General features: G+C 45.0%; 2 protein-coding genes, 5 long non-coding RNA genes and 3 pseudogenes across 13 annotated transcripts; 7 read left to right on the top strand and 3 right to left on the bottom strand.

Annotated features, from left to right (window-relative positions):
- Positions 1 to 1673, top strand: part of LOC150040040 (golgin subfamily A member 2 pseudogene) — a 2736-nt pseudogene extending 1063 nt beyond the window's left edge.
- A 22777-nt stretch (positions 1674 to 24450) lies between these two features.
- LOC150040039 (uncharacterized) lies at positions 24451 to 32675 on the top strand. The gene is made up of 6 exons (XR_016534112.1): positions 24451 to 24508; positions 25047 to 25169; positions 25254 to 25356; positions 26599 to 26712; positions 31035 to 31366; positions 31967 to 32675. It is a non-coding gene; the product is annotated as an uncharacterized LOC150040039 (long non-coding RNA).
- LOC150040038 (uncharacterized) lies at positions 29178 to 35357 on the bottom strand. Its single transcript, XR_016534111.1, has 3 exons — positions 35223 to 35357; positions 33731 to 33815; positions 29178 to 30177 (listed from the first exon to the last, which is right to left on the bottom strand). It is a non-coding gene; the product is annotated as an uncharacterized LOC150040038 (long non-coding RNA).
- A 5-nt stretch (positions 35358 to 35362) lies between these two features.
- Positions 35363 to 50513, bottom strand: LOC150040037 (uncharacterized). The gene is made up of 5 exons (XR_016534109.1): positions 50241 to 50513; positions 47745 to 47806; positions 43932 to 44036; positions 35936 to 35976; positions 35363 to 35392 (listed from the first exon to the last, which is right to left on the bottom strand). It is a non-coding gene; the product is annotated as an uncharacterized LOC150040037 (long non-coding RNA).
- A 12970-nt stretch (positions 50514 to 63483) lies between these two features.
- LOC150040036 (uncharacterized protein C7orf57 homolog) lies at positions 63484 to 68744 on the top strand. The gene is made up of 4 exons (XM_090327431.1): positions 63484 to 63560; positions 63675 to 63782; positions 64803 to 64956; positions 68493 to 68744. The coding sequence occupies exons 1-4, from the start codon at positions 63484 to 63486 to the stop codon at positions 68649 to 68651; spliced, it is 498 nt and encodes a 165-aa protein (XP_090183557.1). The 3' UTR covers positions 68652 to 68744.
- A 601-nt stretch (positions 68745 to 69345) lies between these two features.
- Positions 69346 to 73752, top strand: LOC150040035 (uncharacterized). Its single transcript, XR_016534108.1, has 3 exons — positions 69346 to 69560; positions 71192 to 71206; positions 72719 to 73752. It is a non-coding gene; the product is annotated as an uncharacterized LOC150040035 (long non-coding RNA).
- Positions 73753 to 80398: 6646 nt separating this feature from the next.
- Positions 80399 to 98420, top strand: LOC150040034 (uridine phosphorylase 1-like; annotated as a pseudogene).
- A 3318-nt stretch (positions 98421 to 101738) lies between these two features.
- Positions 101739 to 111111, bottom strand: LOC150040033 (uncharacterized). Of its 7 annotated transcripts, XM_090327436.1 has the most exons (16): positions 111005 to 111111; positions 110277 to 110370; positions 109898 to 110091; positions 109273 to 109332; positions 108344 to 108537; positions 107901 to 108080; positions 106396 to 107813; positions 105523 to 105738; positions 105146 to 105249; positions 104676 to 104739; positions 104058 to 104126; positions 103518 to 103607; positions 102996 to 103028; positions 102624 to 102745; positions 102397 to 102501; positions 101739 to 102113 (listed from the first exon to the last, which is right to left on the bottom strand). In XM_090327436.1, the coding sequence occupies exons 1-16, from the start codon at positions 111025 to 111027 to the stop codon at positions 101855 to 101857; spliced, it is 3225 nt and encodes a 1074-aa protein (XP_090183562.1). In that variant the 5' UTR covers positions 111028 to 111111; the 3' UTR covers positions 101739 to 101854. The 7 variants fall into 7 exon arrangements, with proteins under 7 accessions (XP_090183562.1, XP_090183560.1, XP_090183561.1 ...); XM_090327434.1 differs by lacking the exon at positions 111005 to 111111 and having other exon boundaries at positions 110277 to 110438; XM_090327435.1 differs by lacking the exon at positions 111005 to 111111 and having other exon boundaries at positions 104679 to 104739; positions 110277 to 110438.
- Positions 111112 to 113274: 2163 nt separating this feature from the next.
- LOC150040032 (uncharacterized) lies at positions 113275 to 117819 on the top strand. The gene is made up of 3 exons (XR_016534107.1): positions 113275 to 113352; positions 113742 to 113808; positions 117615 to 117819. It is a non-coding gene; the product is annotated as an uncharacterized LOC150040032 (long non-coding RNA).
- A 7063-nt stretch (positions 117820 to 124882) lies between these two features.
- On the top strand, positions 124883 to 127760 carry LOC150040031 (golgin subfamily A member 2 pseudogene; annotated as a pseudogene).
- Positions 127761 to 142433: the final 14673 nt, after the last annotated feature.

Raw genomic sequence — 142433 nt, 5'->3', positions numbered from 1 at the left:
GGCTGGTGGAGCTGAGAAAGCAGCTGTCAGAGCTGCAGCCCCCGCAGCCCCCCGCAGGCCCATGTGAGGCTGAGCAGCAGCTGCAGGCCCAGGCCCTGCAGTGGCAGCAGGAGCTCAAGAACGTGCAGGAGCAGCTTCACATGCAGGTGGAGGAGAACCAGAGCCTCGGTCTCCAGCTGCTGGAGCAGCAGCAGCGGCTGTGGATCCTGCAGAAGAGGGCAGAGGAGTGGGATCAGAACGCCGAGGACCGGCGCAAGATCCTGGAGACGATGGAAAAGGAGCACGAGACCATGAGATGCACCCTGGTGCTCAACCGACAGCTCAAGGAGCAGCTGGGCCAGCTGCAGGATGCCTTGCAGAGGCTGAGCGCTGAGAAGGAGGAGCTGGCCAGCCAGCTCCTCTCAGAGCAGCAGGAGAAGACAACCCTGCAGGAGAAGCTGGCCGAGCTGGAGAACTTAGAGGGCAAAAAGACGACTGAGTTCAAGAGTCAAGCCACTGAGCATCTGCAGGAGCTGCACGACCAGTACGTGGCGCAGCTGCAGGAACTCAGAGCCACGAGTGAAGAGCCCGTGTCCTGCAGCCTGCAGCTGAGCTCAGAGAAGGAGGCCCTGCAGCAGCACCTGCTGAGGCAGACCCACCTGCTGAAGCGGCTGCAGCAGGAGCAGGTGCAGCGCAAGTTGCTGGCCCAGATGGAGAGGGAGAAGTTCCAGGGCACTCTGCAGTGCCTGGAAGCCACCAGACATGAGAATGCGCAGCTGCGGGCCCAGCTGAGCTCCCTGGCTTTTCCCAGGGAAGGAGGAGGCCTGGGCACAGAAGAGAAGGATGAGGAGGCAACTGCCTCTGAAGGGTCTGTCCCGGAGGATGTGGACAACCCCCAAAGCATGTGTGATTTTTACGAGGAAGCACTGTCCATTGCGGAGTGCAAGAAGGCGAGGCTCAGCCGGCAGCTGCAGGAGCAGCAGGCCCGCTGCGGATGCCTGAGTCAGCTGGCAGCCCAGTGGCAGAGAAAGCTGGAGGGCCAGGCCCCCTTCGCCAAGCGCTGGATACATGGCCTGTTTGAGAAGAGGAAGCAGGAAGCGCAGGCGCCCAAGAAGCTGAAGATCTGCTTCCACGAAGACCTGGCCGCCCAGGTGGATGGCCAGAGTGCAGTGGATGACCTCCAGCACCGCTGCAGCCAGCTGGCACAGCACGTGAGCGCCCTGGAAGAGACCATCGTTTCCTACAAAGAGCAGATGGACGTCCTGGAGAAGCTGTGTCAGGAGAAGGACGAGTGTGTCAGCCAACTGTCCCAGGAGAAGAGGAGGAAGAGGAAGGAGCTGCAGGAGCTGCTGCTGTGCCTTGCAGGGGAGGGCACAGAGTGCCAGGACGTGATGCTGGCAGCCACCCAGGCCCCTGCTGCCCAGGCCCCCTCACACCTCGCAGGGCCCCTGAAGATGGAAGTCAGGAAGGACCAGCAAGAGTTGGAAGGCGTGTGTCTTGAAGAAAACTTGGAGCCTGGCCCTGGAGAGGCTCGCGCGCTTGGGCCCCTTGAGAGCCCCACTTCAGAGCCTCCTGTTCTGCTGCTGCCTGCTGTCAAACCCCACCAAGATCCTGCAAGCTTGAGCCAAGAGTCCTGCCTCCCTTTCTTCTATAAGGCTGAAGCAAAGGATGTGTTCGACATCATCACCATCTGAAGATTGGGGCTACTATAAAAGTTACTTTGGGCATGAGTTTAATTATAACACTGGTGGGAGTATTATGTAGGGATTAATCTAGGCCGACAGATCAGCCACCAATGAGAGGTGGCCAAACTTTGTGAATGTCCATTGGTTGCTAGTGAAGAGCCTCACGTGATATTTGTAACAAAATTCTTTCCAAGAAGATGGGAAGTTATGGTGTACTTTTTGCTTAGCATATTGTCTTAGAGATGTCATCTTTTGAACTACTTTACCTTAGCATACTGGCATTTTGTGAGATAATCCTATGCTGATTTATGAAGTAGTTTTCATAATTCTTTAATTCGTTGAAGAGAAGATTGTATTTCCCTTCAAATGAATTATTTCATTTGTTATTTAACTTTATAGTTGTTACATTCATGCATTTTTAATATTGTGCACCAGCCACACAAATTCTTTTTCTATAATAAGATGATTCAAAAATAGTACACGGAGGTAATAAGTTGTCCAAACTGTGAGAAATAAGAAAATTTTATTAAGCCTGACAGTTTGCAAAAAAGTAACAGTAATACCCAAATATGTGGAGATTTCTTATAGTGGAAAAATATATAACAAAGTGCTGAACTGTAATGCAGAATCATAACGCACAATTGTAGAGTGTCTATAATGAGAATGTCAAGCATCTCAATATTCCACTTATGAATTGTTCAAGTGATAAATGTGCCATATTGTTCATTGAATCAAATAAAATATTAAAATTAATTTTTGTGTGTGTGTGTATGTGTGTGTGTTTATTGGTCTGCCAGCTTAACCTTAGGGGCTAGGCAGATGTCCCTGGGCTTGTGTGTCTCTTGTGTCTTTTTAGTGGATAGAGGTAAGACTCTCACAGACTTTCCTGTCCGGCTTCATTTTCACCAATTACAAAAAAGATTTTGACTTTTCACCCTCCTCCATTCTCGTCCTTTCCCTGCCATTACTACTCACACCCTACAAAGTATGTTCCACTTTCCTAACATCCATTCTTGTTAAAGTGCACATTAATTATTCTGAGATGATTACTATAGTTTATACTTGTATTTACTGTACTTTATGTGAGGAATCCCTTTATCTACTCTTGCTTTTTCCAGTGTTCCACCCTCTATTACTCATAGCTTTCAGTCAGTTTGGTTTTATTAACTCTACTAACAGATGCAATTGTAACTTGGTAGTTGTATCTTCTTTTCTCCTCACTTTTAACATAGTTTTGCAATTATTACAACATGGTGATTTATACATATATGCTCATGTACCACACACATGGATATGTTAAGTTTTTTTTCCTGTCTTGTACTGGGCCTTGTACTCAGTCTGCATGCTATACCTGAGCTTTTATGTGTGTGTGGGGGGGGCGGGTCATGGAGCTTGAACTCTGCCTGGGTGCTGTCCCTGAACTCTTCAGCTCAGGGTTACTGCCCTACCAAAGCCCATTTCCCCTTTTCTAGTGGTCATTTGGTGCTATGAGTCTTAAGTCCTTTTGTTCCCTGCTGGCTTTGAATCTTAATCCTTAGATCTCCGTCTCCTGAGTAGCTAGGATTACAAGTGTGAGCTACTATACCCGTGTTGTAACTGAGCTTTTTGCTTAGAGATAGCACTGTATCAATCACCTGTATTATAGCTACACTTCCAGCCTTAAAGTTAATTATAAACAAGAGGCTTTTTACCTGGTATGCTGGTCGCTCACTCCTGTAATCCAAGCAACTCAAGAGGCTGATATCTGAGTGTTACAGCTCAAATCCAGCCCAGCATGAAAATCCATGGGACTCTTACTTCATATTAAGCACCAAAAAACTGAAAGTGGCACTGCAGCTGAAGTGGTAGAGGTCAAGTGGTTGAGCTGAAGAGCTGAAGAGCCCAGAGTTCTTGCCCCATGACAAAAGAAAAGAAAGGCTTCTTTCCTGCTTGAGCTGTCTTCGAATCATGATCCTCAGATCTCAGTCATCTGAGCAGTAATCAGGTATGAACCACTAGTGCTTGGCTAAGGAAAAGATTTTTAAAAAATTAAACTGGTGAAAAAATAGAGAGGAAATTTATCTATTTAAACTCACTTTAGGTTGTTTTCACTTATTTTCTCTGGAGCAATTTTATTTTCAACCAGGAGCCATGTTTTATTTATATCTATTCAGAAGGCCAGTGATGTGTTCTGATAGCTTATTCTTAAAGTAAGCATAGTGAAGGTAGTCTCAAATTTCAGTGTTCATTTGAATGGAGCTGAACTTTGCTTCGAACCATCTAATGTAAACCAGGCCTCCAAATGCTGCACTTTTCCTTTTAATTTTTTTTCATTTGTTACGTTTCTGTTTCCCTTTCTGGGATTGTCTATTGCAGTGGCTGCCTCACTTCACCAGGCCTAAACTCCAAAGTGTTAGAGGTGATTAGTTCTGCCTTCTGTCTCTAAATCACACAGAAAACAACATAAAGTCTGCCCAAAGTGTGCCTTCCAAAGTTGCTCATCTTCTTAGTTAGTTTTTAAAAATCTTTACCTTACCAGATAAGTTGAATGCCCCAGATAAATTTCTGCCTGGATTTCTAATATATACGACTTGTGGGACTTTTTTGGAGAAGCTTTTGTAAAACCAATATTTGGAGCTCTGTGTGTAGTACTCCAAATCTCCTGTGAGGTGATGCCGTGAGTGGTTCTTCAGGCTTTCTGGTTGTTGAAAGTCATTAGCTATTGATTGGCATGACTTCTAGTTTCAGGTGGTATTGACTTTAAAAACTTATACACAACCTCAAGGGACCAGGAGTTTTCCTTTGTAAAGTAGCCCAAAGTTTTCAGACAGTGATAAAGCATCCAAAGGGATTAGCAGGTTTGAAAAGCAACATTTATTAGCTAACAGGACTATTTGTTTTTCCACCCAGATTGCCTCTCTGAGAAAATTTATAGTCATGTCTCTCTGACTGAAATATCTCCTATAAAACAGCTTGATCGAATATGCAGTCAATCCATTGCTTTTGCCTTCTTAACTAAATTGGATTGACTGGGTTGTTGGTCTCATTGATTGTGTAGAAATTTTACGTTGGCTGGGAAGAGAAAAATAAAAAGCAATTAGGTTAGAGATCATCTGGGTTTGTGATCACAGGAAGACATGGATTGTGTTCTTTGTAGACTAAGTTTGTCTTTATTAATGTGCCTAACTGGGGAAGTTATTCCCTCCTTCCCTCCTTCCTCCCCCCCCCACCCCGAGAAAAGTAATTACATTACGGACAACAAACTACTATATTTCTCTGAAAGGTTTTGTAGTCTTCTAGATCTGGAATCTCAGTCACAATAAATCATCAGTTTCACACTTTCCTTTCAGACTAAAAAGAACAGAGTCATTATTGACTAGGGAAAATGAAAAAGCAATTCCCAATTACTTTGGTCTTTAGCATAGGAATAGCACAAATCCATTCTTAGAATTTTAAATCATTGAATTGCACTTTGCTGGAGTGTGAAGATATCGTTCTAGCCATTATTGTTGGTGTAGGTAGAGTTTTAATCTTCCTGGTTTAGGAAAATTTCTGGGGAATTAAGCAAATCAAATGATAGATCTCTTTGACATTTCTGTCTCAAGATAAGAAATGGAGGCAAAATTATTACTGAGTAAACCAAGGAAAGATTTTAAAACCAGTTAAGTGTCCTTTGAATCAGTCATATTTCCCTTTGGCCCTTGAGACTCAATCCAGGGCCTGGTACATGCCTGTGAGCAAGCCCTCCTCCACTGTGCTGCACCTTCAGCCTGGGAGAGATTTAATGAAGAGCTCCATTCCACTTTTACCATTTGACCATGGATGCCACTCATGCCCCATTCTCTTCTTGTCCCATATCTGGGAAAGTCAGTAAGATAAGCCATGCATTCTTCCCCTTGGTACCAGCAGGAAGCTTTCATCCTGGTTCAGTGAAGAGTCAAAGCAATTCACATTTCCCTTCACTCAAGCCATCTGACTAGTGTGTGTATGCCTTCCTTGCTTTTCCCGAAAGCTGCATTCCCTGACCAGCCAGTGTTTCCATCTCCTTCATATGTTTGTGTTTCATTGCCAGTCTTAACCTCTGGTTCAGTGTGTGTGTGTGTGTGTGTGTGTGTGTGTGTGTGTGTGTGTGTGTGTTTGTGTCTTAGTGCTGGGACCTTAAAGTTAGGGCCTTGCACTCTCTCTTGTCATTTCTCATTCGAGGCTGGCACTCTCCCATTTGAGCCATACCTCTAATTCTTGCACTGTTGATTAAGTGAAGGTAAGAGATTGATGGGCTCTTCTGTCCTGGGACTTGAATTCAGGGGTTTGCCTGATTGCTTAGCTTTTTCATTACAGTGGTGTCACTCCACCACTCGAAACATGTTTCTAGCTCTGAATCTGTTTTGGGCAGGGAATTGGTCCCATTGTTGGAGGGCAGGCACAAAATGATTATGATGTAAGAGGGTGCGGGCTACCACCTCCTGGACCACTCCTATTCCTTCCAGGGTCTTCTCGTGCTTTTGATTTCATAGCTGCTTTTGATGCCTGCTGGTGAGCATGTGCAACTTTACACTACATTTGCTAATGGCTACAAAGCTTCTCATATATATTTCACTAATTAAAGCTGGAAGTTTTGAGAACATTGAGGGATAGGAGTACAAAGTTGTCACCTTCCTTCCATTGGCCTTGGCTATAAATATTTCGATCTCCCCAGGAGTCTTGGATTGTGCTGTGTTTGAATCCCAGCACAAGAAGTGAGTGATGCTCGGTGACTCTTACCATAGGACTGTTGGTTATGTGTCTCATGGGGTCATTGGTCCTTATTCAACCAGGAGAAAACCATATCCTCGGTACTGTAGGGACTCCTCAGGTGATCACCCTTGTAGAGAAGATGTCCTGGCATGCAGTACTAAGCTCTACTTTCCAAAAGCTGATGACTGACTAAGGTTCTGTTTACTTCCACTGCTGCTGCCTGTCCCTCTGTGAGAAAGAACAATCATGGCTTTAGGGGAATACTGCTCTTATACCAGCTCTCTTGAAAGCAGCCCCAAGAGCTCTACTCCATAACCTATAAAAGTACCTGGAGAGGGCCAGGAGTTTGGCCTAGTGGTTAAAGTGCTTGCCTAGCATGCATGAAGACCCGGGTTGGATTCCTCGGCACCACATGCAAAGAAAAAAGCCAGAAATGGTGCTGAGGCTCAAGTGGTAGAGCTCTAGCCTTGAGAAAGTCCAAGGACAGTGCTCAGGCCCTGAGTTCAAGCCCAGGACTGGAAAAGAAAAAAGTACCTGGAGAGACCATTGCCCTGTCGGATATCTGTAAAATGGACTAGGTGAGAGACTAGGTTCAATTGAATGTACAACTAAACAATATGAGTTCATTCAAGCAACTCAAGCTTAGAGTCTCTGGGTTAGTTATTTTGAAACTGATGAATATAGGAAAGGATCATTTTATATGATCCTTTGTCATATAGCTTCAGAAGTTTCTGTTCATGGTCAGCTTTGGCCCTGAGGTGAGGCAAATCATCAGATATTAGTAGCGTGTAGTAAAGAGTTTGCAAAACTCTAGCTCAATGGAAAGAACCTGGGTGTGTTAGTATACTTCTATCATTCCACCTATGACTTAGAAGACTAAAGTAGATCACAGATTAGGAATGTGCTTGGATAGGAAGCAAGATTAGATGTAAAAACTAATGAGTACAAGCAAAGAACTGAGTTATCACCTAGTAGAGCACTTGCCTAGCAAGCTCCAGATCAAGTTCAACTCCAGTATACTGCCAGACAAAAAAAATCCCTAATAAACAGGAAAGCAATAAATAAGCCAGTTAATGGGAAAAGACCTGAACAAATGAAGTAGAAATTAATGTATGAAAAATATATTACATTTGTACCCATAAGAGAAAAGCAAGTTATACTACATTGAGATTCCATCTCATTCCAGTCAGAAAGGTGCTCATCAAGAAACAGACAAAAATACCGAGGACACTGGGGGTCGGGGGGATGGGATTAGGGTTAGAAGAACCTCTTACACCATGAGTGGGGATGTAAATTAGTGTAGCCACTATGGAAATGGAAATGGAGGTTCCTCAAACATAGAAGCAACATATGACTCAACTATACCACTGTTGGGCATATACCTAAAGGAATGTAAGTCTGCATACAATAGAGATACCTGCACTATTCACAAGCTATGGAATCAGCCTAGGTAACAGTAAGCCAATGAATGGATAAAGGAGCTCTAATATATTCAAATACAATTTTGTTCAGCTATAAAACAAGTCTTTTTTTGCAGGAAAATGGTTGAAGCTGGAGATGATTATGTTTAAGCAAAATAAGCCACACTCAGAAAGACATATATCACATTTTCTGTTGTATGTGGAATCAAAATTAAGAACACAAAACAAAACAAAAACCCAAATGGATTATTAGGAAACAGGAAGGGGGAAGAGGAAGACAGGGCAAGGGAACAATATAAAATATATTTAATATATACATCTATAGTATATGCACATGTATGCATATCTTAATATGTAACGAGAAGCCTATTTTTTTTCCTATGTATGTGGTACCGAGGAATTGAACCCGGGTCTTCATGCATGCTAGGCAAGCATTCTACCACTAGGCCAAACTCCCGGTCCTAAGAAGCTTACACTAAGAAATTTTTTCTCAGAAGGGTTGTAAGTGCAAGGTTTTGTGTTCAAACCCTAGTACTGCCCACATATATTATTTTTTTTTCTCGAGTGCTAAAAGAGCTGATGTCAGAGTGTCAGGTTTGAGGAAGGATATGTAAAGGTAAAAGTAGAAGCCAGAACGTGAGAGAGATTTGCAGGTATTAAAACTGCTGGCATTGAAGATAGAGTAAGGGGCCCTAAGCCAAAGAATGCAAGCAGCTTCTAGAAGCTGGGAACTTCAAGGAAACAGGTTTTCTATAAAATCTCCAGAAAGAATGTACTCTTTAGACATCTTGATTTTCAGTCCAGTCAGACTGATTTTGGACTTTAGACTTCAGAACTGCATGCTAACAGATTTGTGGAGGTTTAGAGCTACCAACTATGTGGTAATTTGTTACAGTAGCAATAGGGAATGGATCAGGAAAGGAAAAGCCACTGGATTGGGCTCCTACTGGCTTCCTGCTACAGCTTCATAGAGCATCCCACTCACACAACCAGTGTAATTCAGTGAAAGGAGAAATGTCCCATTTCCATTGTCCTCCAATCAACAGTTGGAACAAAAATGAAGAGTCTCTCTTTCTATATTTGATTACTCACATCTTTTATCCTTACTGCACATTTTTCTCCCCTGCTTGAAGTCTGACAAAGGTAACAAAAAGAGACCCCATTCTCCCTTGGACCAGTCAGCTCTGTGGGCTCAAAACTCATACTCATTCCACTCTGAAGCACAATAAAAACTCCAACCACTCACCTTTTCCTTTGCTGAAGCTAGTTTGGATGAGCAGCTGCTTTGTTTGCCCAGAAGGTCTCATCATGTCTAATCAGCTTTTCATGTTCAACCATAAGTTGAGGAGGCATCTATTTCAACATCCTCACACATTCCCCTTTCCAACATCCTCACTCATCCCTCTGCACCAGAGAACACTAGAGCAGCTCAGCTTGCCAAGCTAGCTGCTAAAATCATGTGGCACTTCGTTAGGAGTATTTTGCAAAATAATTTTTCAAGGGCGGAGATTTATATTAAGCAAACCCAGGATTGGATAGTCAAGGAGGATCAGAATGTCCCAGGGATGACATCAAGGAGCCTGCTTCAGGAAAACTGGCCTAGATTCATTGGGCCACAAGGGCCATCTTGAATGATACCCATAAAGTTCAACATAAACTTTAAATGTCAAGTAGCATGTATACAGGGCTCAAAATATTTTTTAAGTTTATCATCCTAAAAGGAGAAGAAAAATTTCCTGCCACTTTTTCTGTATCATCAGAATTAATTAAAATAGTAGAAAGGTTACAAGTGTTTCAGGAAATCTGTGTGGGTATTTGTGGGACTGTGATAGTGATGTGTGTGGGTGTGGATGTGTGTGTGTGTGTGTGTGTGTGTGGATGTGTGTGTAAGAGAGAGGGTGAGCAGAAGGCTGTGGAAATAGGAGAGAGAAAGTTATGCTTAAATAACAATAAAAATTGTGTACTTTAATTGTAGGACATAAAGGGTCTGAATATACCTGCCACGATGCCTTTACCAATGATAAGCAGACATTTTCATAATACATTTTATGTTCTTTAAGTCTTAGAGGTGGTGTTTGCCTTTTTTGGAAGCTCAGTTGAAAGCACAATTTGTGTTAGAAATACAGATGTTAGAAAACCTGGTTCAGGGCTCTTCTGCAGGCTGCTGGCCCTGCAAAGCCTGCAGCCTTGTAGGGAGCTTGTCTGCAAGGGGTACATGGAACCCCTCACACTTGAGCTAAGACAATCCAGACAAAGAGAAGACATGTGTTCTCCCCTCCCCCTAACAAAACTCACCCTTGCCTTAACATACTCTGCCACAGTTTCCATGTCAGTCCTGGCTGGAATGGAGATAAAGCAGAGAGGGAGGTGGATATAAAATCCTTTCAAATTGCTCATCACTTTTTTAGGACTTTCCCCCACTTTGTGATCTATATCTTTGTGATCTTATATTTGCTTTTTTGAGTGTCTTAATTTTGAAGAAATGTCTCATTCTCTATGCTCCTTGGTAATTTTTACCTGTCCTGCTCATATACCAGTTACTTATGCATTCCTGTGTTCATCATTAATTGTTTTAGATTTAAGCATTATATAATCATTTAAAATACTTTGTGTGTGTGTGTGTGTGTGTGTGTGTGTGTGTGTGTGTGTGTGTGTGTATGTGTGTATGTGATGGTACAGTGACTCATGCTTGGCATTTTCTGCTCATAGCTGGCACTCTACCACTTGAGCCATACCTCTAGCCCCAGCTTTTTGCCAACTAATTAGAGGTAAAAAGCATTTCTGATTTGTCTGTGTAGGGTTGGCTTTGAACCACAATCCTCAGATCTCAGCCTCTTAAATAGCTAGGATTATAGACATGAGCCACCTGTACTCATATACTTTAAAAATGATTTTGACAAAGCTTCTATTGACTTCCAGTGAGTTTGACTCCTACAGAGTCAGAGATACTCACATGCACACTTTATTCAATATACAATATGCTATTGAATGCCAGGTACTGTGTTGTGTTTGGAGAATGCCCAGATCACTAAGCAATGTTCACAATGTCCAAGATGTCATAAAGTAATAGAACAGAGGTGCAAATAGATGACCTTACACAATAGCATAAATTCTAGGATAGACTGAGCTATGGAGAGATTACAAGTAAAATCAAACTCTGAAGCAAGTTAGTGTTATCAATATCATTAAAGCCATAGGAATTGCCTGGAAGATAAAAAGTTTTTTTATTTTATTTTATTTTTTATTGTTGGGGTAATGTGTAGAGGAGTTACAATTACAATCGCCAGATAGTAGGTGTATTACTTCTCACACATTGATACCCCTTCTCATGTTTTTGTCCCCATTTCCTTCCACCCACCCCTTCCCAATCATATTGTTTTCCCCCCTTCCCTTTCTTATTTCAAATAAACAAACACATACAATATATCAGGTTACAAAGTCAGATACAGTAACAATATGAGATTAACCAAAGGGCAACAAAAGAGAAGAGAAATAACATAGTACATCAAGAACAAAAACCAAGTAAGATAAAGCTCTTGTTTCAATATCTTGGAGATCTTTCATTTAGTCTCATCCTATATGACCTTATGTACCTAGGTTTTGAGCTATTGTAATCATCTGCTAGGAGAGGCCTAGCAGTGTACTAATTATTACAAATGAGGGAAACCATGTTGCTTCACTGAACATGATTTTTTTTCCAAGTCTTTCCATTTCCTTAAGAATGTGGCGATATCATTCTTTCTGATGGCAGCCTAGAATTCCATTGTGTATAAATACCGAATCTTCTTGATCCAGTCAGCTACTGAGGGGCATTGGGTCATAGGGGAGCTCTGTGTTTAGTCTTTTGAGGAACCGCCATACTGCTTTCCATAATGGTTGAACGAGTTTACACTCGCACCAACAGTGTAGTAGTGATCCCTCCTGGCCACATCCCAGCTAGCATCTGTTGTTATTAGATTTCTTAATCATGGCCTTTCTAATTGGAGTGAGTTGTAATCTCAAAGTTGTTTTGATTGTATTTCTTTTATGGCCAAAGATGTGGAGTATTTCTTCATGTGTCTATAGGTCATTCTTATTTCCTTTTCAGAGAAGTCTCTCTTTAAGTCTTTGGCCCATCTTTTAGCGGGATGGTTGTTTCTTTGAATATTTGTTTTGGAGAGATTGAATTTTTTTAGCTGTAGATGTATTTCAGATATGAAGCCTTTGTCTGTTGTATGGGTAGTGAAGATCTGCTCCCACTCTGTGAGCTTTCTACTTAACTTGCTAGCTATGTTCTTTGCCATAGAGAAGTTCTTTATTATCATACAGAAGCTCTGTACAAGATAAAAGATGTTGCAATCTACTCTTGAGTTTTTTCATTTTATCCTAGTTTTTAACTGCTATATATAGATTCAACCAGACTCAACTTCTGGGTAGGATAAAATTTCATATGCAAAAATCTTTTTCAAATGCCTTGTTCTGTTGGAACTTTGCATGCCTCATTTATTTCTCCTTAGTAATTTCAGTTAATTGCTTATGGAATGTCTTGAAAAATCAAAACAACAGGGCTGAAGATCAAGCACATTGTAGCCCTTCTCCCCCCTTTATTATTATTATTATTGTTGTTATTAATTTGCCAATTCCAGTGGAGAGTGTATACAATTTCCCAGAAATTCTGTTCTAATAAGGAAGGACATTTATTTATTTATTTATTTGTTCACAATTTTTTTATTGTGATTAATAGAAGGGTTACGTTATATTCACCAGATAAAAGGTGCAAAACTTCACAAACATTGATACTCTTTCTCATGACATGGCCCCCATTTCCCTCCCATCCTCCCCCCCACTTATCTTGACTTCTCCCTTCCCTATCCAATTTCAAATAACCAATTAAGCACATATAAAATATATCAGATAACAAGGTGAAATATTGTAATGATAGGAGATAACCAAGGGATGGCAAAAGAGATGAGAGATAACATAGTGCATTAAGGACAACAGTCATTCATTATATGGCTTTTGTTTCCTTATTCTGGAGTTCCTTACATTTAGTGTCATACTAATGTCTCTAGATTTTGTTCTATTGTAAATCTCTGCTAGGAGAGCCCAAGATTTCAACTGATAATGACAAATGAGGGAAATGATTGAGCCTATGTTCTTTTGAGACTGGCTTACTTCACTTAATATGATTTTTTTCTAAGTCTTTCCATTTCCTTACAAATGGGGAGATTCCTTCTTTCTGACAGCAGCATAGAACTCCATTGTGTATAAATACCACATCTTGTTGATCTATTCATTAACTGAGGGACATCTGGGTTGGTTCCATATCTTTGCTATGGTAAATAGTGCTGCAATGAACATCATTGTGCTAGTAGATTTAGTATGCTCTTGTTTCTGGACTATTGGACAAATGCTGAGTAGTGGAATTGTTGGGTCATAGGGGAGTTCTATGTTTAGTTTTTTGAGGAACTGCCATACTGCTTTCCATAGTGGTTGAATGAGTTTGTACTCCCACCAACAGTGTAGTAGTGATCCCTCTTGGCCACATCCCTTCCAGTATCTGTTGTTATTGGTTTTCTTGATCTTGGCCATTCTAACTGGAGTGAGGTGGAATCTTAGAGTTGTTTTGATTTGCATTTCTTTTATTACCAGAGATGTCGAGCATTTCTTCATGTGTCTATCGGCCATTCTTATTTCTTCTTCAGAGAAGACTCTCTTTAAGTCTTTGGCCCATCTTTTAATAGGATGGTTGTTTCTTTGGAGATTAGTTTTGGAGTGATTCAATTTTTTGAGCTGTTGATATATTTTAGATATGAGGCCTTGGTCTGTTATAAGTTTAGTGAAGACCTTCTCCCATTCTGTAGGCTTCCTAATTCATTTACTAGCTATCTCCTTTGCCTTACAGAAGCTCTGCAGTTTAATGTCTTCCCACTTATCCAGCCTTTCTCTGATTTGTTGTGTTTCTTGGTCCTTATTGAGAAAGTTTCGACCTGTGCCAAGGAGGTCTAGTGTATCTCCTATTCCTTCTTGTAAAGTTTTCAGGTGTGTCGGCTTTTACCTTGAGGTCTTTGATCCATTTGGAGTTAACTCTAGTGCAGGATGACAAAGAAGGATCCAACTTTAGTTTTCTGCAGCTGCTTAACCAGTTCTGCCAGCACCACTTGTTGAAGAGGCTGTCTTTCTTCCATTCTATTTTTTTGGCTCCCTTATCAAAGATTAGGTGGCCATAAGTCTGTGGTTTATTATCTGGGTCCAAGGAAGGACATTTTTATAGAGTTTTCCTAGCTTGGCTTAGTCTAGTAGAGGTAACATTTAGATGGACTGTTTTGGGAATTTCCTTGACATGTGACTCTGGTAATTAAGTCCGACATGCTAGCCCTCCAAAGATCAGCTTCATTGTGGGGATGTTAACATAAGACCTCACCAATTGGAAAATCCATTTATTGATAGCATTGGCTTCTATATAGACTAATACCATTTGCATTGGAAATGAGATGAATGTAGCTCAATCAGAACAAAGCGTACACAGGTGTATCTTTGTTTTGTGACCAGTGATGAATTTTTCAGATATCTAGTCATTTGCTGCCAATATTGCTTTTATGGGAGAGGCAATACTTGTTTTCCCTTCCTTGCCTTTGTTTTGTTTATTAAACTGGATATTCCTATAACTAAGAATATTTATGCAGAGGAACTGCTGGCTTGTTGGTTGACAGAACATGCATTCTTTTTCTATTAAAAATACTGCAGCTGGGAATCCTGAGCAAGACACCACCGAGGCCCCCACCCCACAGTCACAGACTCTGACAAAGCAGTGGAAACACAGCAGGGATCTGAAGGGACAACCAGCAGCCAAGCTCCCCCTCTGAGAACCAAAAAGGCGCGGCTCCGCCCTTGGAGTCCAGGTCCCCAGCTGGGCCCCGCCCCTGGGAACAGAGGGGCCTCCTGCTGGTCCTGCTGAGAGCTCTGAAACTCTCAATCCCCAGACCCTTGGCTTGGGGCCGCCCCTGGAAGCAGCACAGGAAAACGTCCACCAACCCGGGAAGCTCGCAGATCCATCCCATGGTCCACTGTGAGGCCACTGGTTGGGCTAAGAGCTAGTCGCGCAGCAACACATAAGTTTTATTCTAATACTTTCCAAACTTTGTACTCAAATACTCTACCTACTTACCCCCTGACCTCTCTCATTCTATTTTTCTATCTCTGGACCTCTGCTCCTCTTTCAACCCTTATACTGCATGGATCTACACTTGATGGCTGTTGAGCAACATTGTATATCTAGGTGTTTAATTATTCTCTAGGCCCAGAGGGACTTAAAGACAATAGAGATTGGATTGAGAGGCTTATTGTTTTGGATATAAATTGCTTATCAGTGAATAATTAGACTAGTCAGTAACTGCACAAAAAGAAAGAGTGATAACACCAATCAAAACTTGTGAACATCTAGAGTTTGCCAGCTACAGAGGTCTAGGTTGGTTATATCTGAAAAACTGTAATCGTGTTTAGTATTAATCTTGCTCCCATTTTCAAATGGGCAGAACAAGAAACTCAAGAAAAATGTCAAATCAAGAAACAACATCTCCCACCTCCCCCACCCAATGTAAACAGCCAATGGAACAGTCACTGGCAAACCTAGAGGAGACTCTTCCAAGTGCTGTACAAATGCAATTGATAAACATCATTAATGAAAAATGTGAAAATATAAAGAAAGAGATAAGGGAGGAAGCCATAGCTGAACAAGAGGAAACCATACACAAGGTAATAAGTAAAAAAGAAGAAGCCATAAAGGAAGCCATAATAAAGGCTGTTCAAAGAAAGATGGATGAATTCATAGAATCCACAAATAAAAAGGTGACCAAACTCCGGCAAATGTTCAAAGAAAATAAAGCTACTGAGCTAACCACTCAAATGGAAATCAAGGAGCTAAAGAAATCCATACATGATCTAAAAGAAGAGATGCAAGGCATCAAAAATGAGCAATTAGTAGCAAGGGAGATGAAAATTAAAGTAGATAGCTTTGATAGCAGGTTAGACAATGCAGAGGAGAGAATTTCTGGGGCTGAAGATAATTTAGTTATTATAGAGAAAGAACAGAAAATGAGTCAATCCAAATCTAGGAAAAATGAGAGAGCGCTTCAGGAGGTCCAAGATACAATTAGGAAGCCTAATTTAAGGCTAATTGGTATTGAGGAGGGTCTGGAGAAAGAGGTCAATGGTATTGGACATATACTTCAGGGAATCATCTCAGAGAATTTCCCAAATATCCAGAAGGGCAGACCCATCCAGACACAAGAAGCTTTTAGAACCCCAAACAGACCTGACCAGAAAAGAACATCTCACCGCCACATCGTAATCCGAACTGGATCAGTAGAAACCAAAAAAAGGATCCTAAAGGAAGCCAGGGAAAAGGGTTCAGTAACCTATAAAGGAAAACCAATCAGAATAACCCCAGATTACTCAGCAGAGACCATGCAAGCAAGAAGTGACTGGAAGCATATATGTCATGCCCTTAAGTCAAATAACTACCAACCAAGAATACTGTACCCAGGTAAGCTCTCATTCATAACTGAGGGAACAATAAAAACATTCCATTCCAGGGAAAAGCTGCAACAATATGTCGCAACAAAACCAACACTACAGAGAATTCTGAAAGATGTTCTATACATAGAAATCCTCGTGTCTTTAGGGCCTCTTTTAGGCCTGAAATGAACAACTCCTGTGAGGATAATGCCTGTCCCATGGCCAGTCACTTACTTGGCGCTGTCTTCCCTCCTCTGTTTACCGGAACTGATGTCTTGGGTGGGCATCTCTGAGCTGGTCACACTATCACATGGTACCAAGGGTTTCCTGGAAGACAGCATTCCTCAGGCTGGCAGGCACTCGTGCCCCACGTTGGGCAGCAGTTGTCTCGTCAAGCGGGACATCAACTAGGGACAAAGAACCTACAGGGGGGAATGAGACAGGAGAAGGCAGCAAGACAAGAGTTCTGATCAAGCTGCAGATTTTATTTTTCACACAGGGGTTTATATGCTCCTTCAGGGAAGACAGGAGGGGGTAAGGTAGAGGAGTAAATCCAGAACTGCTTAGATAAGGGCCAGGTGGCAGGATGTCTGCACCAGATAAAGAAAAGAATCTGTGTAAGCACGGAAATTGCTGCTATGTTTGTTTAGCCACAAGTTTCTATCAGACTGTGTTTCCTGGGGTGTGGGACCCATGTAGGCACATTCTTGAGGCGACGGTTCAGGGAGAGGAGAGTGAGCTCCGGACAGCCAAAGCCAGCTCCTTGTGTGGACACTTTCCTGGAAGGACTCAAGCTCTCCTTCAGGACTCTATAGTCAAGTGGGGGCCATTTCCCTTTCCCAGGCCTCTCCTAGCCAGCTGTCCAATGAATTGGTCTGAAGACAAAGGTTCTCCCTCTTCCCCCAAGCCGGCTCTTTGCTGCATTTCTTCCTGTGCTCCTGCATTGTCTTCCTGCAGGTCCTGAAATGCTCCATGCATAGGGAATATCATGAGGACGTCACAGGCACTGAGTGTGCATGTGATGTGTACAGTTCCTGGTGGTCCCTGAGCACAGGATGGAGCTCGGGATGACAAGAATGACCCGTTCTTTTCACTGAGTGCTGTCTGGAAATGTGTCTCCATGCCATGTGACCCTCCCATTGACTTCCTCCCACATACCTCAATGTGTATGGACTCTGTCCTTCACCACTAGGGTTTCTACTGGGGTTTGGAGTGTTCAGGACCCTCAGGGGTAACGTAAACTATCTTTGTGAATTTGGTAAAACGTTGTGTTTGTAGTCTTAGTGAGGCCTCAATGTACAAAACGTGTGTTGATGAAAGAGAGGGCATCTCCCGGCAGTGCCATCAGTCCATGGCACCCATGTGTGTAGGTCAGGGTCGGTCCAGGCATGTTCATGGCCTCTCCCAGTGTTCCAGCCTCAGGCAGTCTGGTGTTGACCCTAGCATGCTATGTCCCAGGATGCAAGAGATGCACATTACTGCAGCACAGGCAAAGCCTAGCCAGTGGGCCTGTATCTGGATTCTGGGGTGGAGCTCACCTGCTCAACAGCAGAGTCAATGCATTTTGGGTTGTTGTGAACGTTCTGAAGGGCCCAAGAAATCCTGGTACAAAGGGGACTTCAGTGAAGGGCAGGGCAGCTGCCAAATGGTCTACTAACTTCTCCAATTTGCTTCCCCAACGGTATCCTGCCTTGCCAGGTTCATCGAGATTTGGGGCAAACACGCTGCATACTGCTTCTGAAGCCTGAGAGCTGGTGTCAGTCATTTTCACTGAACTCATGTACAGATGAGATCTGTGCACATTGTGTCTTGACAGAGAACAAAGTGTACTGCATGTGTCCTTGGGTCAGCCTTTCATCCCTGTGGCGGGAGCCTGTGGAAGGAAGATTAAATTCAAGGCTAGTTTGCTCTGTGCACCATCTTCTGTCTCAATTATGTGCAATTGCACAATGAACTAAAATGGGAAAAGGACAACTGAGCTCCACATGGGTGTCAGAAATTCCCAAGTGTACACACTGACAAAGTCACCCAGACAAAAGGTCACCTATGCATACATACCTATGAAGTTTAGTGTACATGACCTCGTATACACATGTACACAACATGGATACACACTTACCCGTATGAAGATACAGTGGCATGCATCCTTGCTCACCCATCCATGTCCTCACATAAATCAACAGGCAGAAGGTAAAGAATTCAACTTTGCTACAAGTTGTGGGATGATAGGTAGGAAGCAGACATGAGCAGGGCCTTTTTTGAGTGTCCTGTCTCCTCAGCTCTCCCCCAGGCTGGATGAGGGAAATGGTGGCCTCTGTGTTAACATGGGCATGTGGACCTCCTCAGGGTTCATGTGGAGGTCTGGTGGAGTGCAAGACAAAGGGGATCCCAGGCTCAGCCCTGTAATCCTAGCTACTCAGGGGGCTGGGACCTGAGATCAGTGTGCAAGTCCATCCAGGTTGGAAACTTCTAGAGATGCTTTTCATCAATGAATCAGTCAGCTCTGGCTCAAGTGGTAGAGCTCTAGCTCTAGCTTTGAAAGAGAAACCTGAGGGAAACCACTCAGGTCTTGAGTTCTATCATTGGTACATGTGGAGCCATAAATATGAGTGAAAAGGCATAAGGAGAATGCCTACGACAGTGTAAAAATAGAAATGAGAAATCTGATATGTGAAATAAAAATATGAATTATAAGAAAGTTATGCCATATCTACCAATTAATTTATTATGAAGTCCTTATATTCAGATACAGCAGAGACTCATCCTTCAGTCCTTAACAGAGATATCATCCTGATTTGCAATTAACTGAGGAAAGACCACGAGAAGCCCTGATGCCCAGGGGCACCAATGAGTGGATGAGGCACGGTGTGCAGGAGGCATCTCCACACATGCAAAATCCTTCATTAGCTCTTCCAGGCCAGCAGTGGATGTCCCCATGTCGCCTGTTGATGGCACACCTTGTCCTCCAGTGTCCTCAGATGACCTTCAGCACCATTCTTCACACTCATGAAAAGTAGACACACACACTGAGCTGTGGAGTTGAGGCCATGCTACCTACCCTGACACTGCCTTCCCAGAGTGTGCACTGAAGGTGGGCTGGATGGAGAGACAGAAAGCCAGGGTGTCCACCAATCCTGTGGAGGGGCCTGGGGTTTGTGGGCCTTGCTGATGCTCATGCTCATGGGATGCAGAGTCAGGGCTTGTCTGTCATACCCTTGGCAGGCGGATGGGCCCATCTCCTCTGCCCTGACTTCCCAGGAGTCTCATTTTCTCAGGCCCTGCTTCCTTGTGTGTCGGGGAATGAGGCAGCATGGCTGTGACCACTGGTTCCTTGCTGTGTGTTTCTTGTTCATGAGGGTAAAATGCTTGCATTTCCGGAGGTGAAGTTCTAGTTGAATTTGGTGAAGCAGGGATGACACTGATGTCCCGCCCATTGACCTGCCTTGAACCATGGAGAGCAGTGTGATTCAGCTGGTTTCTAGCCCTGAGGAGTCCATTATACAGAGCAAGAAGGCACACCAGGCTCTCCTGTTCCTAATCTCCCTTTCCACCTGTAAGGTAAAAGCAAGGCAACCACGTGAGCAGATTGTAGTCAGGCAAGTATGAACATTCTAAGAAAGGAAATAGAGCTTGTTGAAACAGAGCATATCTTGAGAGTTTCCAAATACTGCAAGGTTGAAGCATGTGAGGAGTTAAGCTTCTTCCCCACTTTCTCTTGTCTGCCTTCCAGTCTTGCTGCCTTGTTTGACATCGTGCTGTGCTTAATGTGCACTCAGTGTACAAGGCAGTAGGAATAGGGGTGGCAGCAGTGGCACAGGTGGCAGTGGGTGCTGGCCCAGAAGCAACAGTGACAAATGGCAGTAGTTGAAGTCCTGCAGAGAGACAGGGTGAATGCAGAAATGCCAGGGAGCAAAGGGAGTGGAGACAGAGGGCTGTGGTGAGTAGAAGAAGGGCAGCTGTGGGCTGTGCTCACTGGAAGAGTCCCAGACAGCTGCCAGGCCTTAAGGCCCAGGTCTCAGACACCTGAGGCCCATAGCACTGGATGCTGCCTATGGCCGAGAAAGCCAGCATTGTCCCCTTACTGATATGGGGCGGACCGTCCATCCTAGAGGCCTGTAAGAGAATTGCCACCCTCAGAGAAGTCATGTCTTGCTGCTCCCTGCTGTCTGCTGTCTCCTCTTACTGCTGTGGCTACCCAGAATGACAAGAGCTGCCACATGCCAAGGCTTCTCAGGGTGAAAGCCCTGACCAAGAAGCCTCGAATTACCCCACAGTCCAAGTGTGCTACCAGGTCTCAGGGTCAGAGCTGTTGCTCTCTAGGTCTGCAGCACAGACCCTAGGGCTTGAAGTATTACAGAATCTTAGAGAATGAACAAGGCTCCTCGGAGAAAATGGTGTCCAACCAAAAATTCTTCCCAAAGAAATGGAGAAGTGGAAAGGATCGGTGGAGAATATGTAGAGACTCAAGACTTGCTTCTTCTCAGTAGAAAACTGACGCCCCAGGAAGAGGTAGGTGACAAGGTAGATTCACTTTAGTGTATGGATACATTTCCACATAGTCCGGGCATTCCAGTGTCAGTGGCTTCCCCAAAATGGATGTCATTAATGTACCTGAGAGACACCGAGGCTAGAGATGCACCTTTGCATTTTATCCATTCTCTGGAAAGTTTGCTTACAGGAAAGTACAGCCCCTCCTTGAGATTCCATTTAGAAAATGAAAAGTAGGAGGTGATGAAATCAGAGACAGTGTGGCATTCACTGTAAGATCCATGCTTTTGGAAAAGAATACAGAATTTATTGCAATTGGTTTCTGAAAAGAAGTAGGTCCCATATGAAGAATCAAGATTGAGCTTTGATTCAGTTTTCGGTTTTTCTGAAGCAATCTGAAAATGAGTAGAGGAAGTAATGCCTTCAGATTTCTCATGGTAAATAGATATTCACTTAGAATTCCCACCTTAGAAGGAATGGACATGGCCACATTTAGGACACATGTTACCATTAAGGCCAGGTTACAAGAAGTTACAAAAAGATACTTTCAGACATGCAGGGCATTCAAAAATTTTTTCTCCTGTTGCCTTCCTTGAAAGCTAAAAGGCACCTTGGGATTGGTGTCAAGCCAGTAAATCTCTATAGATTGAGGTCTGAAAGTTTGTAATGTGGCATCAGCTTCAAATAGAAAGTTCATGAGACTCCAATTTTGCTATAAGGAGCAGAAAGTCTACTGTAGGCAAGGCTCAAATAGAAAGGAAGAACCATGAAGAGACTTAATTACCAGAGGCCCCTGAGTATTAGCTCTGGTAACAGGAAGAAAATGAGAAAAATCAGGGAAAAAGAAAGAAAAGGAGGGAAGAAAGGAAGGAAGGAAGGAAGGACGGAAGGAAGGGAGGAAGGAAGGAAGGAAGCAAGGAAGGAAGCAAGGAAGGAAAATATGGAGGGAAGAGGAAGAGGGAGAGAGGGGTGTGTGGAGGGAGAGAAAGAGGGAAAGGGAAAGGGAAAGAAAAAAAAGGGGAAAGGAAAATAGAAAAATCCACTCAATTAAAGAAAATTCTTTGACAAATGGTGCTGGGAAAAGTGACGAAATCTACTTAAACAAGAGCCTTGTCTCACCATGTACACGAAAGAACTCAAAAACCCTCAAAGAATGAAATGTACCATCTGAATTTCTGAATCACTACAAGCAAATATTGAGGAATTTCAAGAAGAATTATTTTCTGAATAGAATTCCCAGTGGCCACGAAGTGACAACAAGGAACAACTAAAGGTGCTGCATCAAAATAGTGTTTCCAAATAATAAGAAAAACAAGAAAACCACGTGATAAATGGGAGAGAAGCTTTGCCAGTGACTTCAACAAATAAAGGATCAATATCAACAACATACCAAGAGCTCAAAGATTTAAACAACAAGAAACAAGAAGGACAAGTGAATTGAAGCCTTCTTTCTCAGAAGAACAAACACAAGAGCCTAAGAGATACTTGAAGACACAGTAGGTTTTGTAGAAGGGAAGGCGCCTGTGGCACATGCCTGCAATCCTAGCCACTCAGGAGGCTCAGATCTCAGGACAGATCTGAGGTTTGAGCCAGCATGGGATGGAAAGTCTATGAGACTCTTATGTCCAAATATCCACCAAAGAGATGCAAGTGGAAAAGCAGTGGAGCTCCAGCCTTGAACAAATATGTCAATCCAGTCAAATTTAGGGTTACAGGAAATCTGCAATAAATACTGCCAGGAAGGGAAGTGAGGGAGGAACTGTCAAGCTCTTGGTGGCAATAGAAACTATTGCAACCACTATGGAATCAATAGGAAGATTCCCCCAAAACTAAATGTATACTCACCTATAATCCTACCACTACAGGGTATATAAAAGAAATTGTGTAAGTACACAGGACAGTCATACACTCAAGTTCATTGAAGTACTGTACAAAACAGCAAATTGGTAGAGTCAACCTAAGAGCCCAACAACTGATGAGTGGAGGAAGAAAACATAGGACATACCTGCCAAGGACCATCAGTAACAGGGTACATATATACCATGAAGTGTTACACTCATACTACACGTCTACAATATGTAGTAGTGAAAAAGAGGAATCATGTCACTTGCAGCTAGGTGAATAGAATTGGTGATAGTTCTTTGAAAAGATTTTCACTGCTTTTCCTCAGAGCACCAAGGGGCTCATTTTGTGCTCTCAGAAGCTCTGACGGCTCTGCTGCGAAGATGGTCAATGATCCTGAAACCAGAAAGACTTTTTGTAAGAAGTGTGGTAAGCATCTGCCTCACAGGGTGACCAGTGCAAGAAGGTCAAAGATTCCCAGTATGCCCAAGGGAAAAGGCGCTGTGATAGGAAGCACAGCAGCAACAGAGGACAGACCAAGCCAATATCCCTAAGGAAGTCCAAAACCACCCAGGGGATCCTGCTGAGGTGTGAATGTGCTGGGGCAAATTGCAGATCCCAGAGGATGCTGCCATCAGGAGATGCAAGCATTTTGAACTGGGTTGAGACAGGAGCTAAAGGACCAAATTATCCAATTCTAAGGTTGCTCTTTTCTTTCTTTCTTTCTTTCTTTCTTTCTTTCTTTCTTTCTTTCTTTCTTTCTTTCTTTCTTTCTTCCTTTCTTTCTTTCTTCCTTTCTTGTCTTTCTTTCTTTCTCCTTCCTTCCTTCCTTCCTTCCTTCCTTCCTTCCTTCCTTCCTTCCTTCCTTCCTTCCTCCCTTCGTTCCGTTCTTTCTGTCTCTCTTTTTTTAGTTATTTTTCAAAGGAAAACATGTTCAAGCTATCGAATTTTCTGATGGACAACTAATAAGTAAGAGAAAATACCCACCCCTAAAAAGAAAATTAAAGTTTTCCACTGAGTATACTTAATGTCAGTGATATCTAGACAATCCCTCTAACACTTTTACTGATCAAGACTTGGCTACTTATAAGAAGGTTGTTTTGTCTGGAGAGATGTATCTTTTGAAATAAGGACTTACATATATTTCATGAAAAATATATAATGATTGGGCCCGAGTCCAGCCTAGTGGTAAAGTGTTTGTCTAGCATGCACAAAGTCCTGGCTTTGATTCCTCACTGCCACACTGAGAGCAAATGCCAGAAGTGGTCCTGTGACTTGAGAAAGCCCAAGGAGAGTGCTCAGCTCCTGAGTTCAACCCCCCAAAGTGGCAAAAAATTTAAATGAGCATTTGTAATATCACTCTGATTGTCTTCATGATGTGTAACACACATATGCCTAGATGGATTCCAGCATTGTTTTAGTGACTGGACCTTCAGAAACCTTGCATGGACCATCATGATCTTAGGTAACAGAGCCTGACTACATTTCCCAGGTCAGAAGCATGACCCCTAGCTGGGACCATGATCTAGTAGGAAAAGTGCTTGCCTAGCATGCACAGAGGCCTAGATTCAAGTCCTAGTTCCCACTTACATAGAAAAAAAGTTGGAAGGGCTGCTCTGGATGAAGCGGCAGAGTGCTAGTGTGGAGAATGTCCAAGGACAGTACTCAAGCCCTGTGTTCAAGCCCAGGATTGGCAAAAAAACAAAAATCAATGCTGACCCCACTGAGATGGTGTCTGGAGCCTCTGGAAGGCAATCAGTAAAGAGCCAAAACCTTTGTACAATGTGAAGCTTAGCCAGGCAGCAGTGCTCAGTCCTGTAATCCTAGCCACATAGGAGACTAAGCTGTGAGAAACTGAAGGTCAAAACCACCAAGGGCAGCAAGGTTTGTCTTCCTTGTTTTCTTAATCTCTCGTGAACACTTTTCATTCTGGTAACATTGCGGATGGACGGAGTCTTATGACTGCACTGCTTCTTCATCTTTCATTCTTCTAAAATTCTTCATCATGACTTTGCTATTGCTGTCTGCCACATGAGTTTCTTCTTTTAGCTTCACTGCATCTTTTCTAATACTTGTCTTCTTTCTCACTCTGCTTTCTAACAACTTTACTGCTTCTCCTGCTGCCTGCTTCCTTTGCCTAGTATTATTCTCACTTACTAAAGGTTTCAATTAATTTCCCTCCTAGTCTTACTAAATAATTTCTACGTAGATCAGGGAATATATGCTCAGCTCCTTTTTTTCACCTCCCTTGTTGTAATTGTGGCACAGTTGTTTTCCCTGGGGGTCTGCTGGAATTATTTATATGGCTGCCTGAAAATGTCCATGCTGCAATGTGGAGAAGCGACTGCTCAGGAAAGATGAGTTCACTAGAAACAGGGACACCCAGACAAAACTGAATATTTGGGATGGTGTGTTATTGTAGACCTCTTGTCCTGTACAAGGGAGGAGTCAATCATTTCCTATAATCATGAGCCCTGGATGAGAGGCTCTCTATTGGATGACTCGGGAACCCTTCAACACATGTTTGACTGCAGTCCTATCTGAGGTAGGTTGATAAGAACAAAGTTTGCAACTCTGGCCCCAGTATTTGTGAAGTACAGGGCCAAGCAATGTGATTTATAACACTCAGATTACAGGGGATGTGAAATGGTCCATGATGAAGCCTGCAACTCGTGCTTCCGGATTGGGAAGGCACAGACTCGGCATCCCCTGGAACCCGGGATTTGTACAAGGTCAGCATGGCTGCTTTGGAGTGGGGAGAACTGCTCCTTCTCATTGTAGAAGAAATGACCTCGAAGCCTGAGAAGGTTTCAGCTTAGAATAGGACAAATACCCACATCAAACTTGCTCTCCTAGAGAAATGGCTTTCACAGACACACAGTGTTTCCACTTGAAGATTAAATTTGAGTAAAACTCCCACCCACCTGTCTCCCTCCCCAAAGGGGGAAACATGCCCTTTGCCCAGAAAGCATCAGTTACACTTTCTTGGTTGAACTCCACCCCAAAGGTTGAGCTGGCAGCTCAGATAAAGAGAGTGTAACCTAATATATTACTTCATGTCCATCTCTCCTGGAGTGCTGGGGACTCATAACCCCTAGATATCCTCATGGTGGGAGTCCATCTAAGAGTTGCTGATGTTTGGTGTAGAATTGTATCGGTGATACAGTGTGTAAGACCTGGGTGTGAAGCCCAAATGTCCAGAGGTTTCATGGCTGACATTTCTGATGCTGTCTTCCTCACCGGTCTTCAATTGGGAGAGACCATGACTGCTGAACTATTTGGTTGAAGCCTGGTGACTGAATGGAGCACCTGCCTTAAAGCCAGGGCATCCCTGGACTCGCTTGCTGGCCCCAGGGCCCAGTGTGCCCCGAGCCTGAGGCAGCTTTCATGATTCTGCTCAGTTCCATGGAGCCCATTTGCCCATCCTCTGGGAACCACCATGGGAACCAAGGAAGAAAGGGATGTGGGCAGAGCTGAGGCCAACAGCCCCATCGCAAGGTGGCTGTGTGGACGAGGGTGGGTTGCAGCCCCAGCTTCTGGGACTAGTGAAATGGCTCAAATAGGAGAGTTCCTGCTTAGCCATGCCAGAGCCCCGATTCAAAGCCCAATACTGCCCCCTCAAAAAGGTATGTGAATGTAGCCTCATTTCGATCTCTCACTTATATGCAATATAATTGGTCATATGGAACTGGTCCTTCTTTTTGACTGTGGGCATAGAGGTCATCTCCTGATGAAAGATGACATTGCTGTGTGTGTGTGTGTGTGTGTGTGTGTGTGTGTGTGTGTGTGTGTGTGTGTGTGTGTGTGTGAGAAAATATCCCATTAAGTAGCCCAGGCTCTTGCCTCTGCCTCCAGGGTGCTGAGATTACTGGTGTTTTGCATCTTGTCTGGTCAAGGAGTGACATGTGTGTGTGTGTGTGAATGCACTAAGGTACCACCCTGGACTCAGCTTTGGCATTTTTCTCTGGTTTTAGCATGGCATGGGCATTCCCTCCATCCCCATCATGCTGCATGAGCTCATCAAGCTGCTCTAGCATGCCAGGTGTTCCAATGACACCATCATACGAATCGTCACTTCTGGGGCTCAGGTAAGGACGATAGAGGGGGTTTTAGCTCTGGGGAGGTCACAGAGCACCCTGTAATGGCATCATCGATCTACCCAGCATCGAGTCCCACCTTGGTTTGTTGAAGAGTGTTAATGGAGCATGGATAGGAATCTTCTGTCATGTTTGTCTAGCCTGTCCTCCTGGCTGTTGTGCAGAGATTGGTACCAGAAAGGACACACTCCTTGCACACACAGAAGTGTGTCTTGTGGAGCTCACACTTGGTGCCTTATTTGCCTGGTTCCTTTTTTTCATGTTCTACACAGTGTCTCTTGAGTACCACTGCTGCATTTATTTACCCTTGGTCCCTCATCTGGTTCCCTTTTTATTTTCTCCAGTCCTCCACACATTTCCCTTGCTTTTCCCTGTTCCTGCAAGATTTGGAACCCACGATGAAAAAGCCACAAAGCAACCCAGGAAGGAAAGACAGAAGGATACAATCTAAGGGAAATATCCTTAAATGAGCCCCCCAAAACTTGGCAAGTAGACATGGGTACCATATATGTGTACTTCTTGTTACTCAGGATTCTGAGATCTGAAGACTTCATGTGAAGCCAATCCAAGCAGGAAAGTCCATGTGACTCATACCTCCAATTAAACAGCATGAGACTGGAAGTAGAGCTTGGCCAAAGTGGTAGAGAGCTAGCCTTGATGAAAAATTTCAGGGACAGCATCCAGGCCTTGAGTTCAGGCCTTATACTCCTCTCCCCCCACCTCTGTGTTTCTCTCTCTATCTCTTTCACACACACACACACACACACACACACACACACACACACACACACACACACACACACAGGCAGAATTCCACCACTTAGTGTTTTTCGTTTTCTTTTTAAAAACAAAAGAAGGTAGCCAGGCACTGGAGGCTTATGCATGTAATCCTAGATACTTAAGAGGCTCAGATCTGAGGCTTGTAGTTTGAAACCAGCCCAGATAACAAAGTCCATGAGACACTTATGTCCAATAAACTACTCAGAGAAATCTGCAAGTGGCACTGTGGCTCAAGTGGTAGAGTACTTTCCTTGAGCATAAATTGACGCAGGGACAGCATGCAGGCTCTGAGTTCAAGCGTCAGAAATGGTAAAACAATAACAGCAACAAAGAAGGTGAAGGAGTTAATGAAAAAGCAAATGGCTGAAGATGCTGTATTGTGTCTCTGACACTAATTACAGATCTGAGACTGGGTAAGATATAAAGAGAAGCTTTCGATTTGGTCTCATGGTTATGGCCCAGGCTTGAGAAGTGGCATTTGATAATGCCATCCTGCTGGCCGAAGCACAACATGACACAGGACCCTCAAGTGATGAGAGACTTGGAGGTAAAGCGATATAAACTGACTTACTTCAGTCTTGTCCCACCATGCCTTATATGAGGTACAGGTGGTGTAGTTAGGCTTTGTTCTTTAGGCAAATGTATTTTTTATTTTATATTTATTTTTATTTCATTATATAAAGGGGTTACAGTTAAATTCTGCAGATCGAAGGTGCTTTACTTGTCACACATTGATATCCCTTCTTATGTTTTTGTCCCCATTTCCCTCCCCCACCTCCTCACCTCATTTTTCCCCTCCTATTTCAAATAAACAAGTAAACATCTATATAATGCACTAGGTACCAAAGTGGGATAATGGAACAATAAGAGATTAACCAAAGGGCAACACCTGAGAGAAAACCATAATACGTGAATAATAACGGTCACTTATGTTAAGCTCTTGAGAAAAATGTATTTTTTTATTTTCCCTGTTTTTAAAAATTGTAATTAGTAAAAGGGTTACATGATATTTGCCAAGTAGAAGGTGCATTAATTCACATACTTTGATACCCTTTCACATGTCTTGGTACCCATTAAAAATGTATTTTTTTAAAAGAAAGTCTGTATATGCTTAATAATCTTAATTCCACCTGTGACCCATTGAATTCTCACATGTAAAACTTGGGCAGAAATGTCTGTAGGACTCTTGATTTTCAATTAACCAGCAAAAAAGAGGAAGTGTGGGTGTGGATCGAGTGACAGAATACCAGTTTTGAGTGAAGGGGGCAAGTGGGAGCAAAAAGCAAAAATGGGGCCAGGTGCTGGTGGCTGGCTCTTTCCTGTGATCTTATAATCCTAGCTACTCAGGGGCTGAGATCTGACGATCAAGGTTGAAAGGCAGCTGGGGCACAAAAGACCATGAGAGGCTCTTATTTCTAATTAACCACCAGAAAACCAGAAGTGGTGCTGTGGATGAAATGGCAGAGTCTAGCCTTGACAGAAGAGCTCAAGGACACCATCCAGGTGCAGAATTCAAGCCTCAGGATCCACAAAAAAAAAGACAATCAAACCAGGCACAATGGCTATAATCCTATCTCCTCAAGAAGCTGAGATCTGAGGATCATGGTTCAAAGCTACCGGGGCACGAAGGCTGTGAGACTTGATGGAAAGTAGAAGGTCTTGGCACTCATCTATGTTTTTAATGTTTCATATCATATGTGGACTTGTTTTAATGATTCAGGGGAAATAACTGGCATATCCCTAGATCTTGAGAAAAGGTCTCTTGAATCATATCTCCTCTCACCATGATATTAAAATCAAAATTGAGTGCTGGGTGCTGGTGGCTCATACCCATAATTCTAGTGACTCAGAAGGCTGAGATCCTGAGGATGACATTTGATGCCAGCTTGGACACAAATGTGTGTAAGACTCTTTATTTTCAATTAACCAGCCAAAAGGGGGATGTGTGGGTGTGGATCAAGTGGCAGAGTACGAATTTTGAGTGGAAGAGTCAAGTGAGAGCTTGAGTTCTAGTGCAACTTTGAGCACAAAAGATGAAAACAGACAATAATTCGAGGAAGAACTCTATTCGAATTGCTATGAAAACTGAAGTCCGCATGGCTTATAAATAATAGACATTTATTTCTCACTTCTGGAGGCTAGACCCTAGGAGAATCAGCATCTGATGAAGATCCAGTGCCTTCTTTATGGGCTTTTCCCTGCTATGACCATAAAATTGGAGGGGCAATTCAGGGCTGGGTTCTCTGGTCTTCATTTTGTTTTGTGTCAGTACTAGGGCTTGAACTCAGAGTCCTGGCTTTCAGTCTGCTTTCTTTTTTAACCCACAGAGAGGTGGCCCTCTATCAATCTAGCCACACCTCCAGTTTGGCATCTTGGGGCTCATTGGAGATGGAACCTCTCAGACTTTCCTGCTCAGGTTGATTTTGAACTTCAAAAGAACTTCTCAGTCCTTGGTCTCCTGAATAGCTAGGAATGCAGACGTCACTGGTGCCCCACCTGGGAGTTGTTTTTCTATAAGTGCATTAATCCTGTTCACGAGGACTTGACTTTCTGTCACTTACCCACATCCAGAAACTGCAAAAGCCCTCCTTGCCTTGGGGACTGAGTAGGATTTGAAAATTCAAGTTAGAGACATACATTCATTCCAGAACACTGTTTAGATCCCATATAAAATTACTGCAGAACAAAACAAGGGACAGAATAACACACTTATGAACTTGAAAATAGTCTGGAAGGATTTGCTCAAAACCTGGGACACAATGACACGAGGATAAGCAGCTTGGTCAGAAGTTGGCTCTAGTGAAGGTAGCTTTAGGATGCATGGAGTTTAGGATACTCGGCTTACAAACACTGACTTAATAAAGAACTAAGCACTGATGACTACCTACATGGAGGAGTGCCAGGCAATGAAGAAAATAATAAAAGGTGAAACATTTATATGACCTAATGAGAAACCAGAGTATATTCCATTGTGTGTGTGTGTGTGTGTGTGTGTGTGTGTGTGTGTGTGTGTGTGTGTTGTTGGTCCTGGGACTTGAACTCTGGGCCTGGGCCCTGAGCTCTTCAGCTCAAGGTTATCACCCTTGAGCCACAGTGCCACTCCCCAATGAAGAAAACAGTAAGGATTAGAAGACATACTTCTGAGAAGATGTTCAAAGATTCCTGGGTATTTCCAACACTTCTTAGAGCTTTGGTATGTTTTCTTCAGGGTTTGCACGTAAATTGATCATTTAAAAGAGCATTTATTCATTCATTCATTCAATTACTTTTGTTCTGGTACTGGAGCTTGAACTCGGGCCTTGAACTCTCACTTGGCTTTTTATTTTCTTCAGGATGGCAATCTACTACTTGAGCCCCACCTCCACTTGTAGTTTGTTATCTGCCCCAGCTGGCTTTGCAGGATGATCGTCCTATCTCATTCTCCTAAGTTGTTAGGATTGCGAGTTGTGATGCATCCTGGTCTTTTCTCCCTGATCTGTGCTGTGCCCTGCCTGAGCCTCCAGCACAGCTGTGAACATCTGCTTCTTCACCAGGTCTGGAGCCTGGCGCCGTGGTCATTACCAGGCAGGCAGTGGATGCCTGCTTCAAGCTGGAGTTTGAGCAGCTTGTCCTGGGGAAACGGGTCATTCGAAGTACCAACCTGGATGAGCAGCTGGTGCAGAAGCTACGGAAGTGTGCTGCAGACCTGAGCAAGGGGACTATATAGATGTGATACCGGCTTGCTGGCCAGTAAGGTGCCCTGAGCCTGCCAATGGCTTGGCCTTCAGTGCTCTCTGGCCTTTGAATGTGGAGTTCTTCTAGAACAGCTTCCCTCCCAGAATTCCCTTGGTCAAATCACCTTAGCCTTCTAGGCTGTACAGAACAGGTGAGAGCCTGCCTTGGAATTGGCTCAGGCATGAACTTATTTCCTTGTGATAGGCTAAGGTATGAACTCAGAGTTTCATGCCTTATCTTGCCATGTAGGGGCACTGCCAAGTGAGCCATGCTCCTGTCCTTTTTCTTGCTGTGTGGCCAAGCCACTTTGCATTGCCATCTCTACCTATCTTGTAACTGGGAGTGTAGCCGTGAAACCCCACAACTTGTTGGTTGAGATGGGATCTTGTAATGTACCCTGTTGGCTCTGAACCATTTTTCTCCTCATCTCCATCTCCCACGTAGCTCGGATGACAGGTGTAAGCCACTGCCCCAGGCCTAGTAGGACTTTTCTGTTAGAAGTGAGTAAAGAGGTGGGCGAGACCTAGGACAAGGTGCTGTTTGTAAGGGCAGAGCTTCTAGAGTTCCTGAGCCAACCATGCTGCTTTCCCTGCTTGCTTCATCCCCCATCCTCTCCTGAGTCAGAGTGGACAGAGCAGACTTGCCTAGGGCATGCACAGGCTGAGGCTCCCTGCTCCCTGCTTGGTCTGATTCTTGTGAATGAAGCTAGAGATGTGGCACTTGGGGTTGACATGGTCTTTGTGTTTGGCAGGTGTGGTGGTGTGCATCACCCTCCTGGACCGCCTGCAGGGGGACCAGATCAGCAGCCCTCAGGAGGGGCTTGCTGAGTACCAGCAGAGGCCACAGCGGCTGGTGAGCTACTTCATCAAGAAGAGTCTGGGAAAAGCCTGAGGCTCAGAGACAAGCTGTCCCCAGGTCTGTCCATCCAAACGGATGTGCAAAGTCTCCTTTTGTGTGATTTGGAGTGTGGGCTGGTGGCCCATGCTTTAGGAGGCTGAGATCACATTCTATCCTCAGAGCAGACATCCAAGACCCTACTCAACTTGGTTTTTCATGGAGACAAGGTCTCACTACAGTTTTTTTCCAGGCTCCCTCAAAGTGTGATCCTTCAGGTCTCCAAATCCCTCATTCTCTGGTTCCAAATTACTGTCTCCATACATGGGATTACCTGACTGTTCAATTTCTATTTCATATCCTACTTTGATTAATTTGGGAGAACATATACCACAAAGAAAATGACTTCCATGTCAGATGGATGGATTTATGTGTTCATTTATTCCCACTGATGGCTTACTATGGAGCAAGATTCCATGAGATACTAGACATGAATGGAGAGGATTTCCTTTCCCTTCTTCCCTTCAGAGCAGTTCCATTCAGTTCATGACCTCCCAGTGAAACAGGAGACGGAGACCCAAATGTTATGGAAGGCAATCGACTAATTTCTTGGGTCCCAGACACTAGTGGTAGAGTGTTTGCTTAGCATATACGAAAACCCGGGTTCAATTCCTGGGTACCACATACATAGGGGGGAAAAGCCGGAAGTGGTGCTGAGGCTCAAGTGGTAGAGCTCTAAACATGAGAAAGTCCAAGGACAGTGCTCAGACCCTGAGCTCAAGCCCAGGACTGGCAAAAAAAATAGATAAATAAATTTAATTAATTAAAAAAAATAAAGGAATTAGTCCTAAGTCCTCTTCCACACTCTCCCTGCATCTTCTCTTTCCTTCCACATTATCATTAAGCACATCATGCCCATAAACAAAGACAGGGTTATTTGAAGATTAAAATTAAATCGGAAAATACTTAGAATAGTAATTGGCCTTTAAACCGTGCCATTTGATCACTAATAATGAATGAGATTTGTTTTACATGCTGATTTTTTTGAAATGTGGCCAAATGTGCTATGCTTAAAATATTTTCTGCCTTCCCAACTTCATTGCTGCCTCTGAACTTTCTTGGTTTCACTGAAGACAACAAGAAAATTGCAGGTTTTCTCTTCTCTGAAATTTGCATTCAAAATACAATCAAGATAACCATTTCTAGTTGAGTTCTGTTGGCTCAGCCTGTAATCCTGGCTACTCAGGAGGCTGAAATCTTTGGATAGTGGTTTGAAGCTAGCTCAGGCAGCGAAGTCTTCTCTTTCCATTTAACAAGCAAAAAGCAGCAAGTGGAGGTGTGGCTCAAGTGGTAGAGTGAAAAAACTAAGGTAGAGTGAAAAAACCCAGGCCTGAGTTAATGTCCCAGTACAGACAGACAGACAGACAGACAGACAGACAGACACACACACACACACACACACACACACACACACACACACACACACACACACACACACACACACCACTGCTGCCAGCAACATCAACCTTGTGTAAATTCTTTGTCACCTAGATTTAGTAAGTTTGCTCCTCTGGGGACCCTATGAAGAATCAGGAATCATGGTTTCCTAATAAACATTGTAAGCCACATTGAAGTGCTCTTTCTGAAATGTGTTTTGCCAGTCTCATTTCTCCATACTCACCAGCCGACTTCAGCGCGTAATCAGCCATCTGCACCTGGTCCTCTCTCAGCTTTTTAAGCACATAATGAACCAAGTTTGACATTTCCTGCAATAATTGCCAGAACAGTTTTCAGTTAACAATTTCCAACCACTTCTTGGGATTTTCAACACTCACATTATTGACTTGGACTTAGGCCCCAATGCAAGTGGCAAAGTAACAGTGTGGGTGCTTCCCCTGGGAGCCCTGGCCTGGTTCTCCAGCTGGGTTTGCAATGTCCCCTTCACAGCAGTGTGGGAACACAGGAGGAGCCAAAGCTCTCTCCAGCACCCCCCACACTGCCAGAAGCATGGCGATCATTGCTGCCTCTTCCAAATCACCACACTGATTATCTAGAGCAAACACAGGCCCTGAGTTCAACCTCTAGTGTCATAAAAGAGAAAGAAAGAGAGGGAGAGAGAAAAGAAAGGAAAGCAAGGAAGAGAGGATGAAGGAAAGAAGGAAGGAAGGGAGAAAGGGAGGGAGGGAGGGAGGAAGAAAGGAAAGGAAGGAGAGAAAAAGGGAAGGCGGGAAGAAGGAATGAAAGTAGAAGGTTGGTTTTCAACCATTTAAGTTAATGTCAGGTTCTTTTATTGTGTGTATTTAGTGATATTGAGACTTGAATTCAGAGGTGTCTTCTCTTTCTTAGCTATTTTTGCTCATATTTGGTACTCTACCTTCACAGCCAGCTTTTTTGCTGGATAGTGAGAGATAAGAGTTTCACAGACTTTTCGGCCTGGACTGGCTTTGAACAGCAATCTTTGAACTTCATGTGTTCCTTGTATGATTTCCTGGGGCCTGTACTGGTGTGTGTGTGTGTGTGTGTGTGTGTGTGTGTGTGTGTGTGTGTGTGTGTGTGTATGCCAGTCCTAGAGCTGGAACTCATGGCCTGGGCACTGTCCCTGAGCTTTTCAAGGCTTGAGCCACAGCCCCATTTCCAGCATTTTGATAGTTATTTGGAGATAAGAGTTTCTCGTCCAGGCTGGCTTTGAACCATGCTTCTCAGATCTCGCCTCCTGAGTAGTTAAGCTTACAGGTGGGAGCCACTGATGCTCAGCTGTATTAATAATTTTTATGGCTGTCAAGTAATCTATATCCAAATGACCCTTGGAAGAAAGGTTCTTTATTAATTTAAGTTTAACCTAATGAGTGTCCCTTGCTTTTCTCTGTCCTGAAAAAAACTTGATTCCACAACCTAACTCTCCTCTTCCACTGCGGGTGCCAAAGCTGGGGACAGGAGCATCACACCTTTGGTGGGGAGTAGGTCCTTTTGTGATATAAAGTCATCTTTGGGGCACAGTTCTGAAGAAGTGAGTTTCCAGGACAAGCTTAGTAAGAGAAAGGAAGCATTCCAAAGAAACCCAGTGCTTCTCACCAGTGACTACTCAGTTTTGCACACAGACAACAGAATAAGACTGGCACACAAGACCACCCTATCCCAGTGCCATCCCACCTCCCACAGCCAGGCCTGCTTGCCTCATCCAGCACTTCTGGGCTGTCCTGTTCTTCTAAGATATCTCCAACAGTGGTCCAGCTGTAATTGTGTGAGCTATCCCTCATGTCTCTAAGCAATGCCTTCAGAACACCAATTTGGTCAATTAAAGACAGAATCTCACAAATTGTTCTCCAAAGTCTGGCTTTCCTTTCTGTTTGTAAAGAATCACAAGATAAAAGAAAATGGTTTCTGTGTATTTCAAAACATAAAGAATAAAGATAAAACAATATGGCCAAAGAAGAGAAGCAAAGGAACACAGAGCTGGTCCTAACTATGCTGTATAACACACACACACACACACACACACACACACACACACACACACACACAACATTCTAATGTGTATGTATACATGTCTATGTTATTTTACTTAAATCAAGTAATTAATTAATTTGAGCTTTGAGACAGAATCTTACATGTTGCCTGGCACTTGCTAGCCAATCCTCAAACTTAAGATCCTCTTGCCTCAGCATCATGGCATTATAGGTACATACTATCATGCCCAGGTATAGGTACTTTAAGTAGATTTGCTTTTTTAAGGAGGGCAAGAGAAAATGCCCAGAAAGACTCTTAAGTGACATGAAAAAGCGAGCAAACGCTATTACAGAGAAATCGCTTAAGTTTTATATTTTTATCAAACCGTTGCAGCATTTTGACAGTACCGCAAGATGATACAGCAGAAAGTCTCACTCACTTTAAAAGTTCCAGTTGCTCCTTAGGCATACGAAATCTGGCCTGGGGAGAAAAAATGAAATAAAAAAGATAAATCCTTCTGAATTCAGGAATATTGTCCTTAGAGGACCTATACTCACTGTATCTGAAAACGCAGAGGTAAGCCCTGATCTTTGGAATAGAGAAGGATATTCAAAGTGAACTCTAAGATGACAACCTCCTTCCTTCTTTCTCAAGATGCTAAAGCCACCAGAGTCTGAGGCTGAAGGAATAAAAGGAGGGAAGAACCACAGGAGATGGGCATTGAAACAGATTGATTTCATCTTAAGATCCTAATTATGCCCAGTAATCCTAGCTACTCAGAAAGCTGAGATCTGAGGATCAGAGTTCAAATCCAGCCTGGGCAAGAAGGTCCCTGACACTCATCTCCAATCTACCAGCATAAGCTGGAAGTGGAGGTGTGTCTCAAGTAGTTAGCACTAGCTTTGAACAAAGAAAATATCAGGGACAGTACCCAGGCCCAGAGTGCAAGCCTCAGGATTCCAGTACAACAAACAAACAAACAATGTCAGCTCCTTGTAAGCTCATTCTGCCCTGAACAGAATAGCACAAAGGGGTATTTTACAGAAACTGTTTTCTAACGTGTGCTAATGTCATAATGGAAACAGGGTGAAATACAAGAAAAAATCTCCTATCTTTTCTCCAGCTAAGCAATTTAATATCTTCTAATTTAATGTAATTTTTTGTGTGCTAGTACACAGGGCCTTTCACTCATTCTCCCTTAGGTTTTTTTTTTCTTTGCCAGTCCTGGGCCAGGGTCTGAGCTCTGTCCTTGGGTTTTCTCAAGGCTAGAGCTCTACCACTTGAGCCTCAGCACCACTTCTAGCTTTTTCTATGTATGTGGTACCGAGGAATTGAACCTGGGTCTTTGTGCATGCTAGGCAAGCACTCTACCACTAGGCTAAACTCCTGGCCCTGAAAAGTATGAAATCTCCCCATAATGATGAAAAATATGAAATCTCCCCATAATGATGAGAAATATGAAATCTCCCCATAATGTAATAGTAACCAATAGCAACCACTCGAAAGTACTTTCACAACACAAACATAATCCAAAGTCTTAAAAGAATGGTCTTTAGAATAGTGCAAGTAGCTGCAGTTTATACAATGGGCTGAAGAACAGCCAACAGGATGTGCAGTTTGAGTTGGTTCGAGTCAGCGAAACTGTATACCTTATGAACCTGAATAAGAGGAGGAAATTCAAGGAATAAAACAATAAGATATGGCCAGAAACAAGACATGCAGTTAACTGCCTGTTTAACCAAGTGGAAATTCAATAAACCCCTAGCTGAGCCCCTAGCTGAGTCTTACCTAATGTGATTATAATCAATCATTACTCTGTAACTATGCTTCTGCTTCTGTAACCTGCTTCAGCCACCCATAAATATCCCCCTCTCCCCAGCCTAGGTGCGCAAGTCTCCTAGGAGATCTTGTTGCCCCCGGGCGTGCCCGGGTTCCATTATAAACCTCTTGCTGATTGCATCCGACTGCGTGACTCGCTGTTCCTTGGGAAGGGGGCTCCGTCTGGAAGACATCCCGCTGAGTCGGGAGTCTAACATTTGGAGGCCCCAGCGAGATAGGAGACCCCTACCCAGGGACCACCGACCCACCTCCGGGAGGTAAGCTGGCCAGCAAATTTCTGTTGTCCTTTCTATGTCTTGTCTTATGTTAAGAGTATTTCTGGCATGTTGTCTTTTGTATGTCCTGTCTTATGTTAAGAGTTTTTCTGGAATCTGTGACTCGGCCGTGTCAATCTGTATCTGGTCAATCTGTATCTGGCGGACCCGTGGAGGAGCTGACGAGCTCGTACTCCCGACCGCAGCCCCTGGGAGACGTCCCTGAGGCATCTGGGGTCAGATTTCTGACCCGTCTGGTTTCCCCTTTTGGGGCTTCGCCCCAGTCTGAGGACTCTTCAGTCCAGCTGGTAAGGGAAACGTCTGGGTTTCTTCCATTGGGGGCCCGATTTTTCGGTGCCCCCAGTGTATCGGAAGGCCTCTGTTGGTCGAGGGAACGGCTTTTGCCCCTCCCCGACCGTCTGAAAGCCGCGCGGTAGGTTAAGGGACCAGTCTGTTTGTTTTGTTTCTTGTATGTCTGTTTTGTTATGTTTTACTCGGAGTCTAAAATGGAACAGTCTGAGACTGCTGCCATGCATGCCATCAAAATTTGGGGTACTTAAAGGTCTCTGCTTCTGTCTTGTTTTGTGAGGTGTTTTTTTTGTTGTCTGGTTTTGTTTTCAAAATTGGTACCAGTCTTAAATATGGATCCTTGCAATCTTTGTGTGTGTATTCTGGGCAGTTGTAAGTTGCCTTGTAAAAAAGTTTTGTTTTAAATCTGGTTCTCACCTGCAAGAATAAAATTGGCAAAGCTCTCTTGACACAAACTTCCGGAAAATAAACGGCCGATATTAATTTTGCGCGCTTTAAGATCTTTGAATATGAGTGTGTGTGAATGAGTAAGTGAACATGTTCAAGGTTAAATTATCAGCATGCTGTATAAAACAATGGATAAATTTATACTTGAAACAAAAAGGCAATTGGGTAAATCTAAGTCTAAACTTCAAGAAAAATTATTAGGTTAAAATGTTTTACAATGTCTCAAAGGGTTATTGCATTGCTTTAAAGAGAAACTGGTAAAAAGTATTTTTCTAAAGTAGAAAAAGTATTTTCTAAATGAAATTTGCATTAATAATTTGATATTGAAATGCACAGAGCTGTTTACATTGTGAACATTGTATCCTGTTTAACCCAGAAGTATTAGGGAATTTAAAATCTATTTCCTTAAGTTAAAATTTGGAGATAAATATTAGGAATTAAAATGTAAATTTATTTATTAATGTCAGAGACTTTACCTATCTTTCAAAACTGTCTAGGTAATCAAATATTAAGAGAAAGGATGGGAAAACTTAGAATAGTCCTATGTGACAGTCTTGGGGGGTGAGAGGTGAACTGGCAAAGGTGCAGCCTTGGGTAAGCTGGAGTGAAGGCTGTTCACTTAACTTGGTCAGGTGAACTGAGATCCACATCTTCGCTCTTTTATTTTCTTTGCAGACTGACACTGAAAATCTGATGGTAAAATCTGGGTAATATAATTAGTATTTTAAAAGGAATGAATATTTAAAAATTTATCTCTGTATAATTTGGGTTCATGCTACTGCATTGCAATTGGATGTATTCTAGAAAAAGAAGGAAACTAAGTCCAGATTTAGACTTTTGGTGCACTGATGATGTTTACAGTTCTTGCATTGAGGAAAAACTTATTTGAGTTTAAACTGTTGCTGGAGTTTTGAAACCTGGAAACAAAGGGAGTTCCTTGGGCCCTTAAAGATTTTTCAAATGCACATAAAGGCTAAAGTGTTAATTGTTTAAGCAAATATCAGTAAAAATTTTAAAGAACATTGGAAATGGGTTTCTGAACAAAGTTTGAAATTGAAATTATCCTAAATGTTTATTTAAACAAGAAAAATTAGGACTACCAAAATGGTTGCTTAATTGCTATTTCAGCTTATTCTTGCAAGTTACTCTATAGCAATCTGCAGCAGGTCCATGGAGAAGGACAGCAGATCCTCATTCAGATGTAAATTTGGCCCTCACCAAGTTCCAGGTAAGGTCATGCTTAGAGACTATTTCTGAGTTGACCACCTTGTTGCTTCTAATTGGAGTAAAGTGGCCTTTGTAGGACTCACTGATCTGAAAGCCGCAGTTTTGAGCCAGCCCGGGCAAGGCAAAGTCCCTGTGAGACTGTGGTGTCTAATCTGTCAGAGTGCTATTGAGAGTTGCTTTGGAGCTCAAAGTGGCAGAGTGCTAGCTCTGAGCTGAAAAGCTGGGGGACAGCACTCAAGCACCAGGCCCAGGACTCAGTGGCAGAGTGCAAGCCTTGAGCTGCAGAGCTGAGGAGAGGCACTCAGGCCCTGTGTTTGGGACTTAAAAGTGGCAGGGTGCTAGCCTTGAGCTGGAGAGCTGAGAGACAGCACCCAGACCCTGAGTTCAAGTCCAGCAACCAACAAAGTGAAATGCCAATGGGACATTTATTCCTGTGTGGAGAGACACTACTGGGACAATGAAGCATCCAAATGCAGTAAGCCATAGCTTGGATGGCAGAGGTGGTGTCAGATCCTAGAGTCATTTGTGCTTGGCCATTCAAAATTAATCAGAGCCGGGAGGTCATAGAATAGTTTGTAAGCATGCCTTACTAATGCCCGTGCCTTTCATACCTGGGCAGGAACTTGTCAATCATCTGTGATAGAGGATGATTTAAATCCTAACTGAGTGAAGTTTGATTTGACACCAGCCACAAATTCAGGGTGGATGTGACGCTTGCGTCCCTATTATATGTTTAGATCTGGCAACTGAAGCATAGAATGCAGGGATTAAGTTCCCCAGAAAATCAGGAAAATGCCTTTGCAAATAGGTGCTAAGTAAGCTACACTGTTGTAGCCAAAGAAAAAGTTTGTGCAGTTGTTAAATGCTTTACATGACCTCCAATTTGGAGTAGAATATATGTAATCTTGACAGCCTCTTGGTAAAATAGGCTAAGTTTTCAGGGTCCCTGGCTAGGTATAGAGACAACGCCCCTGAGTCAGCCTGAAGAAGTTATAGAAGATGGATCGTCGCCCATCAGTCCTCTTTAGATAAAGGGACCAAAAAGTTGTTTCTTAAAAATTAAGACAGCATAAGTTAGAGGCATAAAAAAAATAGTAGTAACAAATGTGCAAGAGTAGAGACTGCACTTGTGGGGAACGGCTACAGTTTCGAGTCTTCTGTGCCTGTCTAGAGAGTGCTAAGCCTTGTTCAATCTGGTTACTAAAAGTTGCCACCCTGGTATTACTTTGGATTCTCAATCCTATACTGTCTTAAAAACCAACGGTGCCAGCCTGCAAAAATGAGTGTGCTCGGGTAAAGCAACTAGAAAAGCATTGGGAGAATTCACCAGAGTCAGGCCTTAAGTTAAGCTTCTTTAGAAATTTTGCAGGTGACCTAGCAGGAGGTGTGACATTCCATTGGAGCTGCTGTGCTGCCGGATTCAACCACCACCTTACAATTGTTTACTGAGAGGACTGGAACTAAACTCTTGGTGATGGGACCCGACCTGATTTGACAGACCACCCCCTTCAGAATGCTGAGCTCACCTGGTTCACGGATGGCAGTAGCCTTCTGGAAAATGGAGAGCGGAAGGCAGGGGCAGCTGTTACCACTGAGACTGAGGTAATTTGGGCTGGAGGGCTGCCCCCTGGAACATCGACCCAGAAAGCGGCAATGGAGGCCAGAGGTAACCGCCTAGCAGACAAAGCGGCTCGGGAAGCCGCACTTCAGAGAATACCAAGAGTGCCGGCCCTCCCAATAATAGAGAAGCCTCACCGTAGTCTTCCCCCACTATATTGAGTGCCATAAGAAAATGGGGGCGGCCTATGACTCCAAACAAGGACTTTGGCCACTTCTTGGGAAAGGAGGAGACTTTGCAACAAGTGGCTGCCCAGTGCCCAGCCTGTGCTAGGGTGAATGCAGGACAGACTAAAATTGGACTTGGAACTAGAATGAGAGGACACCTCCCAGGTGTTCATTGGGAAATTGACTTTACAGAAATTAAACCTGGACAATATGGCTAAAAAAATAAGACTTTCTTGGTTATAAAAATCTCTAACATCCTTGTCTGAAGTACTTTTCTTAAAGGATAGTGATTTGTGTGCTGCTTTGAAAGAGGAATGCTGTTTTTACGCAGACCAGACAGGAATTGTCCGAGAAACTATGAGCAAACTTAGAGAAAGGCTATCAGAAAGAGAAGAAGAATTCCGCTCTCAGCAAGGATGGTTTGAAAACTGGTTTAATCAATCCCCTTGGTTTGCAACTCTGTTATCCACTATAGCAGGACTCATTCTAATTCTCACCTTGGGTCCCTGTATCTTAAATAGACTAGTCCAATTTGTAAAAGATCGATTGACAAGCCTTAGTGCTCACTCAACAGTATCAGCAACTTAAGGAAAGAGACCACTCTCATTAAATGAAAGATTTCATTTGAGCAATAAGAAAATGGGGGATGAAAAGTATGAAATCTCCCCATAATGATGAAAAATATGAAATCTCCCCATAATGATGAGAAATATGAAATCTCCCCATAATGTAATAGTAACCAATAGCAACCACTCGAAAGTACTTTCACAACACAAACATAATCCAAAGTCTTAAAAGAATGGTCTTTAGAATAGTGCAAGTAGCTGCAGTTTATACAATGGGCTGAAGAACAGCCAACAGGATGTGCAGTTTGAGTTGGTTCGAGTCAGCGAAACTGTATACCTTATGAACCTGAATAAGAGGAGGAAATTCAAGGAATAAAACAATAAGATATGGCCAGAAACAAGACATGCAGTTAACTGCCTGTTTAACCAAGTGGAAATTCAATAAACCCCTAGCTGAGCCCCTAGCTGAGTCTTACCTAATGTGATTATAATCAATCATTACTCTGTAACTATGCTTCTGCTTCTGTAACCTGCTTCAGCCACCCATAAATATCCCCCTCTCCCCAGCCTAGGTGCGCAAGTCTCCTAGGAGATCTTGTTGCCCCCGGGCGTGCCCGGGTTCCATTATAAACCTCTTGCTGATTGCATCCGACTGCGTGACTCGCTGTTCCTTGGGAAGGGGGCTCCGTCTGGAAGACATCCCGCTGAGTCGGGAGTCTAACAGGCCCCTCCCTTAATTTTTTACTCAAGTTTTTTTTTTCCTACTTGAGCAAGCCATACTTCCACTTCTGACTTGTTAATGGGAGGTGTATGTCTAAGTTTGTCTGCCTAGGCTGGCTTCAAGCCTTGATCCTTGGATCTCAGTTTGTTGAGTAGCAAGCATTATAGGTGTGAGCCACCATTCCCTAGCTCAATGAGATGAGATTTGACCACACAGCTATTAACTGCTTTCCTCTCAGCAAAACTCATGAAACAAACTCATCTTAAAGGTAATACTGGTTGTGGTCTGTTCATCTGGGTGAATAAATTAAGTTTGTTGCATAAGATAGGATTTTAGGTGTAAATCCATTCAATACTGGAGCAAGAAATTGGAAACCTTTGGATTTAAACTCTTCATTGGTATGGTCTATGACCACGGAGGCTAAGCTGTATGTTCTTGGACACAGCAGGATGTGAACTCAGCCAAGTCTGGGTTTAGATTTCAGCTTCTACCAATTATAGTTGGGAAACTAGCCCCAGGCTGCTGTATTGGTCACTATAAGTGGATTTGAGCTGAGATGGATGTCAGAAAAGAGCTATCTTTTTCTGTTACGGCCTAGGGCGGATAATGTGGCCTTCGGTGTCTTTAGGAGTGGGAATGACCAACACCCAGGGGCTGTTCCTTACTGGGCTGGAATCCTGCAGGGAATGTATTTGTGCAGTCTTCTCCCTTTAGAGATTCCATGTGGCAAGAGATTTTGGAATGTAGCAGTTTCTGGCTGTTCTGGGAAATAGAAATTTCAGAGGCCCTAAGGGAATGGGCATGAAGTATTATGCAACCAAGAATGGAGCCACTGAGTGTTGAAAGGTCAATGTGTGGCTTCCATCTGGTCCTTCTGTCTGTCTCACCTTCCTCTGGAGCCATGGTGACCTTGGCCGCTGCTCCTTCATCCTCTGCCCCTAACTTCCAGAGGCCTAGCATGAAATGGACAAGGCTGGAATGCTGGGTGGGCCACAAGGGGATATTAAATGATATCTTCAGTCTGAGCTCCCTGAGACCTAACTAGTTTTGCTGTGAAGAGGAAGATCACACTGAGTAGAGTGGTGGTGTACACATACATTTAATGGTTTCCTTTTGCTGGAGTTTCTTGTGGGGTGCCTGCTGGGATCAGAGGCTATGGAGAATGTTTATAGAGCTTCTACCCATAAATTATTTCTGTTTAGATATTCTCAATATACAACCAAAATAATATACTGCTAGCTGGAAAGATATGCTAATAAGCTTCCAGGAGTCACAGTGAAATATCACCTGGTAGTGATGCAGCCGTGAACTGTATTCTGCAATCATGGCATGTAATTGTTTTGGATTTTTGAGGAAATTCTGTTTCTTTAAACCACTCATGATGTCTAAATCCTGTCAAACAAAAAAGGCCAAAGTTGATTAAAAAGCTTAACTGTAAAGATGAAACAGGTCTGTTTTCAGGGGAAAAACTGTAGGAAAAAGTTGTGCTAATGAGAAATTGCCCAAATCAATTGTCAGCAAATATAAAAATAAAACAATGGACTAAGATCACACTTAGATTCAAAGCTAGTTAGAAGGTTGAGATCTGAGAATCACAGTTTGGAGCCAGCAGGGCAGAAAAATCTGAGAGACTCTTATCTCCAGTAAACCAGCAAAATGCTGGAGGTGGTACTGTGGCTTAGGTGGTAAACCACCACCTGGAATTCCTTACTTAGTTCTTTTGCTCAAGGCCAGCACATTACTACTTGAGTCACAACTCACTTTGCTGTTTGATAAGACCATGGAGAAGCTGTCTGCCCAGGTTGTCTTTGAACCACAAACCTTAGATCTCAGCCTCCTGAGAATCTAGGATTACAGGAACCTAGCTGAAGTCAGTTTGCTATTTTGTTTTATTATTATTATTAATTAATATTTTGTTGTTCATGGGACTTGAACTCTGGTCCTGGGCATTGTCCCTGAGCTATTCAGCTCAAGGCTTAGCACTCTACTGCTTTGACCCATAGTACCACTTCCAGTTTTCTAATGATTACTTGGAGATAAGAGTCTCACAAACTGTAGTGCCTGGGCTGGCCTTGAATTGCAATCCTCAGATCTCAGCCTCCTAAGTAACTAGGATTACAGGTATGAGCCACTGGCACCTGGCTCCAGAATACTTTTTTGAAAGTACTGACAGAATAGAAAAGCACTTCTGAAAACTAACAAGTTGAAACTCTGGGCACCCAGGTCCAGAGTTCAAGCCCCACAACTGACAAAAAAAATTTTTTTTGATTAATTTTTAAAAATGTATTCTATCAGGGACGGGAGTTTGGCCTAGTGGTAGAGTGCTTGCCTAGCATGCACGAAGGCCTGGGTTCAATTTCTCAGCATCACATACATAGAAAAAAGCTGGAAGTGGTGCTGAGGCTCAATTGGTAGAGCTCCAGCTTTGAGAAAGTCCAAGGACAGTGCTTAGGCCCTGAGCTCAAGCCCAGGACTGGCAAAAAAAAAAATAATAAAATAAAAATATTTTCTATCAGAAACAATCACAGGAGATCCTCTCTGAACAATGTGGCTGTGGATGGACTGTTAGTATCCCCCATAATTAATATTGGGACCTCATACCCAATGTTACAAGAGGTGAGGTCTTTGGGGGTATAAGTAGGTCCCAAAGTCTGCCTCCATGAATGAGATTGTCACTCTTAGAAAAGTTACTGAAGGAAGTTGCCTTGCTCCTTCCACCTTGTAATTATGCTGTAAGTTGGTGTTGTCCAGGTAGAGAGTAAACTCTCCCCAGAAACTGAATCTGCCTTGATCTTGGATGTCTAGCTTTCAGACTGGGGAGTAATGAATTTCTGTTGCTTATAAATTACCCTGCCTAAGGCATTTTGACACAGTATCTTGACCCAGCAAAGACTGTATGTAACTCCTATTCACATTCTAAAGCCTTGAGAAGTTGCAAAATAAAGAAAAAAATCATTTGTAAATATTTATAAAATATGTTACACGGAGACAGATGACATTCCTAAAAGTAGTATGTCCTCCAGTGACGTCATGGAGGATAAAGATGGTTGAGGTGGGACACTCAAGAATAATCCTCTATTCAAAGGCCAACAGAAAAAGACTAACAAGATCCTCAGTTTTCCTATTCTGAAACTCTGGACCACAACAGCTCAGAAGCTATGTGCATATGGCTGTATAGGATGAGGGTAAGTGAAATGAACTCCAGGATATGGAAAGAGGTTTTATCTTTGTGATTGTTGTTCTTAAGGTACTATGTGAAGTTACTTCTCTTATTTCTCCCCTGATGGCTTATCGCATGCTGTTACTGTATCTGACTTTGCTACCTGGTATATTGTTCATTTGAAATAGGGAAGGGAAGAGGGAAAACAAGATGATTGGGAGGGGTGGGGGAGGGGAAATTAGGAGAAAAACATGGGAAGGGGTATGAATGTTCAAGAAGTAATGTACCCACTACTTGGTAAATATAACTGCAACCCTTCTATACATACCATAACAATGAAATACAAGTAAAAAAAATTCTGGGCTGGGACCATGGCCTAGTGGTAGAGTGCTCATCTTGCATAAACAAAGCCCTGGGTTCAATTCCTCCATAGCCACATACACGGAAAAGGCTGGAAGGGGCACTGTGGCTCAAGTGGCAGAGTGCTAGCCTTGAGCAAGGACAGTGTCCAGGCCCTGAGTTCAAGCCCAACTGGCAAAAAATAATCTGAAACTCTGGTCAACAGCAGATTTGAAATGAAAGGGTCCATGAACTTGAGGAAGGAACTATTAATTTTTTTAAGTCTGAGGAACAGAAAGAAGAAAGCCAAGCCAAGGCTAAGAGACCTGTGGTCCATCACAAGTGCTGTAGCCTGGGGTGACACACATGTCCTCTAGAAGAAAGAGAGAAAACACAAAAGCAATGGACTAAATAATTAGACTGAACTCTCTCAAAACTATGAGGCCCAAAATAAACTTGTTATTTACAGTAATGTAAAAGTGACTAACATGGATGTCAAGGGAATTTGAGGTCTATTTACCAGAATAAGAAAAGTCCTAGCCAGATACTGATGGCTCATGCCTGTAATCCTAGCTGATCAGGAGGCTGAGATCTGAGGATTGTAGTTCAAAGCCAGCCCAGGCAGGAAAGTCTATAAGACTCTTTTCTCCAATCAACTACCAAAAGAGCCAGAAGTAGAGCTGTGGCTCAAGTGATAGGGCACTAGCCTTGAGTAAAAGAAGCTTAGGGTCAGAGCCTAGGACTTGAGTTCAAGCCCTGTGACCGGCAAACATTTTTAAAAAAGAAAAGTCCTGAACATGAACAGATCTACTGCCAAATGCATGGTACTCCTGAACAAGTCACTAAAGTGGACAGTGGGACAGCAGGATCATGTCACTATACTCAGGTCAGAAGTCATAAACAGGACATTCAGCAGTGAATGCGGACACTAGCTCACACCTGTAATCCTGGCTACTTGGGAGGTAGAGATTAAGGACTAGGTTAAGGCGATTAGAGACTAGTCTGGATAATAAAGTTTAGGAGACCTCATCTCTATCAATGGCTGGATACAGTGGTGGGAGCCTGTCATTTCCAGTGTCACAAGGATAACAGTCCAGGTTGATCCTGGTGTTAAGTGGGACCTCACCTTGAAAATAAACAGTGGAAAACAAAGAACAGTACAGAAAACAAAAAGAAAAACAATGGCCAAATAGATTGGAGGCATGGCTCAGGTAGTAGAGCATTGGCCCTGAAAAATGTGGGTCCTGAGTTCAACCATTAAAAAAAGGTTTCAATTTTCAAAATCTCCCTGTCTGAGCCACTCAAATTTATACGAAGTAACAGAGTTCAAGTCCCATGACCAACAAAAAAAATTGTAGAGGGTAAAATGTGATATATTAGGGATTCTTAAGTTTAATGCAACTTCTGTGATTTCAGTGTACAATTCAGAGAAAGGAACACTTTAAAATTTTTCTAAAGAAAGCTTGTACTGATTTCATAACAGATAAATGATGAAAATACTTTGAGAATATGCAATTCTACTTTTGGTGCTTTCTGTAGTCCTCTTATCCCCAACTGGAAGCATTGTTATAATCTCTTTTGTCATTAGTGGGAAAACTTACCAAAAAGAAGAAAAGTCAATGTAAACACGAGAGTTAAGATAGTCTTCCATGATCGAGCTAACCTAGCAAAAGCAAAAACCATAAAAAGAAATTAAACATTGTAATCCATTACTATTAACCTTTAACTTGGACTTTATTATTGCACTCAAGTCCACAAACTTGCTTATTCTTGCTCTTGATTATTCTAGATTGAGTCTATAAATTCACTTAATTTCTAACCTATTATCTTCAAAATTGAGAGAAAAGTTTTCATGGTTGTACAGAGAGAGAGAAAAAAGGGAGAGAGAACTCTGAAACTATAGATGCTTAATATATATTGCTTAAATATTTATAAGAAGAAAATGGAAGTACATAATCTGGAAGTCTCAAACATAGATTGAGCAAAAGGGAAAAAAAAGGTTTTGGTAGAAATTAAGTATCAAGCTAAAGAACTATGGCAAAAGCAAGGAGCTGGTGGCTCATGTTTATAATCCTAACTACTCGGGAGGCTGAGATTTGAGGCTCTCAGTTTGAAACCAGACCAGGTAGAAAAGCCGGTGAGACTCATCTCCAATGAACTAGCAAAATGCTATAAGTGAAGGTATCATTCATATGGTAGACCACCAGACTTGAGTGAAAAATCAAAACAAGCGTGAGGGGCCCTGGCCCTGAGTTTAAGCCCTATCCTTTGAGCCTCAGCCCCACTTCCCATTTTCTAGAGGTTAATTGGCGATAAGAGTCTCATGGACATTTGTGCCCAGGCTGGCTTTGAATGGAAATCCTCAGATCTCAGCCTCCAGAGCAGCTACGATTACAAGCATGAGCCACCATGACCAGCTACAAAAATAACTTAAAAATAAAATGATGTAAAACTATCAGTAAAGAGATGACTTCCATAGATGTTTGTAACTAACTTACTTGGGTAGATGTATGGATTTAACTTTCTTCATGTCTCAAATTGTAATGGCAAAGAAATCTTGGGAAAACTCCAGCTCAGCGTCACCGGGACACTTCAGTGATCTCATATTGAGCCTAATGTATCCTGCATAAAGCAACCTTGAGCACGACCAGCCAGGATAATGGGCCATTACTACAGCAGAGACTTCCCTAACCCACTTACCTACCTGTGGAAGTACTGCTTAAAACCACACTCCATTTCAACAGTAGTGGTCACGTGGAGCGTGGTGAAAGGTTCACTGTCTAAAGAATCTCATTTAGAAATTATTGCAGACTCTTTGTGTTTGGGTGCTGGTACTGGGTCTTAAAACTCACAGCCTATCCAAGCTCTCACTTGGCTTTTTTTACTCAAGGCTGGTGCTCTACCACTAGAAACACACCTCCATTTCTGGTTTGGGATTTTTTTTGTTGTTGTTGTTGTTTGCTGGTTAACTGGAGATCATTTCTTACAGTTTTCTGCCCAGGCTGGCTTCAAACTGTAACAATCAGATCTCAGCTGCTTGAATAGCTAGCTTTACAGGTGTGAGCCACCAGCACCTAGATATGGCCTTTCTTGGTGGGCTGAATTAAATGAACATGATTAATGATTATATTACTTTATCTACTAAAGGTTAGTTTCTGTCTTTTCACTCTCTGTACCTCTACTTATCATTGTCTGTCTCTCTCTACCCTCCCCCATCTCCCCCCCCCCAAAAAAAACCTCATGGGCCTTCACCCAGTCTCAAGACTCTGCCTTTTAAGGGTGAACATGATTATTCCAACAACTCTACAGCAACCTTAATTTTTCTTGATATTTTTGTGTCTACACAAGTGCTTCACTGTTACTATTGAGATGGCTATGCTATTATTTTCCAATGATCTCCTTGGTAAAGTGGTCGATAGCTAAGTCAACAATTAGCCCTGTCTGCTTTCAGGTAACACCTTGTCAAGGCAAATTTAGTTATTAGCTCAAAATGCGTATTCATTATGAGGCCGTTTATACAATTCCTATGCAATTGTATAATACAGGTGCTAAGAATCTAATATCAAGCGCACTCCTCAAAGTGCATCTGCTGGCCCTTTGAAGAAAACTTGAATGATCCCTCAGGTTTTCAATACTGCTCTTTAAGAAGGATGCCATGTATGCACTGGTGGCTCTTATCTATAATCTTAGCAATTTAGGAGGCTAAGGGCTGAAGATTAAGGTTTGAAACTAGCTCAGGAAAGGAAAATCTGTGAGACTCCAAGTAACCAACAAAAAAGCTGGAAGATGTGACTCAAGTGATAAGAGTGCCAGCTTTGATGAAAAAAGCTAAGGGATAAGCTCTTAATTCAAGCACCGGTACCAGCACAGAAACAAAAACCAAAGGAGGGTTTCTTTTTTTATACTCTGTCCCCAGTCTACTGTAATTAACCTAAACATCAGTGACATAGAAAGAAGAAGGTATGCCACCGGAAGTGCTGCAATTAGAAAGAATCCAAGGGAAGTGTTAGGAAATTTTCTTTTCTCATCATTTTACAGAGACCTGTCTTAATGATGGGATCCTTCTAACCAACTACAGCTGTTTCAGAAGACCATACCCGTTTGCATCAGGGAGTTCCTGCTCTGACAGCAAGTTGTCTATACTGGAAGTGCTGCTGGGTTCTTCTGAGCAACTCGGGAAAAAACGGGTAACCCTCCTGAGCTTTGGCCTTCCACTCATTTTGTCCTGGCCAGAGTAAAGAGCTAGTGGAATGCTCTTCCCCTATTTCATGGAAGACTTGAAGCTGCGCGTAACCATTTTTTATTTGTATCTTATTGTGTGGGTGTTTCTCCTACAAGAGAGAGTATGGGAGTGGGAAGATTCTGAAAAGCCTCAGACCCTTCTGTTGCATCACTCTTGGTGACACCTCATAATGACAGATCCCCCAGCAGGCCCAGCAGGGGATATGCACAAACCCACCTCTCAGCTCCTTCCCTTCAAGTTATTTTAAACCCACTGGGCCTGCTGCTTTTCTATAGCTACGCTGGGTATATTTTATCTGTGTGCTTGCTCCAATGCTATTTTGGAAAATAGCAATAATAAAGCATCAGAAATATACCCCAATACTTCCCAGTGTCACATCCCCCCCCTGCTTTTTTTTCCAGTTGTGGGGCTTGAACTCAGGGCCTGAGCACTGTTCTTGGGCTTTCTTAAGGCTAGAGCTCTACCACTTGAGCTACAGTACCACTTCCAGCTTTTTCTATGTATTTGGTACCAAGGAATTGAACCCAGGTGTTTGTGCATGCTAGGTAAGCACTCTACCACTAGGTCACACTCCCCGCCCACATCTCCCTTTTTTCCTAGAAAATTACAACCTGAAAATCGATACATTCCACTTCCATCATTTGAAAAATATTTTACCACTCATAAATATGTATTCAGTGTAATACTTTTCATGCTTCAAACATGATATGCTATTTTTGACATATCAAGATATATTAATCTAATTTAGTCATTTTCCTTGCTCTATAGTATTTTATTATATATTACACACATATGTAAACATTGTATTTTATGTGTTTTGCACATACAATATATGCAATATAATACTATATAGTATATATATTTCATGTATTGTCTATTTACATATACATAAACCTATTTGTCCATCTATGTACAAAGGTTGTTCCTAGGTGACTAAAAACAGAATGACAAGATTGAAGGAATAGCTGGGTTGTTTGGGGTGTAAAATTGGAGGGTGATATAAACATATATATTTTTTGTGGGTTATGGGGCTTGAACTCTGGGCCTGGGCGCTGTGCCTGAGATCTGCCCCTCAAGGATACCGCCCTACCCTTAAGCCAAGAACCACTTCCTGTTTTCTGGAGGTTAACTGGAGATAAGAGTCTTTGGTCCTTTTGTGCCTAGGCTGGCTTTGAAGCTTGATCTTCAGATCTCAGCCTCCTGAGTAGCTAGGATTACAGGTGTGAGCCACCTCCACCTGCCCAATTTTTTTTGTTTTTGTTTTTGTTTTGTTGGTTGTAGGGCTTGAAATCTGGACCTGGGTGCTGTCCCTGAGCTCTTCAGCTCAAGGCTAGTGTTCTACCATGTTAAACAGTGCCACTTTCAAGTTTTCTGGTGTTATTTGGAGATAAGTCTCCTAGACTTTTGTACCTGGGCAGACTTTGAACCAAAATCCTCAGATCTCAGCCTCCTGAGTAGCTTGGATTACAGCACCCTGCTGGTAATTATTTTATCTTAGCACCTGATGTCATGTTACTTTGATCTGTTTTAAAGTGTGCAACATTTGGAGGGACATTAGAAAGACAGTAATAGAGGGTCCTCATCTCAAATCCTCCCCACTTCCAGAAACAGTAATTAGTAGACATCATGGGGAAAAGTACCTTTGGGGAGCTTTAGGATCCAGGTAGAAAGTTGTAAAATTCCAGTGAAAAATGAACCAATCACAAATCTTTGAACAAAAGGATACATTGCTGGGCTGAGAGATTCCACAGAGCACTACAACAACAGACTGAAATTGCAAATGTGAATACAAAAGAAAGTCAATGAACTCAGAGAGAAGTCATTAGAGCTAGCCAGTTAGAAGAGAAAAAAGTAACAAAAAGAAAAGTGTGAAGAAAGAATACAGGACCTGAAGACCCCAATAGAATTAATGAACAAATGTATACATACTATATTGTGAAAATTCTAAGCAAAAGAAGTGACAGATACATTATTTTTTTTTTAAAAATGGCTGAAAACCTCCCATGTTTGTGAAAATTAGGCTGAGGAGATGAAAAGCCATCAACTAAGATTAACTCAACCGAGATTACACAGAGATATCAAATTTTCAAAACAGGAAATTTTGAAAGCAGGAAGAGAAGTGACATCACATACAGTCACTGTGATAAGTCACAGGACCATGTGAGACATCAGCAGATTTCTCTGCAGAAAGTTTACAGGCTTAGGGATAGTGAGATCATACATTCAAAGTAGTAAAAAAGAAAAATAGTGATTAACCCAGAACACTTTACCAGGCAAAGTTGTCCTTCAGAATAATGAGATAAAAACATTCTGGCCAGGAGTTTGGCCTAGTGGTAGAGTGCTTGCCTAGCCTGCCCAAAGACCCGAGTTCAGTTCCTCGATACCATATACATAGAAAGAAGCTGGAAGTGGTGCTGTGGTTCAATTGGTAGAGCGCTAGCCTTGAGAAAGCCCAAGGAGAGTGTCCAGGCCTTGAATTCAAGGCCCAGGACTGGCAAAAAAAACATTCTTGGACATGAAAAGCTAAAGATGTCACCATGTGTAATAGCTTGTTATGATTTGCCTTATAGGAGAGGAAAAGGAAGCTAGCCACTCACACCTGTAATCCAAGCTGCTTTGGAGGCTGAGATCTTAGGATCATGGTTTGAAGTCAGTACAGGAAGACAAAGACAAGAGACTCTTATCTCTAATTAAGTAGCAAAAAACTAGAAGTAGAAGTGGATCAAGTAGAGCACTAGCTTTCAACAAAAAAGAACATGAGACCCTGAATTTAAACCCTACTGCCATAACAAAAAAAAGTGATACAAAAGACCATGTGCCATGGCTCACACCTATAATCCTAAAGTTGGTAGATAAACTACTTTTAACTCTAGCATACAAGTTAGAAGATAAAAGGATGAAAATACTTAAATCTACAACAATTTTGTCAGTGGATATACAATATGAAAAGATATACTACAATATTCATGTACACATGTAAAAATGCAACCAGATATCTTGAGTGGATGGATGGGATTGGAAGAAATGGGGGCTTGGAAGATGCATTGTACTCATAAATCAACCTGTCAAATTGGAATTCTTTTTTATGTTTTTTTTTAACCCACCCTGGGGCTTGACCTCAGGCCCTGCGCACTATCCTTGGACTTTCTCAAGGCTAGTGCTCTACCACTTGAGCCATAGCACCACTTCTGCCTTTTTCTATATATGTGATACCAAGGAATAGAACTTGGATCTTCATGCATGTTAGGCAAGCACTCTGCCGCTAGGCCACACTCCTGGCCCCTGGAACTCTTTTGTATAATTATTTAAAGATAAAAACTTAATAAAGCATGACATCAATAGTATAAAAAGATAAAAGAAGTATAAGTTATCAGCAAGCCAGGCATCAGTGGTTCACACCTGTAATTCCTAGCTACTTAAGAGACTGAGATTAAGGAATATATATAGTTCCAAGCCATCTTAGACAGATAAACCCAAGAGACTCTTATTTATCAAATCTCAGAAAGACATTGAGGGGTGTGTGTGTGTGTGTGTGTGTGTGTGTCTCCTGAGTCTTGAACTCAGGGCCTGGGTACTATCCCTGAACTTTTTTGCTTGAGGCTAGCACTCTACTGCTTAAGCCACAGCCCTCCTTAATGCTTTTTGGTGATTATTTGGAAATAAAAGACTCATGGACTTTACTGCCTGGACTGGCTTCAAACTGCAATCCTCAGATCTCAGCCTTCTGAGTAAGTAGGATTACAGGCCTAAGCCATCAGTGCCAGATAAGAAACTGAGATTTTCTCATCATAACTAGATTGTCCTTGTGTCCTGTTTTCATTATGGCCCGTTACTTAAATTCTTATTTGATCTACAAATTCTTATAATTCAATAGCCTTCAAAAGTCAAATGTTTCTAGTAAGTAATGCTTTTTTCTCAGGATTTCAATTAGTATGGAAGCTGATCAGCTTGGGTGAATCCTGCATTCCCAGTTACTTTGATCAACTGTTTTCAAATACACTAAACTGCTCATCAGGTGATACAAAGCACTCTGTTGTGTGAGTGATAACCTAAGTGTTTCTCTGTATAGAAAGAAACAAATACATTGCGTTGCTGTATGAAGTTCTGATGACATACATAACTGGGCCAGCTAGATCCTTGGAATTCCTCACCATATTATATTACAGCTGAATCAAATAAGGCAGTATTCATTTTTGTTATACAAAAATCTGCTTGTTTTAGTTATGTGCATAAGTATTGCAAATGTTGTTTTACACACCACTGCATTTACTGGAACTGCTGAGAGGACTGTATATATGATTTCAAACCTAAGTTGATTCTTTTTCTCACTCTTGAAAGGAGTACTTCTTTGTGAAAGCAGTTCTTACAGCTTTGTTTTCAACCCATTAAAATGTTTTATATATTACTCTAACCTGTTGTCCTCCATATTCTATTGTCCTAATTGTACTGTTTTCTGATTTGTATTTATTCCTTGAGACAGTAACTTTTTGAATAAAAAAAATCTGCTTGTTTTAGTATTATTTGCATTTCCAAAGTGGTACTTGCATAACTGAAGCAGCACTTCATATAGCTTATGTGGTCAAATATCTATGTAAGCTAAAAAGTCATTTTGTTGTCCTGATACTGGGTCATGAACTCACAGCAGAGCCTATATAATGTGAATCATACCACCAGCTTTGCGGTTTTGTTTTGTTTTGTGCTTAGGTGGAGACTTGTGTGTCTGGACGAGATTTGAATCACCTCGGTAACTAATATTATAGGTGCACACCACAGGTGCCTGGCTAAGATGTCTTTATGAAAAAAAGAAAAAAATTTAGAAAGAGAAATCTCAATGGTTGGAAATGAATTGATGTCCTATTCTCTTTCACAAACACGCACACACACATACTGCAGTACCAAGAATTGAAGACATGGTCTTGTGTGTTTCTTTGAAAATTATAAGGTATCCCTCACTCTCACAGGGAGTTAGCAGAGAGTAATTGTGCCCACTATTTAGCCAGGATGATATGAAGCTTTCTGGGTGACAAAAGTGTCTCCTACTGAATGAATTCTGCCAAAGCTCTTATTGCATATTCACCCTATCAAGCACGTGCGCGACTCTAATTAATATTTTCAGGTACTAGCAGTTTTCTTTTTTAAGGTGGGACTGTGTCTTGGAGAATGAGGTGGTAGACGCTCCCAGCTTTTCCGGATTGCTTTGCCGGTGCGGGATGGCGGGGAAGAGTGGCGGGAGCTAGCCCTGCATCCCCCACCGCACACACACCCCCACCGCGCCCCTCCCCTGGGCCCCGCCTCCTGAGCCTCGCCGGGCCCGCCCCCGTACCCGCCCCTTCAGGCCTCGCCACGCCCCCAGCACCGCCCTGGGCTCGCCAGGGCGCCCGGCAGTTGACTGGTTGCGCCTGCGCGCTATGCCCCGGCTCTGATTGGCTTACTGGCTTGCCTAAGGCTGCCCCTATTGGCTGACAGAACTCCCGCCGCGCCCTTGGTCGCACCCCGGAGACCCTCGGCGAGCAGGAGATCCCTGGCACTGCTGAATCGGTGGAGACCTCAGGCTGTACCTCGGTACACCTGCTGCCTACTCCGCGTGCACGGCCCCAGCTATTTGCCCATCGTGCCCCGTCCCCTGCCGTGTACCCGGCGTGCATGTGACCCAGCCAGCAGTGTGTCCGGCTGAGCGTGGGTCCCGCGCCCCTGCCCGCTGCGCCCCTGCCTGCTGTGCCCCTGCCCTCTGTGTCTGTCCGCTGTCCGCTGCTCCCCGGCCTGCTGTGCCCACTGCGCCCTTGCTTCCTGTGCACGCTGTGCCCCTGCCCGCTGTGCCCCTGCCCGCTGTGCCCCCTGCCCTCTGTGTCTGTCCGCTGTCCACTGCCCGCTGCGCCCCGGCCTGATGTCCCCGTGCCCGCTGCGCCCCCTCCCCGCCGCGCCCGCTGCGCCCCCCGCCTGATGTGCCCCTGCTGTGCCTCCAGAGTGTGCCATGCGTGGATGTGCCCGCGCTCGCAGGTCCGGAGGCGCGTGCAGGTGTGTCAGGTGCAGGCGGGAAGACCGGGAGGGGGCGCGGACTTCGCCTTTGTGGCTGCAGCTACCAGCTAACCCTAGCACCCTGGGCTCCTCTGAAAGTGCTCACAGCGCCCAGCCATGAGGAATACCAGCAAGGAAGTACAGAGCACCGCTCACCGCTACGCTCCCTGCGGTGACTGCGGATTGCCTGAGGATTGCCCGGCCGCCCCCCTCTCTTTTTGGTGCGGTGTTGTGGATAGGAACCTTCCGGAAATGTTTGGTCATGAATTAACCCAGTGTATTCTGAATATTGAATAAGGAACTTTCTCAGTCGCACAGCCCCGCTGGCTCCCTAGCTTTTGCTTCTAAGTTAGGACTCCACCAAATGTTTCTTGCTTGAAACAGCAGGGTATGAGAAAAGCTAATTCAGCGGAAGTTCATGACTTCTTATGTACCCAATGTGTAGGTGAGAAGAAGAGAAAGGAAAGAGTCTCCATATGCCGTTTTTTTATTGGTTGCTTTTGTTTTTATTCTGTGTGGTGAGAAGGGTTGCAGATGGAGAGTAGGGAAGAGGGCTAAGCTGAGAGGGATCAGTTGGAGCCAATCACATCCACCCAGTGTGTTCAGAAATAAAATGAAGTGTGGCCCGTCCATTCTTAACTGCACAGTCAGCCTCTGTCAGGGTAGTGCCATGGCTGTGCTGGAAATCCAGTTGTGGGTAGTGCATTGTTCATCAGGTCTGGCCTGTTCCACATCTCCTGCTCTAACCTTTGGGCCTTCCTGTGATTCTCATTCTCTCTCCCCCCCCCACCCCCTCTCTCTGTCTTTCTCATAGGGCTTGAAGTCAAAGCCTTTTCTTGTTTTGCCTAGGTTGACTTCAAACTGGGATGTCCAGAATTCAGTTGCTAGGATTATAGGTGTGAGCCACCTGATGTCATAGGTCGAGGCCTCATCTACAGGAATGCCATTGATGGATTCTAACAAGTGCCAGGCACGGTGCCCAGTACTTTATACACACTCCCACATCTAACCTCATTAGGAGCTGTCAGGAATCATCACCCCATTTTTACTTTTGCCAGTCCTGGGACTTGAACTCAGGGACTGGGCACTGTCCTTGAGCTTTCTCAAGGCTAGCACTCTACCACTTGAGCCACAATACCACTTCTGGTTAAGGAATCGAACCCAGGGCTGCTTGCATGCTAGGCAAGCACTCTACCACTAGGCCACACTCTCAGCCCCATCACCCCACTTTTTCACTAGGAAACTGAAGCATTTGGTTTGGAGCATTCTACACCAAGCAAGTAGCTTATTAGTTGAGGCTTCACAGACTAGAAACAGCAGCCTGGTCCCCTTTGAGCACCTGACGAGCTAGGTGATCTCAAGTTTGACTTTCATTCTCAACAGTCTGTATTTCTTCCTTGATAAGATCAGGGAAGCCAGGCACCGGTGGCTCACATCTGTAATTCTAACTACTCAGGAGGCTGAGATCTGAGGATCACAGGCAGGTGTGTGACTCTTAACTCCAATTAGCCAGCACAAAGAGGAAGTAGAGGTGTGTATGAACTGGTAAAGTGCCAACCCTAAGCAAAAGAGCTAAAGATAGCACCTAGACTGCAAATTCAGGCTCCAGTACACACACACACACACACACACACACACACACACACACACACACACACACACACACACACAAAGGAAAATGAAACTACTACTACAGCCTATGAGCATGCAGGGAAAAATCATAGAAAGAAAAACAGTCATATAGTAAATGATCTAATGTTAAACAAATTTTGAGATAAAAGCTAAAAGATCCTTTTAACCATCTCATCTCTGTTTCTTTGACTCTTTGTCTCTCTGTCTCTGTCTCTTTCTGTTTCTGTCTTTCTGTCTGTTAGGTGGCAAGAGCTGGTTCATTCAAACCAGAACCCTCACTTTCTGAGCTCTTCTACTGCATGCATTAAGCAATAGATTAGAATTCAGTGCCTGTCCAAATCTTCCAGTAATGAGCGGGTAGAAGCACACTGTTCTCTGTGGATTAATTAGTAAGCAAAACAGAGAGAGGAAAAATAAAGTACAAACTGAATGCCCTTCTAAAGGAAGAAATAGTTGAGCTGCTGAACCCTGATTCCTAATCCTTAAATTGATTCTCTGTGATCTTTTGTGCCATTGTCTAAACTTTCTTCTTCTTTTTTCTTCCTTCTTTTTTTTAAGGGAAGGCGATGATTTAGCTGGTTAATATTCTTCAGTCATTTAAATATTTTCTGGGTTAAAACTTCATGCAGTTGAAGTTCCAAGTACAAATTGGATGTCTAAAACTTTCACAGAATGACTTGTTTTGTGCTATGGTGACTTAGTGCATTTAATACGCTGCTTCCAAAGAACTCTGGTCAGCCAGCACATGCATACATGTGCACACACACACACACACACACACACACACACACACACACACACACACACAGAATTTATTTTAAGGACTTGGTTTACATGGCTAGGGGATAACAAATATGAAGTCTGGTGAGCTAGAGGCCAGAGGAGGAGATCAGGTTTCATTTCAAATCTAAAGTCCATCTGGAGGGAGAATTTACTCTTTCCTGGAGGACTGCATTCTTTATTCATTAGACCTTCAACTGATTACATGAGGCTCATGCCTATTTTGAGGCCATCTGAGTTAAGTGCAAATCTCATCTCAAAATCATCTTCACAAAAGCATCTAGAATAATGTCTATTATGTAGGTACTGTGGTCCAGCCGAATAACACACACACACACACACACACACACACACACACACACACACACACACACACACAAACATATAATCTCATCTATCACAAACCGGGCATTGCATCAGACTGTAAATGTTATGAATCTGTGTTTGTACATACTGATAGGTGCTATTAACTATGCCCAATAATTATGTTATGAAGCTGTACCTTTTGCATTTTGTTTTCCGTAGATTGTATGTCATAAAACAGTGTGTGTGTGGTTCTTATTTTGAGTATCTTCCTAATTTCAGATGGAAAGAATTACCTGAAACACTCATAGCCTAAGTGCCTACCTCTCTTCTCCCTATGGGGTCATAAATAAGTACTAACAACTCTAGGCCTCTGGATTTTTTCCAACACATCTAGCTCTTGTTTTTTTTTTCCAGCTGTGGGGTTTGAACTGAGGGCCTGGGCACTGTCCCTGTGCTTTTTTTTTTTTTTTTTTTTTTTTTTTTTTGCCAGTCCTGGGTTTAAGCTCAGGGCCTGTGCACTGTCTTTGGACTTTCTCAAGGCTAGAGCTCTACCTTTGAGCCTCAGCACCATTTTCGGCTTTTTTTCTATGTATGTGGTACTGAGGAATCGAACCCAGGTCTTTGTGCATGCTAGGCAAGCACGTTACCACTAGGCCAAACTCCCGGCCCCTCCTGTGCTCTTTTGCTCAAGGTTAGTGCCCTACGGCTTCAGCCACAGTAGCGCCTCCAGTTTCCTGGTGGCTGCCTGGAGATGAGTCTCATAGGGACTTTGAACTACAATCCTCAGATCTCAACCTCCTGAGCAGCTAGGGTTACAGGCATAAGCCACCAGTGCCCGGCTCTCCCTAGCTCTTGATATAAGCTCCCTAGCCTGTGACTAAATACCTCCAGGGAATCTTGTTGCTGGTCCCCAGGTGGGCTACAACATCTATCCTAAGCACCTTTTGGAGAGCTGCCTCACCTCATCAGTCCCGTGCTCAGCTTCTTCTCTCAGCATGGGGCCCATACTTGCCTCCATTTCCTGTCTTTTGTGTTTCCTCTGAGCTATTGCACCCAGTTTCTTCTAGATGAGAGAAATCCTTCCATTCACAATTATCATGCTTCGACTCAATCTTTTCCATAAAACAGTCCTTTGGAATCTTTAAAATGTTATTCCTAACCTGTGGGGAGTTCGGGCAAGTAAATGCCTCACCCTCTCTCCTTGCTCTCTTCAGTAAACACTGAGGCCCTGGCACCTTTCACCTCTCACTGTGGTCTCCACAGTATAGTAAAGCCACTGATGGGAGCTGGTGTGGGAGCTGGCCAGCATGGGAGGTGGGCTGGCTGGTGCCTTCCCAGTACAGGTGAGGAGTTGTGGCTCTCTCCCTGACCTGCTTCCTGCTGCTCTCATAAAACGGGTACATCTGTTACAGCAGGTTGTGGTTTCTGTACCATAATTTATATCTCAGGGGTTTCCTCCTCCTCTTCCTCCTTTTCTTGTTCTTTTTTGTACCAGTAATGAGGCTTGCGTTCAGGGTCATCCCGCTTTTTGCTCAAGGCTAACTCTCTACCACTTGAGCCACAGAGCCATCTCCTGCTTATTTGGTAGTTAATTGGAGATGAGAGTCTCACAAGCCTCCCTGCCTGGGCTGGCTTTGAACTATGATCCTCAGATCTCAGCCTCGTGAGTTGCTAGAATTACAAGTGTGAGCCACCAGTACCTGGCTTATCTCAGTGTTTCAATGCTGTAAGTTTGTCAAATCATAGCCCATGGCTGGGTATCGTGGCTTTCATCCATAATCATACCTATTCAAGAGACTGATATCTAAGGACCAGTTTGAAGCCAGTCTGGGCAGGAAAGTATCCAGTTAACCAGAAAAGCCAGAAGTACAGCTGTGGCTCAGATAGTAGAACACCACCCTCCTTGAGTGAAAAAGCTAAGGGATAGCACCCTGGCTCTGAGTTCCAGCCCCAATAGCAGCACATACAAAAATTGCAGCTCACACAAAAATTGCAGGTCACATTTATCCATCTGTTCCATTGGTTTATCTGTCATATTTTAAATAACGTGGGATTTTTCCTATTTCCCAGAATGACAAGAAAAACAGTTAAGAATTTTATTTTAAGATGGAAAGACATAGGGCTTGGAGAGTTCCCTGAAGCTCACACTGGTGGATGAGGCTGGTTTTGGTTTTGGAGAAGAAGTCAGCTGCAGCAAAGCTGACAGGGTGGGGCCAAGGTTGCTGTTCCTCACATTGGCATTGATGGCTGGTATACTCAGGGGGTTTGGAGACTCTTTGCCCTGCAATGGTGCCATGCTTTGTCTTGGGCATTCAGGGGCTTCCTGCCTGGCTCAGGTGCTGTGTGGCTTGCCTGGTGACGTCCACAGCAGATAGACTGGGAAGCACCTAGGTTCTCCCCATGTGGCCAATCCTGCAGCCCAGCATGGCAGTGAACTGGCCTTGCTTCTATCTAGAATGGTATTACCATCTCCCCGTGAAGCGCTCTGAGAAGGCTGTGGATGCCCCTCCAGCATCTCAGATTCCAGGGCTCAGCAAATTGGACGACTCACACAATGAGTACTTGCCTGGGATGCGAAGGTACTTGATAAAAGAAACCGACTCAGAATATGTGAAGCTTGCAAAGCAAGGCGGCAGACCTCGTAAGCCCCCGCGTGCTCCATCATCTCATCTGTATAAAAATATTGCTCTAGCAGTTGGGGGCGTGGCTCAGGTGGTAGAGCACCTGCCTCAAAAGTGCCCAGCTCCTAAATTCAAACCCCAATCCTTCCAAGAATCTTTGATAAAACATTCTTAACATTTGCCTAAGGCCATTGGGAATTGAGGCTCATAAGTATAGGGGGATGTGTGTGATCACTGATGAGAATCAAATTTTATACAAGATCTATTTTTTTCACAAAGCATTTGACAATCTTAAAAATAGGAACATACTGAGTTCAATAGATATCATCATTCAGAGAGGTAAGGGACAGCACCCCTGAAATCTCATAGCCTGCCTTTGGGGTAGATGACATCCAGATAATTATCCCTCCTCGGGTTGCCATTACCTGTGTTGGCAATGCCACAGGGGAGACAAGCTAGCCATCATTTTCCCTTTTTGCCAGTCGGGCTTTCTCAAAGCTAGAGCTCTATCACAGCACCACTTCTGGCTTTTTTTTTAAATGTATGTGGGTACTAAGGAATCGAACCTGGGTCTTTGTGTGTGCTAGGCAAGCACTTTACCACTAGGCCAAACTCCCAGTCCCATGGTCATCGTTTTAACATTAAAAAAAAATCTAGACCAAGCGGGGTGCTAGTGGCTCATGATTGTATTCCTATCTGAAGATCATGGTTCAAAGCCAGTCTGAGCAGACAAATCTGAGACTCTTAATTCCAATTAACCATGACAAAGGCAGAAGTGGAGGTATAGCTCAAAACGGTAAAGTGGCAGCCCTAAACAACAATGTGAGCCCTGAGTTCAAGCACCAGTAGTGACACAAATCCCCATATCAATCCTCTTGAGGCCTATAATAGGTGGGACAAGGGCTAGATCTCACTTTCTAAGATCCACTTTCGCCTGCTATTGGAAAAAAAAAGTGGAAAGATTGGCCAAATTTGGTAAGATCTAAACTGAAATGGGGGTATTACATCACTGCCCAAGTTTTGATTTGTGTCATCACAGTGTGATGACATGAAGCCCAGAGGTGGAAGTGTGGCCTTCTGCAACACATGTCCAGCAGTGTGAAGTATAATAAGTGACAGTAATGAGAGACAGAGACAGGGAGGGAGAGAAGAAACCAAGTGTCATGAAATATCATCAAGAGAGAGTCTGGTTGGAAGGTGTAGAAGAACTCATATTATTCTTCTATGTTTTCTCTAAGTTTAAAGTATTTAACCATGAAAAAGGTTTTCAAGCTGCAAAATGGGAGATTAAACATCTGTGGTACTGGGGTTTTGAATCCGGGGCCTTGTATTTGTGAAGCAGGCACTCTTACCACTGAGCCATACCTCCAGCTCTACTAGCTGCCCTTTGACATCTAGGAGGGAAGGGATCGGGGTCAGAAAGCTGGGCATGTGTGTTGTGGCGCTGGCCTGAGTTTGTAGAACAGAGCCTGTGCGCTATGCCTCTCAGATTAGCTCCAAACTAAATGATTAAATCCCTCCTGGGGACTCACCATTTGGGATGCTGGAGAGAGCAGATTTTCCTGGAAGCAGGCTGGAGAAGGAGGACAGTGAGTTGTGGGGAATGGCCTGGAGGAGTGGCCAAAGGTAGGGGAGCAGTAAGAACTGGAGGAATGGAAGGATGGGCCCCCAGAAGTGATGATGTCTGGTGGAGACCCCATGCCAGATCCATGCTAGAGAGGGAGGGAGGGAGGTTCATGAACCATGGCCCTGTCTGAGGCCCAACCAGGACCCTCAGTTGTCTACCTGTGCCTAGGCAGGGGAGTATCAGAGATGCTGGGGTAGTGCCGGGCCCAGAGGCCACCCAGGGCAATGGCACAGTTCCCCTTGATGTGGGCTAGTGATGCCACACAGGACATTTGGGTCACACATAGCTCTGTCCCTTTCTTTTCGAGATTTGCTGACACACCTGGGTCCTGGGAGCACGACAGGTTCTCCAGGGCCTATTCCCTGCCAGACTGGTATATCCACCACAGCAAACCTGCTACTGCCCAGCAGCGAGAGTGAGTATCTGGAAGCAGCTATGCGTTGTTCTTTTGGGGGACAAAATAGCTCAAGTTGAAATTCATTAAATTAAGCGAGAGTGCTGTTCCAGAGCAGCATCACTCAAGGCTGGTGCTTTACCCCTTGAGCCACAGCTCTACTTCCAGTTTTTTGGGTAGTTAATTTGGCATAAATTGAAAATTCATTTCAGGCACTTTTCTGGCTTTTTATTAATTTATTTTTGCCTGTAAGATAAAACCACAGTAAATGTCATTTTAAGCCTCAAGTAGCTAAGAGTATATGCCTCAATGCTCAGCTTTTGTTTCTCTTTATTTCCTTCCCCCCCTCTTTTTTTTTAAAGGTCCTCGACTGGTACTTTAACTTGGTACTTGATGCTTTCACTCATTGGCCGGCACTCCAGCAACTGAGCCAGGGCTTCAACCCTTTGTTTTCATTTCTGGCTGGAAAATGAACATAAATTTTTTACATGCCTGAGGCATGTAATATTAGACTTTTCCCTTGCTTTTTTTTTTTAAGGTCCAAGACCGAGACTTGAACTTGGTACCTGATGCTCTTGCTCATTGTCTAGTGCTCTACCAACAGAGCCATTCCTCCAACCTTTTCTTAAAAAAATTCTTTGTGCTAAGTTCAGAAAGAAAGAAAAAGAAGCTGAGTGGATTAGAACCTGGTAGAAAGGGGGCCGGAGACTCTGGGGTTGACCCCTTCCTGTCACTGGTCCCAAAGCTCAGTTGGAAGTTCAAGTGCCCACACTGTAAATGGCCATGTCATAGAAAACAAGCAGACTGAAATGATCATTGTAAATGATACATATTTAGGGGAGCATTTAGCTCATTGAAGAAGACGAAGGAGTAGATGATGTTCTGGTGATGATCTGCAAGGCTGGCACTGGAAAGGGGTGGAGCTTTTTGCTTCCCATGGCAGGGCCTACCAGTGTCTTCAGGGAAGCCAAGAGAAATTGGGGAGAGGGGAGAAGGGGGCCCCACGAGCGCAGGCTGTAACTGACACCACTGTTCTTGCAGAGTCCCCATGGTCTCCATGCCAGATTACATGGTGTATGAAGAATTCAGTCCCAATCACACCAATGGAAGCTATGAATCTAGAAGAGGCCCCTTCGATTTTGACATGAAAACGGTTTGGCAAAGAGAGGCCGAGGAACTAGAAGAGAAAAAAAAGGTGACAGAAGCTCATCCGTCTGTCATCCAGGGTTGTTTTCCTTCCGTGGCTTCCTGAATGACCGTGCAGTGTGTCTGTTGGCTGTTGCTGGTGTGTCTCTTTGATGCCCATGACATTGCCGGATATGGTCTGTATTTTAATTGTGGATCTCCTACAATGTGAGCAGGCACAGTCTGGTTGTCTGTTTCTTTTTCTGATTAGTGGTTTTATAGGGAAGAGCACAGGTTTGTTTGTTTCATTTTTTTTGTACAGGCTATTTTATTGGATAATAATAAGTTATATAATAAGCAGAATCCAGTTGTCCAACAATCCAGAATTTTTACTTTTTGTTGTTGTTGTTGTCGTCAATCACAGAGCTTGAACTCAGGGCCTAGGTGCTGTCCCTGAGCTCTTTTGCTCAAGGCTAGTGCTCTACTACTTTGAGCCATAGCTCCTCTTCCATTTCTTGAGTGGTTAATTGTAGATAAGAGTTTCACAAGGACTTTTCTGCTCAGGCTGGCTTTGAACAGAGATCCTCAGATCTCAGCCTCCTGAATAGCTAGGATTACATGTGTGAGTCACTGGCTCCTGACTATTTTTGCGCCTTTTTTTTCCAGACTTGGGACTTGAACTCAGGCCTGAGCACTTTTCCAGAGCTTTGTTGTGCTCAAGACTAGCACTCTACCACTTGAGCCAGCTTTTTTCTAAGTAGCTTATTGGAGATAAAAGTCTTACCAACTTTCCTGCCTTGTTGGCATTGAACTACAATCCTCAGATCTCAGCTTACTGAGTAGCTAGGATTACAGGCATGAACTACCAGTGCCTGGCTTGTTTTTGCATTTTAAGGTGGTTTTAACGAGTGAATGCTTACCTAGAAGAAACTGGCATAACATGTGTCACCCAGCGCTTATAGAAAGGGAATTTAATATACATTTATTATCTTTTTCTATTTGTGCCCATACTGGGGCTTGAACTCAGGCCTGTGTTCTCTCTTAGCTTTTTCATTCAAGACCTACATGCTACTACTTGAGCCACAGCTCCAGTTCTTGCTTTTTGCTGGTTAATTGAAGATAAGAGTCTTACCAGCTTTTCTGTTGGGCCTGGCTTCAAACTGTGATCCTCAAATCTCAAGTCTCCTGAGAGCTATGGTTTCAAGTGTGAGTTTCCAGTGCCAGGTTTTGTATTCTATCTTCACATGTTTTAGTTATAGTTAAATTGAGATGTCTCTGTGATAAAAGACCCATTCCAAGGGTGCATTTGTCCCTCCAAAGTGAACCCCCCAAACACTTTGATTGGTAGATGAGTGTGATTTCTTGATTAAAAGTCTTTTCATCCCCCGGCCTCCTCTTAGCAGCTCCCAGGACTTTGAGGGCTCTGTACCACTGGGTGTGGCAAGGTCTGAAATTCGTCTCGTTGCCTCACCCAGTCAGATCTGTGAAACAATGACATGTGTATTAAAAATAGCGATGATGCTTTTGAGAGTGAGAATGAAGAGTGAACACTATCCACTACTTGAATTGTGAAGAGAGAGATATATTCGTCCCCGGCTCCCATGCCTGGCATCTCTGTGTCCTGGTGTGGAAAGGAACCTCCCTGTTGACACTTGGGGGCTGGGGTGAGTGCCGAGGTCAGCATCTCTTGGCTGGAACAAGCCATTTGCTTATCAAGCTGTCCTCCATGGCAAGTGGTGACTTGGGCTTTGGGTCACTTGTGTAAGTACTGTAAATGGACTAAAGCCCAGGCCTGTTTCTTAGTGTAAGGGGTAAGCTATAAATAATTGGGGGCAGAGGGGAGATGCTAACTACCATTACAGCACAAAGCTAGAGAGATGTAAAAGTGTTAAATGCTGTATCACCCCCAAATCAAATGAATGATCCACTTAGTAGCCAGCCTGTCTACTTCCACCCTGTCGAGGAGACAGGATGACAGTCTTGGGGACATCAACATTGTCTAGCAGAAGGAACACAGTGTTGGGCTGTGTCTGCAAGGCATCTTGGCCTAGATAGTGAGAACCTGAACATGAGAATCAAATCACCCAGCTAACTGGCTGCTGCCTCTGAGGGAGGAACGGGAGCCAGCACTTTCCTGTCACACCCAGGCTGTCTTTGGGGTGTGGTACACAATGGCCTGTTCTTAGGGAAGACTCCTCACGCAGCATTCCTGGGTTTCTTGCTCACTTCCAGGGTGAGTGGGAGTTGGGAGGGATCTTTTATTTTACTAAAAACATTATTTCTCGTGACAGGTAATAGGGCATGAACTCAGGACCTAGGCACTATCCCTTAAGCTTACTGTGCTTGACTGGCATTCCACCACTTAAGCCACACTTCTGATGTTTTGCTAGTTAACTGGAGATGAAAGTCTCACAGAATGGTTTTGTCTTGGCTGGCTTTGAACTTTGATTCTCAGATTTCAGTCTCCTGAGTAGCTAGGATTACAGGTGTGAACCATGGATGCCAGGCTCCTACTACTTATTTCTGTTTTTCTTTTATTGCTGTTATAAAAGCGATAGTCTTTTTCTTTGTAAATAAGATATAATTTAAATAAAATGCAATTTTTTTCTTTTAAAATAAGATATCATAATATACTTAAAGCTCACCTGCTCTACAAGTGGTACAAGGCATACATTACAAAGCTACCACAGCCACTGAGGTACAGAGACATTCCATTTATTTTTTCCCTCAGCTCCTTTGGTGTTAACTCCTCCTAACTCACAGCTCCTGCAAGTACCTGTCTGCTTTTCTTCCTTTTTTTGCCAGTTGTGGGGCTTGAACTCAGGGTCTGAACACTGTCCTTGGACTTTTTTTTTTTCTACTTGAGCCACAGCACAACTTCCAGCTTTTTTCTATGTATGTGGTACCAAGGAATTGAACCCAGGTCTTTGTGCATACTAGGCAAGCACTCTACCACTAAGCCAAACTCCCTGTAGTCTTTCCAGAGTGTCAAATTATGGTATCCCCGAGTTATGGTCCTTTCTTCCCTGGTGCATTTTAGACATAGCCAGCTGCTGGGGAGTCAGAACTCCATTCCTTTGTATTGGTGGATTGTATTTCATTGTGGATCAAGGGGTAGCCTGCTTCTCCATTCATCTGATGTTCATAATTGTCTATATGGAGAGAGTGACTTCGTGTGTGTGTGTGTGTGTGTGTGTGTGTGTGTGTGTGTGTGTGTGTGTGTGTTTTACGGGGGCTTGAACTCAGGACATTATGCTCTCACCAGATTTTGTGCGTAAGGATGGCACTCCATTGTTGAGGCACAGCTCCACTTCTGGCTTTTCACGGTTAACTGGAGATAGGATTGCCTCTGATTTGTTGGCCCAGGCTGGTTTTCCCCTTCGATCCTCAGATTTCAGCCTCCTTGAGGGCTGGGATCTCAGCTGTGAGCTGCGGGTGCCTGGTTTGCCAGGGGCCCATATTTAGAAGTTCTCTTTACAAAGCTTTTCTACTGAATGGGAGGATTGTTGACCTACACGTGTTGTGGCTGTTTGTTTTCCCAGCAGAGGTCCTACATTTGTTGTGTAGTCTTCTCACTCCGCATATGTGTTGTATTTTGCCACACAGGTGAAGCTGCCCGCCATCCACTCAAAATACCCCAGCAAAGCGGGGACGCCAACGGGCTCCAAAGACTCCGCGGGAAGCAGACTGTCCTTCCCTCCCATGTATGTTCCAGAGTGGCCTGAGCTGGCCAGGAGGCGAGCTGCTGCTCCCCTTCTTCCTTGAGTGACAGTCCCCACCCACAGCCCGCCCTCCCAGCCACCAGGCCTACCTGGCCCCCTTGCTCCAGAAGGAGGCCTCATCCTGTCCTTTTCCCCCAACACACACATCTCCCCCCCACTCCACACGTCCCCGCTGAAGAGAACCCTAAGGACTCCTTTATCTCCTTATGCACAGAATACTGGTTTAGTGCGAGAATAAATATCATGAATTGCCTAATTCTTCAGATAGCTTCTCATCTAATGGGCAATAAACAATGATTACATTGTCATGAATGCCTTGAGAACACTGAGCTAGACTGAATGAGAGGGAGAAAACCAAGAAAGAAAAATGATTGGCAGGTAGATGATGGATGGATAGATGGAAAGATAAATCCAGGGAGGGAGAACAGTATAGCTGTCTTGTATTTAAGACAGCTGTGCATCCAACTTATTACTTTGTTCCCTGAATACTGTTCTGTTTCTGATCTGTGTGTGTGTGTGTGTGTGTATGTGTGTGCATGTGCGCATCTCCATCTCTGGCTTTTTACTGGCTATTGGAGATGAGTCTAGAAGGTTTTTCTGCCTCTACTGGCTTTGAGTCTCAGGCCTCAGCTCTCAGCCTCCTGATTAGCCAGGATTGTAAGTGTAAGCCATTCGTACCCAGCTATCAAGGTTTGTGTTAATATTTAATATTCACTTTTATCTTTTTTGAAGCCTGGTCAAAAAACCAATTCACCAACAAACTTCTCCAAGCTTATCAGCAATGGCTATAGGGATGAGTGGTTGCAGCAACACAGAACAGACACGGACATGAAGACCTCAAAGACCTCCAGGGAATCCACATCCTCCCAGTCCACACAGGACTCGGAAGAGCCCAAGGATGCAGACGCAGCACAGGACCCAGAGGCTCCTGAAGGCTCTGAGAAAGCTCACGGTGAGGAGCACTCTGAATTGAGCCTCCCTTAACACAAGATTTTGCCTTTTCCTCTTTATCAGAAAGCAAAAGTCATGATTTTTGAGGCTTCTCATTTTTGCTTGTCCAAAGTCTTGATACTTCATTTAGTACAAAGAATGTATCCAGCAATATCAGCTTTAGTCTTCTGCACAGAGTTCTTACCCTGCTGGACTTCCACAGACTTCCACAGAAGCAGTTGGGCCTATCTCCTCATACAGACTGCATTCAAACTTAAAATTGCTCCAGTATAAACATTTCTGAAGTCTTGAATATGTTCCATTATAACTTTCTTTATAATGAGATATTCAAGATAATACATTGGTATGTATTTATTTATGCAAGCCCTAGGGCTTGAACTGAAGGCCTGGGTGCTGTTCTTGAGCTGCTTTTGCTCAACGCCAGCACTGGGCCACTTGAGCCACAGTTCCACTTCTGGCTCTTCTCAGTGCTAACTTACAGATAAGTCTCATGAACTTTTCTGCCCAAGCTGTCTTCAAACAGCAATCCCCAGGTCTCAGCCTCCTGAGTAGCTGGGGTTACAGGGATGAGGCACGAGGGCCAGTCACAGTATACATTTTTTGGGGTACAGGGTAGAGAGTTACTAGAGTTTGAACTCAGGGCCTTGTACTCACAGGCAGATGCTTTACTACTTAAGTCACAACCTAGTCCTTTGTGCTTTAGCTAGTGTCTTTCCAATAGTGTTTTGAATTTTTGTATAGGGCTCTGCTGACCCCTCGTTCCTTCTGCCTATGCTTCTCTCTATTGGCATTACAGCCACCAGGCCTGGCTTGTTGGCCTCAAACCACCATCCTCTGGATCTCTGACTCCTGGGTAGCTGGGAGTATAGGCACATGCATATGTTTCATGTATGCATATATTTAGTGTTTAGTTTTTATAGTTGTATTAATTTCTGGACAACTTGTTTTACTCATGGGGCTTCATTTCTTTGATGAGAATTCTTTTGTTTGCTTGTTTGTTTCCTTTCTTGTGAGTAGATCTCTACTCCAGCTGCTTGCTGTTTTGGTGAATAAAATCTGCCATTATAACCCTGTCCTTTTAGCTAGCCACAGTGGTAGATACCTGTCATCCCAGCCCTCAGGAAGGTGAGGTAGGAGAATCAAAAGTTCAAAGCAGCTTTGGACTATATAGTGAGACCCTATCTCAAACAACATCAACAACAACAAACCCACCAAGGACATTGGTGACCCATGTCACCGACCCCTGGCTCCTCAGGAGGCTGAGATATGAGTACTGCAGGTTGAAGCTAACAAGAATAGGGCAGGAACGTTGGTAAGACTCTTATCTCCAGTGAAACACACACACACACACAGAAGTGGAGCTGTGGCTCAAGTGGTAGAGTGCCTTTTGGGTGAAAAAAGTCAAGGTATAGCTCCCAGCCCCTGAATGCAAGCTGCAGCACAGGCACAACCAAAACCCAGAACAACATTAGGAAAATGGCCTTTTGAATTTTAGGTTCAAAGTGCTTTATGACTTCTTTTGTTTTGAGTGTTGTGGATTTAGTTCTTATTATGTTAAGTAATTTCACATTCTTTGGATATTTAGTCTATTTCATGAAACTGAAAAACCAATGTCCTTATTCTTTATTTCAGAATCTGCTCTTCCAAGTGAGTGTTTGTAGAGAAAATGAGCTGCTTGGGAGTTTAAAGTCTAAATGTCACAAAGAGACTCGGTGGACCTGGTCCTTCCGTCTGGAGACTCACCCCAGCCCTGCCACGCACACTGGGGAAATGTGCAGCGTCCAGTCACTCTCTGTACTCACCACTCATCCTCCATTAGATCTTTCTGACCTCTACCCCCAACCCTGTTCTTCTCTCTGCTGCTTATTTGGCCTTTTCTGATCTCACTTAGGAGAAGGTCCTGCAGGATTTGTCCTTCTCAGCCTGGTTGATTTCACTTTACTTAATGCCTTTCTGGTTCATCCATGTTGCCCAAAAGTGCCTTCTTTCATTGCTGAGTAGTATTCCACTGTAGGAACATTCACTCCATTGTCTCTGTTCATCTGTCGATTGACACTTGAGTGGATTCCATGGTTTGTCTACTATGCATGGCACTGCATAGTGCATTTCTCTCTACAGCTACGGACATCCAGGTCCTTTGGGAGATACTTAGTATCTGGATCATGTTGGTGATGTATTTTTACTTTGGGGTGGGGTTTTGTTTAGGTAGTACTGTTGCTTGAATCTGGGGCCTTGCCCTTGTTTGACAGGAACTCTACCACTTGAGCCATGCCACCAGTCCTTTGTGATTTAGGTATTTTTTTCCCAAAAGGGTCTTGTGCTTGTTCCTTGGCCACTATGGACTGCCATCTTCTTGTTTAGCTGGAACAACAAGCTCTTACCACGTTACTCAGCTTTTTATTGGTTGAAATGGGGGTTGCACTAATTTTTTCCATTGGGACTGGCCTCCAACTATGATCTTCCAAGCTCTGCCTCTCAATTAACTAGGACTAAAGGACTGAGCCATCAAGCCTAGCTTAATTGGTTGTTTGTTTTGTGCTAGTACTGAGGCTTGAGCTCAGGGTCTTACTGTCACTGTTTTTATCACTCACAGCTAGCCCTTTGCTGCTTGAGCCATGCCCCCTATTCTTCTAGCATTTTACTGGTTAATTACAGATAAGATTCTCTCAGATTTGGCTGCCTGGGCTATCTCCAACCCGGATCCTCAGAGCTTAGCCTCCTGACTAGCTAGGACTGTAGGTGTGAGCAGCTGGTGCTCAGCTGGATTCAGTTTGTGCTTCTCTGGGGGTCCACATTAGTGAAGGGGAGGCGTCGTGGGGGAAGACAGTGAGATGCTGGTCACTCAGGCTGAGTGGGCTGGTGGGGGTGCTTCACTGCTTAGTTCGCTTGGGTCTCTGTGTCAGCTGAGACCTTTTCAGCCTGGGCCAGTGAAGCACAGAAAGTCCCCAAGAGAGTGCTCTGTCCTTGCCTCCCAAAGTCAAAGTTGAGTCACAGGCTTTCCCATTCGATGGGACTCCCATTCTGTGCAGACTTCAGTTTTAATCCTCAGGCATAATGTCAGAAATACATTCACTCTTATATTTAAAATGAGTAAGTTAAAACTTTCTGTTCAAAATTGTCATGCTTACCTATCTGTTCTGTGTGTACTTAACATTGCAGGCCCAGCAGCATCTCCATCTGACTGGACTCCCGCGGAGCTCAAATAAGCCCAGATGTCCCATCAGGATCGCCCTTTTAGTAGTAGTTCACGGTGGTGTGACTAGGTCGCAGCTGAATCTATAAGGCACCGGTTATATTTTATTAGTATAGACTCTTACAGAACCACATATCTCACAGTGTAGTTACTATCACTGAGGCACAGGTAGGGAAAACACTGTTTTTTATTTTTCCCTCCCATCTCTCTGGGGTACAACACGGGGTCAGTAGGTGGTCCCACCACGGTCTCTGGGACCTGGCAACCTCTGGGGACAGTCACTTCCCTGGCCATTCTTGGATGAGCGCCTCTTGGGTTCACCACCATATGGGGGCCTTGTCGGAGGTTCTGAACGGGAAGAAACTCACAGAACAAGCCTCAGCATTTTTTTTTCCTGTTGTTTGGCCCTATGGTCTTTGTAGAAAGATTTTTCAGTTTTAAACCAATTAAAACATGATGATATAGTTTGTATTACAAATATTATGCCTTGGAATTTTCAACGCTTACTAGAAAATGTAACACTTACTGGTTTAAATTTTTTGCCAATTCTGTGAGCATAACAGAAGTCTAGACTAGGAAAGATTTGTTATTTTATATCCTTTCAGTGAAGATATACTTCATAGACTTGAACAAAGCTTAGAAATGATCAGCTGAATGCTCTAGTTTTAGAAAGGCTATTGTTTATGTATTAGACATTTGCATTAAAATATATTTAAACATTTTATACCTTTAATTCATTAATAAGTTTTTGGACAGATAATTTTTTTTAGGGAGCCAGAGAAGGTCACAGACATTTGTACCTTCTTTCTTGGAATGAACTTATCATGCACTTGCTCAGCTAACACTTAAGTTTCATATTCGAACTCCAACTGAGCTAGTTAATGGAATGTTTACATGTCCATTGTATGATCACATGAGACTACCGTGGAGGAATATGTATGCAACATGTAAAGAATGGGAATGGCTGTACATGTGAAATAAAAAATGATATACCACACAATATATTTCCTCTCCTTTCTCTATTCTCTCCTTTGTCCTCCTTGGTTGAAATGTTACCTCATTCCCAAATACTCCTTCCTTGTTAAATTTTATAGGAAGAGATATCATTAATGTTCAGTTCTTTATTTTTTAAAGGTTATTATAGCAATAGAAATCTATAATTTGTGGAGAGGACAAAATTTAAAGTTAGAACTAGTGATCGAATCTTCACTGGTAGCTACTAGCTCACACCTGCAATCCTAGTTATTCAGGAAGTTGAGGTTATGAAGATGGCAGTTCCAAGGCAGTCCAGGCAGAAAAGTCTATGTAACTCTTACCTACAGTTAACCAGAATAAAGCAGAAGTGAAGGTGGAGCTGAAGTGATAGAGATCTAGCCATGAAGGAAAAAGCTAAGCAAGAATGTGAATCCAAGCACCACTATTGGCACCAATAAATAAATACAAACAAAAATAATCTTGGCCTCAACTAAAGTAGCCATAGTTGTTTTTCTTTTCTTTAAATCTTTTGTGTAGATCCTGCGGTTTGAACTGAGAGTATAGGTGGTGTTCTTTAGATTTTCCACTCAAGGCTGGTATTTTATTCCTTAAGCCACACCTCCACTTCTGGCTTTTTGCTGGTTAATTGGAGAGTCTCTTAGATTTGTCTATCTGGGCTACCTTTGAACTGTGATCCTTATTTCTCAGCCTCCTGAGTAAAATTAGGCCATTAGAGTAGATTTAGAACCACTAGCACCCAGCTAACATTCTCAATGGTAAAGATCGAATGCTGTGTTTTCCTATCATTAAGAGCAAGGGAAGGATTACCAATTACAACCATTCTCACCACTCTTACTCAGCATAGTACTTGAAGGCCTAGTCACTGCAACATGTCAAGAAAACAACTGTACAAATGGGAAAGACAGAACTGTTTGTTTGCAAATGACATTATTGTCTTGGTACAAAATCTGTAAGAATCTACAAGAGGAACCAAATCCAAACCTTTGGAATCAGTTCATCAAGACTGTAGAGTAGAAGCTTTGCATTACTCAGCTTTCCAAACCTTAAAAAATGCCTGAGATGATCAACTTATAAGAGCCAAAGTTTTACTAAGGGCTTGGCTAATGGTAGAGCTTCTCCCTAACAAGCTTGAGAGGTGAGTTCAGTACTGCAGAGAGAGAGAGAGAGAGAGAGAGAGAGAGAGAGAGAGAGAGAGAGAGAGAGAGAGAGAACAGACAGACAGACAGACACAGACAGACAGACACAGACAGACAGAGACAGAGACAGAGAGAGACAGAGAGACAGAGACAGACAGCGAGAGTGAGCATGTGTTTTGGCCTATTGCTTCTGGGCATGTGACAGAAGTGTGTGGTGGAGCATGTGCAAGAAGCAGAGCAAGAACAGAGAGGGGCTGATGTCCCACTACTACTCTTACCAGGACATCTCCAATGACTATGTTTTTCTATGGTACTGGGGCTTGAACTCTAGCCCTTGCCTGGCTTTTCATGCTCACAATTAGGGCTCACAATTTAGTTGAGCCAAAGCTGCACTTCTGCATTTGAGCTGAATAATTGAAGCTAAGAGTCTCCTGGATTTTTCTGCCTGGGATTTAAACTATGATCAAATCTCAACCTCCTGTGTAGCCAGAATGCAGGTATGAGCCAGAACTGGTCTTGTATGCCAGGTGCTGGTGGCTATAGGATTACACCTATAAACCTAGCTAATCAGAAGGCCGAGATCTATGCTTGGTTGTTCAAAGCCAGCCTGGGCAATAAAGACTGTGAGATACTCATCTCCAATAAACTACTCAGAAAAAGCCTGTTAGTGATTTTGTGGCTCAAGTGGTAGAGCACCAGCATGGAGCCAAAGAAGCTTGGGGACAGCACTCAGACCCTGAGTTCAAGCCCTGGGACCAGGACCAAAAACAAATAAAACCTAACCAAAAAACCCCCCAAAACCTTGATGTGCTTTACTTCTTATAACTTCATGTTGTACAATTTTGACATGGCACCATGAACTAGTTTCAAGGATGAGCAGTGGCTATTCTTAGGAGCAGGGAAGATAACTCTTGGAGATGACCTTCAAGTTGTACCTAATGAGGAAGGAAAAGGCATTTGCATAGTCAGCAAAACTTCAGTAAGAGTGCTTTGTGGATACGTGGTGTGTGCGGAAAAGAAGACCAGGAGGCAGAGAGTGCTGAGAGGACCTGGTGTGACTTTCTCATTGACCATCAATGCCCTCATCAAATACTTTTTCCTTAGCTGGTTTTCAGCACTTATCCCTGAATGGTAGTTTATCTCACCATACCTTCCAGGAATATCTATGACAATACAGATGTAAGATTGAATTAATCTATATTAGGACTGAGTGACGGGGAAGGTGTAATTTGACAAGAACTCACTGATAACATTTTAAACATCACATCTTGAAATAGTGTGATCGAGTCTGGCCAGTGCCATCTTGGCCACATGGTGGATGGTAAAGTCTGGAATCTTGTCTTCATGGTGGGGAAAGGTGAAGCCCTCTACCTCCAGGCATACTTGAGTTCCTGGAGGCAGGGCAGGCACATGGCTGAGACGTTACTAAACCTGGAGTTTCCTGTGAACCTGCCCCCTGACCTGACCCTATTTAGGCCTAGACCAGCATTTCACAATGCCATGTGTCTCCATGTTCCTGTCCTGTCTCCTGGCTCCTTCTGTAGTCACCATGACGTCCCACTTAAGCTCTCCACTGGAGCTGAATTGATTTGTTGGTATTGTTGTTCTTTCTTTTACTTCTAACCTTTATGGTTCAGTTTCCTAAATGTTAAGTGCATTTACCGGCTGCTGGTATTTTGAAACAGAAGTCCACCGTGCAGTTACTGGCCTTTTAATAAAGACTCCAAGATCTGACTTCTCAAAATGTGGCTTCCAGCTGGGAGTTTGGCCTAGTAGTAGAGTGCATGCCTTGCATGCACGAAGACCGGGGTTCAATTCCTCGGTACCATATACATAAGAAAAAAGCCAGAAGTAGTGCTGGCTCTACCTCCAGAAGTGGAGTACAAGGAGAGCTCCAGCCTTGAAAAAATCCAAGGACAGTGCTTAGGCCCTGAACCTAAGCCTAGGACTGGCAAAAAAAAATGTGGCTTCTCTGTTTTACCACCTCATAGCAATCTGAACTGGACACTAGTGGATCATGGTTGAAATCTTACATGCTGAGGAGGCTGCGATCTGAGGATCCTAGTTTGAAGCCAGTCTGGAGAGACAACTCTCCAAGACTTTTATCCTCAATTAACTAGCAAAAAGCCAGAAGTGGAAATGCTAGAGTTAAAAAGCCAAGCTACGAATGTGAGGCCCTAATTTCAGGACCCAGGAAAAAGTAAAGCCCTATCTGACCGTAACTATCCTTTGGAACAGCATTGTCTCCCTCTAGTAGAACAGAAGGCTGAGCTCAGGCTGTGGGAACTTGTCAAGGTCTTAGATCACCGAAGGACACCAGTGTCCTCACACAAGGAAAAGTCCCCTTAGGAAATGAACTCCCATTTTTCCTGAAGTCATGAAGACTTTTAGCTTGAGAGAGTATTTAGGATAAAAACACTCCAGTAGAAGAGTATGTGGAAAGCTGAAGTAAAGGAAGAGCCTGGGTCAGCAAAGGGTGAAAAGTAGGGGAGGGTGAACCCTGGATCTTAAGCCCCACGCTTAACTATAGGAATGCACAGGTGAGGTCCAGACACTTGCCCCAAGATACTAAATAGACAATCTTGGTGAAGCACAGAGAAAATTTTAGGTAGAAGCTAAGGGAGCATGTCAGCCCATTTTCCCAGGTTCAAACTTGAGCTTTACATTGAAATAGAGAATTAGGGCAAGGGGATGAAAGATGCTTCATTATTAAGCAATCCTAGCCAGAGCAGAGGCTGCTGGCTCATTATCTCAGCTCTGGTTTAGGGAAGAGTTCCCAGGGAGCAGTTATTTCCTCAATGAGGGAAGAAACCTCCAGAATAGTAAGTCTCTGTGGCTTGGTGGGTGCTCTGTCCTGGGTGCTCAGCTGTGTCAGGCACTTAGGAAGTACCTTTGCTAAAAGTTAATAAACAACAAAAATTTCTTTTCTAAAAAGCACTATTTGCCTGGGCCAACAAAGTAACTAGAAGCTGTATTTTCCTGTCTTTAAGCTATTTCCTTTACAATCAGTTTTCAACTCTCTTGGAATCCAGGAAGGAAGCATAGAGTTTTGTTTGTTTGCTTGCTTGTTTTTGTTTTGTTTTGTGCCAGTTCTGTGACTTCAACTCAGGGCCCCATTTAATCTATCTATCTATCTATCTATCTATCTATCTATCTATCTATCTATCTATCTACCTATTTATCTGTTTGCTCAGGGCTGGCACTCTGCCACTTGAGCCAAAGCTCTACTTCTTCCTTTTTGTTAGTTAATTGGAGAGCCTCACAGACTCTTCTTTCTCAAGCTGGCCTTCACCCTCAGTTTAGCCTTCTAGGAATACAGGCATAACCCACCAGCACTAGACTGAGAACTAATACTTTATATCTTGTCTAATTATTGGTGGCGGAGGCCTAACCAACAAACAAGTCACCTTCAAGGCTTTCTTTTGCCAATCAGTGTAGCCTCTTTATTCTCTTTCCTAAAGAATCTACAAATTCCTCCTTCTTTATTCCCCTTAACATTTCAAAGGAAAAGGTAGATTTAGATGGCTCCTCAAAGTCTCTATCCTTGCAATTTTACATCAAAAAGGAAATATGATTGGTTGTGCTTTTTCCAGGCTTTAATTTCTGAGTCTTGCCCTTTAGATGCTTGGTAAAAATAGTATAATTTCCCCATCGCCTTATCTTGCTACCCAGCCTAGTTCTGGGGCTGTTTTTACCTAACTTGCAAGGGAGTGTTATTTCCCGATGTGACCAGGCTTGGATGGGCCTGGAGGGCTCTTGCCCTCCGTGTGTGTCAGAGCTTGGGCCTAACCAGGCAGAGTGGCAGCCTCAGTGATCTGACTTTGATCTCTCTGGAAGTTAAGACAGTGTAGGATTTTCAGGTGAGGCATAAAAATGGCCTGATAAAATACATTTCTTGTTTGTGACATCTGAAAACAATTTTTTTTGGGGGGGGGCAGGAATTCAGGGCCTAGGTGCTGTCCCTGAGCTCTTTTGCTCTAGGTTGGTGCTTTACTATTTTGAGCCACAGTGCCACTTCTCATTTTTTTGGTGCTTAATTGGAGACTCTGCTGTCCTGCATGGTTTTGAGCCATGATCCTCAGATCTCAGCTTCCTGAGTAGCTAGGATTACAGGTGTGAGCCACCAGTGCCCAGGTATATCTGCAAAATTTTACCTGACAAATAAATCTTGATCTTGTTTCACTCCAGAATTCACTTGCAGCTTCTTAGGGGAAAAAACAAATCCTTTAGGCCAGTTGGTGACAGCTTATACCTGTAATCCTAGCTTCTTGGGAGGTTAAGATCCGAGGATCCATGCTCAAAATCAGCACAAGGCAGAATGATCCTACCACTTTTATCTCCAATTAACTAGCAAAAGTTGGGAAGTAGATCTCTGGTTCAGGTGGTAAGAGTGCCAGCCTTGAGGAAAAAGGTTAGGGACAGTGTCCAGGGCCTCAGACATCCCCCCCTCCTCCTCTGCAAGACACACACACACACACACACACACACACACACACACACACACACACACACACACACACACACACACAATCGCCATAGGCAGCTAGAGGCTGAAAGGCTATTCTCAGAACCCCAGATCAAGAGCAAAGCAAGTAAGTTTGCACCTGGCAGCTCCCCAGGCTGCCTGCTTCTTTCTTCGACTTCTTGGTTGTCCTCAGGCCAATGCCAGCTAGGAAAGCTGGCAAAGGAAACCAGAGAGAGGAAGCAGGTGCTGGGGAGGCCCCGGGTGTGTGTGTGTGGGGGGGTGGAGCGGGTGGTGCCCCTCAGGGCTGGAGGGACAGTTTGGCAGGGTAGGTGACTGACTGACTGAGTCACTTCCCCTTATCCTACAAGCTCTCTCCTGAGTTTCTTCCAACGACTGGGGAACTTCCAGGGTCAGGAAGGAGAATCTAGAAACTGACCCATGACTGACCATGGTCCAGCCTCGGGTTCCTAATCCGTTCACACTGTCCTCCCTTTGTGCGGGTCCCCCCCTGAGAAGGCCACCTCCAGAGAGTCAGACAGGACAAGCCGGACAGACAAGACAGAGGGACAGCCTGGGGCCCGGTCAGTGGCGGGTGACCTTGGGAAGCAAAAGAACACGGTCCAGACCAGTTTTCCGTGGGTAGGACCCGCGGGCACGCTGTCCCCCGCAGTACCGGTGGTTCCGTGAGTAACGGGGTGGCAGAACAGCCCACCTGACCTGGGAGAAGAAACCAGCGGCGCACAGCACTCCAGCAACCTTTCCGGGAGTGTCCGGGGACCGGAGGTGGGGCGGGCGCGTCCTGCGGGGCTGGCCGGGCGCGGTCAGCGGAGCCCGCAGGCCGCCGGGGTGGGGCCGGGCCCCAGTCTGCGCGGGGTGACTGTCCTCGGGCGGGGACACCGGGCCGGGCGGGGCGCCGGGCTGGGATCGGAGATTCCGGTCTTGCGGTGACCGCGCGCGGCTCCGGGCGGAACCACCCGGCTCCACGCGCCGCCCCTCCGGACCCAGGCGCCGCCTCTCGGGACCCCGGTGCCGCCCCGCCAGGCCCGGGCCCCGCCCCTCCGGACCCCCGCGCCGCCCCTGCCTCGCCCCCGGAGCCAGTTCCCGCGGCGCGTCCTGGTGCGGACGTGCGGTGTAGCAGATCCCCCCGCGGGCGGCGGCCAGGTCTGAGCGGTGAGCGGTCGGGGCTCGGGCCCAGCCTTTAGTGCGGACATCCCGGCCTGTCACTGGCCCGGACAAGGCGCCGGTTGGCTGTAAGTGAGCTGTGGTTCAAGTTCACCAGATGGAGCTGGAGTGGAGGATGTGCTGGGAGCGGGGCCGGGAGGGTGGTGCGGGGCCGGGGAGGTGGTGCGGGGCCGGGGAGGTGGTTCGGGGCCGGGGAGGTGGTGCGGGGTCGGGGAGGTGGTGCGGGGTCGGGGAGGTGGAGCAGGACCGGGAGGGTGGAGCGGGGCCGGGCTGGGTGGTGCGTGGTCGGGGAGGTGGTGCGGGGCTGGCTGGGTACAGCTTCAGGGGAGTGGATGAGCTGGCTGGTGTTGCATTCCGTGGTGGGTGCACAGTTCAGGACCAGGTCGCCCAGAGTCCACAGGTGCTTCTCACCCACGTGGGGGGCGAGTTCAACACCCCCCTTCATGCTAGCAGGTCCCCCCTCACAAGGATTTTGCAACCCTTCTCTGCCTCTCCTTCTCCCCATCATCTTAGTTACTCAGTAGACTGAGATCTGAGGACAGTGGTTTGAAGGCAGCTCAAGGCATCAAAGTCTGTAAGATTCACCTGCAGTAAACTCCCTCCTCCCCTCAAAAAAGCTGAAGTGGTTGAATTAAAAAGCCTTAGGGCCAGGAATGTGGCCTAGTGATAGAGTGCTTTCCTAACATGCATTAAGTCTTGGTTTCAATTCCTCCATACCATATACACAGAAAAAGTTGGAAGTGGGGCTGTGGCTCAAAGGGTAGAGTGGTAGCCTTGAGCTGAAAAGCTCAGTGACAGCGTCCAGCAGCAGAGTTCAAGCCCCATGACCCACAGAAAAGCAAGCAAGCAAGCTTGCTCAAGGACAGGGCTGTGAATTCGGCCTAGAGGTAGCATGCTTGCCAAGCATTCACAAAAACCTGGGTTTGATTCCTTGGTACCACATACATAGAAAAAGCCGAAGTGGTGTTGTGGCTCAAATGGTAGGGTTCTAGCCTTGAGAAAACCCAAGGACTGTGCTCAGTCCCTGAGCTCAAGCCCAGGACTGGCAAAACAACAAAAAACAAAAAGCCAGGCAGCACGATGGCTCACTCCTGTAATCCTCACTACTCAGGAGGCTGAGATCTGAGGATGATGGTTCAAAGCCAGTCCAGGCACAAAAAGACCTGAATCTCTTATCTCCAGTTAACCTCTAGAAAATAGCAAGTGGGGCTTGGTTCAAGATTGGGCGGTAGTCTTGAGCTTTAGAGCTCAGGGACAGCGCCCAGGCCCCATTCAAGCCCCATTACCCACAAAAAAAAAAAAAACAAAAAAAAAACAAAAAAAAAAACAAAAAACAAAAAACTCAAGGACGGTGCCCAGGTTCTGAGTTCAAGCTTCAGGACTGGCAAAAAAAAAAAGTATAAAATGCAAGCCAAATAAAAAACAGAAAGTGAAACTTCCAAGTTTTTCTATGCCATAAAAGGAAACACTGATACCTGCTCTTCCTTCCTATCCTCCACCCTTCCTCTTTTTTTTTTTTTTTGGTCAGTTGTGGGTCTTGAACTTGGGGCTTGGGTTCTGTCCCTGAGCTCTTCAGCTCAAGGCTAGCACTCTACCACTTGAGCCACAGCATCACTTTTGTGTTTTTTGTGTAATGTTAATTGGAGATTAGAGTCTCACAGACTTCTGTGCCTGGGCTGGCTTTGAATCCTGTTCCTCAGATCTCAGGTTCTTGAGTAGCTAGGTTTACAGTGTGAGCCACCAGTGACAAACTCTCTCCCTTTCTTCCTCTTTCACAGATTTACTTCAGTCACAAGTCACAGCTCCACTTCTGGCCTTTTGGTGGTTAATTGGAGATAAGAGTTTTCTGTCTAGGTTGGATTTTAACTGAGTTTCTCATATCTCAGTCTCCTGATTAGCCAGGTTTATTGTTGCTAGCCATTGGGGTTCAGCTCTTTATTGGGATTTGAGTTTGCCCATAGAAAGATTAGCCTGCAGCTTATTGTTCAAAAGTTACTGCTCATTGTAATTGAGTGTCAGCATAGGCTAATTAGTTTGGTGATTGTCCTATGGTCATGCACATGGTTTCCAAAGATGTTCCTTCTTGTGCACAAGCATCCTGCCTTGAGGTTTGCACACGAACAATGCTTTAACTAGGGAATTGCTGAATTACTCATAGTTGTATGCAATTTCCTGACTTCCTGGTTTGGCCTGGGCTTGTGAGAACTTAACTGTTCAGAAAGCTCAGGGTGTGGTAGAAGAAACAGAGTAGCTCCAACAGGCATAGTGTCAGGGTCTGGGAGCATGGCCTAGTAGCAGTGCTTGCCTAGCAGGCACAAAGCCCTGGGTTCATTCCTTGGTATCACATACAGAGAAAAAGCCAGAAATGGTGCTGTGGCTCAAGTGGTAGAGTGCTAGCCTTGAGAAAGTCTAAGGAAAGTGCCCAGGCCCAGAGTTGCCTAGAGTCCCAGAAGTGGAAAAAAAAAAACAAAACAAAAAACTGACATGAAGTATTGGACAAAATGATCAATGTGTCTACATATACTACTGAGTAGGATCTGCTTCACAGGTCAGTGGGCAAACGGTTAGAATGAGATGGGGATTTCAAGGCTTTTCTACCAGCTTTCACTATCCATCCCATAGCCATCACTTCCAGTCAAGAACCAGTATTTTAAGCTAAGTAGCCTTCAGAAGTTTTTGAAGAAAGCCAGGCAACTGTGATTATAACCCACATTATCAGGGATGTCGTCTTCACTAAGCCAGTGGGAAGCTAATAATATGTTGCTCAGCTGTGTGACTTTCAAAAGTGATAGCCTTGAAGAGATAAACCAAGAGAAGATGCTAAGGTTTCAGTCTGCCAGGTAATCTGACATCTGGGTGGATGCTAGGTAGGTACCAAGGGCTTGTTATGGAATAAGATCTTTCCATGGTGACAGTTCGTGGTTTCCATTTGTAGAGTCACCTCAAACCTCATTAGTTTTAGTTTAGTTTTGTCATAAGGGGCTTCAAGCTTGGTGTTTTTGGCAAAGCAATTGGAAATGTTATTTATTTATCTATTGTGTCATTGATTTTATTTGTTTATTTTGCTCAACCTTGAGGCTTGAACTCAGCCTTTGTTTTTGTCTTTCTCAAAGCTAAACCCTCTACCCTTTTGAGCCATTGCCCACTTCTGGTTCTCTGGTTGTTAATTAGACATAAGAGTCTCACAGACTTTCCTATCCTGGCTGGGCTGGAACTGTGGATCCTCAGATCTCAGCCTCTTGAATAGCAAGGATTACAAGCATGAGCCCCCAGTACCTGGTTGAAAGTATAATTTGAATCAGAATTTCAAGTAAGGCCCAAAGTATAGTTGCATTTTCATCTCCTTGTACTAGACCTTAGCTCTGCCACCCCCACCATCTCTTTTCCAGTCTGGTTTCTAGGCAGGAATCATGAAGGGTCCATTCCTCCTTCACGACAACATGCTAAGATCCCACTGGTGTGTGTGTGGGTGTACATGCATGTGCACGCCTATGGCAATACTGAATTAAAGGACCAGGGAACTGTACCTAAGCTTTTTCTTCCCAAGGCTAGCTTTCTATCACTTGCACCCCAGCTCCACTTTAAGCTTTTTGCTGGTTAAAAATGGAGGTAAGAATCTTTTAGATTGGTATGCCTTTGAACTGAGACTCTTAGACGTCAGTTTCCTGAGTTGCTAATATTACAAGCACGAGATGCGAGTGCTCAGAAAAATCAAGACTTTAAAGGTGGGGGGGGGGCAGTGGATATTTGTTTTTCCTGAGCAGCATATTCTCAGCTTGCAAATGGACAGGTAGGCAGGGCTCTTGTTACTACCTCATTCTCGCTTGCACAAGAGGGTTCTTACACTACTGGCCCTATTCTACCTGGACTATGAACTCAGAGAGTACCAGGTAGCCTTTGGGGATAGGTGAGTTCACTGGGTGTGTTAATCAGTTCACGGTTGTCATCCCTTGAGGCTCCAGTTGGCCTAAGAGGTGACATCTTTCTTCTCTTTCCTCTGGTTTTTATATTTCTTAAAAGCCCCCACTGGTAAAGCCAGACCATCATCCCTACCTCCTACAGTGCACGTAGTCACCCTTCGTCCTTTTTCAACCAAGATTTCAGAAGTCTTCAACGGTCCTTGCCTGTGAAGTTGTTAAATAAAGCCTGTCTGGGGCTGGGAATGTGGCTTAGTGGTAGAGTGTTTGCCTAGCATGCATGAAGCCCTGGGTTCCATACCTCAGTACCACATACACAGAAAAAGCCCAAAATGGTACTATGGCTCAAGTGGTAGAAGGTTAGCCTTGAACAAGAGAAGCTCAGGGACAGTGCCCAGGTCCTGAGTTCAAACCCCAGGACTGGCAAGATAATAATAATAATAATAATAATAAAAATAATAAAGTATGGCTAAGCACAGGGCTGAGATAAAGGGAGGAAGGTCAGAAGGAGAAGCCTTCAAGTCCTATGAATACCAGGGGAAGGAGGAAGTAGACTCAGGAAAGCACCAGCAGCCTTGAGGCCAGGACCAAGAAATTAGCTTCTCTGACCACCTGTCTGTCTTGGGGATCCCTTCGGACTATCACTCTCCAGAGTTCCCAAACCCTTCTTTTCTCAGTGAATAGAAATTGACAGAGATGGCTCAACACCAGCACAGGCAGTTTGGGGGGAACACCAGCCAAAGCTAGTGATGCCCTCTCTCACTCACAGATTAGGAGATGTGTAGTGATCGATGAGAATGCTGGTTGTATCTGGTGGAGATTGGTAGGAAAGTAACTGACAGAGGTAATGTGCAAAATGGCGGGGCCACAGATTAGAGGTAGGGAGGAAACTAGCAAGAGAGCAGGTGGTGTTTGCTCAAGGCCCTCACCTGTTAAAATGCTAGTAAATTTTGGTCTGGCGCTAGCTGCATGACGGGTTTCGAAGGTAGGGCAGGGAGTGGCGAGAAATCAGCTCAGAGATCAGAGATCACTAACAGAGACCAGTTTGTGTAGCCCAAGTCTCAGCCATAGGAGTGGCAGGACATAGAGACACCCAGTCCATCTGACCATGTGGACTGCATAGTTCCTAATGGTTCCTGGGAGCCAGAGTCTCTGTGCATCTGATCAGTGGGTAATGGAGAAAGCTTGAAGGTACAACCTTGGTCACTTTCTTTTCTTTTTTGCAAGTTATGGGCCTTGAACTCAGAGCCTGAGCACTGTCCTTGGGCTTTCTCAAGGCTAGGGCTCTACCACTGGAACCATAGCACCATTTCTAGCCTTTTTCTATATTATGTGGTACTGAGGAATCGAACCCTGGTCTTCGTGCATGCTAGACAAGCACTCTACCACTAGGCCAAACTCCAGGTTGGGACACTTTCTTGAGGGTCAGCACAGGGCCTCTGCCCCCACCCACTGCCTCCAGTACCCTCCTTCCCTCAACAGTAGCAAAAGCTGCTTCTTTTGCTCTTCTGAGTGATTATAAATGGTCTTTCTCTGCGCTGTGCTTGGCTGTTGTTCCCTGATGTTACAGGATGAAGGGCTGTGCTTCTAGAAGTTATTCTCAGGCTGGGGATGTAGTCCAGAGAGAGAACAGCTGCCTAGCAGGGTGAGGCCTGGGCTCAATCCTCAGCACTGCCGCAACAACAATTACAACAAACTCTGCTTTTGAAAGTTCCCCTGGCAGGGTTTTAATGGCTGACATGTTCAGAGAAGTGTTTTACAAGTGCCAGGAGTATCAAGAACCAGATGAAGATAGGCAAGTAGTGATTGCTAGGGAAATTTTCCTCTGGACCCAAACAACTATCATTTCTCTGGTTTTCAGAATTTACTGAAAATGGCCAACATAATATGATTCATAACTATTAAAAATCAAACTCACTCAAAAGGACTTTCTGACGTTAAGACAGCGGTGAGATACAAGGGGTGAACTGGATTATGGGACTATTGGCTGAGATCCAGGAACAAAGCTTTGGCCTACAATGAGTGATCTTGTCTTTTCTCTTCTATCTTCCTTTTTTTCCTTTCTGTCTCTATTTCTTTCCCTCTTTCTCTTCTTCCTTCCCTTTTCCTCCTTCCGGTATTAGAGCTGGAACTCAAGGACTCAGTACAGTCTTCCTTAGCTTTTCCCCTCAAGGCTGGCATGTATTATTTGAGCCACAGGTCCACTTCAGGATTTTTAGTGATTAATTGGAGATAAAAGTTTCGCGGACCTTCTTTCCCCGAGCTGGCTTTCAATCACAGCCCACACAGGTCTCAGCCTCCTGTGTAGCTAGAATTACAGGTGTGAGCCACTGGTGTCCAACTGTATCAATGTTTTAGGTATTAGCTTGGCTGCACACAATCCTGGTGGCTTAACTATTCTGTGCAATGCTTTTCTTTCAGGTTTTCCTGGGAGAGATGGCGGCTGCAAAAGTTGAAGAAAAGAAACTTGAAAATCATCACAAGTAGGATTGATCCTTGTTGGCTGGACATATGGAGGGTCTTTAAGATTGCAATGCTTTAAGCCATTTGCTTCACTGAGAACTTGACCTATGTTAACTCATTGAAGTCAAATGACAGAGGCTAAGGGATTAAGGAACTGGAGGGCGAAGACCTCTAGCTTAGATCTTGGCACCTCTGCCCTCTACTTTCAGGACTTGTGGTCTCAGAAGATGAGGCAGTTCAGTGCCTAAATATGTGTGTTCTGCTATGAGTAGCCACTTTACTGAAGCAACCCTCTCCCTCCCCCCCGAGGTAGCTAGGATTACAGGTGTGAACTTCTTCACACTGGGCTTTGAGCATGCTATGCATGTGCTGTATGCTGGCCCATACTCCTAGACTCCCTACCTAGACCTGAGTCTATTGACCTTTTTACTTTTCTTCCTTCTCTAGTTGTCCATCACTTCTGATGGGTGTGTGAGGTGGCGCCCTGCCTTGCTTCTGGGGCTTAAACAGGAGATTCTCAGTGAATATTTGTTAAATGAGTATAGAGATAAATTCCCTGAAATTGTGTATAGAGGGGGAAAATTTTGTCTCTTGCCTCATCATCTTGAAATCCTTCCAAAAGTATTTGACAGCTGGGCACCCAAGGCTCACATCTGTAATTGTAGATAATCAAGAAGTTACTAGCCCAGGCAGAAAAGTCTATGAGACTCTTATCTCCATTAAGCAGCAAAAAGGCAGAAGTGGAGGTGTGGCTTAACTGGTAGAATGCCAGCCTTGAGCAGAAAAAGGCCGGTGAGAGGGCCTAAGCCCTGGGTTCAAGCTCCAGTACTGGAACACACACATAAAACAGTATGTGAGAGCCTAGTACAATTCCTTATGGTAAGGGTCAAAATTGCATAGTTAGAAACTGTGGTGATCTCATAGTTACACTGTTTCCTTCTGTGCTTGCAGTGAAGAAAGGTTTTCTGTTTTGAAAGATGTGGCTGAGTTGTCTTCATGGCATCCTGTTGCACCATTTCCGGGCACATCCATCAACTGTTTGGTTTTGGATTTTGTTCCTGAAATTCTGAGAGAAACTAGAGTACCACCTCCATATCAAAGCCAGTTGTCATGAAAAGAACTATTCTCTGCACAGGTTGTTTTATAATGGTCCGCATTTCAGAATTCTCTAGAGATCAAAAAAGCTTTCTGGACTGGTCCTAACAACATATACTTTTGGACTTGGGCCCTTAAAAACAAATGTTCCATTCCCTTACTCCTTATTAAAATGAGTTTGGAGTGGTCACTGTGGGTATTTTAATCCATCAGCTCATGCTGCAGTATCCCTTCACACTTATCTGGGAGCAGTCGCCAACCCTGCATGCTTTGTATAAATCTTTAGTCTCTTTAGTTCTGTTTGTTTGCCAGAGTTGGGGCCTGCACTTGGTGGCTTGTACCCTCACTTAGCTTTTTCACTCAAGGTTAGTGCTCTATTATTTGAACCATACCTCTGCTTCTGACTTTTTGCTGGTTAATTGTGGATAAGAGTTTCTCAGATTTATCTGCCCTGGCTGACTTGAAACTGTAATAGTCAGATCTCAAGAACTGTAATTACCGGTGTGAGCCACTGGGTCCCACTGTCTCTCTAGTTTTTTATACTTTCTATTCTGTAGCTGCCTCGACAATGTTAACATGGTTGAATTAATCTGGACTCCACTCTGGTGGGTGAAGGTCAGAAGGGGAACTTGAGAAATAGGAGAGAAAGCAACTCGATGTAGGCAGAAGGAGCAAGAAGGGCCCTTAGCGTTTGCTGTTAATGCTGACTGAAATAACCCAAGAATAGATGAAATAGTCTAGAAAACTGAGCAGAGCCAATTCAATGTTGTTTTGCATATTTGCAGATAAAATAAACTGTAGCCTTGACCTCTGATGCCAATACTAGGGCTTGCACTCAGGGCCTGGGTTCTGCCCCTTTAGCTTTTTCTCAAGGCTGGCATCCTATTATTTGAGCCACCTCTTCACTGGATGTTTACTGTTAATTGGTGATGAGAGTTTCATGGACTTTCCTGTTCAGGCTGGCTTTAATCTGTAATCCTAAATTCTCAGCTTCCTGAGTAGCTAGGATTCCAGCCCTGAGCAGAGCACCCACCTTTTGCATTGTTGTGGTTGTGATAAAATGTACATAGGGGATAACAAGCATCCTCGGGAGAGAAGGAGCTGGATCTCTGAGGAAAGTCACTTTGTGTAATAGTCCAGGTACTCCTTGACTTAGGACTGGGTTACACTCCCACAAACGTAGTGCAGACTGAAAATATCATAAACTGCAGTTCTGTCTAAGTTAACAAACAGCAGATTGTTCAGTGTCATAGAGTTCCCCTTGTGATGGTGTCCTTGACCAAGAGCTGTGGAGGCTGCATAGCCTTGCTAGGAAGGGTTGCAGTCTGTATAATTGCCTTCAGAAAAGATCCAAGTTCAAATTCAAAGTATTGCTTTACTGAATGCCTAGCACTTTCACACCACTGTCTAGTGAAACCGAGTCTGGATTATTTATTTCCAATCACAGGCAGCAGAGACATTTGCTCTCTACTTTTTCTTTTCTCATGAGTGGTCTTTAGTTCTACGTATAAAGTTAGATGGAGGAGTATAAAGAAAACTCTCATTCTTCTGCGTTCAGAGACTAAGTTTCAGAGACTCTGGTAATCAGAAGACAGGCATTGTTGATGAAGCCATGTCAACTCTGGTTCTCAGGGAGCTTGACAGGCTGGTAATGGAATTGCCTCCACCTGAGGTACCTGGTTTTGTAACTAGAATTCATCAGCGCATGATTACATAGTCATTGTTTGTGTTGCTTTCCTGAGTGGATAGCTGACTGGAATGATTTGTGGCAGAAACTTAATGGCCGGTAAAGGTATAAGCCACATTAAAGTTTGTCAGCTCTTATTAAAGCAATGCACTGTAAGCCACAGCGATAAAAAGTAAATGAAGAGACATCTTCTCTCACCATTCCCAGTCGACTGAGATGTGCTAGCAATAAGACAAGAAAAAGGAGTTAGAGCTATGTGAACTAGAAAGGTTATCCTTTTGGGTGGTAGGGGTGATTTTTTTTTTCTATTCCTGTTTGCTAATGGTAGCACCAAAATATCATCAGGTTTATGTATTAAATGCACTTGATTTGGATAGCAACCAGCTATATACAGCAACTGTGTATGGATGATTCAACACTGTGATGTCTGTCGTGTGGTGGGATCTTCTGAACTTTTGCTGGTTTCCTTTGAACAGGGGCTGTCAGAGCAAAGAGGAGTTAAAAGAGGGAGGAGATGGGCTAGTGGAGACCTTGACAGCTGAGGAGTGTCTTATCGCTGGGTTCTGATTGTGCCTTACAAGGAACAATAATAATCAGCCAATATCACCACAATCTCTAAACTCAATTTCTTGTTTCTAACAGTGACAGTGACTGCCTCATTCAGCTTTCCAATCCAAACCTAGAAACCATGAAGGAAGATGTTCTGTACCATTTCAGCCTCAGCACCAGCTATGTTTGGCGATGTAAAGGTAAAAATCCAGGCTTTAATTCTAGGAATTTGCTGTACAGTAACCTCCTATGTGATGCAGACAGGCCTGCTTAGGGTAGTAGAGAGGGGGCAGGCACCTGTCATTATGTGTTTATTAGATTTTTACAAATTTCCAAGTATATGAACTAACAGGTAAAGGAAACTAAGTAGTGTTGCATGGACTTGCTTGATCTTTTATATCTTTGGTAACTGTACAGACAGGAAATTTCCTGAATCAAGCCGAAAGACTTACACAGCAGGGCCAGTTACTTTGGGGTTCTCAGAAGCATTGCTTGAGCCAGGAGTGTAGAGCCAACCTAGGGAACATTAGGATACTGTCATCTCAAATATAAATGAATGAATGAAAGTAACATGCCTGGTACTGATGCCTCATGCCTATAATCCTGGCTACTCAGGAGGCTGAGATCTAAGGATTGAGGTTGAAAGTCAGTCTGGGAAGGAAACTCTGTGAGATTCTTATCGCCAATTAACCACTAGAAAACTGAAGTGGGGCTGTGACTCAAGAGGTAGGTTGGTAGCCTTGAGCTGAGGAGCTCAGGGACAGCGCCTAAGTCCAGAGTTCAAGCCCCACACAATCAACAACAACAAAAATTCCAGGAAAAGCAGGGATAGTTATTTAGACAATTTGTATTACAATGATAATTTAAGATATATATTCATATTTTGTTAATTTAATGATCTCTCAGGACTTACATCGCAAAGTATAGCATTGAGTCTATATTTTTCTACAAAATCTTCAGTTCCTTACGGTTGATTTAGTCTAATAGGCTTAAAAATATTCTTAAATTTATTTATTTGTTGGGGGGAGTTCTGTGGCTTGAAACTCAGGGCTTTGTGCGCTTGCTTGTATTTTCCACTCAAGACTGAGGCTCTACCATTTGAGCCACAGTTTCATGTATAGCCTTTTTTCTGGATAATTGGAGATGATAAATCTCACAGACTTTTCTGCCTGCGTTGGCTTCAAACTTCTGTCATCAGATGTCAGCCTTATAAGTAGGAAAGAGTACACATATGAACTACCAGCACCCAGCTAAGTTTATTTTTACTTGACACATAAAGACAGTATGTATTTATGGGGTACAGTGTAGTACTACAGTATAATTCTACAATGTATAATGATTGGATCAAGGTAGTATATCTGTAACTTTTTTTTAAATTGTTTTTTGGTTTGGGAACATTCACAATCTTGTCTTCTAGCTACTGGGAAATGAACATTCAATTGTGGTTAGCCATGAATACTTTCCTGCTCACATAGAACTTTGCAAATCTCTAGTCCCCATGGGGAAAGCTGACTTAATGCATGGAATGGCAAATCAGAAGAATGACAAGCCATCCAACTTATAGTTGCATCCAGAGGTGCTGACCCAGGGCTAGGTCACTTCTAACATTGAGTACTGTTCCAGGTACCGTGTTGGTGTCCAACTCCAGGAAACTTTCCAGGTGCTCTAATTAGTGTTTTGTTTTCTGTTCACTATTGGGGCTTGAACTCAGGGGCTTGTGCTCTGTTTTGCTGAAGGCCGATGTTGTATTATTTGAGTCACAGCACTACTTCTAGATCTTCGTTGTTTAAAGAGTCTCTTGGATTTTTCTGCCTAAGGCTGGCTTCAAACCGCAGTCGTCAGGTCTCATCCTCTTTGAGGGTCTAGGATTACAGGCATGAGCCACTGGCACATGGCTTCTGGGTCTTCATTCATTAACATCATCTATAATGATTACATTCCAGCCTGTGGAGATCTCATGTTTAAAGAATAATCCCTTTCTTTTATCTTCAGATTCTCTAAAACTACTGCTCTCTCTTTTTATTACACACATATGTGTATATGTGTGTTTGTGTGTGTATATATATATATTTTTTAAAGCATATCCCATCTTATTTATTTATTTATTTATTTATTTATTTATTTATTTATTTATTTTGCCAGTCCTGGGCTTGGGCTCAGGGCATGAACCCTGTCCTTGGACTTTCTCAGGGCTAGAGCTCTACCACTCGAGCCTCAGCACCACTTCCAGCTTTTTTCTATGTATGTGGTACCGAGGAATTGAACCCGGGTCTTCGTGCATGCTAGGCAAGCACTCTACCACTAGGCCAAACTCCCGGCCCCTATATATGTATATTTTTTTCAAATGTTTTCTTGCTCGATACATCACAAGTTGAAGCTTTTACTTCTCTGATGGAGCCACCCACAGTAACCTAAACCTCCCCAACTCTTTCCGTGAATTGGCCTTTTGGCACTCAGGTGACCAGTGGCTCATTTTGCAGATTTGGTATGGGACCCTAGTCACAGGAAGAGTTGGAGGTGAGTGAAGACTTCCCATTCTCAGCCCAATCCCAGGCTTTCTGCAGTCTTTGGCATGGTGCAGGAGGCCAAGCACACATGGTGCCTGGAATTGCCTTCACAAAGGCAGCAGAGGCCTGGATCTCTGCATGTGGAGAGCTAGTTGCATTGTTTTGTGTTACCCCATAATGAGCAATGAGTCCCAGACCAGAGCTTCTGAATCTCACCAGGAAATTCAGTAAAGCCAGTTATCCCTCCTTTCTCCTCAATATGGTAGGTGAGGCAGAACCATGGAATTTGCATTTTACTGAGGTTCTTGAATAAGCCAGATATTCCTGGTGAGGAGTCTTGGTCTTGAAGACCTCTGCTGACAGCAGTGTGCTGAGGGGGGTCCTTGTTCTCTGGTTGCAGTTTGTGTGTGTTGGTGGAAGCCCCTCCAGGATGAGTGCCTTCATCAGGTATGTGGCCACAGAGCTGGGCCTTGACCATCCAGGAGAAGACTTTCCCAACATTTGTGCAGGGACTGACCGCTACGCCATGTACAAAGTTGGACCAGTGCTGTCTGTGAGTGTGAGTACTGGCTGTGTCCTTGGGCTGGGTCTCTAGGCTCTGGGGTCCCAGCCCCCACCCTCTGTACCCACAGACATCTGGCACCCTAACACCTGCTGACTGTTAGTAGTGGGAGCCAGGTGAGCTGGGTGCAGCTGGGGTGGGGCTGGGGGGGATAGATGAGACCAGGATTGTGACTTTAAGATTCTGTCTCCTGGAGCACCTAAGCATACAGATACAAATACTATGCAAATACTGCACAGCTGTGCACATAGTGCTTGTGTGATAGGGGCTGGGGCAGGCAGCCTGGGAGCCCAGCAAAACAAAGGAGAAACTGCCTTGCATGGACCAGGGGGTAAGGGGAGCTAAGGTACCAGGTCTCCAGTCTTCTCTTCCATCACACAGTGAGTGAGTGAGTGACTTACTTCATAACAACTGTGTGTGTGTGTGTGTGTGTGTGTGTGTGTGTGTGTGTGTTATGTGTATGTGTTGGGGTGGGAAGACAGTACTAGGTCTTAAACTTGGAGCCTGTGTCCCTTAGCTTTTCTGTTCAAGGCTAACACTCTACAGCTTGATCCATAGTTTCACTCTTTTATAGAGCTTCCTGCTCTGACTAACTTTGAACTGTGATCTCAGCCTCCTGAGTAGTTCATGTTACAGGTATAAACCACTACTACCCAGCTGAGACAATTTTTTTTTTGCCAGCCCTGGGGCTTGAACTCTGGAATTGGGCACTGTTCTGGAGCTTTTTTGACCTCAGGGCCTGAGCACTTGGGCTTTCTCAAGGCTAGAGCTCTACGACTTGAGCCACAGCACCATTTCTGGCTTTTCTTTTTTTTTTTTTGCCAGTCTTGGGCTTGGGCTCAGGGCCTGAGCACTGTTCTTGGACTTTCTCAAGGCTAGCATTCTACCACTTGAGCCTCAGCACCACTTCTGGCTTTTTTCTATGTATGTGGTACCGAGGAATCAAACACGGGTCTTCGTGCATGCTAGGCAAGCACTCTACCACTAGGCCAAACTCCCGGTCCCTGGCTTTTTTTTTTTTTAATGTATATATGGTACTGAGGAATTGAACCCCAGTCTTTGTGCATGCTAGGCAAGTACTCTACCACCAGGCTAAACTCCCAGCCCCCCGGCTGGAATTCTTAAAAGGGGACCTTTTCCCCTAGGGCTCTGCTACACAGCCTCTGGGAGTAGCTAGGTCATTCTGCAGGAAGGAGATGGTCATCTTTGAAAGATGGGAGAGAGGATGTACAGAGACCTCAAGGTGCGAAAATGGCAGATGTGAATTCAGTACCAGTTCTTTTTACTATATGATACATAACCTAGGCACAGAAATAGCTGACCAAAAAAATAGAGTAATTAAAGCAATATACTGTAGCAAAAATCATGTGAAGCCGGGCACAGTGTCTCAAGTCTGTATGTAGTCCTTGCTTCTTGGAGATGGGGAGCGATGTATCACAGTTCAAGTTCAGACCAGTCTTGCTGACCTCTCCCCGGCCTCCCGCTCCACATCCCCAGTTTTGAAGACTACATATCTACCAGTAGTAGCCAAGTATGGTGGTGCGCAGTTGGTCAGACCTGTAAGGCCAGGAAGCCCAATAGGAGGATCACAGTGCAGGCTGGGTCAGGCATATGGCAAGACCTATAACCAATGGCTAGTGAAATGACTTAACAAGTATAGTTTCTGCTTAGCTATGCAAGACCCCTAGTTCAATCCATAGTACTGCCCCCTCAAAAAGTTATGTGAATATGGCCTTAATTTGATCTCTTGCTTATCTGCTATATATTTGATGATATGGAACTGGTCCTTCTTGTTGACTATGAACACAGAGCTTATCTTCTGTTGAAGGATGACATCTGTGTGTGTGTGTGTGTGTGTGTGTGTGTGTGTGTGTGTGTGTGTGATAGTATCTCACTAAGTAGCCCAGGCTCTTGCCTCTGCCTCCAGGGTGCTGAGATTACTGGTGTTTTGCATCTTGTCTGGTCAAGGAGTGACATGTGTGTGTGTGTATGCACTAAGGTACCACCCTGGACTCAGCTTTGGCATTTTTCTCTGGTTTTAGCATGGCATGGGCATTCCCTCCATCCCCATCATGCTGCATGAGCTCATCAAGCTGCTCTACCATGCCAGGTGTTCCAATGTCACCATCATACGAATCGTCACTTCTGGGGCTCAGGTAAGGACGATAGAGGGGGCCTTAGCTTTGGGGAGGTCACAGAGCTCCCTGTAGTGGCATCATTGATCTACCCAGCATCGAGTCCCACCTTGGCTTTGTTGAAGAGTGTTAATGGAGCATGGATAGGAATCTTCTGTCATGTTTGTCTAGTCTGTCCTCTTGGCTGGTGTGCAGAGATTGGTACCAGAAAGGACACACTCCTTGCACACACAGAAGTGTGTCTTGTGGAGCTCACACTTGGTGCCTTATTTGCCTGGTTCCTTTTTTTCATGTTCTACACAGTGTCTCTTGAGTACCACTGCTGCATTTATTCACCCTTGCTCCCTCATCTGGTTCCCCTTTTATTTTCTCCAGTCCTCCACACATTTCCCTTGCTTTTCCCTTTTCCTGCAAGATTTGGAACCCAATGAAAAAGCCACAGAACAACCCAAGAAAGAAAGACAGACGGTTACAAACTAAGGGAAAGATCCTTCAATGAGCCCCCAAAACTTGCCAAGTAGACATGGGGAGTGTATATCTATAATTCTTGCTACTCAGGATTCTGAGATCTGAAGACTTCATGTGAAGCCAATGCAACAGGAAAGTCCATGTGACTCATACCTCCAATTAAACAGCACAAGACTGGAAGTAGAGCTTGGCCAAAGTGGTAGAGAGCTAGCCTTGAGTGAAAAATTTCAGGGACAGCATCCAGGCCTTGAGTTCAGGCCTTATACTCCTCTCTCTCTGTCTCTCTCTCTCTCTCTCTCTCTCTCTCTCTCTCTCTCTCTCTCTCTCTCACACACACACACACACACACACACACACGCAGAGTTCACACTATTTAGTGTTTTTGTTTTCCTTTTAAAAACAAAAGAAGGTAGCCAGGCACTGGAGGCTTATGCATGTAATCCTAGATACTTAAGAGGCTTGGATCTGAGGCTTGTAGTTTGAAGCCAGCCCAGATAACAAAGTCCATGAGACACTTATGTCCAATAAACTACCCAGAGAAAGCTGCAAGTGGCACTGTGGCTCAAGTGGTAGAGAGTGGTAGAGTACTTTCCTTGAGCATAAAGAGACCCAGGGACAGCATCCAGGCTCTGAGTTCAAGCCTCAGGAATGGTAAAACAATAACAGCAACAAAGAAGATGAAGGATTTAATGAAAAAGCAAATTGCTGAAGATGCTGTATTGTGTCTCTGATCACAGATCAGACACACTGGGTAAGATATAAAGAGAAGCGCCACCATGTGGTCACAGCTGACAATACAGAGTCTCCATGTCTGTGCTGCAGGACAAGGCCGCCTGGATGGTGCCCTCTGCTCCTACACGGAAAAGGACAAGCAGGCCTACCTTCACGCTGCCCACGCAGCTGGCATCCGAAACATCGAGATGGAATCTTCAGTGTTTGCAGCCATGTGCAGTATGTGTGGCCTACGAGGTAAGCAGGCACAGGATGGCCTCTGCTCTCCATCTCTGCTCTCCTGGCCAATCTTGATGTCCAGGCCACCGCTTCCTACCCCACCACAACCTATGCTTTTGGCTTTTATCAGTGGGCTCACAGGTCAGTGTCACACCCAGCTGATACCCTTGCACCCTTGGGGAAAACGCTGTGTGATCAAGACAGCATCATTGGTGTCCCCGTAGTCTCCACATAGCGCAGTGAATGTCTGATGGAAAGGGGATCATACAGCTTCGATGCTGGCTTGCTGGCCAGTAAGGGGCCCTGAGCCTGCCAATGGCTTGGCTTTCAGTGCTCTCTGGCCTTTGAATGTGGAGTTCTTCTAGAACAGCTTCCCTCCCAGAATTCCCTTGGTCAAATCACCTTAGCCTTCTAGGCTGTACAGAACAGGTGAGAGCCTGCCTTGGAATTGGCTCAGGCATGAACTTATTTCCTTGTGATAGGCTAAGGTATGAACTCAGAGTTTCATGCCTTATCTTGCCAGGTAGGGGCACTGCCAAGTGAGCCATGCTCCCGTCCTTTTTCTTGCTGTGTGTATATTTCAGATAGAGTCTGCAGTTTGGCCAGGCCACTTTGCATTGCCATCTCTACCTATCTTGTAACTGGGAGTGTAGCCGTGAAACCCCACAACTTGTTGGTTGAGATTGGATCTTGTAACTGTACCCTGTTGGCTCTGAACCATTTTTCTCCTCATCTCCATCTCTCAAGTAGCTAGGATGACAGGTGTAAGCCACTGCCCCAGGCCTAGTAGGACTTTTCCAGTAGAAGCGAGGAAAGAGGTGGGTGAGACCGAGGACAAGGTGCTGTTTGTAAGGGCAGAGCTTCTAGAGTTCCTGAGCCAACCATGCTGCTTTCCCTGCTTGCTTCATCCCCCATCCTCTCCTGAGTCAGAGTGGACAGAGCAGACTTGCCTAGGGCATGCACAGGCTGAGGCTCCCTGCTCCCTGCTTGGTCTGATTCTTGTGAATGAAGCTAGAGATCTGGCACTTGGGGTTGACATGGTCTTTGTGTTTGGCAGCTGCAGTGGTGTGTGTCACCCTCCTGGACCGCCTGCAGGGGGACCAGATCAGCAGCCCTCAGGAGGTGCTTGCAGAGTACCAGCAGAGGCCACAGCGGCTGGTGAGCTACTTCATCAAGAAGAGTCTGGGAAAAGCCTGAGGCTCAGAGACAAGCTGTCCCCAGGTCTGTCCATCCAAACGGATGTGCAAAGTCTCCTTTTGTGTGATTTGGAGTGTGGGCTGGTGGCCCATGCTTTAGGAGGCTGAGATCACATTCTACCCTCAGAGCAGACATCCAAGACCCTACTCAACTTGGTTTTTCATGGAGACAAGGTCTCACTACAGTTTTTTTCCAGGCTCCCTCAAAGTGTGATCCTTCAGGTCTCCAAATCCCTCAATTTCTGGTTCCAAATTACTGTCTCCATACATGGGATTACCTGACTGTTCAATTTCTATTTCATATCCTACTTTGATTAATGATTATGGTATGTAACATAAAGAAAATTATTTACATGTCAGATAGATGGCTTTATGTGCTCATTTATTCCCCACTGATGACTTGCTCCATAGATTCCATGAGATACTAGACACGAATGAACAGGATTTCCTTTCCCTTCTTCCCTGTAGAGCAGTTGCATTCAGTTCATGACCTCCCAGTGAAATAGGAGACAGAGACCCAAATGTTATGGGAAGGCAATCGTCTTAAATTCTTGCGTCCCAGACACAAGACCTCTCAGTTCTCATGTCTGGCGTGAAGAAAGAAGTTCATGTGTGGGGTCCTATTGAAAGATGGGTGGACATCTGACAAATGCTGGAAGGTCACTTTGTGAAGGGGAAGATGTATGAGCAGCAATCACGGGACAGTGACAGCCAGAGTGCAGAGAGGGCCACCCCAGTACCAAGAGTGAGGGCATGGTCGTCTAAGATACATCCTCTGTGGGCAGGCTGAATATACTCTCCCAGACTATGCAAGAATCAAATGTACCTGCTATTCAGATTTAGCTTGTGTCTGGTGCCTCTTTCACATGTGTCACTCTAACAAGTCAGGAGGCTGACTTAGTTGTGAGGATCTTGGTTTCCAGCCAGCCTGGGCAGGTGAGACATTTCCAATTAGCCACGAAGAAAACCCGGAACTTTGAGCAGTGTTTCAAAAAAAGGAACAGTGCCTAGGCTCTGAGTTCAAGGCTAAGACCAGCACATACAAACACACACACACATACACACACATACCTCAAAGAAAGACTAGATCCTTGATTTTTCCAATTTGTACAGGACTCTACAATGATTCACTCATACTGATAATGGGGGAACAAGGATACAACGTGGAGGTAAGGCAACTTGTCTGGGCTTTAGTACACTATGTGCGGACGGCAGAGCCACAGTGTGAATGGGAAGGAAGGGCTGTGCAGGAAGTTCCCTCAGCCTTTGCAACACTTCCCTCCTTGGCCTGACAAATGAATGGGTCATCTGCTAAAGCACTTCAGCTCCTGGAAAGGTGTGTGAGCTGGCAGGGACACACAAGATGAAGACACCAATGGCCACCTCACCAGAGTATAGGGAAGACCTCAAGAAAGGTGTGAAAGGTTGGTAGGGACTGTAGCCCACAGTAGCATCTCCTAGATGAAGACAGCAGCATTTGCATCCTGGCCTGGTTGCCGTGTCCTTATTCAGAAGGCTCTGCTACATTTCCCCCTTTATTTGTATCTCCAGGATCTTTAGCTTCTACTGATAGAACTATTAAGGGAATGCATCTCCTTATCCCCTGCAGCACACAAATCAAAACAAAAACCAGTAGCTTTCTTTCCTCTATGAATATTTTCAGATAGGATATTTTCCAAGAGGAAAAAAAGTCTTAAGCCAAATCAGTGCCTATCCTGAGTAAATGAATATGTGGAGTTGAGGAACTCTTTTATTCTACACCTGGGCTCTGAATTAGAAATAAAGTTTGTCCTGAATGTGGTAACCTAAGAATGTTCATTGGCAGCTAAGGGTCCAGATGGCACTCTTTTAATATAAATATAATTACAGTGGTGAATATAGTATAGTACTGTCAGGACAAAGGAAAATTATGTTCAGATTCAAAGATTGGTAAGGTTTTGTCTTGATTTCTCTTCCCTTTAAATATTAACTCCCAAGGAAAATTTGCATCCATAGACAAAATACATTGTCTTCAGTGAGGATCTAGAAAGGATCTAGAATGAGAGAGGCTGCATGTGTTCTGTGACCAGGTAGTAGGGGGGGCTAATGTTGTAAGGTTCATCCAGTAGGCAAGATGCAGAGAAGCCACTTTCTGTTTGTCCTATTTTTTGTCAGTCCTGGGGCTTGAACTCAGGGCCTAAGCCCTGTTCCTGAGCAGCATGTGCTCAAGGGTAGCACTTCCAGCCTTTTCTGTTAATGTGGTGCATTATGTGGGGCATCATGCATGCTAGGTAAGCACTCTATCATGCTAAGCCACATTCCCAGCTTACAAATCACATTTTTGGCTTGGGCTTTCTTAAGGCTAGAGCTCTCCCACTTGAGCCACAGAACCACTTCTGGGTTTTTTCTATGTATGTGGTACGAAGGCATTAAACCCGGTCTTCGGGCATGATCTGCAAGCACTCTACCACTAGGCCAAACCCCCAGCCCTACACACGACATTTGGAGAGATCAAATTGAGAGTCTTTAATGAAAAAGCTGGCATCTGCAGGCAGATTCCTGTCAAAATGAACAGCAGCTTTGCTAGCTGGTATACTTAACAGCTGGTATACTTAACACTGTATGAAAACCGTGCCATAAAAGAGGAAAGAGCAGAAAACCAATAGCAACCACGCACATCAACCCAGTAGAGAGTTGAAGTGGGACACCTTGTTGATTTGAGGAGAGCCAGGAGGTGGGGTACAGTACATGAGACCTGGCTTAATGGCTGCTGAGCTGTCTGATCAAGAAATAGGTTCAGGTCAGAGGACAAGGTCACAGGACCCTGGAGAGTCCCAGGTTCAAGACACAAGACTGACAGGTCCAGTAACCTACCATCCAGGTCCCTACCCCTGACTCTTAGACATCAGGGAGGCCCATCACCTGGGGGGTGGGGTGGGACTTCCCCTTCTTCCACTATGCAGTCAGGATGTGGCTCGAGGCTAGAGCTCGGCCACCTGAGCCACAGCACCACTTCCGGCTTTTTGAATGTATGTGGTACTGAAGAATGGCATGCCAGACAAGCACCCTACCACTAAGCCAAACTCCCAGCCCTGCAAAGAGAATGTTTGAGTGGCATGGGCATGTGACTTTATGCTCTCTCTGTGCTCTATCGGCTCATTTTCCTACATCGGTGTGCTTAGTGTTTGAGGAATATACCTGGTTTGGAAAAATTGTGATTTTGAATTGTCTTAGTTTACCACTTCTTGCAGCTCAGCAGTGGGCCCCTGGCTGGAGCACTGCCCCGGTTCTAGTGTGGACTCCTTTTTCCTGCAGAGGGGCATGGTGCTATCCAGCCTCTCCCAACACCGGAGGGTGGCCTCCCTGCCTGCACAGAAGGAACTCAGGGGCTTCCCACACAGCCAGTGACTGCAGCAAAGATGATATTTCAACACTCAGATTTCATAGATCCTGGAATGGTCCATGAGAACACCTGAAAGTCTGGCCCAAGGCGGTGAGAGACACAGGCTCAAGGCATCACCTTGGATTCAGACTCTGTGCAAGGTCAGCATGCCTGACATGGGCCGGGGAAAAATGATCTTCCCCATTCTACAATAAATGACCTCTCAAAAGCAGAAAAGACTTCCTCATAAAATACATCTTCCGAATAACCACAACAAACTTGCTCTCCTAGAGAAATGGTATTCATGGACTCAGTGTTTCCACTTAAAGTTTTAATTGTAATAACCCAGAAAAGTTGGCAATTTTCCCCAAAGCATCAGATAGTGCTACTAGCTTGGTTGAAGTCCACTCCAAAGGTTGAACTGGCAACAACCTAATAAATTCCTTCGTGCCCAGTTCTCCTGGAGGGCTGAGGGCTCAAGAACCCCAAGATCACCTCATATTGGAAGTCAATCTTAGAGTTGCTGATGTTGGGAGTAGAATGGTATCCACGACGATAAAGTATGGAAGGCCTGGTTGAGAAGCCCAAATGTCCAGAGGTTTCGTGGCTAATACTTCTGATGCTAACTTCTTCGCTGGTATTCAATTGGGAGCTGCTATGGCTGCTGAATGTCTTGCTTGAAGTCTGGTGACTGAATGGAGGGCCTGCCTTAATCCTAGGGCCTCCCTGGGCACTCATGCTTGCCCCAGACCACAGTGTGCCCTGAGCCTGAGGCAGTTTTCATGATTCTGCTCTGGGAATGGGAACCACCATGGGAACCAAGGAAGAAAGGGATGTGGGCAGAGCTGAGGCCACACAGCTCAGTCCCAAGGTGGCTGTGTGGAAGCGGGCGGGATGCAGCCCCAGCTTCTGGGGCTCACTATCCCACCACTCACAGCCTGGGAGTCCCTTGCCCTGTGGGTCCCTCTGCTTACTCTTTTGAGGGCTTCCTCTGGACCAAGCTCTTCTTACTCTTCCTGCTCTTCCTGCACAGGAAACTGGCCCACCTGGGAGGCTCCAGCTCCTGGCACAGCTTGTCGCTAAGACAGGTAGGAGTTGTGAGCACAGCAGGGCCAACACTGGGGCTCCATCCCAGGTCCCCTGGGAACTTGGGGTTCCATAGGCCCCATGTGTGCTGCCCCCTCTGTGTGCCCCAGCTCACCATTCAGATGGACTCAGGCGCTTCAGGTTTGTGAACCATGTCACAAACTTCTCCTCAGGAACTACGTGGAGCTCCTGACACGCGCCCTGGAGTTCTTTGATCAAGGCCAGGACTTTATATTCCTGGGGGAAAGAGAACAGGATGCTCACTGGCCTGCACAGTGGAGGGGCACCAGGCTACCTATGTGGGGCCTTACCTGGGTCGCTCTTCAATCTGGCTCTGTCTCTTGCTCATTGCCTGCTATGATCCAGGGCCCATCCCACAGCTCCCCCCACATGCCCCCTTCTCCGGTCCTCCACCTTCAGAGAAAAAGAAGGACCCAAGGGCCCTGCACAGCTGGCCTCCCTGTGCTGGGAGGCTTCATCTCCTCACCTCTCTTCTTCTTTGCATGTGTATCCACTTGCCCTGCAAACCAGAGAGCCACTGTGCTTAGCAAATGGTGCTTGCAGCTCAAGGCTGCCTTGCCACTTTGCACCTACCGAGGTAGGTCAGCAGAGGGCAGCATGGGTCCATACCTGGACTAGGGTTGCTCTCAGTCTAGGGCAGGGACAGGGGGCCTGAGGACAGGGATCTGACTGTTCTTCTCAACTCTCAATGCACCCTGCAGAGACTGAGGATCCTAGGGACAAGCACGGGCTCTTCCCACATGCTAGGTCACCTTGAGGACCTGCTGTCACACTCCCACCCTGCCCCACTACCCACGGAGAAATGGCCCCAAGTCATCAGCAGCACTGAAGGCTAGCTGTTTGCCAGGAGCATCAGAAGATAGCTCTGCTGTGCTGCTTGGATGCCTGAAGCTGGGGAGAACTCGGCCTCTTGCTGGAGCTCCAGGGGCATCCAGAGGCTCTTCTTCTCCTATCTGATTCCCCATGTCTGGTCCCCTGGCTCACTCACATTCTTGGAGTCCTTGTCCTTATGGTGGTGTAGTGAGGCCAAGTGGTTGAGGATGGTGCCGAGGTAAGGGACTGTGCCCTCGGAGTAGTCCTATGGTATTGGGTGGTGAAAAATAAGAGTTCACTTAGGCTCCTGCTTAGTCCCACCGGACTTACCCCAGTGCCATGGTGCCAGCCAGGAGAACTTCTTAGGGCATAACAGGCTCCTTCCCCAAGGATCCACCCTCCACTCCTACCCAAGCCCTCAGCCCTGCAAGTGGGGATCAGTCTGGGTCTGGTTCAATCCTAGGCTGGCACACTTGACAGATGGGCAATTTCTCAGCTCCATGCGAGACAGTCTGTTGGATGCAGCTCTTTCCTGAAATATGCAGGAATGGGCAGAGGTCAGGAATGAAGGGGGTTCATCACTGTGTGTGGCTGTGGGAGCCCATTGCAGGAATGGGCAGAGGTCAGGAATGAAGGGGGTTCATCACTGTGTGTGGCTGTGGGAGCCCTGTCCTCTCCTGCTGGGGAGTCTCTTGCCTCAGGCATGCACACTCACCAGTTCCTTCTGCGTTCCCAGTCCTCTCTTGAGTTTGCTCCAGAAGGCCATCCGTGTGGACTGTGGGCCCTGGTAGGATATAGCATGCAGTTAGAAGACTGTCAGCTCACTCAACCCTCCACCTTCCCTGCTTTCCTGGGGTCGTAGGATGTCAGGTTCCCAGTGACCATCATCACTCTTCCTGGGCATATCAGAGCATATGGGAAGGCCTGTCTGCAAGGTTGAGTGTGGACATTTGCAGCAGCCCAAGAGGATGGTGCTATTTGGTCTGGTTCTGAGATTCTGGGTGTGAGGCTGGCTGGGTGGAGAGGAGGCAGCCCCATCACAGACCTGCCACAAGGAGGAAGCTGGAGATTCCCCATCCTGACAGTTCCTCCCCTCCTCACACACCCAGGATGCCTCCTGGCCTGCACTCACTCCACTGGACTGCCAAGCAAGGGGGAGTCACTGGTTCTCCACATAATCTGCCCTTTACCCCAGCACAGAACCCATGCTTCCAGCCTTCCCATGACTCATCCTAAATTCCCACATGATGCCTACTAGAACTTTTGGAAACCCCATCAGGGAGGATTTCCTCGCCCTCCCTCCTCTGGAGTAAACTTCTTCCTGGGCTCATACCACCTTGTAGTGTTTCTCCATCGAATAGATCTTCCTCAGCTCCTGCCATACCTCAAGGCTCCCCCTGGAGGAGGGGCAGAGACAAGGTGAGAGATGGTAGAGGGAGGGAGAGGAAGAGAGGCAGTGGATTTTCAAGTTGAGGCAGATTTCACCCTAATGGAGAAGAGCTTTGCATGTGGCTCCACCATGACACTTAGGTCACCTGGAGTTGAGCAGAGCATTGTGAGGCTAGGGGCCAAAGACCAGAGTGGTTTCCTTTGGAAGAGCTTCTAAAGACTGGATGGCCTCAATGTGTCAAGAGTCCCCTGTGGCCTTGGGTCTTGTGTGCCTGGAGAGGAAGCTGATCCTAGCAGGCAAGTCCTATCAAGTCCCCTCATATCTGAGTTGTGCAGCTGCAGTGTCCCAGGGCTCCTGGAGGAGGGGTGTTAGGCTGACCAAACTTCACTTACCCAGGAACAAGGCACACCCACCTGGAAACAGCTCTCCATGTTTGCTTCAGGCCTTGCAGGGCACTGCTCTGCAGGGCAGATAAGATGGCACACACGGAGATGGCATTTTTGAGGTGGTGGCTCTCCTAGAGATGAGGAATGTGTGAGGTGAGCCCTGGAGCAGCCCCCCGGGTCCTGCTTTGACCCTAGGGCTCCACCTTGGTTACTGGGATGAATGCTAGGGAGCCTGGGGAGATGACTCCATCCTAGAGGAAGCAGAGCAGGAGGCCACATGGCAGGAAGCTGGGCAGAGCCTGAGGAGGGGTTTGGGGACTCAGGCAGCAGCTGTGAGTGAGCAGGCAGCCTGCTGGTTGGGATGGGAGAGGGAAGAAGGGTCCCAGGCCCCTCCTGCAGCATACCAATGCCACCTCAATCCAGTGCTCCAAGACCTCTGCCCTGTCTGCTGCCTCGGCACTGTGGTCCAACACCGATGTTGTTATTACACATGTTTTTATTCGTTCACAAAACTGTAAAATTGCAAGCACTGTAGGTGCCAGGAGCTCCTGACACTTCTTATCCGGGTCGGAATACACGTAGCTCAAACAATGATAAGGTTTGAGCTCTTTGAAGAGCCTCTGGAAAGGGAAAAGAAATGGTCAGTGGGACTCTGCCTGAGGCCTCCAGAGCCTCTGCCTGGCATGTGAGGCAGGTCTAGGCACTGGGTCTCAGGAAGCAGAGGTGCATGTCTAGGTGTGTCTCCATGCTCCTTCCTGGACCTCTGAGAGCCCCTGGCATATGTGTGTCCCTAAAAAGAGCATGAGGGCCTAGAGAGGAGGGCAGGGATGGACCAATTTCATTCTGCCAATCATGAGGTGCCTCAGCCTGCATGTCCCAGGCAGGGCACATTTGCTTTCCCCACCACACTTCCTTTCTGTCTGCAGTCCACAGGCATTGGCCTTCACCCTGTGGCATGTCCTGTGAATGCCATGGGATCTCAACAGTCCCCAGGCCCCCACTGAGGGTTAAGGATGCAAAGGCCAGTGGACAGATCAAGGCACCTGGGCTTCTGTCTGCTTGTCCTTGTTACTAACTGAGCCATCAGGATCCCTGGACCCTCAGTGATTCCAATTGTCCCTCAAGAAATCAAGATGGCTTGACTTGGTGAACCCAGACCTGGTCCTGGGTTTTGCACTCACCAAGGTGGAATGTGCAGTACAAATGTCCTCTGCCCAGGGAAATGGTGGTGTGGGCAGTAGAGGAGAGAGGGAAAGACTGCATGCCAAGCTACTCACCACAGCCATGATTGCGAACTGTTCGGCCTTCTGGTCAGGCAGCCACTCTACCAAGTGTGCTGTACTCATTTCTTCTAACTTCAACAAAGAAATCCTGGATGGCCCCCTGGAGGAAATCTGAAAATCCCCCACTGTGAGGGATTCCCAGGGAGCTGGGTCTGTCTCAGTTCCCATGTGTGCCTCTCTAGCCAGGGGTACAGAGTCTGGCTCTAGCTCTGCAGCACTGAGCAGTGTAGCCCTGGTATCCTCAGAGATCGACAGGCCATGGCCTTGATCGTTGCCAGGTAGTGGATAAACAACCTCCCTGAAACCTTCGGCATCCTTTTCCAGAGGTGAAGATGGCCCGGGTGCTTCCTCCTCAATGAGGGGCACAGGTTCCTGTGCAGATGGCTCAGGCTCTTCATAGGCTGTGGGGGGAGAGGCCGCCTGGGGTACACATGGCCCGGGTGCTTCCTCCTCAATGAGGGGCACAGGTTCCTGTGCAGATGGCTCAGGCTCTTCATAGGCTGTGGGGGGAGAGGCCGCCTGGGGTACAGGTGGCCCGGGGGCTTCCTCCACAATGGGGGGCACAGGTTCCTGTGCAGATGGCTCAGGCTCTTCATTGGCTGTGGGGAGACAGGCCGCCTGGGGTACAGATGGTCCGGGGGCTTCCTCCTCAATGGGGGGCACAGGTTCCTGTGCAGATGGCTCAGGCTCTTCATAGGCTGTGGGGGGAGAGGCCGCCTGGGGTACAGATGGCCCGGGGGCTTCCTCCTCAATGGGTGGCACAGGTTCCTGTGCAGATGGCTCAGGCTCTTCATAGGCTGTGGGGGGAGAGGCCGCCTGGGGTACAGGTGGCCCGGGGGCTTCCTCCTCAATGGGTGGCACAGGTTCCTGTGCAGATGGCTCAGGCTCTTCATTGGCTGTGGGGAGACAGGCCGCCTGGGGTACAGATGGCCCGGGGGCTTCCTCCTCAATTGGGGGCACAGGTTCCTGTGCAGATGGCTCAGGCTCTTCATTGGCTGTGGGGAGACAGGCCGCCTGGGGTACAGATGGCCCGGGGGCTTCCTCCTCAATGGGGGGCACAGGTTCCTGTGCAGTTGGCTCAGGCTCTTCCACTGCTGGGGGGAGACAGGCCACCTCTCCAGCAAGGAGGCATGCTGCCTGTTCCTCCAGCAAAGGACCCACAGCTGATAAAAATCGTCCTTCTGCAGCCGCTACAACTAGCACACAGGTCTCTGCCACAGTGCTCATGGGAGCCTCTGCTTGATCTGCACCAGCCGCTGGTGTTGGGGCTGATGGGGGATTTGCTTCAGCCTTGCCTTGAGGCAGCTGGCTTTCTGGAGTGGACACTGGAACTTCCTCATCATTTCCTGGCTCTAGAGTACTTGGTTCCAGTGGATTAGGTCCTCCAGGCTCAGAGATGGCTGCCAGTGCTCCTAAATCAGAGGGAGCAGCTCAGTCTGGGACTACTCCCTCCACACTTGTACTTGGGGCAGGTGGAAGGCTGGGAGTCATGAGCTTACCTGCACAAGGCTTTATGTCTTCTATGCCAGCTGGTAAAGGCAAGTAGGAATAGGCATCTCTCAGAGTCTCACTCTGGAGCTTGCCAGCAGAGCTTGGAGCTGAAGGGGACTCAGCCCAAGATGCTCTGATTCCTTCCTGGGGGGTTGTTGCCTCCAGGGCTTCATGCGTGGCATGCAATACTGCAGAATCACCAAGGATTGCAGCTGCAGCGAACATTTTAGGACAAGATCCCTACAGGACTGTCTTCCCCTAAGTCTGCCCTAATGTCAGGAGACCCCTGCCTGCCTGAGAAGCCCCAGTGCTTTGACTCCACCACAGGAAGTGTTCCAGACAGCCCTCCAAGGCCTCTGGACTTCTGGCTCCCTTTGCCTTTGGCTTCCTTCAATTGGAAACAGCTCAGAATCTCCCAGCTATTGTCTCCTTCCCATCCCCTGCTACTCACCTTCAAGCTCTGGCTGTTTGGGATTCCTGAGTTCCAGATGGGTGAGCAGAAGGCAGGCCTGGTGCTCCTCAATGGAGCCGGGCATATTCAGGTGGAGGTATGCCACAAGTTGTTGCAGGCAGGACGAGTCCGGCGCTTCTAGGAAATCTTCAGGGTACTCCCTCATCCATGAACCAAGGATGAAGGCAAAAGCTCTGGGAGCAGAGAGAGAAGCAGCAGAGTCATAGGCTGGGCCTCCCCTCCACTCAGATCCCCTCAAGCTCGTGTATAGAGTGGTCATGAGACTGCTCATGTCCAAGTCCCTGGCAAGCCAGGTCACCTGGCTGGGCTATAGGCAATATGTTCAGGAGGGATGAGATTAGACTTAGATCACAATTGTGAGCACCACCCTCCTCTTTCCACATGCCCCACACCTACCTTCATTTGGCCCTGGAAGCCTCCCCAGACTATCCACTCTATCTCCTCTGGGATGGTCATCCTGTCCCTTGGTCCCTCTCGAGACCTGCGTGTGCTCATTGAGGTAACCTGTCCTCACCTCCATGTCCTTAAGCCCTTTGTGAAGCGTCTTTCCCTGCTTTCAACCCACAGGGCAAGGCCTGATCCTTGAGCCCTCGTGGAGTCCTCAGGAAACCCACTGAATGTCCATGATGGGGAGGTGTGGCCGTCCTAGTCTCCCTAGTCCTGATTTTCCCAGGGTAGGCAAAGGTGACTGGGCTGGCATGGTCCCAGAGCTTCTCTCACCCTCCTCAGGAATAGAGGAACTCACCCCAGCTCCCCATGTGGACACAGTCTCCTGGCAGGTCTCAAGCTCTCCTTCAGAACTCTCAAGCCAGGTGGGTACCATTTCACTTTTCCCAGGCCTCCCACAAAGCAGCTCCCTAATGCCCCACTCTGAAAACAGATTCCCATCTCTTCCCCAACACACTCACTGCTGTAGTGGTCCTTTTGCTCCTGCCTTCTCCCCCTCAAGTTGTTGGAATGAGCTGTACCTAGGGAATAACATGAGGAAGTCACCTGCACTGTCCCTGAGTGTGACGTGTGCAGTTCTTGGTGGCTTCTGAGCACAGGATGGAGCTTGGGATGACAAGAATCACCCCATTCTTTACACTGAGTGGAGCCTGACATACCTCCCGACATAAGGTGAAGAGGCCTCTACCTGCCTCCTACATATCTGAGTGGGCATGGGTTCTCCGTGTCCTTCTAGTGCTTCCTAGTGAGGTTCAGTTAGTTCAGGACCCCAGAGAGAAGGTCACTCACCTTTAGAATTTGGAAAAGGCTTTGCTTAAGGTCTCAGTGAGGGCACCATGGAGAGCAGGGGGTGTTGAGGAGAGGGGAGCTTCTCCACGCACCACCCACAATTCTGCCCACCCAGCTGTTGGAGGCATGGGCCAGGACAGGCATTTTCACAGCTCAGGCCTCTGCTCCAGCCTCAGGCAGTGTGGGTGTTGTCCCTAGCATGCTACTTCCCAGGCTTCAAGCAGATTCATGTTGGGGCACCAACTTGGGCCAGAGTCTAGCCATTTGGTCTAGCCTAGGTTCCCAGGAGCTGCTTACCTGCTGAACAGCAGGGTCAGTATGTGCTGTGTGGTAGTGAAGGTGCGGTAGGTTCCCAGGAAGACTGGGACGAAGGAGGCATCTCCGAAGAGCAGGGCAGGTACCAGGTGCTCTACCAGCTGCTTTACTTTGCCTCCCCGCAGGTATCCTGCCTTGCAGGGATCAGCAAGGCTTGGAGCTAAAATATCCCCATACTGGGGTGAAGAAGAAGCAGCAATGGGAAAAGGCTCCTGGCCATCCAACAGCTTGGGGCTCCACTTCCTTCCCTCCCTCACACACACTCATGTACCCACATCCCACCCAGAATGCAGACACCTATGCCACACAGTACTAGATGTGATGACTCCCCCCGTTCCTGGCCCATGCTTCCTCCATTCACCTGTGGGATGTAGCGTGGGTTTCTGCGCAGGCAACCAGGCCAAGGGATGAGCCATTGTCTGCGAATGAGATCAAACTCTCCATTTTGATTCTTTCTGTGGAATAGAGGACAGCAGCAGGAAAACATCCTGCTGTCTTCAAAGTTTCCACACAAATGAGCTGGCTCAGCTGCAGCGCAATGTATGAGCTGCTAAGCAGTGCCCCCATTGTTGCCTAGCCCTCTGTCATGTCATCTCTTTAGGTGATGTCATCACACCCCGCCCCCCAGAGCCTGAGCCTCACACCTGACCCCTGCACATGTCCACTGGCTGCTCCCTCGGACCTCCTGCAGGTCAGGAGGAAAACTAGACCCATTCCCCTCCACATACCTTCCCACTGTCCTCTGTCCAGCAAATGTCCTGGTATTGAGGACATACTTACTGGCTTCACACCTGGCACAGCCAATCATCTCAAATGTGTTCTACACTACTAGTGTTAGTGCTTGTTGGCTTTAGTCCCCCAGTCAATCCACGTTGCAGTGATTCCACTTAGGGTCTGCTTGTGAGGGGGAGGCTGTCTTCCACTGAATAGTAGTTCCCTGTGTCCATCGTAGGCTGTGAACCTTGACAGCTGCTGTCAGCCATTTTACTGCCCTCATGTAGAGATGAGGTCCCTGCGCATTCTGTCTTGACAGAGAATAAATTTCGTTCGTACATGTTGTGACAAAAAGGAGATAGAGAAGCTACTCACATCCATGTCCTGAGACAGGACATGCCACAGGAATCACACACATTGTCCTTTGCCAGATGCCAATGGCTCACACAATCCTAACTGCTCAGGAAGCTGACCTCTGAAGAACATGTTTCAAAGTCAACCTAGGCAGGAAAGCCTATGAGAGTCTCATCTTCAATTAATCAGCAAGAAGTAGGAAATTTGGTTCACGGCCAATGTGTTGGATTCACAGGCTTGAGCATAAAGATTCAAGGCCCAGTCTCCTATTCAAGTGGCAGAACCGGCACAGCAAGAACTACTACCGTGGGCATGTGTCTGTGATGTCTGCATCACTTCTTGTCATAAGGCAGATGAAGGTGACCCTAGGTCGAAGTGTCAAATACAAATGGAACTCTAAGACAGATATTAGGTACCCAGATGAATCCATTCAGTGGTACATTTGGTAAGGATAGAAGAATATTGAAAATGATGAGAGGGCAATGTTCCCTCCAAAGGGTGACCCCTTGGCAATCCCTTCACCCAGAAGTCACGGCTAGACAACTGGATGGACACAATTAGCTGGATCTAGAATGAAAGCAATGCCATCCTCCCTCTCTGTACCTTAGCATCTCCTCCTGTTCCTTATAGCAATTTATCTAAAAACCAATTCCATATGCCACAAAACACAGATGACAACAGCATCCTGGTAACCCCTTATAGATGGTAGCAAATACAAACAAAATTTGGTGGATTGCATAGTGTTTCACTGTATCCATTACCTTGGGATTCAGCCCTGAATGGGAAAGTGATTCAAAGTGACACAGCAATGTTAAGAAAAGAAAACACTATCAACTAAAAGCAAATAGTAAGATGGTTGACATTTGGGAGGAACTTGAAACTGTGGGTAAATTTGTGGATGCTCTGCAGTTGTGAGAATACATATATGGCTTGTTCCAATAGAAGATCTTGGGAGAATCTTATGCCATATTAGAATATTTCAGGAAAAAACGGAGTAATTTCATTATGTGTACAATTTTCTTTTTCTGAAGGCACCTGTGATTGTCAAGGGGCGAAGTGGGATGGGCAACGAGGGGCACCAATAGAAACTCATGAGTGCCCTCCATACGCAAGATGGATAAGAAAGGAGGAGGGCACCTCTGTGCTTGGGAGGTCAGGGGAGGCCAGAGGAGGGAGAATCGTCCAGGAGATTAGGTAAGGATGAAGTGAGAACCTGAGGAGCAGGCAGAATAAAACATCAGAAGTAAACAGATTGAGGTGGAATTATGACCGCAATGATCAACAGTGTTCCAGGGACTAAAGTGCCATATCTGTAATGCTTTTTACCAGAAAGCCCTCCAAGTCAATCTAGAACAACACAGAGCTTAGAGTGATTTAAATTTCCCGACTGGTGAACTCAGGGAGATAGTAGGAATGTCAGCATCTGGTAAGTTCCTGTTGGGGAGAGGTCCCTGAGCAGCCCACTTGGGACTGCTGACACACTGAGACCAGATTGTGCTGTCATGAGGTGTGGGACCCTATGGAAACAGTGGCTGAGGATGGGCAACCAGCTGCTGGCTCTGGGTGGAAAGACCTGCTCAGCACCATCACTCAGGTCTTCTTTAAACACATAGCCCAGAATGATAAGGGTTCAATGGATGAGTGCATAGGTTGTGGGGAGGCCAAGAAGTTTTTATGGAAATGGAGACTTAAGTAAAGGGAGACAAGGAACCTAGGAGAGCGCTAAAGGAGGGAGCAGGACACAGACCCAGCCCTGATGCACAGAGCACCAGTGCACACACAAGAAGCAGGTGGTCATTGTAGTTCATTGGCAGCATTCCCACACTACAGCAAATAGCTGAGAGAACCCAGGCCTATGGAAGAAAGGCTTGCAGGGCCTCATTGTTGTGGGACTTCTCCCCCAGGGTCAGTTGGTCCTTGTTACCTGAGCCACCCTCAGCTCTGGAAGGTCCTTTCAGGATTAGCTGTCATGGAAAAGTCTGAATCCACTTGAGGCTGAATGGACACAGATAAGAACCCAGAGGGGCCTCATTCTTCCTCCACTGCTCAGAAACCTTCTACACCGGTAGATGACCGACGTTTGGTCGTTTTGGCTGGTGAATCTGAAAGTTGTGCAGGGGGAGGGAATCCCTGTCCTTAGGTAGAGAATTGATTGGGCCTGGACCCTGGAGGACCTGCCCCGGAAGTCCACTCTGCTCCTCCGGGATCTCCCCGCCCCTTCTGCTGAGGAGCCAGAAATAAGGACTCAGCAGGCCCAGTGTCTCCATGGCTGATAGCGGGGGTCCCCACCGCCCTGGACTCCCCTTCCTCCCTCTGGAGCCGTCCACGCGGTCCTCCTGTGCTAGGATGTGGAATAGACTGGAGAGGAGGTGATCCCTGTCCCGTCCTCCCCACCCCTCATGCCTGTCCTCTCCATCCTCCTCCGCCGACCAGGTCACCTAACTTCCTCAACGGGGTTTCACCTCTGAACCGTCCCACGACCTCTTCGTGGACCAGGCCCGGGCCCCGAACCTCCACTTGATCTGTGGATGTGAGGAACATGAACTGAAACCAGACCCCTTGATATCTATGGCCATGGTTGACTAGGATGCAATGAATGCTCAGAATCATGTTGGCCGCCTACATCTAAGACATTGTGTTCATTTACCAAGTGTGTTTATTTTTCTTTAAGAGATGAATACTTCCTTGAAACAAAATTTCTAAGCACAGTTTCATTTTCTTCACGTGTGTTTATTTTATTTACCTTTCTCTTTCACAGCATAATGAAATTCTACTCTTGTACACATTTGGAGAGGATGTTGGGGGATGAAATTAAGAAAATACTGGTAAGTGTCTACAACAACTACTAGAGATTACTTAACTGCAGTGTTCATTATTGCATGACTTGTTACAACCAAAGCTGCTCACATCTTCTGGACTAGTGGGACAGAGTGGCTCATGACTGAAATCCCAGCTAGTCAGGAGGTTGAGATCTGAGAATCGTGGATCAAAGTAGCACAGGCACTAAAGACCGCCAGACTTCTGTCTCCACTTAGTCATTAGAATAAACAATGGGCAGTGGGCCTGTGGCTCAGTGATAGGGCAGTAGTCTTGAGCTGAAGAGCTCAGGGACATTGCTCAGGCCCAGGGATAGGGTGGTAACCTTGAGCTGAAGAGCTCAGGGACAGCACCCAGGTCCAGAATTGTAGCCACACGACCCACAAAAAAGAAAAAGGAAAGAAAACCAAAACTTCTCCCCTTTTCCATGTCTCATCTCTAGCAGATACCTTTCTTTGCTACCCTCATCTCATAGCTCGCCTCTCTAGTTCAAGATATTTCAGCTGTCACCACAAACCTTGAACTAATGACACTTCCAACTACTGTGGGCAATTGACATTTCAGTCCATCCATCATACACTTCCAAAACCAAAATCAATTCTTCTGTGATGACAGTGGAAAATTTTGTGTCCTCAATGGATATCAGTGCCTGTTGTCATATCAAGCTTTCTGTTTGTGTGTCTGTGCATGTGTGTTCATTCTCAAAGACAACAGAGAGAAAAATTTGCCACACACACCAACTCTTTGACATAGAGTGTATCTTGTGGACAAAGATGAAGTCGCCGATGGTCCCTTTGTCAATTGAATTTTGTCCGGTGTGTGGTTGAAGTTTGTCTTCCTTGTCATTCTGATGTATATGACCATGAATGTCACTTGCAATCCGTGTGAATCAGATCAAAAGCACGCATGCTGAGCTGTGGCTACTTTTGCTTCCTTCTTCCTATCTAGGATACTGCCCTTCTTGTGGGTTATAGAAGAAGGTTGCTTTTTTTCTAAAGAGAAACATTTGGGATGGCAATTTCATGGAAGACACAATGCACCAGACATTAGCAAATGGTCATTTTTTCTCACCACATCTCCCATGATCACGACTGTGAGACAACACAGTGAAATTCCCGTCCTCTGGGAGAAATGTACAAGACTGCTGTGATCAAATGTAATGCTGTGAAGACCAGAGAATTTCCTGTATATCAAAACAAAACAATTTTACTACAATAGTATAGTTGAGAAATGAGATAGGGAGCTGCACCCAGAAATTCCTGTATCCTTCACTATATGGAAAGTGGGAATGAAATGCCAGACCCACACAGGTCTCAAAACTTGAACACCTATATTTGTGTGTATTTCATCCAGTCCATCTCAAGTTGTGTGTTGAGAAAACCTGGTGTTGCCCCCAAGGACATCTGACAGAATAGAGGGTTTTGGGTTTCTCCTTGTGTACATTATATTCAGCCATTTCTTCTCATGACCTTTGTCCTAAGGCACAGAGTGGAGCCATGCATTATCCCACCCAACCCAAACTCTTGCCCACCTCACCACATTCTCCTTGCACCCATCTTGTGCTTTCAATGCATTAGAGGAGGGTGGACACATCTCATTCTGAAGATGAGACACAGACATTTAGTCTCATGGTCTTGGTCCTACGGTTTAGATTGGAGCCTGGTATTATCCCTCCCAACCCAATCTCTGCTTCACCACGTGTGGGTTCAATCTTCCTTTTGTCTTCAAAACATTAAATGAGCTTGGATACATGACTCATTCTTGAAATCCCAGATACCATAGAGGCAGAAATTTGGAGGATCTCAGTTCAGGGCCATCCTGAAAAAATTATAAGCTGGCTGCAGTGCAAGTACCTAGAGTTTAGCTGGTTTGTTGTATCTCTGGAAATCATACAAACTGATATCATACAGGGCAGTAGCTATACACAAGGCTGAGACCAGAGGATCACTGTTCAAAGTCAGTTTGTGAATTTGCAAGAGACTCTTATCTACCACTGAGCAACAAAAAACTCTGAAGTAGTGCTTGCCTGAAGTGGTAGAGCAGTACCTTTGTGCTTAAAGTTCAGGGACAGTGCCTAGGCCCTGAGTTCCTGCCATTGGACCAGCACAAACACCCCCCCCCCCACAAACACACACACACACACACACACACACACACACACACAGAAACATTCAAGTAATCTCACACCTAAGTATATGAGAAGTAAACTGGCAAAAATACTCTAGTGACTTGAGGAAACTCTTAGTAGACAAAAGTAAGTAAAAATTTATATTTCATTGATGGTGGATATCAGGTCACCCATAGTAGATGCAATAAAAATACACAGGAAGGACAACAATCATTCATTATATGGCTTTTGTTTCCTTATCCCAGAGGTTGATTAAAAAAATTCACAGGAAGATCCCTGAACATAAAATTTCTCTGATTTCAAGGAAAACACTAACAAGATATTTTAAACTATGATACAGATTTGGTGCTTATAATCCAATAAAAGTAGGAATGCATTGCTAAAAACGTAACCAAATGTCCACTTGCCAAGCATATAGTTATTTGTTGACCATCTTTTATTTCAAGTCAAACCTCACAGGAAAGGAAAAGCTTTCTGCAATCTGCTCACAGCATGGGAAGTTTTCTTGAAAGCATCACATTTTATCTTCAGCTTTGTTTACTCATTCATCACATCTTCATCACATCGTGCACAGATGGAAATAGATAATTCATTTGTATAGTCATTACATAAGATGTTGGATTAAATGTCCTGTTATTTCACATACTGTACTATTCCAGCAATTCAGCTTTTATTCCAAGAGCTGTTCTCCACCTAATTTGTGATTGTTTAAGCAGTTACTCTTTGTCACACATACAAAGCTTTAAGATTTGTCCATCTGAAATACTTTGTTTTCATGCCAACAGCCTGGAAGACTATCTGGAACAACAGCTTGTATCTTATTTATGTGAGGATGAAATTTTTGGCCCCTGAGTCACTAAATTTACTGAAGTGAGTCACAGGCACGTAAAAGGAGGTTTCCATTTTAATACTGAAACAGAATTCCCTGTTCGATCATGAGATGTTCCAGGAGAGTGCATTATCCTCAGTGGCTATCTTGGAGGATTCCAGGGGCAGAGGCTCTGCTGTCCTTCCTTATCATGTTTGTGTCCCTGCCACAGTGAACATATTGCCCACAGGAACTCTGGCTTTGTGAAGTAAAAAGAATGGAAACAGCCCTTTTATGGCTGCTTCTTAAAACTGCTTAATTGAGGCACAATAATAAAACTTCTTCCCGTAAGTTGCATAAAATCCAAGGTGGAGAACTATTGATGTATTATTAGAACTCAGAGAAATTAGGGGTGATTAAGGCCATGATCTTGGAGAAATAAACATAACTTCATAGACACAAAAATATATGATGGACTATATACTCTATACACATAATGTTTTACTACATATATCAATATGTATCTATGATATACAAATGCTCAGTTTAATTTTAATTATGTTCTAAAATCTATGTGCCAGTGATTGCATATAGAGATTCCCTTCCCAAATATATGTTTGTTCAACACGACATTTGAAATATGATGTAATAAACAATGTTAATAAATGCTTTAATAAAAAAGAAATTATGGGTGAAAAGGACTTATATATCTTATGAATCTGTGATGGATGTGGGAAATGAGTAATCCTCTTTCGAGGCTCTGTGTCTCCTCATTTGATATTACCTCATGATTTCTTCATTGCTGTGCCAGGGCAGAGGAATGTACGTAGTTGGAAGAAGTGTGCTTTGGGACTGAGTGAGTTTACCTCTTCTTGCAGCTGAGCAGTGTGTCCTTCGCTGCAGCACTGCGCTGGTTCTGGTGTGGCCTCCCTGTTCCTGCAGATGCGCATGGTGATATCCAGCCCTCCAACACCTGAGAGTGTCTTCCCTGTCTGCACAGAAGGAACCCAGGAGTTGCCCACTCAGCCAATGGCCACAGCAAAGGTGATTTACAGCACTCAGATTTCAGAGATTGTGGAACGAATCATGGTAACATCTGATCATCTAGCCCCATGTGTTGTGAGCAAATGATCAGAGCAGCACCTGCAAATCAGGCTGTGTGCAAGGTCAGGATTTCTCACATGGGATTGTGCCAACCTCCTCTTCCTCATTCTGCAATGAATCACCTCAGAGCCTGAAAAGCTTTCCTTTAGAAATGCATATGTGGGAGTGTCTGCCATGAACTCAGGCAAAGAGAAATTCCCGCAACCAACTTGCTGTCCTAGAGAAATGGTTTTAATGGACTCCCAGTGCATCCACTTAGCATGTTAATGTAAATCACCTACTAACCCATGCATCCTCCCTCTCCAAATTGTCAAACTTATCCTTTCAGGCTTCATGCATGGTGCCCTGTTTTTCCAAGCATGCATCCTTCAGTGCGGGGTTCTTTCTTGGGTTGAGTCCACAGCATTCATTGTGTGGATCCAGACATCTGTGGGGAAGCAAGTGCAGCCTAGTATATAGCCTCACACTCAGCTCTGTTGGAGGGCTATGGGCTGAGGAAAGAACAAGATTCGCTTGTGTCTGGTCATAATTTGGACTCACAGATGTTGGGAGCAGAGTGATATGAACGGTAAAAGTGTGAGGAAGGTGTGGGTGAGCAGCCTAACTGCACGGTAGGTGGTGGCAGACATTCCCACTGCCCAGCTGCTCACTTGTCCCCACCTGGTACTTGCCACTGCTGCTGAACTCTCTGATTGAAGCCTGGGGACTGAATGGAGGGCCTGTCTGAATGCCAGAGCCTCCCTGAGCACACATCATAGCCACAGCCCTCCACTGACTCCTGTGCCTGGGGCAGGCTCCATTGTTATGCTCAATTCCAAGTGTCCCATGTGCCCTGGTCTCTAAGGACAGCATGGGAACCCAGTGAAGGAGTTGGTGTCTGTAGAGCTGAGTCCAAAGAGCCCAGCCACAAGGCTTCTGTGGAAAAGAGTCAGGCAGTGGCTGTGAGTGAGTAGGCAGCCTGGTCAGGATGGGAAAGGGGAGAAATTTCCCAGGGCCCTCCTGCAGCAGGCAGGGCCACCTCAATCCAGTGTTGCAACAACTTGGCTCTGTCTGCTGCCTCTCTGCTGTGGTCCAGTAGGCAGGTAGTAATTACATACAATGCCTCCTGGACACAGTGGTTTAAGGGGGCAACCACAGTTGGTGCTAGGATCTACTGAAACTTTACGGGGTTTCCACTTAAACAGAGCTCAAGTCTGGAAAGGGGTTAAGGGCATTAAAGAGCCTCCCAAGAGATGAAAGAAATGACCAATTGAACTCTGCCCCGAGGCTTCCAGCCAACTCATTCTCAGGAAGTGTGTGCTACGGTATGGCAAGGACAGGATGGGCTTCACCTCTGAGACTTTTGGAACTGTGTCCATGTTTGCAGATGGTGTGGGCACTCTATCCAGGTTGTGTGGCAAAGGCTGCTGGGCACATGGCTCAGGATCCTCATCTGGTAGTTAAAAGCTGTCAGGATCTCTTGCAAGGTGGCAAGATGACTCCTTCCACACAAGGACGGACATCAGACATGAATCTTCAGTTTCCTCGGGCCTCTAGCTCTTGTTCTGGGCTGTCTGCTGCAATGCACTTAGGAGCCTGGGTCAATACTGCACAAATGGCTGGTGCTTGGACAGATGGTAGAATCGGTTCATTCATGCATTGTGGCTGCTAGGATTCTGGAGTGGACACTGTCCTGGTCTTTTGTCTTCCAGGAATGCATGGTTCTATTCCTGGGTCTAGGATTGTTGGTGCAATCATTGGGCTAAGTGTTCCATATTACACAGTGGCTCCATCTACTCCTACATCTGCGGAAGAAAGAAGTGTTGGATATCAGTCTTAAGATATAGGTCTGAGAATGATGGAAGGCTCTGGGTCATGGGATCACCTGGAGATTACTTCATGGCTTTGGTCAAAGGATGTGAACATAAGAGAGGAAGTCAATTTTCAGAGGATCACCCTGGATTTCCGCAGCTGGTCCTGGAGTTGATGGGGGATCTGAGGCTGCCCTAGGTTCCAGCTCTGCCTGAGATGCTAGGATTTCTTCCATGCTTGATCCTGGACCCAGTTTCAAGTGCTCCTTGTTTGACACTTGGTTTCTCAACAATAATTGCAGATGCTGGGACAACTTCAAGAAAAGACCTTCTACAGGGCTGCCTGCCTGAAAAGCCTCAGTCCCATTATTCAGCCACAGGAAGTTTTACCAGGGTTTCTTCCAAGGCCTCTGAATTGCCAGGGTCCCCTTCTATGGTGCCATAGAAGCCTTGGAACTTTCTTCCAACTCAGACAACTCCGAATTCCCCATCTGTTCACTCTCAAGCTATGGTTGTTTGGAACCCAATTGCTGCAGCTGTGTGAGCAGAGAGCAGGCCTGGCCCTCCTCGTAGGACCCAGGCACATTGCAGTGTAGAGATATGACAAGGTCTCTCAAGCACTATGGACCCAGTTCTTCAAGAAAATCGTCTGGGGACTCTCTCCTCCAGTAACCCAAGATGAATGAGAAGACTCTGGGTGCAGAGAGAGAAGCAGCAGATTCAGGACCTGGGCCTCTCCTCTCCTCCTCTCTGATGCCCTAAAGCACATGTGTGGAGCTGTGGTCCTGAGATTCCTCATATCCGTAGTGCCCGGCAGGCCTGGTCATCTGGCTGGGCTACAGGCAGTGTGTGCAGGAGGGATGACAGGTTGACTTAGATAACAGGGGTGAGCACCACTCTCCTCTTTGTAGGAGTGCCACCTCTACCTCCTTGTGCCCCTGGGCAGCCTTCCCAAACAATGCACTTGAGGGTGCTTGATCTTGTTACTTGGTTCCTCCAAATTGCTGTGTGACCTCAACGGCTTGGGCTCTCATTGTCCTGGAGCCATGTATGAACTGTCTTTCCCTGACTCCCACTCCAACAGCTCCCCTTGAGCCCTTTGCGCACACAGTGAGTGCTCAGGAAACCTACTGAATGCCCATGATGGGGAGATGCGAGCTGCCCTATACTCTGTAGCCCTGATGTTTCCCAGGGCAGGCAAAAGTGACTGGGCTGTCATGGTCCTAGAGGCTTTTCCCAGCCTTCTCAGACCTAGAGGAACCCAAATTTCCTATCCAGTGGGACGTCAACCAGGGCAGGGGCCTAGAGGGAGGAATTACAGAGACAGGTTAAGAAAGGCTTTAGAAACTTCCACAAAATAATGTTGTAGGACTGACCTGTCCTGAACTGTCAATAAAATACATAATCCAAAATATAAATGTGTGGCCAGCGTATACAAATTGGATCCACTGCCTGTGCAACAAATTTTTGACAAAGGGTTGGGCTATTGGCCATTCCTTGAGGCAAGAATTTCCAATGAAATCTTTGCATAAGTCCCTGAAAATTAACACGAGAGAGACTGAAGGCAAAATGAATGTGATCATCAGGATGTAGGAGAATTGCAAACAGGCAATCTTTAAGATCCACGATCATTTTATCCACGTAAAAACAATTAAGCCAATCACATCAAGTAAATCGTGGCCTTTTCTTTACCGCAATTCACTAAGTGATTTTAATTATGGTCTTTGTCAAACACATTTGGTAAAGGCTATTTACAGTGTACATGGCCAAGCATGTACTATTTATAATTACAAAGATACCTGCCAGTTTATTCCAATCGAATTACACAGTGCCTGGAAATGGTGAACATCTCACACATCATTTAAATCAATACCATTTCAAGCAGAAAATGTTCCTTATTTGCCCACAATTGCAATAATTACATGAAAATTCTTATAAACACATGAATCATCTTAATCATTTAAACAGTCCCCAACTCTTTGCCATTTAACCTCATTAATCGTTCCCTCCTTGGGGAACCAAGGACATAATTCTTTTACATAATTGAAGAATGCCTTTAAATCTTTATTTCTAACCCGAGTTCCTCATGTCTTTTTTTTATTGTAATTAGTAAAAGGGTTACATGATATTTGCCAGATAGAAGGTGCATTAATTCACATACATTGATACCCTTTCACATGTCTTGGTACCCGTTTCCCTCCCCCCCCACACCCCTCAACCGTCTTGGTTTTCCCCCCTTCCCTATCAAATTTCAAATATCCAAATACAAATAACTTCAATATATCAGATAACAAAGTGAGATACTGTAACAATATGAGATAACCAAGGGACAGCAAAGGAGATGAGAGACAACATAGTATATTAAGGACAACAATCATTCATTATATGGCTTTTGTTTCACTATCCAGGAGGCCCTTTCAATTAGCTTCACATTATATATCCTTATGTATCAAGATTTTGCTCTATTGCAAATCTCTGCTAGTAGAGCCCAAGGTTTCTACTGATTATGACGAATGAGGGAAACCATTGAGCCTAAGTTTCTTTGAGTCTGGCTTACTTCACTTAATATGATTTTTTCTAAGTCTTTCCATTTCCTAACAAATGGGGCGATGTCATTCTTTCTGACAGCAGCATAGAATTCCATTGTTTGCAAATACCACAACTTGTTGATCCACTCATCAACTGAGGGACATCTAGGTTGGTTCCATATCTTTGCTATGGTGAATAGTGCTGCAATGAACAGATTTTGCAATAGAGCAAAATCTTGATACATAAGGACATATAATGTGAAGCTAATTGAAAGGACCTCCAGGATAGTGAAACAAAAGCCATATAATGAATGATTGTTGTCCTTAATGTACTATGTTGTCTCTCATCTCCTTTGCTGTCCCTTGGTTATCTCATATTGGTATAGTATCTCACTTTGTTATCTGATTTATTGAATTTATTTGTATTTGGATATTTGAAATTTGATAGGGAAGGGGGAAAACCAAGACGGGTGGGGGGAGTGGGGGGGGAGGGATACGGGTACCAAGACATGTGAAAGGGTATCAATGTATGTGAATTAATGCACCTTCTATCTGGCAAATATCATGTAACCCTTTTACTAATTACAATAAAAAAACAAAAAAAACCAAAAAACAAAAAAAAACAAAAAAAACCATTCACCTTAACATAGCTAGTAAATTAATTAGGAAGCCTACACAATGGGAGAAGATCTTCACTAACCATATAAAGGACAAAGGCCTCATATCTAAAATATATCAACAGCTCAAAAAAATGAATTACTCCAAGACTAATCTCCAAAGTAACAACCATCCCATTAAAAATATTAAACACAGTCTTTTCTGAAGAAGAAATAAAAATGGCCTATAGACACATGAAGAAATGTTCAACATCTCTGGTCATAAAAGAAATGAAAATCAAAGCAACTCTAAGATTCCACCTCATTCCAGTTAGAATGGCCAGGATTAAGTAAACTAATAACAGCAGATGCTGGACGGGATGTGGCCAGGAGGGATCACTACTACACTATTGGTGGGAGTGCAAACTCATTCAACCACTGTGGAAAGCAGTATGGCAGTTCCTCCTCTATGACCCAGCAATTCCACTACTTGGCATTTACACAATAGTCCAGAAACAAGAGCATACTAAATCCACCAGCAAAACGATGTTCATTGGAGCACTATTTACCATACCAAAGATATGGAACCAACCCAGATGTCCCTCAGTTGATGAGTGGACCAACAAGATGTGGTATTTGTACACAATGGAATTCTATGCTGCTCTCAGAAAGAATGACATCACCCCATTTGTAAGGAAATGGAAAGACTTAGGAAAAAATCATGTTAAGAGAAGTAAGCCAGACTCAAAGGAACGTAGGCCCAATAGTCTCCCTCATTTGTCAAAATCAGTAGAAACCTTGCACTCTCCTAGCAGAGATTTACAGAGACATTAGGCCAAATAGTATGACACCAAATGAAAGGAACACCAGGATAAGGAAACAAAACACATATAATGAATGACTGTTGTTCTTAATATACTATATTATCTCTCATCTCTTTTGCCATCCCTTGGTTATCTCATACTGTTACAATAGTTCACATTGTTATCTGAAATATTTTATATGGGCTTAATTTGGTTATTTGAAATGGGATAGGGAAGAAGGAAATCAAGATAAGTGCAGGGAGGGTGGGAGGCAAAGGGGACCATGTCATAAGAAAGGGTATCAATGTATTAATGTTTGTGAAGTTATGCACCTTCTATCTGGTGAATATAATGTAACCCTTCTATTAATCACAATAAAAAAGAAAAAGAAATATGCACCTTAGTATCAGCCATTTTTGCTACTTCCTTTTTACATTAGAATTAAGGTAATCTAATGGAATATCTAGCCTTGAAAATATAGCAGGCAAGGGACAGCCATATGATGCTATTAAACATTGCAAATGTGGTGAGGTCTTCTGGGAAAAATATTTAAGAGAGCTGAGATGGCTGGGATTGGGTGGGAAAAAAGAACACTACCATCCTCACTGGGTATCAGAAAGCCTTGACAGTTTCAGGTCAGTTCTGCCTCAGTCTGGAGAAGAACCTCAGGAGAAAGGCTGGTTGGATCCATCTTGCCTCTGAGTAGACAGGGCAGCAGGGGAGAGGAGGAACAGCAGCAGCTGGAAAGCAGAGGACCAGGACTGGATTATGCTGTCAGAAGGTAGACAGTCGGCCAGGAGAAGAGTCCTTGGGAAAAACATTTATGAAACAGATTGTGGAAATGGGACAAGCTGGAAGAAAGAATGGGGTCCACTGGAGGGATTTCTAAACTGTGAAGGAATGGAAACAGGGCTGCGGAGGAGCAAAAGGCACTGGGAAGTACACCGTGCCTTGCAGCTTGCTCATCTATTTCCAAATCCCTGGCATCGGAGTTGACTGTTAATGGTAATGTGCAACGCAGGAATGTCAAGGCCAGGAGCCTGGCAAAACCCACATAAGTTCTCCAAGTGACCCCAGTTGTGTGAGTGAGGCCAGGGAGGCTGACTTGTAAACCCGTGCACCTGTCCAAGGAGAGCAGGTCCCCAGCCAAAGTGGCTAGAGCCCCATGGGGGAGGGGCTGCCAGTGCAGCTCTCAGGTGACCCCACCCATTCTGCCTGAGTCACAAGAGTCTGCCACACCCCCCATTTATCTCTGACCAATGGGATACAAGCATTGAGGCCCCGCCCACCATTCTATGCTGCCTATTACCCCTGGTATCCCTCTATGGGCTCACACCACTAGAGCGGTCGAGGGAGGTAGAGGTGGTGAGTGGTGAGAGAGCGAATCGAGGTGACGTTGGAGACAGAGTTGGAGGTAGACAGAGTTATTGTTGATTGTGAGAAGTGAGTGGAGTTTAGAGCCTGGGAATGTGGCCCCCCCACCTTCGCCGTCCCAGTGCTGGGATGTCTGAGCAGACAAGAAGAAAAAAGGTAGCTGCAGGAAGGAAAATACTGCAGGAATACCAGCAGAGAAATCATCCTGATAGACCTGCAGCATCCAAGAACAAGAAGAACACTAGAGAGGGAGGTAACCCCAAGACCAACACCGCTGGGGACTGTGCTGTTCTCAAGGGGGTGGCCCAAGACCACGCACACCCTGAGCCTCCCCCTCCAATGGGCACTGTCACAGCTGCCACGGGCAAGGGGGTCACAGGTTCCAGTAATATCGAGGACCTAGAAAGGCGCTGCCAGCATCTGGTGCTCGCCCTGGACTCCAGCAGAACACAAATCCAGCAGCTGCGCAGTGACATCCAACAAATGAAGCACGAGAAGGAAGACCTGCAGGACCAACAGAGGGAGGAGAACCAGAAGATGGCCTGTGTGCAGGAAGCGCTGAGAGTAGAGCTGGAGCAGCACAAGCTGTGCATACAGGTGCTGAGTTCAGAGAAGTGGGATTTGCAGTCTGCCCTGGCCCACATGCAGCAGGTGGCCAGTGAAAGAGCACTAGAGCAGGAGAGTCTCACCCGCCGCCTGCAGGCTGCAGAGCAGCGCGTGGCAGAGCTAGAGATGACCTCGTCTGCAGACTCCACCAAGCAGACAGAGGCCGAGCAGAACAACATAGAGCTGCTGAAGGCCCTGAACCGTGTGAAGCTGCAGCTCCAGGCAAAGGCCAGATGCTGTGAAGACCTGGAGGATGAGAACACAGAGCTACAGGAGAGGCTGGAAGAGCTCCTGACCCAGAAGGCCGCCATGAAGATCCAAATGCAGGAGGGCCAGCAGGCACTAGAGGAGCGGGCAGGGTTGGAAAGTCAGGTCAACCACATGAGAGAGGTGGTGAGAGCATTGCAGTTGGAGAGAGACAGCTTTGCCGAGGACCTGAGGGTGGAGAGGTGCACAGGGCAGGAGAAGGTCCAGCAGCTGGCAGAGCAGGTGAGCCAGCTGAGAGAAGAGAAGGAGCAGGGGCTGGGGCAGGTTGGAGAGCTGGAGAGCAGGCTGGTGGAGCTGAGAAAGCAGCTGTCAGAGCTGCAGCCCCCGCAGCCCCCCGCAGGCCCATGTGAGGCTGAGCAGCAGCTGCAGGCCCAGGCCCTGCAGTGGCAGCAGGAGCTCAAGAACGTGCAGGAGCAGCTTCACATGCAGGTGGAGGAGAACCAGAGCCTCGGTCTCCAGCTGCTGGAGCAGCAGCAGCGGCTGTGGATCCTGCAGAAGAGGGCAGAGGAGTGGGATCAGAACGCCGAGGACCGGCGCAAGATCCTGGAGACGATGGAAAAGGAGCACGAGACCATGAGATGCACCCTGGTGCTCAACCGACAGCTCAAGGAGCAGCTGGGCCAGCTGCAGGATGCCTTGCAGAGGCTGAGCGCTGAGAAGGAGGAGCTGGCCAGCCAGCTCCTCTCAGAGCAGCAGGAGAAGACAACCCTGCAGGAGAAGCTGGCCGAGCTGGAGAACTTAGAGGGCAAAAAGACGACTGAGTTCAAGAGTCAAGCCACTGAGCATCTGCAGGAGCTGCACGACCAGTACGTGGCGCAGCTGCAGGAACTCAGAGCCACGAGTGAAGAGCCCGTGTCCTGCAGCCTGCAGCTGAGCTCAGAGAAGGAGGCCCTGCAGCAGCACCTGCTGAGGCAGACCCACCTGCTGAAGCGGCTGCAGCAGGAGCAGGTGCAGCGCAAGTTGCTGGCCCAGATGGAGAGGGAGAAGTTCCAGGGCACTCTGCAGTGCCTGGAAGCCACCAGACATGAGAATGCGCAGCTGCGGGCCCAGCTGAGCTCCCTGGCTTTTCCCAGGGAAGGAGGAGGCCTGGGCACAGAAGAGAAGGATGAGGAGGCAACTGCCTCTGAAGGGTCTGTCCCGGAGGATGTGGACAACCCCCAAAGCATGTGTGATTTTTACGAGGAAGCACTGTCCATTGCGGAGTGCAAGAAGGCGAGGCTCAGCCGGCAGCTGCAGGAGCAGCAGGCCCGCTGCGGATGCCTGAGTCAGCTGGCAGCCCAGTGGCAGAGAAAGCTGGAGGGCCAGGCCCCCTTCGCCAAGCGCTGGATACATGGCCTGTTTGAGAAGAGGAAGCAGGAAGCGCAGGCGCCCAAGAAGCTGAAGATCTGCTTCCACGAAGACCTGGCCGCCCAGGTGGATGGCCAGAGTGCAGTGGATGACCTCCAGCACCGCTGCAGCCAGCTGGCACAGCACGTGAGCGCCCTGGAAGAGACCATCGTTTCCTACAAAGAGCAGATGGACGTCCTGGAGAAGCTGTGTCAGGAGAAGGACGAGTGTGTCAGCCAACTGTCCCAGGAGAAGAGGAGGAAGAGGAAGGAGCTGCAGGAGCTGCTGCTGTGCCTTGCAGGGGAGGGCACAGAGTGCCAGGACGTGATGCTGGCAGCCACCCAGGCCCCTGCTGCCCAGGCCCCCTCACACCTCGCAGGGCCCCTGAAGATGGAAGTCAGGAAGGACCAGCAAGAGTTGGAAGGCGTGTGTCTTGAAGAAAACTTGGAGCCTGGCCCTGGAGAGGCTCGCGCGCTTGGGCCCCTTGAGAGCCCCACTTCAGAGCCTCCTGTTCTGCTGCTGCCTGCTGTCAAACCCCACCAAGATCCTGCAAGCTTGAGCCAAGAGTCCTGCCTCCCTTTCTTCTATAAGGCTGAAGCAAAGGATGTGTTCGACATCATCACCATCTGAAGATTGGGGCTACTATAAAAGTTACTTTGGGCATGAGTTTAATTATAACACTGGTGGGAGTATTATGTAGGGATTAATCTAGGCCGACAGATCAGCCACCAATGAGAGGTGGCCAAACTTTGTGAATGTCCATTGGTTGCTAGTGAAGAGCCCCACGTGATATTTGTAACAAAATTCTTTCCAAGAAGATGGGAAGTTATGGTGTACTTTTTGCTTAGCATATTGTCTTAGAGATGTCATCTTTTGAACTACTTTACCTTAGCATACTGGCATTTTGTGAGATAATCCTATGCTGATTTATGAAGTAGTTTTCATAATTCTTTAATTCGTTGAAGAGAAGATTGTATTTCCCTTCAAATGAATTATTTCATTTGTTATTTAACTTTATAGTTGTTACATTCATGCATTTTTAATATTGTGCACCAGCCACACAAATTCTTTTTCTATAATAAGATGATTCAAAAATAGTACACGGAGGTAATAAGTTGTCCAAACTGTGAGAAATAAGAAAATTTTATTAAGCCTGACAGTTTGCAAAAAAGTAACAGTAATACCCAAATATGTGGAGATTTCTTATAGTGGAAAAATATATAACAAAGTGCTGAACTGTAATGCAGAATCATAACGCACAATTGTAGAGTGTCTATAATGAGAATGTCAAGCATCTCAATATTCCACTTATGAATTGTTCAAGTGATAAATGTGCCATATTGTTCATTGAATCAAATAAAATATTAAAATTAATTTTTGTGTGTGTGTATGTGTGTGTGTTTATTGGTCTGCCAGCTTAACCTTAGGGGCTAGGCAGATGTCCCTGGGCTTGTGTGTCTCTTGTGTCTTTTTAGTGGATAGAGGTAAGACTCTCACAGACTTTCCTGTCCGGCTTCATTTTCACCAATTACAAAAAAGATTTTGACTTTTCACCCTCCTCCATTCTCACTCGTCCTTTCCCTGCCATTACTACTCACACCCTACAAAGTATGTTCCACTTTCCTAACATCCATTCTTGTTAAAGTGCACATTAATTATTCTGAGATGATTACTATAGTTTATACTTGTATTTACTGTACTTTATGTGAGGAATCCCTTTATCTACTCTTGCTTTTTCCAGTGTTCCACCCTCTATTACTCATAGCTTTCAGTCAGTTTGGTTTTATTAACTCTACTAACAGATGCAATTGTAACTTGGTAGTTGTATCTTCTTTTCTCCTCACTTTTAACATAGTTTTGCAATTATTACAACATGGTGATTTATACATATATGCTCATGCACCACACACATGGATATGTTAAGTTTTTTTTTCCTGTCTTGTACTGGGCCTTGTACTCAGTCTGCATGCTATACCTGAGCTTTTATGTGTGTGTGGGGGGGGGCGCGGGTCATGGAGCTTGAACTCTGCCTGGGTGCTGTCCCTGAACTCTTCAGCTCAGGGTTACTGCCCTACCAAAGCCCATTTCCCCTTTTCTAGTGGTCATTTGGTGCTATGAGTCTTAAGTCCTTTTGTTCCCTGCTGGCTTTGAATCTTAATCCTTAGATCTCCGTCTCCTGAGTAGCTAGAATTACAAGTGTGAGCTACTATACCCGTGTTGTAACTGAGCTTTTTGCTTAGAGATAGCACTGTATCAATCACCTGTATTATAGCTACACTTCCAGCCTTAAAGTTAATTATAAACAAGAGGCTTTTTACCTGGTATGCTGGTCGCTCACTCCTGTAATCCAAGCAACTCAAGAGGCTGATATCTGAGTGTTACAGCTCAAATCCAGCCCAGCATGAAAATCCATGGGACTCTTACTTCATATTAAGCACCAAAAAACTGAAAGTGGCACTGCGGCTGAAGTGGTAGAGGTCAAGTGGTTGAGCTGAAGAGCTGAGGGATAGTACCCAGGCCCAGAGTTCTTGCCCCATGACAAAAGAAAAGAAAGGCTTCTTTCCTGCTTGAGCTGTCTTCGAATCATGATCCTCAGATCTCAGTCATCTGAGCAGTAATCAGGTATGAACCACTAGTGCTTGGCTAAGGAAAAGATTTTTAAAAAATTAAACTGGTGAAAAAATAGAGAGGAAATTTATCTATTTAAACTCACTTTAGGTTGTTTTCACTTATTTTCTCTGGAGCAATTTTATTTTCAACCAGGAGCCATGTTTTATTTATATCTATTCAGAAGGCCAGTGATGTGTTCTGATAGCTTATTCTTAAAGTAAGCATAGTGAAGGTAGTCTCAAATTTCAGTGTTCATTTGAATGGAGCTGAACTTTGCTTCGAACCATCTAATGTAAACCAGGCCTCCAAATGCTGCACTTTTCCTTTTAATTTTTTTTCATTTGTTACGTTTCTGTTTCCCTTTCTGGGATTGTCTATTGCAGTGGCTGCCTCACTTCACCAGGCCTAAACTCCAAAGTGTTAGAGGTGATTAGTTCTGCCTTCTGTCTCTAAATCACACAGAAAACAACATAAAGTCTGCCCAAAGTGTGCCTTCCAAAGTTGCTCATCTTCTTAGTTAGTTTTTAAAAATCTTTACCTTACCAGATAAGTTGAATGCCCCAGGTAAATTTCTGCCTGGATTTCTAATATATACGACTTGTGGGACTTTTTTGGAGAAGCTTTTGTAAAACCAATATTTGGAGCTCTGTGTGTAGTACTCCAAATCTCCTGTGAGGTGATGCCGTGAGTGGTTCTTCAGGCTTTCTGGTTGTTGAAAGTCATTAGCTATTGATTGGCATGACTTCTAGTTTCAGGTGGTATTGACTTTAAAAACTTATACACAACCTCAAGGGACCAGGAGTTTTCCTTTGTAAAGTAGCCCAAAGTTTTCAGACAGTGATAAAGCATCCAAAGGGATTAGCAGGTTTGAAAAGCAACATTTATTAGCTAACAGGACTATTTGTTTTTCCACCCAGATTGCCTCTCTGAGAAAATTTATAGTCATGTCTCTCTGACTGAAATATCTCCTATAAAACAGCTTGATCGAATATGCAGTCAATCCATTGCTTTTGCCTTCTTAACTAAATTGGATTGACTGGGTTGTTGGTCTCATTGATTGTGTAGAAATTTTACGTTGGCTGGGAAGAGAAAAATAAAAAGCAATTAGGTTAGAGATCATCTGGGTTTGTGATCACAGGAAGACATGGATTGTGTTCTTTGTAGACTAAGTTTGTCTTTATTAATGTGCCTAACTGGGGAAGTTATTCCCTCCTTCCCTCCTCCCTTCCCCCCCCCACCCCGAGAAAAGTAATTACATTACGGACAACAAACTACTATATTTCTCTGAAAGGTTTTGTAGTCTTCTAGATCTGGAATCTCAGTCACAATAAATCATCAGTTTCACACTTTCCTTTCAGACTAAAAAGAACAGAGTCATTATTGACTAGGGAAAATGAAAAAGCAATTCCCAATTACTTTGGTCTTTAGCATAGGAATAGCACAAATCCATTCTTAGAATTTTAAATCATTGAATTGCACTTTGCTGGAGTGTGAAGATATCGTTCTAGCCATTATTGTTGGTGTAGGTAGAGTTTTAATCTTCCTGGTTTAGGAAAATTTCTGGGGAATTAAGCAAATCAAATGATAGATCTCTTTGACATTTCTGTCTCAAGATAAGAAATGGAGGCAAAATTATTACTGAGTAAACCAAGGAAAGATTTTAAAACCAGTTAAGTGTCCTTTGAATCAGTCATATTTCCCTTTGGCCCTTGAGACTCAATCCAGGGCCTGGTACATGCCTGTGAGCAAGCCCTCCTCCACTGTGCTGCACCTTCAGCCTGGGAGAGATTTAATGAAGAGCTCCATTCCACTTTTACCATTTGACCATGGATGCCACTCATGCCCCATTCTCTTCTTGTCCCATATCTGGGAAAGTCAGTAAGATAAGCCATGCATTCTTCCCCTTGGTACCAGCAGGAAGCTTTCATCCTGGTTCAGTGAAGAGCCAAAGCAATTCACATTTCCCTTCACTCAAGCCATCTGACTAGTGTGTGTATGCCTTCCTTGCTTTTCCCGAAAGCTGCATTCCCTGACCAGCCAGTGTTTCCATCTCCTTCATATGTTTGTGTTTCATTGCCAGTCTTAACCTCTGGTTCAGTGTGTGTGTGTGTGTGTGTGTGTGTGTGTGTGTGTGTGTGTGTGTGTGTGTGTGTGTTTGTGTCTTAGTGCTGGGACCTTAAAGTTAGGGCCTTGCACTCTCTCTTGTCATTTCTCATTCGAGGCTGGCACTCTCCCATTTGAGCCATACCTCTAATTCTTGCACTGTTGATTAAGTGAAGGTAAGAGATTGATGGGCTCTTCTGTCCTGGGACTTGAATTCAGGGGTTTGCCTGATTGCTTAGCTTTTTCATTACAGTGGTGTCACTCCACCACTGGAAACATGTTTCTAGCTCTGAATCTGTTTTGGGCAGGGAATTGGTCCCATTGTTGGAGGGCAGGCACAAAATGATTATGATGTAAGAGGGTGCGGGCTACCACCTCCTGGACCACTCCTATTCCTTCCAGGGTCTTCTCGTGCTTTTGATTTCATAGCTGCTTTTGATGCCTGCTGGTGAGCATGTGCAACTTTACACTACATTTGCTAATGGCTACAAAGCTTCTCATATATATTTCACTAATTAAAGCTGGAAGTTTTGAGAACATTGAGGGATAGGAGTACAAAGTTGTCACCTTCCTTCCATTGGCCTTGGCTATAAATATTTCGATCTCCCCAGGAGTCTTGGATTGTGCTGTGTTTGAATCCCAGCACAAGAAGTGAGTGATGCTCGGTGACTCTTACCATAGGACTGTTGGTTATGTGTCTCATGGGGTCATTGGTCCTTATTCAACCAGGAGAAAACCATATCCTCGGTACTGTAGGGACTCCTCAGGTGATCACCCTTGTAGAGAAGATGTCCTGGCATGCAGTACTAAGCTCTACTTTCCAAAAGCTGATGACTGACTAAGGTTCTGTTTACTTCCACTGCTGCTGCCTGTCCCTCTGTGAGAAAGAACAATCATGGCTTTAGGGGAATACTGCTCTTATACCAGCTCTCTTGAAAGCAGCCCCAAGAGCTCTACTCCATAACCTATAAAAGTACCTGGAGAGGGCCAGGAGTTTGGCCTAGTGGTTAAAGTGCTTGCCTAGCATGCATGAAGACCCGGGTTGGATTCCTCGGCACCACATGCAAAGAAAAAAGCCAGAAATGGTGCTGAGGCTCAAGTGGTAGAGCTCTAGCCTTGAGAAAGTCCAAGGACAGTGCTCAGGCCCTGAGTTCAAGCCCAGGACTGGAAAAGAAAAAAGTACCTGGAGAGACCATTGCCCTGTCGGATATCTGTAAAATGGACTAGGTGAGAGACTAGGTTCAATTGAATGTACAACTAAACAATATGAGTTCATTCAAGCAACTCAAGCTTAGAGTCTCTGGGTTAGTTATTTTGAAACTGATGAATATAGGAAAGGATCATTTTATATGATCCTTTGTCATATAGCTTCAGAAGTTTCTGTTCATGGTCAGCTTTGGCCCTGAGGTGAGGCAAATCATCAGATATTAGTAGCGTGTAGTAAAGAGTTTGCAAAACTCTAGCTCAATGGAAAGAACCTGGGTGTGTTAGTATACTTCTATCATTCCACCTATGACTTAGAAGACTAAAGTAGATCACAGATTAGGAATGTGCTTGGATAGGAAGCAAGATTAGATGTAAAAACTAATGAGTACAAGCAAAGAACTGAGTTATCACCTAGTAGAGCACTTGCCTAGCAAGCTCCAGATCAAGTTCAACTCCAGTATACTGCCAGACAAAAAAATCCCTAATAAACAGGAAAGCAATAAATAAGCCAGTTAATGGGAAAAGACCTGAACAAATGAAGTAGAAATTAATGTATGAAAAATATATTACATTTGTACCCATAAGAGAAAAGCAAGTTATACTACATTGAGATTCCATCTCATTCCAGTCAGAAAGTTGCTCATCAAGAAACAGACAAAAATACCGAGGACACTGGGGGTGGGGGGTGTGGGATTAGGGTTAGAGGAACCTCTTACACCATGAGTGGGGATGTAAATTAGTGTAGCCACTATGGAAATGGAAATGGAGGTTCCTCAAACATAGAAGCAACATATGACTCAACTATACCACTGTTGGGCATATACCTAAAGGAATGTTTTAAGTCTGCATACAATAGAGATACCTGCACTATTCACAAGCTATGGAATCAGCCTAGGTAACAGTAAGCCAATGAATGGATAAAGGAGCTCTAATATATTCAAATACAATTTTGTTCAGCCATAAAACAAGTCTTTTTTTGCAGGAAAATGGTTGAAGCTGGAGATGATTATGTTTAAGCAAAATAAGCCACACTCAGAAAGACATATATCACATTTTCTGTTGTATGTAGAATCAAAATTAAGAACACAAAACAAAACAAAAACCCAAATGGATTATTAGGAAAGAGGAAGGGGGAAGAGGAAGACAGGGCAAGGGAACAATATAAAATATATTTAATATATACATCTATAGTATATGCACATGTATGCGTATCTTAATATGTAACGAGAAGCCTATTTTTTTTCCTATGTATGTGGTACCGAGGAATTGAACCCGGGTCTTCATGCATGCTAGGCAAGCATTCTACCACTAGGCCAAACTCCCAGTCCTAAGAAGCTTACACTAAGAAATTTTTTCTCAGAAGGGTTGTAAGTGCAAGGTTTTGTGTTCAAACCCTAGTACTGCCCAAATATATTACTTTTTTTTTCTCGAGTGCTAAAAGAGCTGATGTCAGAGTGTCAGGTTTGAGGAAGGATATGTAAAGGTAAAAGTGGAAGCCAGAACGTGAGAGAGATTTGCAGGTATTAAAACTGCTGGCATTGAAGATAGAGTAAGGGGCCCTAAGCCAAAGAATGCAAGCAGCTTCTAGAAGCTGGGAACTTCAAGGAAACAGGTTTTCTATAAAATCTCCAGAAAGAATGTACTCTTTAGACATCTTGATTTTCAGTCCAGTCAGACTGATTTTGGACTTTAGACTTCAGAACTGCATGCTAACAGATTTGTGGAGGTTTAGAGCTACCAACTATGTGGTAATTTGTTACAGTAGCAATAGGGAATGGATCAGGAAAGGAAAAGCCACTGGATTGGGCTCCTACTGGCTTCCTGCTACAGCTTCATAGAGCATCCCACTCACACAACCAGTGTAATTCAGTGAAAGGAGAAATGTCCCATTTCCATTGTCCTCCAATCAACAGTTGGAACAAAAATGAAGAGTCTCTCTTTCTATATTTGATTACTCACATCTTTTATCCTTACTGCACATTTTTCTCCCCTGCTTGAAGTCTGACAAAGGTAACAAAAAGAGACCCCATTCTTCCTTGGACCAGTCAGCTCTGTGGGCTCAAAACTCATACTCATTCCACTCTGAAGCACAATAAAAACTCCAACCACTCACCTTTTCCTTTGCTGAAGCTAGTTTGGATGAGCAGCTGCTTTGTTTGCCCAGAAGGTCTCATCATGTCTAATCAGCTTTTCATGTTCAACCATAAGTTGAGGAGGCGTCTATTTCAACATCCTCACACATTCCCCTTTCCAACATCCTCACATCCCCCATTCCAGCATCCTCACTCATCCCCCATTCCAACATCCTCACTCATCCCTCTGCACCAGAGAACACTAGAGCAGCTCAGCTTGCCAAGCTAGCTGCTAAAATCATGTGGCACTTCGTTAGGAGTATTTTGCAAAATAATTTTTCAAGGGCATGGAGATTTATATTAAGCAAACCCAGGATTGGATAGTCAAGGAGGATCAGAATGTCCCAGGGATGACATCAAGGAGCCTGCTTCAGGAAAACTGGCCTAGATTCATTGGGCCACAAGGGCCATCTTGAATGATACCCATAAAGTTCAACATAAACTTTAAATGTCAAGTAGCATGTATACAGGGCTCAAAATATTTTTTAAGTTTATCATCCTAAAAGGAGAAGAAAAATTTCCTGCCACTTTTTCTGTATCATCAGAATTAATTAAAATAGTAGAAAGGTTACAAGTGTTTCAGGAAATCTGTGTGGGTATTTGTGGGACTGTGATAGTGATGTGTGTGTGTGTGTGGATGTGTGTGTGTGTGTGTGTGTGTGTGTGTAAGAGAGAGGGTGAGCAGAAGGCTGTGGAAATAGGAGAGAGAAAGTTATGCTTAAATAACAATAAAAATTGTGTACTTTAATTGTAGGACATAAAGGGTCTGAATATACCTGCCACGATGCCTTTACCAATGATAAGCAGACATTTTCATAATACATTTTATGTTCTTTAAGTCTTAGAGGTGGTGTTTGCCTTTTTTGGAAGCTCGGTTGAAAGCACAATTTGTGTTAGAAATACAGATGTTAGAAAACCTGGTTCAGGGCTCTTCTGCAGGCTGCTGGCCCTGCAAAGCCTGCAGCCTTGTAGGGAGCTTGTTTGCAAGGGGTACATGGAACCCCTCACACTTGAGCTAAGACAATCCAGACAAAGAGAAGACATGTGTTCTCCCCTCCCCCTAACAAAACTCACCCTTGCCTTAACATACTCTGCCACAGTTTCCATGTCAGTCCTGGCTGGAATGGAGATAAAGCAGAGAGGGAGGTGGATATAAAATCCTTTCAAATTGCTCATCACTTTTTTAGGACTTTCCCCCACTTTGTGATCTATATCTTTGTGATCTTATATTTGCTTTTTTGAGTGTCTTAATTTTGAAGAAATGTCTCATTCTCTATGCTCCTTGGTAATTTTTACCTGTCCTGCTCATATACCAGTTACTTATGCATTCCTGTGTTCATCATTAATTGTTTTAGATTTAAGCATTATATAATCATTTAAAATACTGTGTGTGTGTGTGTGTGTGTGTGTGTGTGTGTGTGTGTGTGTGTGTGTATGTGTGTATGTGATGGTACAGTGACTCATGCTTGGCATTTTCTGCTCACAGCTGGCACTCTACCACTTGAGCCATACCTCTAGCCCCAGCTTTTTGCCAACTAATTAGAGGTAAAAAGCATTTCTGATTTGTCTGTGTAGGGTTGGCTTTGAACCACAATCCTCAGATCTCAGCCTCTTAAATAGCTAGGATTATAGACATGAGCCACCTGTACTCATATACTTTAAAAATGATTTTGACAAAGCTTCTATTGACTTCCAGTGAGTTTGACTCCTACAGAGTCAGAGATACTCACATGCACACTTTATTCAATATACAATATGCTTATTGAATGCCAGGTACTGTGTTGTGTTTGGAGAATGCCCAGATCACTAAGCAATGTTCACAATGTCCAAGATGTCATAAAGTAATAGAACAGAGGTGCAAATAGATGACCTTACACAATAGCATAAATTCTAGGATAGACTGAGCTATGGAGAGATTACAAGTAAAATCAAACTCTGAAGCAAGTTAGTGTTATCAATATCATTAAAGCCATAGGAATTGCCTGGAAGATAAAAAGTTTTTTTATTTTATTAGTTTGTCAAGTTGTGGCTAATTATAAAATGCAGTGTTGCTTATTTTGATTTGTAATATAGCCTACATTGTTTTAACCACTAAACGGGAAGCAGCAGGCTGGGGGAGTGGAAGGTTTTCTTCCAGGCTACGGAGACTGTGGTCTGGGTGTCTGGGTGTGTTCTAATTGGAGCTCCCTGCACTCTAGAAGGCTAGAAGTCTCGAATCTATCCCCTCCTAACAGATGGGCACTTGAGGGTCTTCCTGCTGGCTTCCCAGCGGACACTTACATCTGATTGCAGTGAGAGGGTCTCATGTGGTAGGAATGAGGCCTCTTTCCAAGTCCAGCCTCTGCTGACCGCAGTGTATTCTGTCTCTGTAGCATGATTGACTGGGTCTTGTCCTCTGTCTGGTTCTCCCAGGGGCTGGAGTTGGTAGCCTCTGGGTATGGTTGGAGGGCTACAGATGAACTCTGAAGATCTCTTAAATGCTAGTATTTTGGGGAAGATCCATCGAGATGCAGAGTTGATCATTTAGATGGACAGACTTGAAGCTCAAGTTTGTTGACACATTTAGAGACTTCTGTTCCAGGGATAGCAGACATTCATGAGAACCCTTGTGTACCCCCAAGAAAGAGTTCCTGATCTCAGGAAACCCACCCAGGCCAATGGAGCATTGCTTCAGACCTGGAAATGTCCCTTGTCTGAGCTTCCCCGAGCCTGGCTGCCCTTGGTCCAAGTAGCATGGTTTGGGGTCTTGACAACCTTTCTCCTGATTGTCATTGCCTGGGTTCCACCTGTATTCACCTCTTTGGGCTTCCTCCTCTGGTAGCATTCTAGGCTGACCACCTTTCCTCCTTTCTCTCCAAACTGACTGCTGGACATGTGATGATGTGTGTGTTTAGATTGGAAACACTCAGGTCCACCCGAGGTGTCTATAGGAGGCATAAGCCTGAGGCTCCTCCCCCAAGCACGGAGACGTCAGTGTCTCACTTACCTCCTCCCTGTGACTCTAGCAGAGCACTTGCTATTCTCACTGTGAGGTGTGTCTCTCACCTTATAAATATCTATCTGTTAACACTTATAGGTTGGCTTATTCATTTGTTTCTATTATATCCTATGATGCTTTTATTTACTTTATGCTCCTTATTGAGTTTCTTCCTGGGCCATGGTGGTTTGCTTAATAAATAAACTACTTAATAAACTAAGTATATCTAATCAATCTTGTCCCCAGCCCAAAGCCTGAAACTTTGGTGATCAATACAATATCTGTTCAGTACACAGAAAGTTTAGCGCTGACAGAGTATCCACAGGAACATGTGTGAGCCCTCAGTATTGACTCTGGAAGCATCCTTGCTTGTGGGGTTTCCAGGAAGTGTCTCCTCTGAAGGGTCAGTGGACAGTGGGCACTCTGGGCTGGCATGGAAGCCCATAGCACACTCGAACCACCCACGCATTCACAGGCAAGAGGACATGTGGTGAAATTTCAAGACTGAAGATTTAAAATAGACTCATAGGAATCTCCTCCTCCTCATCCTCCTCCTCCTCCTTCTCCTCATATAATGAATCAACCTTTGCAACTCCATCTTGCAGGATGTCATGGAGGTGAATAGTTGGGAATGACCAAGGAGTGGGTTGGAAAGCTGTGTGGATAAGAATAGCATCTGTTACATGTGGAGGAGCTACTTTCCCCCCAGAAATCCATTTCAGAACTGTTAGGTAAAATCTCACCAGCATCCACCATGGAAAAAAAATCACAGAACTATGAACAGAAAAGATAAAGGTCCATGAGTGGGGGGTGTAATGCTATCATTTGGCTGGCCAGAGAGAAATTGTAGCCAAGGCAGTCTAGTGCCAAAAGGGCCCCTGTTCAAATGCTCCCTGAACGCTAGAATCTTGATTGATTGATTTTTTTTCTGTTTCTAGGTTTTGACCTCAGGGCCTGGGCACTTTCCCTGAGCTATCTATCTATCTATCTATCTATCTATCTATCTATCTATCTATCTATCTATCTATCTATCTATCATCTATCTATCTATCTATCTATCTATCTATCTATCTATCTATCTATCTATCTATCTATCTATGTATCTCTCAAGGTTAGCTCTCTACCACTCGAGCCACAACTTTTTGAGAGTTTATTGGAGACAAGAATCCTGCAGACTTTCCTTTAAGGCTGACGTGGATCCATGGTCCTCAGATCTCAGCCTCCACAGTACCCAGGACCACAGGTGCACAGCAGCTTCTGTAATTTTGTGTATATTTTCATCTATACTTCCATTTATCCACCAATCACTCATTCATGGGCATATCTGTCTAGTTATTTATCTACCAGTCCACCTGTCCATCCATTTGTCCATCTATCCATCTATCTTCTGGACCATTGTTACACATTCCCATGTTCAGTCCATCCTCACTCATGAACACATCTCTGCATCCAAGCAGAGTATGGGGACAGATACAGAGGCACGATGGTACTCCACATATGTGTTCTCGGAAATTCCCAGTCCAATGAAGGAGACCAAACAGAGGACAGGTGATTATCATCATGACGACAAGGTACATTATCACATGACTACAGAGGACCTTCTTGGTGCCTTGAAAACTCTCACTTCAGCATTAAAGGTCTCTCTTTGCCTGGGCGGTTCATAGGACAGCTACTGCTCTATGCCATTAGCTGTGTTAGCCCACTTATAAGTATTTCGTTTAAAACAAAACAAAACAACAACACCAAGTATTAACTACATCACAGGGTAAGTTTACTTAGTATAAGCTAATTTCTAATTCTGGAACTGTAAACTTGAGAACCCTGATCCCGGAAGGCTTGGGCAATGAATGCCAGTATAGACATAGACTCCTTCTGTTTTAGATAACTCCGGGTAATGGGCTGAGATGGCAAGAGTGACAGATCTGACCCCTCCTCTGCAGACAGCGCCGCTCTCCCTGGGCATGCTTGAGTGTGTGGAGAGGGCAGTGGTAGTGGTGGTTCTACTAGGTAGTTGGTCAGCATGTCCACCCTCTGGGGTCCCCATGGGTGGTGGGTTCTGTAAGAGTGGAACTCCTGTGATTCCTGCTGGCCTGGGGCCTGTGTAGCTTTTGGGAGCCAGTTCTCCTTTGTCTCCATTGTCTAATGAAGAGAATTGCCATCATTGACAGATCTCATCTCAGGTTGAGTGAAGGAAATTCCAGATAGACTAATTTCTCCCTCCTTTCTTTCTTCCCTCCCCCACCCTCTTCCTTCCTCCCTTCCTTCCTCGTTCTCTTTCTCCCTCCCTCCCTCTCTGCCTCTCTACTCCCTTTCTCCTTTCCTTTACCCCACTTCCTTTCCAGTATAGTGAATGAACCTTGAGATTGCTAGGCAAGCGCTCTATCCCTTGAGCCACATACCCAGTCCTTTTGCTTTTAATTTGTTTTGAAGGTAAGTTCTTATTTTTCATGGGCTATCTATGGCCCATGTTGTATATTTTTTAGTACTATCACCAACTGAATAGCTCTGATGTGGCATCTGCCACCATGTCCAACTCTTTATGACGTGTGTGTGTGTGTGTGTGTGTGTGTGTGTGTGTGTGTGTGTGTTGGTCCTGGGGCTTGAAGTCAGAACCTGGGTACTGTCCCTGAGCTGTTTTATTTAAGGCTAGTGCTCTACCACTTGAGTTATGCTCCACTTCCAGCTTTTGGGTATATAATTGGAGACAAGAGTCTCACAGACTTTCCTGAACTAGCTTAGATCCACAAACCTCAGATCTCAGCTTCCTGAGTAGCTGGGATTATAGACGTGAGGCATTAGATCCTAGCTGTTTGTTTTTTTTAAAAAAATATATTTAAAACAGGTTTTCCTATGTTGCTGATGCTGACCTGGAACTTACTATGTGTAGTGTAGGCTGGCCTTGAACTTAAGGACCTCCTGCTACAGCCTCCCATGGGCTGGAATTACGTGTGTACTACCATGCCAGCTCTGGATTGGAGTTTTGTGCATCTACTTCCTAGCTTTCGGCTCTCTAAAGTATCTTTTACATTATCGGGCCAAGGAGGAGTGTGGAGAGTGGGTGGCATGTGCTTGTGGACCCTTGATAAATGTTTGGTGACCATAATTGGATCATGACAATTTGTTCCCACAACATTTATTTTCCACGTTTTTCTTGAAAGTCGTATCTGTCTTCCATTCTTTTTGCTCTACTCAGGACAGTGATTCCAATTCCAATGGAAACTGTGATCCAGAGAGGCAATTCATTGTTGAAAACAGGGAAGATGTATTGGAGCTAGGCAGACTGGGTTTTCTGAAGTTCTGGCTTTTGTACACTCAAAGCTTTGGTGAATCTGGCTGAGCTTTAAACTTCTTGGCTTAAATTCCTGTGTCTGTAGAATTCATTCCCCTTCCTCCTACTATCTTGTAATGAGCACCTACTATATGCCAATCAATCAGAGGCATCTTTGATGGGGAAAAATAAAGTGGAGTGAGGGGAGCAGGGAGATGGGAGGTCCCTTTGATAAGGAGGGATTTGTGAGGTCTGGAGTGGGTGGAAAGGTAAAGCCCTGGACTTTAAGGGAAGAGCATTCAGGAAGAAGGAACAGTCAGTTGGAGACTCTGAGCAGGGAGTGTATATTTGGCATGATCAAGAAATACCTGGCATTCAGTCAGTGAAGGCCTCAAGAGGCTATTAGAGAGGAAATTAGATTTGACTCCACGTTGGAAGCTAGGGGAGCATTCTGAGCCTATCTGCTACAGGAGATAGGAAAGGAAGGAGACCTCAAGAACACCATTGAAGCAATGCAGATGGACACAGCAGGGGCTTTGACTTAGGAGGCAAAGTGGGGAACCCTGACATGTGAATAGACATTGGATATATGTGGAAGACTGAGTGGAAAGAGCATTCAAAGATGGTGTGCCACCACTTTTGGCCTGAGCAAGAAGAAGGGTGTGCTGATGAGCGGTGAGGCAGAGGAGTGTGGGTAGGATTGCAGAGACATGGGAATAAAGAGTTGGGTCTTTGGTTGAATTTGAGGTGGCCCCTGCAGATCCTGTTGTTAGATGTGGAGTTAGCCTACTGGAGAGGAGCTGGGGTAGTCAGATCTCTTGGTGGATTTGGAAGAGGCAGGTGGATCTGCCACTTGGGATATTACTGTGACTATTTTGACCTTTGAGGTTCCGATTTGAAAGTCTACTGGATGATCAGGGACATTTTTGACATGTTTACCTATCATCAGAAGTGAGGTGCTTACAGGGAACCGGTCCCTGGGTTCCTTATGATCAGACATAATGGTG

The sequence above is a fragment of the Megascapheus bottae genome, unplaced genomic scaffold (genome assembly GCF_031878675.1).
Source record: "Megascapheus bottae isolate mThoBot1 unplaced genomic scaffold, mThoBot2.hap1 HAP1_SCAFFOLD_87, whole genome shotgun sequence".
Lineage (NCBI taxonomy): Eukaryota > Metazoa > Chordata > Mammalia > Rodentia > Geomyidae > Megascapheus > Megascapheus bottae.
This window is presented reverse-complemented; position numbering and strand designations above follow the sequence as displayed.

Coding starts and splice junctions, on each gene's coding strand:
- LOC150040036 (XM_090327431.1), top strand. CDS start 63,484: ATGGCCCTGTCTGAGGCCCAACCAGGACCCTCAGTTGTCTACCTGTGC. Junction 63,561..63,674: donor GGAGTATCAGAGATGCTGGG/GTAGTGCCGGGC, acceptor TTTCTTTTCGAG/ATTTGCTGACACACCTGGGT. Junction 63,783..64,802: donor GCTACTGCCCAGCAGCGAGA/GTGAGTATCTGG, acceptor CTGTTCTTGCAG/AGTCCCCATGGTCTCCATGC.
- LOC150040033 (XM_090327434.1), bottom strand. CDS start 110,402: ATGTTTTCCTGCTGCTGTCCTCTATTCCACAGAAAGAATCAAAATGGA. Junction 109,333..109,897: donor CTGACCCTGCTGTTCAGCAG/GTAAGCAGCTCC, acceptor GTTATTCCCTAG/GTACAGCTCATTCCAACAAC. Junction 104,127..104,675: donor TGGAGAAACACTACAAGGTG/GTATGAGCCCAG, acceptor ATATCCTACCAG/GGCCCACAGTCCACACGGAT.